The 144179-nt window shown below is 42.4% G+C and overlaps 1 protein-coding gene across 5 annotated transcripts; it reads right to left on the bottom strand.

Moving 5' to 3' along the window:
• Positions 1 to 26863: 26863 nt before the first annotated feature.
• TLE1 (TLE family member 1, transcriptional corepressor) lies at positions 26864 to 114333 on the bottom strand. 5 transcript variants are annotated; one of them, XM_070431446.1, is made up of 20 exons: positions 114248 to 114333; positions 113336 to 113436; positions 111100 to 111163; positions 110946 to 110990; positions 84824 to 84886; positions 83283 to 83387; positions 70331 to 70535; positions 69581 to 69597; positions 56783 to 56899; positions 54145 to 54198; positions 53499 to 53651; positions 51946 to 52090; positions 50865 to 51055; positions 49506 to 49582; positions 35362 to 35611; positions 33601 to 33848; positions 30064 to 30211; positions 28551 to 28701; positions 27595 to 27671; positions 26864 to 27452 (listed from the first exon to the last, which is right to left on the bottom strand). In XM_070431446.1, the coding sequence occupies exons 1-20, from the start codon at positions 114269 to 114271 to the stop codon at positions 27345 to 27347; spliced, it is 2343 nt and encodes a 780-aa protein (XP_070287547.1). In that variant the 5' UTR covers positions 114272 to 114333; the 3' UTR covers positions 26864 to 27344. The 5 variants fall into 5 exon arrangements, with proteins under 5 accessions (XP_070287547.1, XP_070287548.1, XP_070287549.1 ...); XM_070431447.1 differs by having other exon boundaries at positions 70331 to 70532; XM_070431448.1 differs by having other exon boundaries at positions 83313 to 83387.
• Positions 114334 to 144179: the final 29846 nt, after the last annotated feature.

The raw sequence follows: 144179 nt of genomic DNA, 5'->3' as shown, positions 1-144179 counted from the left end.
AAACAACGTGATCATGCCCCTGCTTTGCCTTGTGACATCTGTTATAAAATAAAGACATGGCTTGTGGGCGCTGTCTCCTCATCAGGGAGCAGCGTCCCACCGAGACCCAGCTTTCATTCTCTTGTCTGTCTTTCCTTAATCCTTTCATGCCCCGCCCCCCCACTCAGTTTACCTTTGGCTGCAACAGGGCACCTTATAAGAAATGGCAGCTCTTCCTCCTCCTTCTTTCCCTCCTCCTCTTCCTCCTCCTAGGCTAGCAATGGATCTTCCCCCCTGCCCAAGACAACCCTGACTCATGAAGTAAGTACAAAGCCTCTCTCAGATTTCAAGGTTCCACATGGATTCAGCTCAAGCATTGGGCATAGTGTTCTCTCCCATCATCCCTCTTCCCTGTCGTTGCATTTCTCTTGGGCATAACTTTCCAATGGGTGAACCATTACAGTGCCAGGACTGGCTGTCCTCAGTTCCTGCTTAAGCATGTTGGTTTTTAATCCAATCTGGACCGATTCTTGCATGCTATATTCACTTCTCTCTGTCCATATGAGAACCCTATAGTTAATACCACTGGAACCGTAAGACACAAAATGGCACCCTGTGGCTGGAAAGATTCAAAGGGCTTCACTGAGCATTTCAACACCTACTTCAAGAATTAGGTAAGGGAGAGAATGTAGCTCATTAAATTTCTTTCACAAAGAGAAGTTAAGGACTTGTCCAAGATCACACAGCATTTCATATATTCTTCAATTTCAAAACTAAAAAACAAAAAAAAACCCACAAAAAAACACTTATAGACAAATTTTATGGCCTTCATGAACAAGGATTCAGACCCTATAGCTTTTCTGGGGGCACCCAAGAATTCGGAATGAACTAGGAAAGGTCACTGGTGAGACAAAAAAATTCCATCTTTCATTTCTGCTTAACCTTTAATACTAAATGCATATCAGTTACTGAACCTAAGAATATTTAGAAATAAATGATGTTGAATAAAATTAGTAAGGTTTGCAATTTTTCATAATATGAATAAATGAGATAGAATTAAATATGTTTCCTACTTAAATTAACACTGTCCAGTGGGAAAGAAAATTAGTTTATGCTTAGTAGAAGGATACATAAAATTTTACTATAATTCAGCCCTAAGGAATTTTTTAATTACCTCAGTAATGAAAAATGTAAAATTACTGTGAGTGCAAGTGCTCGGATCTTTCAACACCCATTCCTCAGCTTTAAACCATTTGCCATTTTAATATCCAACTTCATAAATATTATATTTCCAAAATGTTTGGCCCTTCAGAAGACAGGAATGAATGCAAGATAAGATCTTACAATAACTAGCACTCAACAAGGGGCGGGGGGGATGGTAATATCCACAGAGTGTACAGATCCAACTGAGTTTAAATGCCAACCAGTCATTTCTTAATCAGGAGCAGTGACAAAAATCACAAATTTCATTGCTGCTGTGTCTTCAGAATTAGGTCCAAGAAATAAAAAATAACGACCTTCACTTGTTTGTGTGGTCTGGCAAAGGATTCAGCCAAAAAAAATAAAATATTTTCCCAATCAGCAAATGTTCCTATGAATGGATTGGCCAGCAACCCCAAGCACATTTCTTTGAATTATATCTTGCATGCAATCCCATTTTTCCAATGACCCATTAGTTAACCAGAAATACTGTACAGAATTTAATGGGTTAGGAACCTTAAGGGAATTGATGCATCTCAAATGAATGCCTCAGGGGATGCTGGTTTATTGCACAGAAGATAATTCTTTCCTGAAAAGGAGCAAGCTTCATTTGAAATTAAGATTTGAAGATCATAAACGGAATCAACTGAGCCAAGAAGTCTTTTGTGATGTACCGCACCTGGGAGGCAAAGGAGCATTTGCAGAGAACGTGGGGAGAGGAGGGCCTTGTGGAGCAACAGAAACCTTTGCCCCCCCCCGCACCTGAAAACAGTATGTCTTGTGAAGGAAACTTCAAGGGTTTTTTCCACGTCAGGGTGTCACACTAAAAAGTTTGTTTTTCAGATACAGATAGGTGATAGGTAGGTAGGTTGGTAGATAGATAGACAATGAATGTTGGTTGTGTTCCAGAATATCTTGATGCAGTTAACCCCCAAATAAATTATTAGCTTATTGTAAACGCAGCCAGTTTTCAAAGTCATGGAGTAATCCACTGTGGACTGCAGCAAGGAAGTGGAACAAAGAGTGTGAAATGAACAGATGGATTTGATTTTAAACAAATTAGACCCATGACAAGGGATGTAACAAGTCATTTTTCAGTTTTCCATGCTATGGGTGAACTTCCCTGTGACCTCTGCCGCGTGCTAGCTCATTTTTCCCCTACTGGGAATGCAAGCCTTTCAGCTTTGGGCTCTGCGATTGTAAACTAAGGTCTCTTGCTTCCACTAAACTGATCAAACGAGGCACCAGAGGGACTGAAGCAACAGAATGCTTGATTAGTTAAACTCCAAACTATTTGTTCTCTCAATCTCAGACTCGTTCCTAGACACACTCATAAACACAAGAACAAATGTTCAGGAGATATCACACCTTTGAAACTCTGGACTCGGAGAGTATTACACAATCCCATATTGGCATACCCATCAAAGCGGCTGACGCCAACCCCAGGCTGGCTCATTGACATGAATCATCCTTGTCCTTCCCAAGATTTTTAAAAATCCCACCGCTGCCTCCCTGCCCCAATTTCATGGGTCCAGTGGCTGAAGGCTGCCAGAGGCGGCCCCTGTGCACTGAGGCACACCCCTCCACCAAACCTGAACTCCCCAGCTGCAACCACGGCCTCACAATGTCCTGCTGTCTTCTCACTACCCCAGTAAAACCCACACCTCCTTACTGGTGATATCAATGAGAGCTTTGAAGGGAAACCATGGGTCTCTGTAAATTCATACTAACGGGTGAATGACTGACTGGCCCCTCTGACCTGAATAAGTCCCCTAACTGACCCCTCGCTCTAGGCCACCTTCACAGAGCATGATCTGTGACCCACAGAAAACATCGCAGCCCCCACCCTCACTCCATCTGCGTGCCCACCCCACCCAAATACCCACCCTCTCTGCCCAGGACTTAAACACGGCTCCTCCCTCTGCCTGTCCCAGACCCTGAAGTTTTCACCCTGCCTCTGAGCTTCCTTCACTCACTCACCACACACGTCCTGACCTGTCACACGTGTTGCGCGAAAGCTGTGTTCACAACCTTAGTTCAAGCACCACTTTATCTGGAAACACTCCCGGCTCACACTCACCCAGCAAAGGTCAAGGCTCCAAATCTGACCTCATTCACGACAGCGCCTCTCGGCAGCATTCACTGGGTTTCTGCAAGTCCCGATGCATCCCAATGTGTCCGTTACTCAGCTACGAAATGTGACCGACCGCCGTGCACTTCTGGATGAAGCACAGAAAAGCCAAACCATCCAGTGTGTAAATAAACGTCAAAAACAAGAAACTGAGTGCGCGGTAGAACGTAGGGAGGAGGCCTGCGGCTGGTTCTCGTCCCCTGTGAGCTGCGAGGGGAAGGGAAGGGCCCCGTGGGCCGAGGTCGGCGGGAGCTGCCACGTTTCCAATCTCTCCCAACGATGCTCCCCAAAGCCCTCTTCGTAGGGCGCGGCCTCTCCCCGGCAGCCTGCTGCTGGGTCCTGTGGGGGTGCAGCCTCCAGAGCGCGGCCAGCAGGCACCGCAGGGGCGAGGGGACGGGGTGCAGAGCGGTCTCCCCGCGGGCCTGCCCGCCTGGTCCTCCCTGGCGGCGGGGAAGGCCGGCAGCGCACGCAGCGGCCCCAGCAGCTGGCAGGTGGCGGAGAGTGAGCAGGTGCAGCAGGAAAACCGAAAGGGACCTGGCTTTCCTCTCGGAGACTCTTCCGCTTGAACAAGGGGGAAGCTTCGAGAAGGGGCCAAGGCTAGAGAAATCGCGCCCCGGGGAAGGCCTCGTGGGGAGGCGTGGCCGTGGGTCTCGCGTGAACGGGACCCGCCCCTCCGTGGTGCTTGCTGTGGGGGGAGGGCAGTCACGCACCACTGAACGGGAAACAGGCTGGTGGAGGTGGCGGAGGGTAGAAGGGAAATGAATGGTGGTGAGGAAATAGTAAAAAAAAGAGGGGAAACGATTTTTGAGAACTGGTCCTTAGGTGATTTTGGCATTGTGCAAATGTCCTACCAAGAATGCACTTACACAAAAGTGTGGGAACCTTTGCTTAAGAGAAGTGAATGATTGTGTACATTCACATAGATATATATCGCACTATTTTGCAGTTTTTGAAAATGTCTTTCCTCCTTAAGGAGATTGTCTTTTTCATCTTTGCCCAAAGATGAAATGTTTGCTACGTGACTTTCAAATGAAGGGTAAAAAAAATGTCTATTTATTTATCTATTTACTTATTTATTTTTAAAACCACTTTTATTACGGTATTATTGTCATACAAAAAGCTGAATATGGCATGGCATGGCTCAGTGGTTGAGTGTTGACCTATGAACCAGGAGGTCAGTGGTTGAGTGTTGACCTATGAACCAGGAGGTCACAGTTTGATTCCTGGTCAGGGCACATGTCCAGGTTGCAGCTCGATCCGCAGTGTGGAGCATGCAGGAGGCAGCTGATCAATGATTCTCTCTCATCGTTGATGTTTCTCTCTCTCTCTCTCTCTCTCTCTCTCTCCCTTCCTCTATGAAATAAATACAAATTTTTTTTTTTAAACCAACTGGGTATTTTTAATGCACACAACTTGATGAGTTTAGAGATAAGTATATATCTGTGAAACCATCATTATCACAAAGAGAAAAAAACAACAACCCTTTTTAAAAAGGAAGCTCACTACTCCTAGAAGAATGTAGCTCATATGTGATTTCAGTGAATGGGATAAAATAGGAAAACCTACAAATAAGAGAAGGAAAGAAGGAAAATTTGGGATCAGGAGATTTGAGGGCCAGGATTTTCTTTCCCTGAGACTTAAAATGACAATACAGACACACTGACTCCCTCTCTTATGGGAGCAGTGTGGCCTTTGTGAGAGCAACAAAAGGCACAAGATAAAATTCTTTGGGCTGAACATTAGAGCAGCTGATGTCACCACATCTATCTCAAAATCGCCAATGGAAAACCGCCCATTCCTCCTTGAGTTAGCATAGAATTTTTCAGCTGTGTTCAAAGCATTGCCACAGATGTGCTCATTTTGTCACCTGCTTCTCGGCAAACAGCACAGACCCCTCTGGGCCCCAAGCCTGGTCCTGGCTCAAATTCCCTGGCTTTCCAGAAGGCATCCAAGCCTCTCTGCTTTTATACAGGCAGTATTCCCTTGACCTTTTGCAGTTTTCCACAATTGTTCCATAACTGGTCACTTGCAGGCAAGCACAATTAGTTGTACTGCCTGGTGCCAGGGGAGAAATGCCAAGCTGGTGAGGAAATGAATCAAAATGAATTGAAATTAACCTGCAGAGAACTGATGAGGAAGACTCGTGCTGCAGCAGAAATCAATGAATGAAAAAAATGATCTGCCTAAGAAAAATCAATGAAACCAAATGGGCTGACCATAGAGAAGAATTCTCTCATATACACAGGCTATGCCTGACCTCAGATGTGCTCAGCTAATCCAGCACTTGTCAGCTTGCTGAAGAGAGCATAACCTGTCTTTCCCCCTGCAGCAGAGGTTCTCAAACTTTAATGTGCACGAGTTACCTGGGGATCTTGTTAACATGAAGATTCTGATCCAGTAGGTATGGGGTGGGGCTCGAGAATCTACACTTCAAACAAGCTTCCAGGAGATACTGATATTGCTGGTATATGGACCACACTTTGAGTAGGAGGCAGCAAAGTGTGTTGTCTCTGGACCAGCATCATCAGCATCATCAGGGAATGTGGGGCGCGGTTACGGTGTTTTGGCCAGATTCAAGCTTCGGACTAATGAAAGGACAGGGTCCTCTCATTACCACGTGCAAGTCCCAGCTGGAGGGCAGGGCCCTCCCAGCACAATCATAGCCAACGGCTGTGGTTGTAAGCTTGAACCTATGGTCCGAACACGTGGCCCCAAGTGACTTGTGCTAGAGTTCGGGTGCATGTAGTTAAGTGAGGTTGAAACTCACGAGAATGCTGTAAACAACGTGATCACGCCCCTACTTTGCCTTGTGGCATCTGCTATAAAATAAAGACACGGCTTGTGGGCGCTGGCGTTGTCTCCTCATCAGGGAGGCAGTGTCCCACCGAGACCCAGCTTTCATTCTCTTGTCTGTCTTTTCTCAATCCTTTCACCCCCCCACTCAGGATCACCCTTGGCTGTGCTGGCCAGGCACAAGGGAACTTGTTAGAAATGCAAATTCTTGAACCCCCACTCCAAACTAACTGAAGCAGAAACTCTGGGGATAGGGTCTAGAAATCTGAGTTTTAACAAGTTCTTCAGGTAATTCTGATGCACTCTAAAGTTTGAAAACTGTAAATATTCTAGATCTAAACCATGGTTTTTCATGTAGGTCCATGACCATCTCTACCATGAAAATTTCTCATGGCAAGCAAACTTGAAGATCTCTTGCCTCCCTTTAAAATCATCATCCTTTAATTTCTAGTTTATGTTAACTTTTTAAATGCCCTTTTTTGTCTCCTAAATTCTATCAAGAGAGATTCTCTTGGCTTTTAACTTCTATCAGGAGCCACATGAGAGCCTGGGCTATACCTTGTTCATCTCTGTTGTATCTCTAGTTTAGCAGTGTTTGCCATAAAGCATGTAATCAATAAACACTTCTGGATAGGCTGATGATAGTATGTGGATTCACAGTGAAGCCAAATATGGTTAAGCCAAATATGGGCAGGAATTCAGTTGCCAGTTTGAGCATTCTTTTCAAGGGAATAAAATATAGATATTTGCATTAATTATCTAATGCTGCATAACAAACCACCAAAAAAACAAAACAAAAAAACAAAAAAACACAACACAATGATTTAAAACAATGCTCATTTATTATCACTCATGGTCTCTGGATCAGGAATGTGAGTCTGGCTTGGCTTGGGGTCTCTGATGAGATTGCAGTCAGATATTGGCAGGCTAAAGTCAATGAAAGGCTTGACTGGGCCTGAAGGGTCTGCTGGCTCACTCACATAGCTGGAAAATTGGCGCTGGTTGTTAGAAGAGGCCTCAGTTCTCTCCACAGGGCTACTTGAATGACCTCACAACATGGCAGCTGGCTTATCCCAAAGGAAGCAATCCAAGCAAATAAGGCAAGACTCCCATGCTGTCATTTTTTTTTCGTATTCTATTGGTCACATAGATTAGCCTTGATTCAGTGTATGAAGGGACTACACAGGTCCTTGAAGCCATGTTGGCACCTGGCTATCATAATGTGTATCTTCAGGTTGCCACAGATATTGAGTTTGCTTTCAAGGAGTTAACAGTCTTGGGGAGGAAGAAAAATAGTGAACAAGTTCACAAACAAGGATTTAAGATAGAAATAAAAGCATGAAAAAATAAAACAAGGGGACAAGGTGGGAGGGTGGTGACTTTAGATAATGATGTCAGGAACTCTCTAAGGCAGGCATGTCAAACTCGTGGCCCATGGGCCACATGCCTTGTTTATTTGGCCCATGTTAGCCTTTGAGTTTGACATGCTTGCTCTAAGGCAATGATATTTGAGCTGAATGATGAGGAGGAACCTCCATGTGAAAAACAGGCAGAAAGAACAGTTCGTGCAAAGGTACTGGACAAACTTGAACAAACTTGGCATGTTTTAGAGATGGAAAGCAAGGGTGGCTGGAGGGTTATAAAGAAACTAGAGGCCCGGTGCATGAAATTTGTGCCCCGGGGCAGGGGGGCACGGAGGTCCCTCAGCCCGGCCTGCACCCTCTCGCAGTCTGGGAGCCTTCAAGGGGATGTCTGACGGCTTAGGCCCGCTCCCCCCCATAGGGAGCGGGCCTAAGCCGTCAGTCAGACATCCTTAGCGTTGCCATGGAGGCAGGAGAGGCTCTCACTACTGCCGGTACACTCGCCAGCTATGAGCCCAGCTTCTGGCTGAACAGTGCTCCCCCTGTGGGAATGCACTGACCACCAGAGGGCAGCTCCTGTGTTGAGAATCTGCCCAGGGTGGTCAGTGCATGTCACGGAAGTGAGTGACTGAAGCTTCCAACTGCTCCTTGTTTTCTTTTTTTTTATTCTGGGCCAGCTTTAGCTCTGAGGCCTCGCTGCTGAAAACATCGATACAAAGTTTCGGTCTGCCTGGCTTTCAGTCCAGCTGGTTTCTGGAGTTTTGTTTATCTTCTTATTTGCAACATAGTACATAGTTGCTTAGAGTTGCAGCTGAGAGGCCGGCAAGTGAGGCGGGGAATGTTGGAGTCCGCAGCAAGCAAGCCTCATGTTCGCTTCCAGCTGCCTGGCTGCCGGCCGCCATCTTGGCTGACAGCTAATTTGCATATACTCACTGATTAGCCAATGAAAAGGGTAGCAGTCGTACGCTAATTACCATGTTTCTCTTTTATTAGTGTAGATAGGGAGTACCATGAGGAAAGGCCAGCCTCCAGAGAGGTGGGAGGCAACCTGGCAGAGTTTGGCATCTCCAAAGCAAAGAAGGTGTTTCTGGAAGGACAGGGTAGGCAACTGTTTTAAAAGCTGCTCAGAGTTGGAACAAGAAAACATAAAGACCTTGCCAGTGGGCTTGGCAAGGAGAGCACTGGAGACCTTGTCAAGGGCAGTTTCCGTGGTGTGGATGGGATTGAAAGCCTGATGGGTGTGTTGAATGGAGGCAGGGGATGAAGGAATGGAGGCTGGGGAATGGAATTCTTCTGAAAAGAACTGATGTGATAAGGGGAAGACAAATGGAGTAGTACCTCCGGGGTATGGAGCTAAGGAAATTTTTTTGTTTTGATGTTTGTCTTTGATTTTTGGTTTTGAGATGAGAGATAGGACAGCCTACATGGGCTGAAGTATGCTGAAAGGAATGAGGTAAGATACAGGTCTCTGAAATATAAATAGCAATCTCTCAATATATGTAGTTCCCATCTTTACCCTTGTGACTGAGTTTTATTTAGACCCAAACTAATTCTAGATAGCTAATTTGGCAACTTGGAACATGTTTATTCTTTATTTAATTGGGAATTATAGTTCTTTTATTAGCTCTTCTGATTTAACCCATAAGTAGATATTTAGACTTTAGTGTCTAATTACAGAGTTTATGAAAGTAATAACGTGACGTTTTTTCCTTACACTAAACAGTTTTAAACTCTCATTAATTTAGACTTGTCTACTGAGTTTTGTGACTGAAGGTGACCAGGTACAGAGACTCACAGTGATATCACAGGGAAGTGAAAATTTTCCTACTGATTATAGAAATAGTCAACTTTTATTTACTTTAATTACATATGTGTGACATGATAGAGGGCTTTTGTGTGTTTTTTAAACTAATAGCCAGAACTTGCCATTGTTGCCCTGAGGGTCTGGGATAGTCAGCCCCAGCAGCTTCTATGTCTCCCCCCTCTCCACCCCGCCACTGTATCTTATCAGTATTTGTGTGTGTGTGCCCTGACCTGAAAAAGAGGGGAAATAATGATTTAAAAACACTGAGTGGGAGTCAAAAGTCAGATCAGGCCTTTTTTTTCCTGATTCCTCCTAGATGGGCCCCTGAGCATCCTCCCAGCCTCCACTTAGTCCTGTCCTGCTCCCTTGGGAAGTTCCTCCCAAGTTCAGTGGCCTTGTATATATAGGAGAGGGGTTGCAAAAGTAGGTTTGCAGTTGTGAGTGCACGAAACACAGAGTTTATTCTTTTATTATTACTTAACTAGAGGCCCAGTGTGTGATTGAAATCGCGCGAGGAGGCGCCCCGCCTCCCACCGTGTGAGGAGGCACCCTGCAGCCGCCGAGGGAGTCAGGCCGGACCCACGCTGTGGGCAGCCGGGACCCGCAACTGACTCGCACAGCGCCTGCTGCTGCAGGAGTCGGGCCTGACTGGTGCCGCGGGCAGCCGAGACCCGCACCTGACTTCTGCCCCAGGCACCCCTGCCCCCTCCCTGTGTCCATTCCGGGGCGGCTCAGCCAGCCCCAGGTCTTCCTGGCTCCCCTGCCTGTGTCCGCTCCAGGCCGCTGGAGCCGGCGGGCCAGCTCGGGCAGGCCCCGTGTCTGTTTCTGTCTCCACTCCAGGCCTCACCTGCATGTGCAACCTCCTCCTGTCTGGTCGTGACCCGTTATGGTGTCCTGGCCTAATTTGCATATTCTCTCTCTCTCTCTCTCTCTCTCTCTATATATATATATATATAATTGTACTGTTTTCCACACAATCAACTGTAAACCTACTTTTGCCCCACCCTGCCCCCTTATCCACAGGGGATAGATACATTCCCAGACTCCCAGTGCCTGAAAGTACGCATAATACCAAGCACTATATGTACTCTTTTTTTCTACATATACATGCATGCCTATAATAAAGTTTAATTTATAAACTAGGCACAATAAGAGATTGACAACAATAACTAATAATAATATAGACCAATTATACTGAATTAAAATTTATGTGAATGCGGTCTCTCAAATAACCTACTGTACTATACTCACCCTTCTTCTTCTGATGATGTGAGATGATAAAACATGTACGTGATGGATGAAGTAAGGTGAATGACATAGGCATTGTTGTCAGAAGGAGGATCAAAATTAGAAAAAATGTGTTTTTCCTTCTTCACAATTTTACAGATAGAAGATTCGTTCTTACCATATATCTTAGCATCCTCAGCTTACAATTTTTTTTCTTTCTTTATTAAGTCGAGAACTTTCACCTCTTCACTTAAAGGAAGCACTTTACGGCTTCTCTTTGGCATATCCATTGCACTTGTGGCCATTATTAAGTAAAATGAGGGTTACTTGGACACAAGCACTGTGATACAGGCAGTTGATCTGATAACTCATATGGCTCTTAAGTGACTAAAGGGCAGGGAGTGTGGATACGCTGGACAAGGATGATTCACGTCTCAGGCCTGAGGGAGTGAAATAGCACAAAATTTCACCATGCTACTCAGAATGGCATGCAATTTAAAACTTATGAGTTGCTTATTTCTGGAATTTTGCATTTAATATTTTCAAACCGTAGTTGACTGAGGGTAACTGAAACTGTGGGAAGTGAAACTTTGGGTAAGGAGGGACTGTATGTAGGTATGAGATTTCTGCCTGGAGAAAGGAAAAAGGAAAGAGATGTCAATAAAATCATGGATCCACAGGATGTATAGGTTATGTCCATCTCCCTGGTTCTTGTGAGCACCTGTCTAGTCAGGGATCCCTATTCTAGGGGCAGTGAATTGGGAAGTAAAGGACCCTAGTCCAGAGTTCATACGCCAGATTCTACAAATGCTTCAAATATCATTATCTAAATTAGCATCGAGGGTTCCTTAATTAGCTTACAAATGTTAGGTTTATGTTTTTCATTGGAAAAATAAGTGTTCTCAAGCTACATGGTTAGCTAGAATGATGATGCATCATCCTGCAGGAACAAAGTAGTAAGCCCTGGGAGCCCGCAGCCCAACAACTTCAGAGTCATCCCAGAAGTTCAGGTGGTCCTGAATGGACCTGCTGCCTGATCCAACTTAGAAAACTCGCTGAGCCTCCCATGCAGGGTGCTGTTCAGAATGCTCATGAGGACGGAGGACAGGGCCTACCCCACGCCAAGAGGACAGGCTGGACGATGTTTTCTTATACAAGTTGGTACATTCTGAGACCAACTATCATTTTTAACAATCACCTATGTCAGTTACCTGTTGCTGTGTGACCAACCTCCTCCCCCCAAACTTAGTGGCTTGAAGCAATGATTTATTAATTTTCACAATTCCGTTTGTTAGAAGTCTGGTCATTGTCCTGCTCTCCTTGTAAAGGTACAGTCTTCTGAGGGTTTGACTGGGGCTGTCTTCAGTTATGTCTGGCTGTTGCTGCTGGCTGTCAGTGCCCCGTTATCCTCCACATGAGCACTCAACTCCAGGAGACTAGACTAGACTTCTTCACACGTGAGAGTGTGAGAGTGGAAGCTAAAGGACCTCTAGAGAAACTAGCTGAAGTCACTTCCTCCATGTGCTGTTGGTCAAAGGGAGTCACAAGGCCAGCTCACATTCAAGAGGACAGAGAATCACACCCCGACTTTTTAACGGGACTAGCAGTAACCTCACATTGCAAAGAGGTGCACAGGGAGGGATAATCCACAGGGGCCATTATAATAATGCTCTACTCTCCTATCTGGTAGTGAGGTGGTGGGGGAGGAGACAAAGACCCTCATCCATCTATTCATTTAACAAAAGAATCCAACAACACATTAGGCTGAAGTGCATCCTTACCCACTTCTGTCAAACAGTCTTCTTGATCATTTTGAATTTTTCTTTGGGACAAACTTCTTGTTAGATCTAAAGAAAACCTCACCTTTTTTAAAATCTAATAATTTGATGAAGAGTTCCCAATACACCAAGTAGAAGTGCCAGTGCTGACCATTTTGGGTTTCTTATGCTTGTATTATTTTCAACCTCCAACCCCACTGCTGGAAATACTTAGTACAGAAATCCACTTCATCTGTACACGGAATCAGCAACACATCACAATCTGCTAATAGGACACCACTGTCAACTCCCTCCACTGCCCCTACCATCCCTTGAGGCACCTTGTGAACCGAATGGGCCATGTGACCATGTGTGAAAGACGCTCCACTGAGGCATGGGAGAAAACAGTAATATTTTAATTCATATTTATGTATGTATATTTACATTTATTTACAACCTAAAATAATAAAATAAGGCTTACTGATATTTAAAAGCAGATTTAACAATATAACCCCTACTTGGTTCATATGCTATATGGTTGAAATCATACAGTATGTAGCCTTTTCAGATTGGCTTCTTTTACTTAGTAATAATACATTTAAAGTTCATCCATTCTTTTCATGGTTTGATAGCTCATTTCTTTTTAGTGCTGAATAATACTTCTTTGTCTTGATGTATCACAGCTTATTTATCCATTGTATTAATATGGGCTCTCTGGGGAAAAAAAACCAATAGCTTAGATATAGACAGGTAGACAGATAGATAATGCAATATATATATGTGTGTGTATACACACACACAGGGTGGGCAAAAGTATACTTATAATTGTGAGTACCTGAAACACAGTTTATTTTTGTATTATTATTTATTAATTATTGTATTATTTTCCATATGAACAATTGTAAACCTACTTTTGCCAACCTCTGAATGTATTACATAGTATTACTCTCTCTCTCTCTCTCTATATATATATATGCCACACCAGCATGGCCATGGGTGAACCTGAGAAGGGGCAGTGAAGGATTTAGAAAAGACAAACAAGAGAAGAAAGCTGGGTCTGGGTGGGACGCTGCCCTCTCTGATGGAGAGGCAGCACCACAGCCTGAAAGCTGAGTCTTTATATTATAGCCAGATTCCACGAGGCAAAGTAAGGGCGTGGTTGCAATGTTCTCGTGAGTTTTCGAATCTACTCAATTACATGCACCTGATCAAGCTTTGTTTACTTGCTGCACCTTCTGCAGCCCATATCACTCAGCCACGTGGGACCACAGGTTTGGACCATAGGTTCAAGCTTACAACTATCGCCTTTGGCTATAATTGTGCTGGGAGGGCTTTGCCCTCCAAGCAGGGACTTGCACGTGGCTTTGCCAAGAGAGGACCATGCCCTCTCATTAGTCCAAGGCTTGAACCTGTCCAAACACTGTAGCCGCTCTCCACATCCCCCCCCCCCTCACTTTTTTTTCTGTTTTAAACACTTCCATTTACATAATCAAAAGCTCTAGGCAAATTATGCAGCATAACCAAAACATCAAGAACAAACTTCTGGCTATTTACGAAACAATCAACACAGTAATGTTAATGTAATACACCAATAAGAGAGAACAAAACTCTATTAATAAAATAATAACAAATCAAAATCTTATTTATGCACATTTCTGTAGCTTCCAACTTAGCTCAAAGAAGTCATATGTGTATGATTTTACGGAAGCCCAGGTGGGATGTCAGCCTCACCCATTTCACAGTCCATTTGAGGAGAGAAGAGAAGAGAAAGTGGTAGGTTTAATGCCTTTTTCGCTTATGACAATATGATCTGAGATTTATCTTACTGTTTCTCTGCCTCCATGAGTGGGGATAAAGGCCAGTACTGAAATCCATTTCAGCATTTTTCTTATTGAGTCATTCAGCCAACCAACTCTTACTCACATCGCCCTTAGAAAATACTGTTCAGTTGTGGCTAATGGGAAGGCATCTTCAGCTGTGGATGCTAAGAGGTACATGGCTGACAAGACCCAGTGTGGACTTGGGTCTGAGTTACTCTTACATAGGTATTACTCTGGTGTGTTTTATCAGAGAGGTAGGTTTGGCTAAAAAATTTAAGAGTTTATATATTTTGTACCACCATTAATAGGTAGCAATTGATATTTATTATGTGCAAATAATCAATAATCAATTGAGGTTCAAAACTTAAACAGTAAATCTCTCATGTACTTAATATAAATGATTTAAACCTAATATTAACAGAGGAGCTCAGAATACATGGCATGTAGAATTATATTTTAATTTTAACAAAAGCCTACTAGAAAGACAAAAATTCATAGGAGTGAGCTAGCATCTCTACACAGCAACTGTAAGATTGACATCCCTTTAAAGCACTCTGCCCCTTCCTATAGTCCCTTCCACTAATCCAGTGTTGACATGTTCAATTGAATTATGGTCATGACGAGGCATTTTTTAAACAGTATATCGCTTAGCTGCGGGGGATTGGCTCTGCAGATGCTGGTAGTGGGTCGAGACCCCTTTGGGGGTCGAACGACCCTTTCACAGGGGTCGCCTAAGACCATCATAAAATACATATATAATTACATATTGTTTTTGTTATTAATCACTATGCTTTAATTATGTTCAATTTGTAACAATGAAATTGGGGATCACCATAACATGAGGAACTGTATTAAAGGGTCAGGGCATTAGGAAGGTTGAGAATCACTGACCTAGAGCTTTTCCATTATTTAGATGTGAATGTTAAGATTTCTAAATATTTCATCCTGAGAGTCTATATCTTTTAAAAGGCAAAACATCTAAGATGAATATAAATTAGTAGACAATGTGACACCTATTTAGACACTGATACAGAGATTAAAAACAACACGAACATTTACTCTCTCTATTGAAGGTATGGAAAGTCTGCATATTCTGTCGAAATATAATAAATTACAGCCCAGAAGAGATGGTTATCACGCTGTTAAGTATTAGCTCCAATATTAGAAAAACAAACATGACTGACACGGAGGTTTGTGTATTGACAAAGTGTGTGTCATGGAAAGCAATAATAACAGAATGGACCACATTCCTGAATGATTGTTTAATAAAACATAGAAGGACAGACATCTCGGCTGGGTAGATTCTATTTTATTCACTCTTCAAATAAGAGTCTTTCCAGCCTGACGATATGTCACAGGATTGTACAAATTGGCATTTGCAGATATCAAAAGGATGCCTGCCACCTAGAGAGAAGGTTGAGTTTACTGTCAGTTGCTGGCTGTCAGCGGCCTTTCTGATCCTGTTTCCATGGAAATTGACATTAGATAGGTGGGGGGAGAAGGGAGTTATGGGTTGCGTTCTTATTTCATTATTTCAAATAAGATGTGTGAACCTTTTACCTGCTTTGCACCCATCTGAAACTGGTTTCCCTGGTAACGGAATCAGGGATGTGGCCCCCCAGTTGCTGAGAGCAGGTATTCTTCCTCTGCTGATCTCAGAACACAGCACTGAAGGGGAGAGTCAGCAAGGCCAAGAGTCCTGGCTTCGCTGAAAGGGTATAAGGAAGGAAAGAAATTGGAAGTGACCTAAAACTTCATAAGGTTGTTTTTTTTAAAATACTAGTTTTTCTTTAATTAAAAATCTAATCTTTCAAGGAAAACAAATATACAGGTGGTGACGGTCTGCCATGGACCTTAAAAACGGCCATCCCTCAATTGCCTAATCCCGCTGCTCTACCCAGCCCGGTCCCTGAGGCCCTGACCCCCTGCTCATGCATTTTCCTATACACCATGCTTACTTTTCCTAGAGGGTTAAAAGAAAAAGGAACATGACAGACAAGGGCTCACTGGCTCCTCCCCCGCCCCCCCCTCCCCGCCCCAGAGATCAATGTTTCCTCATCCTGAGTGACTTGCTTTCCAAGGGATTATAGTTGTTTTTAAAGGGCTTTTCAATACAGAGGATATGAATGGGGTGGCACGAAAATGGCAGTCTTCTTTAAAAAATACTAATATACAAGAAACCTTAGGGGAAAGAAAAGAGTGGCCAATAAACTGAACTATTAAGAATGGTTGCGCTTTACATTCCAAATGTGAAGTTATGTATCGGGGCTATTCCAATCGCCGAGTGCTATGCGCTGGATTCAGTAGAATGGCCATGTAAATTGAAAAGCAAACTAATGTCTCTTCAAGCTCTGGAAATCACAGAAGGAATTTGCTCCCAAGTGGAAAACGCTAGGCAATCAACCAATGAATCACTCACCCAAAGAACAAAAGCTTTGTCTTTCTCATCAACTGTCTTTTATGCAGAAGTAGGATACAGGTCACTTCATGCAATATCAGAAAGAAAACCAGAAGGGCAGAGGTCTTGGCACATGGACCTCACTTGAGTTCTGATGCGTTGTATTATGGAAAGGGGACCAGTGTATTTCCTTCCTTTAATTTTGCCATATAGAAAACATTCCCCCCAAAATATTACACCTGAAATGCTTGATAAAAATAAAACCCTTGACTGAGGTGCTAGTGTTGGGTGGAGGGAAGAGATTTTATTTTTATGCAAACAAGAAAGCTAACTACAGAAATGAAATATAGGCTTATAATGCATTCCCACCCTATGATCTAGTAATTCCATTCTTGAGATTATTTCAAGGAAATGTTTCAAAAGAAGAAAAAGTTCTATATTTGAAGATTCTTAATGCAATATTAGTTATTGGAGTTAAAATGTGGTAAAAATAACCATGCAACATTGCAGAAGTAGTCTAATACATGGTTGTGTCTCATTCAATGTTGCCAAAAAAAGAACTGAAGACTGCAGAAATATGGGGGAGGGGGTGGGGGGGAGAGTGCGGTAGGACTTGTGATAGCTTAATGTGAAGAGCAGGAAAACCATATACACTGCTGATGGGAATGTAAATTGCTGCAGCCACTATGGAAAACACTACGGAGGTTTATCAGGAAATGAAAAATAGAACTACCATTATGATCCAGGATTCCCACTTCTGGGTACATATCCAAGGAAACAAAATCATAATTTCAAAGAAATATCTGCACTCCCACGTTCATTGCAGCATTATTCCTAATAGCCAAGGTTTGGAAACAACCTAAGTGCCCCTCAACAGATGAATGGATAAAGAAAATGTCACACACACACACACACACACACACACTCAAGAATATTATTCAGTCTTTAAAAGAAGGAAATCCTGCCATTTGGGAAAATATGGAAAAAGTTGGAGGGCATTATGCTAAGTGATATAAGCCAGACAAGACTACCACACGTTATCAGTTATATGTGGAATTTTTAATAAAGTCAAACTTAGAAACAGTAGAATGGTAATTGTCAGTACTGGGGGAGATAGGGAGATGTTAGAAAAGAGTAAATTTACCTATAAGGTGAATGAGGTCTGAGGTTAATACTGTTTAACTGAAATTTGCTAAGAGAGTAGAACTTGTGTTGTCACCAAAAAAAGTAAATATGTGAGGTGGTGGATGTGTTAATTCTATGGAGGGAATCCTTTCACAGTGGACACATGTATCAAATCATCATGTTATATATACTTTAAATAGCTTAGAATTTTATGTGTCAACTAGAGGCCCAGTGCACGAAATGCGTGCAAGAGTAAGCCTTCCTCCAATAACTATGGAAGAAATTGAAGCAGTCATCAAAAAGCTTCCAGCAAACAAAAACCCAGGGCCAGACGGCTTCACAGGGGAGTTTTACCAAACATTCAAGGAATAACTAAAACCTATCCTCCTCAGATTTTTCAAAAAAATTCAAGAGGAAGGAACACTTCCAGGCTCATTCTATGAAGTCAGCATCACCCTCATACCAAAACCAAATCAAGACAACACAATGAAAGAGAATTACAGGCCAATATCCCTCATGAACATAGATGCCAAAATCCTCAACAAAATCTTAGCAAATCGGATCCAGCAGTACATCAGAAAGATCATACACCATGACCAAGTAGGATTTATCCCAGGGATGCAAGGATGGTACGATATCTGCAAATCAATAAACGTGATACATCACATAAACAAATTGAGAGAGAAAAACCACATAGTCATATCAATTGATGCAGAAAAAGCATTTGACAAAATCCAACACCCATTTTTGATAAAAACTCTCAGCAAGGTGGGAATAGAAGGATCATACCTCAACATAATAAAAGCCATATATGACAAACCCACAGCCAACATCACACTCAATGGGCAAAAACTAAAACCATTTCCCTTAAGAACAGGAACAAGACAGAGATGCCCACTCTCACCACTCCTGTTTGACATAGTACTGGAAGTATTAGCCATTGCAATTAGACAAGAAGAAGAAATAAAAGGCATCCAAATTGGAAAAGAAGAAGTAAAACTGTCCTTATTCGCAGATGACATGATATTGTACATAAAAAACCCTAGAGACTCTATCAAAAAACTATTAGACTTGATAAATGAATTCGGCAATGTAGCAGGATACAAAATTAATGCCAAGAAATCTATGGCATTTCTATACACCAATAGTGAACTTACAGAAAGAGAGACTAAAAAAGCAATCCCATTTACCATCACACCAAAAAAATTAAGATACCTAGGAATAAACTTAACTAAAGAGGCAAAAGACCTCTACTCAGAAAACTACAGGACGTTGAAAAAAGAGATAGAGGAAGACATAAACAGATGGAAGAACATACCATGTTCATGGATTGGTAGAATCAACATCATTAAAATGTCCATACTACACAAAGCAATCTATAAATTCAACGCACTTCCCATTAAAATACCAACGGCATATTTCACAGACCTAGAACAAACTTTCCAAAAATTCATCTGGAATAAAAAAAGACCCCGAATAGCTGCAGCGATCTTGAGAAAGAAGAACAAAGTAGGTGGGATCTCAAGACCAGATATCAAGCTGTATTACAAAGCCACTGTTCTCAAAACTGCCTGGTACTGGCACAAGAACAGACATATAGATCAATGGAATAGAATAGAGAACCCAGAAATCGACCCAAACCAATATGCTCAATTAATATTTGACAAAGGAGGCAAGAACATACAGTGGAGTCAAGACAGTCTCTTCAATAAATGGTGTTGGGAAAATTGGACAGATACATGCAAAAAAATGAAACTAGACCACCAACTTTTACCATACACAAAAATAAACTCAAAATGGATAAAGGACTTAAATGTAAGACAGGAAACCATAAAAATACTATAGGAATCCCAAGGCAACAAAATCTCGGACATATGCCGAAGCAATTTCTTCACTGATACAGCTCCTAGGGCAGTTGAAACTAAAGAGAAAATAAACAAATGGGACTACATCAAAATAAAAAGCTTCTGCACAGCAAAAGAAACCATCAACAAAACAACAAGAAAGCCCACTGCATGGGAGAACATATTTGCCAATGTTATCACTTGATAAGGGTTTAATCTCCAACATTTATAGGGAACTCATACAACTTAACAAAAGGAAGATAAACAATCCAATCAAAAAATGGGCAAAGAACCTAAATAGACACTTTTCAAAAGAGGACATTCAGAAAGCCAAGAGACATATGAAAACATGCTCAAAGTCACTAATCATCCAAGAGATGCAAATCAAAACAACAATGAGGTACCATCTCACACCTGTCAGACTGGCTATCATCAACAAATCAACAAACGACAAGTGCTGGAGAGGATGTGGAGAAAAAGGAACACTCATGCACTGCTGGTGGGAATGCAGACTGGTGCAGCCACTATGAAAGACAGTATGGAGTTTCCTCAAAAAACAAAAAATGGAACTCCCATTTGACCCTGTGATCCCACTTCTAGGAATATATCCCAAGAAACCAGAAACACTAATCAGAAAGGATATATGCACCCATATGTTCATAGCAGCACAATTCACCATAGCTAAGATCTGGAAACAGCCTAAGTGCCCATCAGCAGATGAATGGATTAGAAAACTGTGGTACATCTACACAATGGAATACTATGCTGCTGTAAAAAAGAAGGAATTCAACAGCATGGATGGAACTGGAGAGCATTATGCTAAGTGAAATAAGCCAGTCAATGAAAGAAAAATACCACATGATCTCACTCATTTATGGATAAAAAAGACCATTATAAACTTATGGACAAAAATAGATACAGAGGCAGAACAGCATCGAACAGACTATCAAACTACAGCGGGAAGGCTGGGGAGGATTGGGGGGAAGGTGAGGGATGGGGTAAGAGATCAACTGAAGGACTTGTGTGCATGCATATAAGCATAACCAATGGACATAAAACACTGGGGGATAGGGGAAGCCGGGGGAATTTCAAGAAGGGGAAAAAAAGGAGACATATATAATACTCTTTGTAATACTTTAAGCAATAAAACAAAATTAAAAAAAAAAAAAAAGAGTAGGCCTTTCTTCCCCCAGCTGCCAGACCGGCTTTCCTCTGGCACCCCCAGGATCCAGGCTTCCCTCATAGCCCCGGCTTCGTCTAGAAGTTCGTCCAATCTAATTAGCATATTACACTTTTATTATTATAGATTACACCTCAAGCAGAAAAAAAGACAGAAAAAGAAAGTGAGAAGCAGGTTCTAAAACCACGTGGACAAGAAGGGAGAACAGTATCGGCTTTGGACAGTGACCAACCGGGTTAAATTGGACTCCATCAACAATTAGCTGTCTGATCTCAGGCTGTTTACTGAATCTGTTTGCCTGTTTCCTCATCTGTTAAATGATGTGTGAAACCAGTAACCACCTCACTGAGCTCTTGTGAAGATTCAGTGAGATAACACAAAGAGCTCACCTATCCTTGGCACATGGTAACACTCAACAGTGCTCTTATTATTAATCACCTGTGTTGTATTTGACATAATTGGCATACAAATTATATTTTTCCTTGGTGGTGCAATTGGGGGCTTTAATTTCCTTTTTTGTACCTTGCCATGTTTTCCGAATGGAGAATCAGAGTTGTATGATAGTTTTACAGAATAAAGAAAATATCTATCAGGAGAAAACATCTGGAAGTCCTTGGCTCTGTGCCTGGCACACAGTTCTGCCAGCCACTTGTTGGAATGGCATCACTGGTTGTCCTAGCCAACTAATGTCAACGTAGTAATTCACATCCAAGATGCTGAGAGCTGCCTGCCCTTCCCTCGCTGTCTGTTTCCTCAGGGCAGTGCCTCACCCACATCCTTCCACTGCTATCAGCAGGTTCTTCCCCAGGCCCCTCACTGGAACAATTTCATCTTGGTCATCTGCCCAGAGGCCACCTTGCCATGTGCTAAGTGAGATCACATCCTCCATAAATGCTGGCTGGATGAATCTTATGATAATTTAAATAAAAGCATTCTATAACAGTCAACAGCTTATTGTTCAACACACAGTAAGAATTCCAATTTCTAACCTTTAATTATGCATCATCTCTCTAATTCAGGGGTTCTCAACCTGTGGGTCGTGACCCCTTTGGGGGTCGAATGACCCTTTCACTGGGGTTGCCTAAGACCATCGGAAAACACATATATAATTGCATATTGTTTTTGTGATTGATCACTATGCTTTAATTATGTTCAATTTGTAACAATGAAAATACATCCTGCATATCAGATATTTACATTATGATTCATAACAGTAGCAAAATTACAGTTATGAAGTAGCAACGAAAATAATTTTATGGTTGGGGGTCACCACAACATGAGGAACTGTATTAAAGGGTCGCGGCATTAGGAAGGTTGAGAACCACTGCTCTAATTAAACACATGTACATTCTTGAGGCTTCCACTGTACATTAGATCATTTCAGTAGGTTTTCCAAGCTGTAGAAGACTCACATAACTCACATTAAGTATGGCTAAGTTAAAAAGCAACATTTTTTAAAACTTGACTTTGGTTTAGACCTATTATAACATTCAGCTTCAAAAGTTAGTTTTGGGGACATATGATTTTACTCATATGTAGGACATAAAACAAAAAGCAACAGACAAAACAAAACAAACTCATAGACAACAGAATGGTGGTTACTAGAGGGGCAGAGGGGAGGGGGAAGAAGAAGGTAAAAGAAGTCAAATATATGGTGATAAGCACACAATAAAATATACAGATGATGTATGATGAAATTTTACACCTGAAACTTCTATAGCGTTAACCAATGTTATCCAAAAACTTTTAATTATAAAAAAGAAAAAAGTAGTTTTGAGAACAAGGACTAATGCAAGAACAGCAACTTCAAAACAGTATGCCTTGCCTGGCCGGTGTGGCTCAGTGGTTGAGCATCAACCTATGAACTAGGAGGTCATCATTCAATTCCAGGTCGGGGTACATGCCCAGGTTGTGGGCTTGATGCCCAGAAGGCAGGGTGTGGGAGGCAGCTGACCAATGATTCTCTCTCATCATTGCTGTTTCTTTCTCTCCCTCTCCCTTATTCTCTGAAATCAATAAAACACACACACACAAACAGTATGCCTTGCATTTTATTGTCATTTTTCTTTTAATCCTCAGCCCCAAAGCCTAAACTGTGGTAGGTTCTGCTCTTAAGAGAATATGAATATATTCAAACACTTTCTGAATATACTAATAGCTCTATTGTTAGGATTGCTGCTCCAACCCAGCACCCTCAGGATCACCGGGCACTTGTTTGAGAAATGCAAATTCTCAGCTCCCACACTGACCCACTGAGCCAAAACTCTGAGACTGGGGCACAGAAATCTGAATTTTAACTAGTTCTCCTGGTGATTTGGATGCAGATGAAAAGTTTGGGGAAAGCTTCTCTAGAAAAACGAACCCAATTAAAACGACTGAACTGTTTTAAATGCAGGAAGTCCGGGGAGTAAGTTCCCCTGGTCATGACCCTTAAAGACAAGCTTCATCTTGCTCAGGAGAGACTGAAACTGGTGACCTGCCCACTTCATTGCCGAGCGAGAGTGAAGAGGAGACATCCTTGAGAAGCAAACAATCCATGAACCTGCAGCGGAGAGGACTTGAAATGTCATCACTCCGGCTCAGCTGATGAGGGGCAGCCGTCTCTTTAATTTCATCCTGAAATTAAACAGGATGCTGAAATTAAGAACTGGGTCCCTGACGCTGATTTGTTGGAAAACTTTTGGGAAAGTCACAACCTCAGTGCATCATTAGCAAAAGTGCAATTTTTAAAATCCCTGTATAAATGCTCCACGCGTTTGGAACCAGCTGCTGCCTCCCAGTCCCGAAGTCTTAAATAACCCATCAAAAATCCCATCTCTCAGCCACTGAGAATCATTATAATTTGTCAAACACTTCCCTATCGCCTGGTAAATAACAGAAATTTAATAAAGGTGAATGATCTTATTGATGAAATATGTTGTCCTTACTGTAAGTGATAAAAACATCTAGTTATGAAAAAGGCACTACAAACCTATCATACTAGAACTTCAATTTTTACACAATGAACTTCAATTCCATGGAAGAGCTACATGGCAAAAACCTACATACAATGTATCAGTAAAGACTGAGTGATCAAAAAAAAAGTAAACATATGTAAGGTAAACCTATTACAAAGAATGGAGAAAACAATTATCTGCATAAATTGTTAGTGAACACAAACCTACCTACTCTTTATATATATATATATATATATATATATATATATATATATATATATATATATATACACTAGTGGCCTGGTCCATGACATTTGTGCACGGCGGGGGGTGGGGGGTGTCCCTCAGCCTGGCTTGCACCCTCTCTAATCTGGGACCTCTCGGGGGATGTCCGACTGCTGGTTTAGGCCCGATTTCTGGATCAGGCCTAAACCAGCAGTTGGACATCCCTCTCGCAATCCAGGACCGCTGGCTCCTAACCGCTCATCTGCCTGCCTGATCGCCCCTAACCACTCTGCCTGCTGGCCTGATCGCCCCCAACTGCCCTCCCCTGCTGGCCTTATTGCCCCCAACTGCCCTCCCCTGTGGGCCTGATTGCCCCTAACTGCCTCTGCCTCAGCTCTGCCACCATGGCTTTGTCCGGAAAGATGTCTGGAAGGTCTCCTGGTCTAATTAGCATATTACCCTTTTGTTAGTATAGAGTTTTTTTGATTTCAGAGAGGAAGGAAGGGGGAGAGAGAGATAGAAACATCAATGATGAGAGAGAATCATTGATTGGCTGCCTCCTGCATGCCCTCCACTGGGGATAGAGCCCGCAACCCGGGCATGTGCCCTCGCCTGGAATTCAACCTGGGACCCTTCAGTCCGCAGGCCAATGCTCTATCCACCGAGCCAAACTGGCTAGGGCAAACCTACCTACTCTTATACTATTGCACCAGACTGGTACCTAGGGAATTGAAGGTAAGAGGCACTTTGAACTGCTTGGAAAAATCACCACCCACTCAGATTTGAAGGAACACAGACAGGACCCATGGTAAACCTGAATCTGGTTCTGCCTCCTTTGAAGCCATTTTCCTGAGCCTTGCTTACTTAAGGATGACGACGGTCACCTCAATTTTTATATGTAAAACTGATGAGCATGGCTCTTGGCACATACTGGTGATTAATGTCTAGCTCAGTGGTCAGCAAACTGCGGCTTGCGAGCCACATGCGGCTCTTTGGCCCCTTGAGTGTGGCCACGAAGTTTCAATCGCACTGTACGTGCGTGCCTGCACGTGGTATTTTGTGTAAGAGCCACACTCAAGGGGCCACAGTTTGCCGACCACTGGTCTAGCTGAATCTGAAATTTATTGAACCCTAACTTGTAATCCACATTCAAGGCAAGAGGTACACAAACATTTGGCTCACCTGGGTTTCAATAACGATTCCCACCACTTGGAGGAGAGGAGTGTTAATTCAGTTACTTCTTAAATTCACAGCTTAGGAAGAAATCTCCCATGCATGCCCCCTCCACTCACAATCTTGTTTCACATGCCCATTTCTGATCCTCAAACCCTGAAAACTGGGCATGACAATTTTATGAGTGGGGAGACAGTTTATCCAGGCAATTCTCTAAGATTCCAAGCCCCCTGAGCAGAGGGACTAGCTCTAGAATGCCTCTTCCAGGACCAGATGAGTGCTTCATCCAAAAGCAAATCCTTGAGTTGATAAGGTCTAGACCTTCTTAGAGACAATCCAATTAGAGAAAGAATATTGGAAGCTGGGGCACCTACAAAGCACGAGGGAAGAATATGCACAACAAAAAAAGACAGGACTATTTCTTTAACTCAAGAGTTCTTTTGAATGTGCCCCCGCCTTCTTCATGGACACACGGCCACCCAGCTGGAGACCACATTCCCCAGCCTGGGGAGTGACTAGGCCCTTGCTAATCAATGGGGGTTGGGAGGGATGAACCAATGCCTAGTCACCTGCTTGAGCGCACATCCCTTCCCCTGGACTTCCACTCTGTCCACTGCCGGCTGGAAGTGGGGACGATGACGCCACCCCGGAGGCAGAGTGGCACTGCTGGCCTGGGTCTCTGGGTCTTACATGGGAGACACAAACCTTTGTGGTCTCTGAGCCGCTGTATAGTGGGGTCTCTGTTTTAGTAACTTAACCTCTATCCTACTATTACAGAAAATGGGGAAGTGAGACAGGGAAGAAGAGAGAACAGAGAAGGTACATAGTCCTTTAATCAGCCATCAGAGTCTGCGGTACAGAAACCTGCTTCATTATACAAGGAAAGGAGAGAAATCAAGTTAGTAATTAGGGCTTTGCCATTTGCTTAATAAGAGAAAATATTTAACCAACTCTGTACATAAACAAGCATTATTTTGGCAAAAAGCAAACAAAATAATGTTGTTCAATGTATAAAAAATAAGGTCTGGATAGCGAATAAAAAAAAATATTAAGACAAACTACCAACAGCTCTCGGGATCATAAGAAAGCAAGAACATTAAAAAGTCCTAAGATGAGATTTTTAAAAAGCCAGGAAACTTGGCTTAACGTTGTTGCTCATTATTTTCTAAACTATAACAGTAAACAATAAGTTTATAAAGAATGAGCCCTGTACTCTTTTCAGGAGGAAACATAGATTTCATCTAGTCTAATCAGTAAAAGCTCATCCACAAAGAGGACCAGACTCACGACGGAGAGCCATGGCTGAGCTGCAGGGGAAGCCTTAAGGAGGACAATGAGGTGAAGCGCTGGGTGTGGTTGGCTTAAGAACAGGAAGTTAATAGAACACATCAAATAGGTATTAATGGAGACAAAACCAGTTGACAGCCAACCTTTCTTTTACAGGTTAATAAACTCGACAGCTTCGTGAATACCAATCTTAACACTAGGCCCCAGTCACCTCCACTCCTTGAGACATGAAGCTTGTGAAGGAGAGATTAAAGGTTTGAAAAGGCTGAGCCTTCCCAGAGAAAAGAACATTCTGTTTCCCAATGAATCACCAAGGGAAGCAGAACTTTCACCTGTGACCTCGAATGACAAGAGTATCCTAACAAAAGAATAAATTTTGACCAAGTTATCTTAGCTTCCCAAATAAAACCGTTATTTATATACCTTCGATTTACTCGCGATACCTAGTGTTGGGTTTCCAGTAACTCAAAGGTGTTCCGCTGCACGGCAACCCATGACCAAATACAATAACAACATCAGAAGTGCTTTTAAAACTTCCTCTACAAATGTTTGGACTTTGCTTATAAAACCCACATCTATGATCCCAAAGCATTGATAAAAACAAGAAGGCAAAGGGAAACCACTTATTGGTACTAAAGCCTTTACTGTAATAAACCAAATATATTTACAATTTATACAAATGTTTAACCTTCAACAAAAATACAAAAAAACATTTCACAAGATGCAAAACCAGGAAACAAGTTCATTGGAGACACCACTGCGCTACCAAGGACGGAACGTGAGGGGAACCGCAAGGAACAGAAAGGTAATCTGTGCAGATCACACAGAAAGAAAAGGACCGGCTCTGCCTGGGCCACAGGCTCTGTCCCTCAAGCCCGTAGCCCTGGCCCCTCTGTCCACCTGGCCTCGGTGCTCCATTTGGTCTAGGCAGATAGATGACCTTCAGTTGATGGACATGTCACCTCTTCTTTGTAGACTCAAAGTCATTTTGTGTCAAGGTTTAAAAACAGGTTTTCTTGTTTTTAAAGTTACAACTCTTCTATTTCTACAAATTCAAAACATTTTGGCCCAATTCAACTATAAACATTAAACCACATAATGTTTTCAGTAGATGACTTCATAGACTGTAGCCTTCTTGTCCCCTGAGCCAGTGACTATGTACTTGTCATCCACAGAGATGTCGCAGCTGAGCACAGATGAGGACTCTTTGGACTGGAAGAGAGAAGAGTGGGGGCATGTTTACTGTAGAACAGAGATACTCAGGGGCCCTGCTCCCTCCAAGGCACCTTCCACTTGGGGTGTCACTGGACCGCCGAAGCCAAACTGTCCTTCTCGGTAAGGAACACTGACTCACCTGGAATATACTAGCTCCGTAGGGGGTCCGCCAAGCGTTGAGGAGGTTATCTTTCCCAGTACTCACAAACCACTTACCTAAAATTAGCAAAGGAAGATGTTGTTTAACAAGATAAAATCCCTACTATACTATTAGCTCCATGGACTTAATCAAACTCAGTGCATAATCATGAACTATCTTGTCCAAGGGCTGTGCTATGCTATGAGCGGAGACAGCAGTTTTAAATCCAGGCTCTGCTGTGAATCACCTGTGATCTTGGTTTAATGAAAGCAGTGGCAAGGACCATGTCAGCCTCCTTAGCCATGATGGGTAGCACCACACCCAGCACACAGTGGGTCCTCAAACAGGGAATCAGTGACTTTGCTGTCCTTGTTAGTCTCCCCAAGACAATATGGGACTAAGAAGGATTAAATGACAGACTTAAGTAAAATGCCAGACACGATGCATGGCGCACAGAGTGTGGTCAGTGATGATAGCCACTCATCCAGCATCGACCTCGTGAACAAGTGTTTGATCCTATGTGGACCTCTTCCCTCTGTATCCTCACTGCAGGGTGCAACCGTCAGGCTCAGCTACTCACTACATCCTGATTGTGGGCTCCGCACCCTGGTCACTACCCCATGACTCCCTCCACTCCTGCCTGCCTCTTCAATAAATCCCCTCCCACCCCTCTTCAGAGCTGCAACTAATTGTGCCCCACCCCGACCCGACTCTCCCCACCAAAAACAAACGTTTCAAAACCTTGTATGAGGCAATTTCATTGCCTGCTGACTTCTCTCAAATTAGGAAAACAGACATCATTGTACTCTGAGGGACATATTAAGACACTGGAATTATTGCTTCCAGCTGCTCAGAGCACAATATTTTTTTCCAGATATGGTCTCGGCTCTATTTTTCTAAAAGTCTTTTCCACAGAGGCCATCGCTGTCCTTGGGGGTCCCTTCAGCTGCACTCACCACAATAAGCAAACTTCAGGGACAGCACGCAGCTCTCGTGGAGGTGCAGCTGGTACTTGTCGGGCTTGTTCACGTGGAGGACCTCCACGTTGCTGCTCTCCATGCCCACGGCCAGCCACTCTCCGGTGGGGCAGTACCCCAGGGAGAAGATCTACAAGAACAGAGTGGCTCACTGATGAGTTTGCCTGGGAACTTACGATGAAAAAAGGCAACAGGGGAGGGGGAAAAATAGCAAGAACAGGAGGACGGAATCAGCAAACTCCAGACTGTGGTCAGGTCGACAACAAGCAACTCAACCCAGATGAGCCAAGTGCTAAACATCTTTATATGAGACAACTGGAAAAACGGAAGCATTTATATGTGATGAAACTGAGAAGTTATTCTCCATATTAATGGTATTTGTATGTGTTGTTTAAAGGGATCCTTGTCTTTACAGATACTAACTGAAATACTTATGGCTGAAATGACATCATGTTTGGCATTTACTAGTGTTTGGGGTAGGAGCGATGAGACAAGACGGGTCACGTGTCACTAACTATTAAAGCTGGGTGAGGGGTAGGTGGGTTTACTGTACAATCCTCTGTCCTGTCAAATATGCTTTCACATTCTCTGTACTCTCCTATGTATTTGAAAATTTCCACAAGAAGTTTAAAAAATAAAAGGGCAGACCAAACAGAATCCTACTCATCCTGGGGAAAAGGGCTAAAACAGGGAAGAAACTCCACAAAATTTTAACAGGGACACAAAATTTAGTAGTATATATCATTATTTTCCATTTTTATCCTATTTTTATTCTGAGTGGGATTATTTCATTACAAAAAAATAAGTTTAATGTTGAAAAGAACACTTCTACCATCAGAAAGCCCTTAAAATGGCACTCTTTCCCGAAACACACCTAGATTCAGATGTTGTCATCTAAATAATCTTCACAATCCACAAAGTTGAGAGTTTTATATCATTTCAAAACTCCATAAATTTAGTCAGCCATGAGTCCATTTTCTGAAGGGTGAGTAATAAAACAGGCACCCAGGGAGAGGCTGCAGCATGTTTTTATGTTCCCTGATGCAAGAAAAATGAATTAACTTTCAGAGCTGTTGTGACTTTCCTCTACTCCTTGTGATGTGCCTGCATGCTTTTCAAGCTCTGTTTATATGTGAATCAAATGATCAGCTCTCACCCTCACATGAGATGGGGAGAAGCAGACCCAACCCGCCGGGGGAAAGCTGGATATTCCTGATTGCACCGATTCCTTAAATGAACTCATACATGACTGTAACAGCTACCAGGGCTTAACCTGCAGGAGTATAGACACCACTCTAAGTGTTTCAAGGGCTTTTTGTTTGTTAGTGGTTAAAAAAAAAAATCAGTATCTCAAATTTAAGCCCAGTCTGTTTGTATAGCTACTACTGTCATGGGGTACGAAGGGAGGGAGAGGACACACACACACACACACACACACACACACACACACACTACACCACCTCCCAGATTCCAGGTAGGAGGAGCCGGGCACCTGTGAGGTGAAGTCGTGCTGCTGCAGCTGCCGCCCTTCACGCAGGTCCCAGGATCTGACCGTGTTGTCCAGGCCGCCCGTCCAGAGCTTGGTGCCATCATTAGAAATGTCAATACAGCTGGCCCCGTCTGTGTGGCCCTGGAATTGCCTGATAAAACAAACCAGATTGAATAATGATTTCCTGCCACAGCTCAAGGTAAACACTGTTGTGCTGTTGGTTTTGGACTCGGGGTGTGTGTGTCATCTCTTCAGTGTCTGCTGATGTACAAGATCAAACCAACCTTCCCCGAGGAGGAAGACGGTGCACCTGCAGATTTTCTTTTTCTTTCTTCATGATCCAAGTGCTAAAGAAATGGAATGCCATCTTAGGTCACTGCACAGAAGTCAAACATGCTACTATAGCTGTTCTTAAGACCCGCCTGGAAGGTAAAATCTCTCCCAGGTCTGGAAAAGTGTTTTTTGTATTAGAAGAAGAAAAAAAGAGAGAGACAACCACACAGAATCCCAGCAGTATTCCTCAAAGAAAGATGAAGGCCCGGCTTTACTCCAGCAGGCCTACATGGCCACATTACAGGCTCAGGGTCTAGCAGCGCTCATAACACAACGGTGAGTCAACACAGCAGTGCCCTTCTAGTCAACAGAGCCTGAGCTCACAGCGACTCATCCTTGCTCTCTGTGTTAGAAGGAGCCCTGCATTTGAAATCTGGACTCCCAGAGACAAAGGGTTGTGCCCACCTCCGGACTCGAAGGCGCTGAGCAGAGATAAAGCTAACTGCTGAAGCTGACCCCTGGCACCTCAGCAAGACTGAGCACAAGGTTGGTCTCTTAAAGGGAAACCTTGAGCTTTAATCACAAAGCGACACCAAGAACAATCATCCAACAGGATCTGCTGAGCACAGATGCTTCGCTAGGCAACAGGTGGGGCCGGCTTGGGGAGGGGATCAATGTAAGTTGCTGCCAGGCTGGCAGTCTGGGAGTCCGGGACCTGGTTCTGCATGCCCAGAGGGAGCTGGCAGGAAAACGACCAGGACAGGTGAGCTCAGGGGCCCAATCGCAATGGTAACAGGACGCAGTATAGAGCTGCTTGGGAATTTCAATATCAAGAGGGGATTTTCCATACCTGTCTTTCCACACACTTATTATTCCCACAAGTCTCCATATTTTTAAGCTGCGCTTGGAATTTAGTAAGCGTGTAAGGGAATAAAACAGCACCACTGTTGCCCTGAATTCTGAGACAACATGAGAACCATCCCTTCAAAAATCTTTCCTCTGCAAGCCATCCTGAACTTCTGTCTCTGTCCCCCCTTCCCCAACACCCCAGTTCTCCCAAACTTACCATGCATGTGCACCCCAGTGAACTCCAGACTCCTCACCAGTCACACAGGCCTAGTGCAGCTTCTCTTTCCTCCAAGCACCAGTGACTCCCTCCATTTCATCCTCTCACTTCGTCTACCTTAGAACTCATGAAATACTCTCACTCCTTGACTACAAATGTCTTTGCTGACGTACAGCGGTTGGTAGGTGTCCCTCCATCCCTCTGTCCACACATCTCTGCACTACTCTCGGGCTCCGACAAGGCAGACCCCAGGACTGTTCAGAATGTGTGGGTCACAGTAGATACAAAGATATTCATAGACTCTACACTGCCCTGTTGCTCAGAGTAGCTGGTATCCATAGGTGGCCAGTGCAAACTGAGAAAGAGGTTTATGAAGCACCACCCCATTATATCCAACAGGTACTGATCTCCAGGGGGCTGGCACAGAGCAGGGGTTCAGAACACAGACATGAGAACAGAATGCCCGGACCTAACCACAGCTCCATCATGCCGGACTGTGTGGCCCCAGGCAGGTAAACTTAACCTCTCTGTGCCTTGAGCTCCTCTTCTATAAAATCAGAGTAACAGGAGTGCTGACATTATGAGGATTAAATGGGTTAATAGTTGAAAGAACTGAGAACTGGTATTTTGAAAGTGCTATTTCCTAAGTTAAAAAACAAACACACACACACACACAGAAAAAAAACAATGAACACTTGCTAGGTTAAAAGTTTGAAGCAGTTGTCAGCTCTAGCTCCATTAATTTGCTCATTCTGCCCAGTGAGTGGTAAGAGAAATAACCAACACACTGTCACGTGCACAGAGGGACAGAGCCTGGCTCGGAGACTCTCACTGGAACAAGAGGGAGCTGCTCTGATGACCTCCAGGGTCTGTCCAACCCTTCCTCCAGCACACGGGCCCAAAGCATTGGGAGGAGGCCTGCTAAGCAATTCATGAGCCTAAAATCACACCATAAACAAGTATTTCAGAGTGAAGATGAACTGTGAAATGAAAGGGCGAAAGATGCTGGTTTTGCCTGGATGTTTTAGCGCTTACATTTTCAAAGATTTTTCTGTAAGATCTCTAGTGTGAGCACTGACTTAGGTGGAGGGAGGGAGCTGCCGGAGCCAAGAAGACACAAAGGTGGTGAGTGCAGCTCTTGCTACGGTTAGAAGCACAGGTTCCAGGAAGTCAGGCTCATTCCTGGTGAGCGACCCTGGACAGGGCTTAGTTAGCTAGTTATCAAGAAACACGGATATGCCCTAGCTGGTTTGGCTCAATGGACAGAGTGTCGGCTTGTGGACTGAAGAGTCCCAGGTTTGATTCCGAGGACACATGCCCAGGTTGTGGGCTCAATCCTCAGTGTGGAGTGTGCAGGAGGCAGCCAATCAATGATTCTCTCTCATCACTGATGTTTCTTTCTCTTTCTCCCTCTCCCTCTCTGAAATCAAAATAAATAAATAGATAGATAGATAGATAGATAGATAGAAACACAGATATTTGAAAAACAATGTGTGTGAAATTCGTGCAATCTCCTCTTCAAATGTTCTTTTTGTTTGTTTTGTTATCCTTTATTAGTTGGCTCCTGTTTGCACAAACAAGGTTCTAGCCAAAGTCAAAACTATCTGCCCTAGCTGGTTTGGCTCAGTGGATAGAGCGTCAGCCTGAAGACTGAAGGGTCCCGAGCTCGAGTCTAGTCAAAGGCATGTACCTCGGTTGCAGGTGTGCAGGAGGCAACCAATCAATGTGTCTCTCTCATGTCGATGCTTCTCTCTCTCCATCTCTCCCCCTCCCTTTACTCTCTCTAAAAATCCATGGGAAAATATCCTCGGGTGAGGATTAACAATAACAACAAAAAAAGCCAAAACCATCTACCACTGAGGACCCTTCCTACCGCCATGGAATCCATAATGTGCTGCCATGTGGCGAAAGCCAGGAATACTTCTTAAACAAGCCTGGCACCTATATGTGCCTGAAGAATGAAAATGGGAACATTACGAAGTTAAATATAAAGTCTAGGGGACCCTCGAGCACAGCATCAAGATGGTGAGTCCCCCAAGGGAAGCCACACAACTCCTTCTTTGCACTCCCAATACCCGGCTCCCGGCCTGGCACACAGTAAGATCTGAATGTGTGGGCTGAGTGCCTGGGGCAGCTGGAGAAGCAGGGGAGACAGGAGGCCTTCTGACCGCCCCGCTAATAGAAAACCACCTTGTGCTCACCTCACCAGCGTCTGGTTGTGCAGGTCCCACACGGCGATGTTGCCGTCGCTACAGCAGGAGAAGCAGACCTTGGAGTCGGGGCTGATGGCCAGGGCGTAGCAGGCAGGGGCCGAGGACGTCAGCTCCGCCTTGATGCGAGGGGTCGGGGCGGCCAGGTCCCAGATGGACAGAGTGCTGGCCTCCCCTCCCACTATCAGAGTGCAGCCATCGGGGAGCAATTTGCAGGAACGGATGTAGTTATCTCTGTTCTGTGAAATAAATACAATTCAATCGCTGCATGTACTACACACTAAGCCATAACAATGCCATGTTCTCTAACTGCTATCTTGGTTTTTGACCTGAAAAGTGGTATTTCACGGACACTAACAAGCAAGAATTCTGTCGTAAATATTGGGATCCGATTGCAGCTGCCTCCCTCGAAAGAGTAAACAAAATGAACTCAAAGGATTGCAAGCTCAGACAGGACTGTCCCTCACGTCCAGTTCTCACTGAGCAGACAGAACTGAAGTTATCAGTAGATGTGAGGTAGATACACACAGACTTCTCTAGGAAGAAAGCTCTTCTCGAAGCTGGTTTATAAATATTTGATCTCATCATTCTCTGTTATTAACTAGTATTTGGGGACTGTAGACCCCCTGCCTATGCTTTGGTGTCCATTACTCTTACCTGTACCTAGGCCTGCACCGTGTCCTCATTAGCCAGGTGCCTCCTTGTCTAGGAATTTAACAGAGCTGCTTTCCTGTAACCTGGCTACTGTCATTATTTATGCCTCTCAATCCAAAGACAAAAGAAATTAATAAAAGAGGGCATCTCTCCATCAAAATCAACACATCTTAAAAGGGAAGTGGGACTTAAAATGACAGCCCTATCCCCAAAAGGAATAACTGCTATCCTTCAACCCAAATAGACATAGCTGAGTTATTTTTGCTATGTTTTCACCATGGTCTCTCACTCGAAGATTGGAAATCCTGCCACCCTTCTTTTTGGAAGCACTGTCTGGAGTCCAGGCAGGGAGTGAAGGGCACCACCTGTACAGTCACACTCCACCCGGGGGCAGGGTGGCCTTTTGCCTGCCTCAGGCCAACCATATGTGGTCTGTAGATCCCGGGGTTACAGCTGAGCGACCGGAGCATGCCTAGCGCGTCCTAAGATCCTGGAAAATGCACAGTGGTATTCTCGGATGCTGAGAGGTGGACGGGGCACCTGGGAAAGCCTTCTCACCACTCCTGCTTTGCTGACAGCTGCCCTGATTTCTCACAGTGTGATCCATTAACCCTTTCCTGAAGTTAAGGTAATAAAACCCAGCCAGCTCCCCAGGCCTCCCTGAAAACACAGACCCTGTTCAGACTGGTTGTAATGCCACGTTATCAAATGTTTACTATTCAATATTTATCCAAAGGCTGCAGGGAAATTAAAAGTTGAGTGGGTTGCAAGGCTCGGAGTCCTGGGCTAGCTGAGCTTTCATCCATTAAATGGGAAACCCCCTTTTGAATACACATTCGAACAAGGACAGCTTCTGTAAACGACTCTAAAATATTTTTCTAAAAGAAATCCATCATGGGATTTAACCACCGAAAGAGCAGCAAATGAAAACTTCACATCTACGGGAGAGGGGTGGCAAGGAGCTAAATCGCTAACACAGGAAACAAAATGGGCTTCCATTTCCTCCTAATGGGAATTAAAACCCAGGCCTGGACAGCTATTTCCTTACTGAGTCTCCGGGGAGAAATTACCCTTGTGCACCGGGTTCTGCTCACTCACCAGACAGTCAAGCTGAGAGACAGGGCTCTTATTGCCGGGGTGGCTGATGTCCCAGACCTTGACGCAGCCCTTCCCACCCGTGTACACGTGTCTCGTGGGGTTGCTGATGGTCACTGCGCACACCACCTCCCCGTGGTTCAGGGTGTTGATCTGGCGAGCGTGTCGGGGGATGCCGGGTCCGATGAGGGCGTCGGGGGGGAAAGGGACAGGCTGCATCTGCCCGTCTGCTGTCACATGGAAGGAGTAGGCACTTTGGGACAGGGGATGATTGAAGAAGAGAGAAGGGCAGGAGAGGAAAACAGAAAAAAACATCTATCATAAAGCAGTTATTCACAACCTCCACACACTTCTGTGAGAAAGACAAAGAAAAGGAAAGATTCGCTTGTTACAGTTTCCTTTTATAATCAATGTAAGTTGAAGCATTTACTGATGAAACAAATTTAAAAGAGTAACAGAACTCTAAGGTGTACCAAAAGACACATATATTGAACTTATTTAAATTTTTAAATTGTGTGTATCCATTCCATAAAGCATTTCTTCAAATCCAATTATAAAACACTAAATGTGCCTCCAAATGAACATAACATGCCGCCTTCATGCCTCCTATACAGTACTTTATAACTGTATTATCCTAGCTAATAAAGAGGGAATATGCTAATTGACCCTCACACCATTGCAAAGATGACAGCGCCCACAGCCAATAAGGATGAAATATGCTAATTTACTGCCCTGCCCTCAAAGATGGCGGAGCCCACAGCCAATAAGGAGGGAATATGCTAATTGACTGTCACGCCCTCAAAGATGGCAGTGCCCACAGCCACAAGATGGCGGTGCCCAGTCCCCTCAGCCTCACCAGGGTGGCGGGCACATGGCAAGGCCGCTCCACGTGCCTGCCTCTGGAGACCCCCAGACCCCCAGACACAGGCAAGCCTCGGATGGCAGCTGCCCAGCCGCCCAGGGCCTCCCGAGGCTCAGATAACCAGGGCCGGCCAAGGCTTGCGCTGCCAGCAGTGGCAGCAGCAGAGGTGTGATGGGGGCGTCGCCTTCCCCTGATCGCCGGGTTGCCTCCCACCCCTGAGGACTCTCGGACTGTGAGAGGGGACAGGTCAGGCTGAGGGACCCCCCGCCTCCAGTGCATGAATTTTCATGCACAGGGCCTCTAGTTTCTTTATATAATTTTAAATGATTATTTTTGATGCTATTGCAAGTGCTTATGAACTCATAATAATTATAAACAGTAAACAGTGCCTCTCAACACAAACAAATACAGCTTTCTAAAGGTACCAATTTAAGACTTTAATTTAAACTCTGTTTTGCATAACCAAGAGAAAAGAAAAGAAATCTCTTGGGTCAATGGCTTTGTGACAGAAATTTCACGTTTCTCCTGCAACAATCTCCCTGTACACCTTGGCCATGAACTCCAGCAAAGCTCCCAGCTAAAAGACTACTCTTCCCAGCTTCCTTATCGCCAGCCGAGTCCCTGTTCGGACCACAGAAATGTAGGCAGAAGTTACTGGCTGGTACTTAGAGGAAGTTCTTAATCTAAAACAAAGGGGACCCGGTGGGGGTAGGAGCGCTATTTGTACTTTCCTCTCAATTTTGCTGTGAACCTAAAACTGCCCTAAGAAATAAATTTATTAATTAAAGAAACAAAAGAAAAAAAAAGAATTATAAAAGGGGAGGTGTGCCTGCCCTCTTCTCTTCCTCCTTCCTGCTGCCAGCAAGATAAGCAAAATGACAGGAGCCTCAGCAGCCTTTTGGGCCAAAAGGTGACTCTGAAGATGGAAATCAATTGCTGAGGGAAGCAGAACAGAAAGAGCAGAGGCCTTGGTGACACTCTGGGAGAGAGAAATAAACTTCTCTGCTATTTAAGCTTTTGTTTTCTTCTCCTATTAAATACAAACAAACTAATCTTAGTGCACACTTCTGTTTCCACACCAAAATCTCAACGCGTATTTTCTCCCTCATGTAAAAACTCCCAGCACTAACACTACGGTGTCGGGTGAATTTCCCGCCAAAATATAAGATGGCGCGGGCAATTATTTAGGTTTCCCGCGCAAAATCAGAGTTAGTTTAAACACGTAATAATATTCACAAAACTCAAAACTAAAGACGTCCGGACATAAGAAGTATTTCTCAATAACTATTCTCTTTGCATGGTGAGATATCCAGGGATATCGGTTATAAAATGAGAAAACAATACATTGGTACCCTAACGGTATTGTACTCGACCAGCGCCATAAAGTGTTCTCTACTTACAGGGATTTTTATGATACCTATTACCCCAATGGGTATGAAACGGTTCGCATATGCAGGTAGGTATCTTTGTGAACGGCAAACAAACAAATATTTGGTAATACGCAGTTACAATCGGCCCGAGTTTACACGTTTCCCGCACTCCACCGCAAATCTATATGAACCGAGTTAAGACGGCTCCCGCGGAGTACGCGCAATTCACGCGAGCCGACTTAACTCGTTTCCCGCAATCCAAGTGCTAATATATAACAGATGTTATAAAAGATACACAAAGATAATAAGATACTTTAGAGAATGAAACTACTTATATGTTCACCCCACATCCAAACTGATGGAATTAGGCACATGGCACTAAAGACTATGCTTACTTTCTTTCGTCAGAAGCATCCCTAGGTGATCTAGAAGGTCTACATTAAACCTTTTCTATGTGTCCCTATACATCTATACTTATAATAGAGTAATATGCAAATTGGTTGGGACGCTGTTACGGAACAACCGATCAACAGGAGGGTGGGGCAGCGAGCTACGTGCAGCGGAGAGCTATGAGCGGCGGTGGGTGGGGCAGCCAGCTGAGGCAAGCGGCGGTGAGCTACTTACGCACGGATTCGTGCGCAGGGCCACTAGTAAACAATAAATGAAGTATATAAAGTTTCCTCCTTCCCATAACCCTCTGGGGTAAATCTGGACACTCTCTGGAACTTGTCATTGTCACCTTGCAGTCCCTTTACAGATCTAAAGACCATGAGTATTAATACAGAATTTAAGTTTTCATTTTGATGCCAACTCAAAATTTGTAAAATAACTTAACAAGCACAAAATTGAAAACTGATACAAGATATCAGGTCTCTACTGGCCTGCACGTAAAACCCACATACATGCTTAGCTTGAAAATAAAATACATGCTATTATTTTCCCTCTATAAAAGCAAAATATCAAACACATGACTTTTAGAAGAATTCACCCCTGCCCCCAATCAAAGGATACAATCTTACATATCTGTTCTCTCCTGACAAATTGGTTACCATAACTAATATTAAATGGCTATGTGGCCCAAATCCTTAACGTTACTCTTCATCTGAATAACTGAGCACACAAAATGGGAACCACACAGACTGCCCTGGGCAATAAATACACACATAAAACAACTACAGCTCAAAGCCCTTATGTCACCAAATGACTAAACCTCATATTTTTTAATCCAACAGTATTCTTTGCTGCCCTTAGTAATGTAACAAGTCCACATGATAGTTCAATACATGCACATTGTAGTTAATCAACCTATGCCATTTATTATATTTGAAATCAAATAGCATTTTATTGCCCTGGGAAGAAAACTAATACAAAATAATATTGAATGTAAACTGTGAGTTAAAAACATATAATCGAATTGAATGTATTTAGGGAGAACAGTGGTTGGCACAGGGAGAGAACTTGCCTCTCAAAGCTTTCTGTGCTGTGATGACAACGGCAGGTGTGAAGGTCAGTTTCTCTGCCATAAATCACTTCCACATAGGCCAAGTTTCCATCAGGAGCCTCTCAGCAATTCTGGGTTTTCAGGGGAAGAAAATTTTTTCTTGCGTCCACTGGAACCCTGCTTATTACAGAGTTAATAGGTTCCAGATCAAAACAGATGCACCATGTCCAGGCAAAGAGCTGTCCTGTCGCCTCTGGAAGAGGCCACCTCTGCCCCAGGCATCCTCTGCTTTATGCTGTGCAGGAGGTCTGCGATCATGCTGAGCAATTTAAAACTGATTCACGTGGCAGTGAACTGCTGCCAGAAGCTGTGAACACTTGTCCGTCCCAGGGGAAGCCCATATGGATGTTAATACCTCAGTCCCAGGGGGCCTCGGAGGAAGCAGGCACTGGCCGCTGTGCTGGGAGCCTAATCAAATGAACAAACCAGAACAACGATGCAGAGTGTGGAGGGTCCCAGAGAGGGGTGGACTGGAAGCAGTGACTAGGGGAGCAAGCGAGATGGTTTGGAATTCGCTTTTCATCCACAGGAAGAACAGGACCGTCTCCGAGAAAAGGCCGCGCTGATGGTGCACCATGAGGATGTTCAAGAGATGCAGGAGGAAACTTACGTTTCTGACTGAGGAGCTGGGAAAGGTCAGACCAACCAAGAAGGGGAATTTACAAACAGAGAATATTTATGAATATATCTCAAGACTGAATTCAGAAAGAGTATGGTGTGACTGCCTTTACATTCAATGATAGACAAAATTCAAAATCTGAGTAGTGGTCACCCTGGGTGACCCAAAGGGACACAGGAGGGTTCTAGAGAGCTTTTGGTGAAGTCACTGAGCTATATACAGGCGATTCACACACTTTCCTATTTCAATAATTACAATCTTAGATTCATTTGTTTATTCAAAAAGTTGGGTGGGGGGCGGTTCCTGACCAATGAACATGTTAGACTAGGCCCACAGCCAAGTCGAGAGCCCAGGCTTTGGTTTAAATGAACCTGAGTCATGAAGCCCTGGCTCACTGGCCTCGCTAACAGTGGCCTTCCTACTGGCCTAACCACCTGCGGCCTGTCACATGTCTGTTTGTTGATCCACAAGGTAGAAATAATAATACAACACAAAGGTTGAAGGGGCAGTGGTAAGGACTAAGAGATGACAGCTGCAAAACTGCAGGGCACAACACAGTGCCTGACACCTGCAGGGGCCTTCGGGCAATGGCAGCATCAGTATTAAACACCCATGACTTTGGAAGAGGAAGAGGATATGCTAAAACAAGGGCTCTTATCTGGACCATTGGACAAGCGAGGTTCAGGATATGTGGAAAAGTGAGGACGGTGCAGGTGGGAGTCAGGAAAGCACAGGGCAACGGACAGGCACAAAATCAGGAAATTCAAAGGCACAGGAGGGTGGGGAGACGGCACAGAGAAGAGGACAGTTGGATAGGATTGTGGCAACCTGTGGGGAAGAAAGAACAGTCCCTAAAGCCCTCATTAGGGCGAAACAGCTAGGGCCACCCACCTTATCCAAGAAAGCAAACGGAGTCCCCGCCTCACCCCAGCCAGCTTTCTGAACCAAGCACCTGCAGGTCAGGATCCTAATGTGAAAGCCGGTTGTAGAACTGAAAAGAATAAAGCCCACTGGACATCATGGACTTAAACCCGAATGAAATCACACATGGTCAGAGCACGAGACTCTTCATTTATTGGGCGCACAGCAGAGAGGGAGGAACTCGAGAGTCCCCATAGGGATGCCTCGTAGCAGCCGTGGAAAACTGGAAACAAGACTGCGTTCGGGGAAGCAGGTTGTTTTTTCCTGGCAGGCTGGCTCCTGTTAATAAAACTATGCTGTGCTCTGTGACCAAAGGAAAACAGGTGTTTACAGAGTTATTGGTTCCCTATAAATAGATAGCAACAGCAGCAGCAGAGGCCAGTAAACAGTAATGAAGAACCACGGACCCCAGAGATAAAGGCTGTGGCCAAGACCCCCTCGGGCTGTGGACTTGGCACGCTTGACGTAGGATTTCTTGCGTATTTTCAGGTATCAAAAATCTGATTATGTCAAAAACCTTTGCTCGCTCGTCAAGCTCTTTGGAACCCAGGCCTTCACAACTGAGCCTCTTTCACAGGACCATCCTTTATCCTAAACTCCCAGCCACGTGGAGCAGGCCAGTCCCCTAAAAATCGTGGGCTGGGCTGTTCCTCTCCGTGTTGCACACAGGCTGTTCCCTGCTGCCTAAACCAGCACTGCCTTCCTCAGACATGCACTCACGTCCTCCCTCCCTTGCCTGGCACACCACCCCAGGCGGGATGATTCTTTCCCAGGGTCCGGCTCATCCTGTATCCTCCTCTCAATCTCGACTACGGCACGTCTCACACTCTGGACTATTTGCTGCACGTGTTCACGTCTGTCTTTCTCATTCCAGCGTTCTTTGGGGACAGATGGATGACTTCACCAGCTAGCACACAGCTGGCACTCAGTGAATGAACCCCAATGCTACGAGCTGTTTACTACTACCTATCACTTATAAATGAAGGCGTGAAAAGTTGCTCTGGCAAGGGAAGTCAGCTACTATGAGAATGTGGAGAGTCCTCTGACCTCCTGGGTTATACCAGCCAACTTTTCCCAAGGAATTTCTAGTAGTTGCATCAAATATTGATAAAAGATGGTATCAACTTTCCCAAAGGGGGGGGGGGGGGGGAGGAGAGCAGTCCCTCATTAGCTGATATGAACAGAAAGGCAACAAAAGCAACTATAATAAAGGAATGAAATCCAAGCCAGCAGAACCCAGTGGATCCAAGAACCTTGCAAAGCAAGCTGAGGCAGGCACAGCCACAGGTCACAGGCAGCATGCTCGATCCTGTGGCTGGTGGCTGAAAAGAATGCAGTAACTAGTGAGGAGACAGGTTAGAGCAGCCATGGGCAAACTACTGCCCGCGGGCCGGATCCGGCCCGTTTGAAATGAATAAAACTAAAAAAAAAAAAAAAAAAAAAAAAAAAAAAAAGACCGTACCCTTTTATGTAATGATGTTTACTTTGAATTTATATTAGTTCACACAAACACTCCATCCATGCTTTTGTTCCGGCCCTCCGGTCCAGTTTAAGAACCCATTGTGGCCCTCGAGTCAAAAAGTTTGCCCACCCATGGGTTAGAGTCTCAGGTTAGCCACTACTAAGATGTGCGGATCTTACCTAGCTCATTTGGGCATCATTTCCCTACTTTTACAATGAGCCGTGGCAAGGCTGACCCTGTACACCTGACTGCTGAGGTATGGAGTAAATGAAGTGATGTGGGATAGTATTTCCAGAAAAGTTATGAAGTACACCGCAGATTCGACCTTGGTTCCCATGTCCCAGGAGGCAGCGTGCTATCCCTTCGTATTTAGAGAGGAGGGAAGTAGTACAGGAGAGGGCAACTGCCCCCCTACGCCCTGACTAGTAAGTGGGAGAACCAAGATCCCGGTCCAGGACAGGCTGGCTATAAACGTGGAGCTCGAACCTTTACTGTAGCTTCCATATCAGCACTACCGCTGACATTTTCACCTCAATAGGGAGAATGTGGGCCCAGCAGGAAGGAGACACCCACCCTGCACTGCAAGAGACATCAGACATGTCAACATATCCGTGCACTTCTTTACAGAGCCCTGGGCACAGGAGGCTTGGAGGGCTGGAGTGTCTGGGCTCATTCTAAGATGGGAATAGTGTAATTATGATTCTGGAGTGTACTCTTAGCTTCAAGAACCAGGAGAGTGAAGGTGGTGGCTGGGGGTGGGAGGGTGTGACATGGGGTCATAAGAAAATCAGTCATATTCCTCTAAGATTTCAGCAAACGAAAACAGGTCCTCAGGACTTTAATTCATCTACGATGGTAAAAATTTTTCTCTTTGCCAATATGACACTTAACATTTCTTAGGGTCTGTACGTCCAACCCAAAACACCTATAAAATCCTTTACTTCTTTCCCAGGACTTTTCCAGTTTGGCATCCCGACAGAATAGAGGGCTTTATTAACAAATTACTACAAGTTGAGGACTTCAAAGCATTAAGATAGAAAAATTTTTGTTTGTTTCCTTATGTAGTCGACTATTATTGCTATTCCTGTTATTAAAAAGGCAAATGCAGAAAAAGCAAATGGATATGAAAAAGTAAATTACCAGAAAGAGAAAACAAGAAGAGATGGCCTGATAAATAAACTGGGAGGATCTCAGGCCAAAGTTGACACTTATGTTTCTGTGTCCTAGGCCGTTCTTCCTCCATCAATTGAATATTTTCAAATTTGTTGATGTGCTGAGGCAGCAACGAGGCTCCAATGCAGGAAAAAGATACAAACCAAGAGATTTCATGGACAACAAGTGAGACAAAAATAAATTTAAAATACAGCCATTTCAAAGCTCAATTCAAAAATTCTAGCCACGAATCCAACCACTATAGGCAAACAGCACGATCTACACAAGAACTGCACAAACTACTTATATATGATAAGCATAAAGTAATTCCTGAAGAAGGGAAGAGGTAGAGAAATAAAGAGAGGGTTAATTGTCTAGCAGGTTAAGGTACCTCACATCAAAAGAAAGGGCCTCATATGTCAATATAATCTCAAGAAATTAGCTACACATCCCCAGATCATCAAAGGGTAGAAAAACAGAAGTTAAACTAAACCCACATGGTGATAATAAGGCACAAAACAGGTGTGTTACTTTTCGTATTTAATAGACAAAAACACCCAAATGTCATAACAGGTAATTTTCAAATCCACTAAATAAACCGGCTGTGGAATCTAGACATCAGAGGAACCAGAAGTAAATTCAGTAATGGAAAAGGCGGTGGGAGGACACGGCCACTGAAGTGTCCTTTGGCCAGAAGCCAGGGTGGCCTCTCTTCACAACATGTTTCCTAAGAGGCCATATTTTACCCCAAATGTAGTTAACGTTTCTTTTCCCTTTAGGCTCTGACTCCTAAAAGGTACTTTAACGATTTATTTAAATAGTAAACAAGTGGGTGGAAGATTTCCCAATTACATGTCTAGCGTTAAAACACAGGGTGAAGGAACCTGGAACTAAGATGGAATCTTAAGCCAAACTATTATTAGTGACTTCTAGGTGCTACGAGGGAGGTAGGTGGAGCACAGCCCCCAGTATTTATGGAGGACAGCAATGCTCCAGGGCTAGAAAAAACGTCTCCACAACAAAGAGATGTCAACCTGACTGAATTTCCAAACCTCTTTCACCAGTGATCTACACAGAGCTTCGGGAATACACTGCCTACAACTAAAAATGAGTTCCAGTTAAGCTAACTAAACAATGCCAAATAAATCTCACCTGAAGGATTTGGAAACTGTCAGGGTTACCACTTATAAGTCGGCACCACTGCCCTGCCAGTCTGGTTCAGTGGTTGAGCGTTGACCCATGAACCAGATGATCAGGGTTTGATTCCCAGTCAGGGCACATGACTGGGTTGTGGGCTGGATCACCAGTGGGGGGTGTGCAGGAGGCAGCCGATCAATGATTCTCTCATCATTGATGTTTCTGTGTCTCTCCCCCTCTCCCTTCCTTCTCTGAAATCAAGAAAAATATATTTTAAAATAAAAAATAAATATATTAAAATAAAAACCAGCACCCCTAAACTCTAAAATGCAAAATGTGAACCTCCTTCTGGAAGGCTGAATCTCAGGGTCTCCCACAGTCCTGGGCTCATCTCCCACCAGTCAATGCAGCAAACAGTTTACTGGGATGCTCCAGGGACAAGGAGACTTCAGAAGCTTCCATTCTCGTGGGGAAGCAGCAGATACAAATGACATGTGGACATCAGTTTACTCAAGGCCAAAGGTGAAAAGGCGGCACGAGATGTTACAAGGTGCCACTGGAGAGAGATCACATATGGGAAGTCATCAGCAAGGCTTTGTGAAGAAGGCAGCAATTAGAGTGGTCTTTGAACAGAAAATACTTCTATAGGAAGAGGAGAAGACTGATGAGAAGGTAAGCTGCTCAGGATAGAAGGAGGAAACTTCAGGGAAAAACTGGATATCTCATCTGGCCTGAGCACAAGATGCAAACAGACATGAGGCTAGAGCAGGGGTGGGCAAACTTTTTGACTCGAGAGCCACAGTGGGTTCTTAAACTGGACCGGAGGGTCGGAACAAAAGCATGGATGGAGTGTTTGTGTGAACTAATATAAATTCAAAGTAAACATCATTACATAAAAGGGTACGGTCTTTTTTTTTTTAGTTTTATTCATTTCAAACGGGCCGTAGTTTGCCCACGGCTGGGCTAGAGTGATGTTACCGAGGGCCCTTGAATGCCGCATGGAGAGCTTATATGCAACTTTTGAAGACCTCCAAGCAAGAAATGGATCAGAGATCAGATAAGTACTTTAGAAAGGGGAAAACTCATCTAGGATCCTTTTGACAAAAATGAGTATAAAATAAGAATTTTAACAAATAAAAGTCTGAGTAAAATGAGAGTTAAATAAGGAAGAATCAAAGGCTAAGTTTGGGCCCAGATATCAGAATGGGGAATATGCCTTTAGCAAAGATATAGAAGTTAAAAGAGACCAGTGTGGGAGAAGGAAAATAACCATGTTAATTGCAAAACCCTATCGAGATCTTAGATGACTTTAGCACCAAAAACAAATACAGGATAGTGGCGACATGAGTCATCTTGCGCTCATCCAATTTGATAAAAAGAATGTAAAGCCACAGGACCTTTTGCATGTGCTGGTTCCTCCAGCTAGAGGTTATGCCCTGCCCTAGGAGGTTAATGCAGCTCAGAAAACACTTCTGAGAATCCTTTTTTGACCCTCCCCGCGGATGGGATCAGCCCGTCACATGCTTTCACAGAAGAGTTCCTCTGTCATAGCTCTTATCTCAATTATAATTAGGCATTTATTTTTTGCAATGATTTGATTAATGTTGTCTCTCCATCAGTAGGCTGTGAGCTCCCAATAGGATCCCCTATGCCCATGCAGCAAGTCTTGATGAAATCTGTGGAATAGAGGACAGGAGGGGGGTAACTGTTTAGATCTCAGTGAGCAGATGGTGCAGGAACCTGAATCACATCCTACAAGATAGGGCTGATGCAGGGACACGTTCAGCCAGAAGAGACGCCTCGTGGCAGATGGTGGTCTCCAAACATATCTGAAGAGCTGTCGTGAGGATGATGGATGAGCGGCACACTATGTGGTCTCAGGGGGAAGGAGAGAACCAGGATTGATGGGTAAAAGTTCCAGGGAGACAGATCTCAGCTCAAGGGCTGGAAAAGTTTTCACACAGCTGGAGAAAACGGACTGTGCCGAGCAGCAGCAAGTCCCCTTCACTAGATACGCTTGGTCAGAGGTGCACAGCCACTTGATGAGGCTATTGCAGGAGGCGAGCCACAGATGAGCATTCACACCAGAGGCATCTCAAGGTCCCTGCTGCCCCCACTGGACTCTCCTGGAGACAGGCATCCATTTGCTCCCTGTGCTGGGAGCTTATCTCACTCTGTCCCCAACAGCCCACCCTCTCTGTCCCTTTTCCTGGGGGCTATTCCTTCTGCACATGGGTCAGCCTTCAGTGTGTCCACCTCACCCCAGGAAGCCCTGCCCTTCCTAACTGGTCATTCTTTAAATGTTTGCCTATAACCCACTGCTGTCATCACAGCACTTATCACTGACCGCACACATAGCTAAAGCATTCGTTGTTCCTTCAATGTCTCCACTACATCAATAGGCCCTCAGGCGGGGAAAGCAAACATTCTCTTGCCTGAAGCATGCCCACCGTCCAGCACAAAGCCTGCCATGCAGTTCCTGCTCAAACATCCATGAATAACCATCCAAATATTTCCACTGGTATTTCTCAGAGAGACCCTTGCAAAGCTTTTTCCACCTTGTTCACCCAACTCTGGACTTACTGGTTTGTCTCCCTTTCTCTTAAGTGTCTCAGGCCAGTGCTGGTCTAAGTGTGGTCTGCAGACCTTTGCTATTGTCTACTCACTGAGAAATGTTTATACAACAAAATCAGTTCATGACTCTTATACTAAAACACTGGGGTCCTTTGTGTCGTCCCCCATTCGTCAGTGTTGTGTGTAACAAGAGTGTCAATGTGCCAAACTAGGAAAAGACTGGTCTGTGATCATAGCCGGTAAAGAAACACTGTCTCGAGCAGCATCACTTTACTAACCGGAAAGAAGTCACTAATTCATGGGTTGATATGGGAATAAGGCTGTACAGCCCAGATCCTGTTGACAATGGGAGTTCATTTTGCTCTCTGATATTAACTCCATCTTGCTCACATGATATGCACACATCAAACTTGAAAGATAATCCTAAAAAACAGATTTTAATTGTTTTAGACAGCAAGGACCACTCTGATCCAAAGACGAACACCAGTGGCCATTTGACCCAGGGGAGAAAAGCACCCTCCTATGGGAGTCACAGCTTTGTCCCTGTGCCACTGTCCTTATCTCTGGGAGCCTCATAGCCTGTTTACACTGCTGTAAGCACAAACCCAAAGTGCTCACAAGCCACGCACAGGAATATTTTGGCTCTAATAAGCATGACACCAGTATTGTTGTTCACTGAAGGTTTAATCTTTGTGTCCAATCACGTTATTGACATACACAACACTGTATACAAACACACACAACACTGTATACAAACACACATGCACAAATACTGGGAACTAGGTGTCCGTTAACCATCCCCTGCACACCAGCCTTGGAGACCAGCAGTGTAGTTCACACCTCTGCCCACCTTCCCCTCAACTTCCTCACATATCGCATTCAAAGTGGGGTCTTGGCAGCGGGGCACATCTCCTACCAATAACTCTTGAAACTGGCTTTCCTTAATGGTTGGTTGAACTTAGCTTTATGTGCCCATTATTTTCCCAAAGATCCACCAATGACTATGAATTACTGCCTTTTATCACTTGTTTTCCCTTTATCTACTCACCAGACAATAGGACACCCAACAGCTACCCGGCCAGCAAAGCATGTATAAGAAAAGCCCATCCTGGACGCAGGGCCACACACCCAAGAAAACACACCACATAGTAGCTGATGGGAATGTAATCGGAAGGATCTACCAGCTAAGGAAGCATCTGCAACACTGTTCCACTCCCCAAGCCCACTCTTCCCTGGGCCTAAGATGCCACCTTAAATTCTTAGCACCTCTACTAGTTCCTAGTGTAGAGAAAGCCTCATTTCATCATTAATCAAATAACTATGAAACAGATGTTATAATGCATGAAAAGTGAACAACAGGAATCTGCTTTCCTAAAAGCAGGTGATGGGAATAAAGAATTCCATTTTCTCTCATGCTCCTGGTTTAGGTGAAACAAGGCTCCAATAAAAATCACACAAGGGAGGGTGGTGAAGGCCTAGAGCGGGGAGCAGGGGGGGCTAGAAGGAGTCAATGGGGGAAAATATAGGACATATGTAATACTTTCAACAATAAAGATTGAATTAAAAAAAAAAAATCACACAAGGATGACCAAGTTGTTGAATGGGCCACTCAAAATAATGCAATAATAATGTTTGTGTGTCCCTTGCAAACACACAAAAGTAGAATGTAACAAAAATAAACTGAAGGCCTATGACATGTACCTCTATTTAGAAAAATCAACAAAATTGGAACAGGCTTTTCTGCCATCTTCTATCCCAGAGAAAGGCAGAGTACTTGCTAGGAAGTAAGACATATTTCAATTTTGCTTTAAAAAAAAAAATTGAGAACTTTAGGAATTCTTGGAAATCACATTTCTAATTACTAACTATGGAAAGCAAGTGATTTCATGTGACGCTGGAGGAATAACCACCAGGGTTTTTCAAATTCTGAATGCTTTTCTGCCCTTTAACCTGTCTTGCTTCCCCACACAGGCACTCTGCTCTTATAATTCTGAACCTCTCAGAGAATGGCACTTAGCAAAACTTTACTTGGGGGTCAACCTCGGATGTTGGCATCCGACAGAACATACCCTTTTCAAACTCTTGTTTCTACCAAAATAGGGAGCCGTTAGCACTGAGCTGGGTAAAGAGACAACATGTTTCAAATTTCAGAGATTTCAAGAGTTCATGACAGGTTACTGCCCACCACACAGTCCTGTTGGAAGTTCCCCGCAGCTACCCTCTAACCACATGGCAAAGCAGAGCAGCTTTCTGCCGAAAGGTCAAGGGAGGAGGGCCACCCACCCCTGGTCCTTGCAGTGCTCCTCACCCTGTCTCCAACAGTTCTCTCCAGAAATAACGTAATGCATGAGCTCACCCACCGGGAGAAGACAGGGGCATGACACCTACAGGGTGCCTATTTATAGGAAGTGTTAACACTCCTCAGGAAAAGACACTAGAAATCTCCTTGGAAACACCCAGGCCTGTGCTCCCTTTGGAATTCTGATCTGATAATACCCATGACTAAGTAACTGCCTTGAAAATAAAACTGAGAAGTTGGAGGTACTTACGGTTTCCCCCCAGGGATTCCTGCCAGGTTGGGAGGGATCGTAGGTACTCGCATGTGAGGGGGAGGATCAAACCCAACCTGGAAACAAAAGAAGGCATCGCAGACTCAGTTTCTACAGGGCAGGCATTGGTGAACATCTCTACAGATGTCTCACAGGAAACTCAGGTCCCCAAAGCAGCTTAAACAGGAACAGTGGCACAGGTTAGCAATTCCCAGAGGAAATACATCGTAAGAGAAGCAATACAACCAACTCTAAATACTACAAGACACACTTCCTTCTGGGGAGGGGGAATGGAGAGGGATCTCTTGTGCACTGAGCCAGCCTCCCATGGCCAATACGGGTCTGCCTGGTCCTGGCAGCTACACAGCGCAGCATGTTGTCTCAGTCAGCATTTCTCAACCTTGACACTATGGATGTTTTGGGCCAGTTCTTTGTTGGGGGCTGTCCAGGAGAAGACAGGGTATTTAGCAGCATCACTGGACTCTACCCTCAGTTGTGATAATCAGAGTATCTCCAGACATTACTGAATGTCCCTGGGAGGCAAAATCGCCCCCAGTTTCATACCACTGGTCTAAGTTAATCCTTAAGGATTCATACATGATTTTGAGCACCTTAATCGCAGTACTTAGTCCCTCAGCTGCCCACGTGGCTTTAAACTATCCTGTCCTCCACTGCACTGCCCTTCCTGCAAGTGAAACATAAGGGAAGAACCAACAAATGAGAAATGCACATGACATACTGCAAACAACCAAGAGGAAATATTTTCAGACTTCTATTTGCTATGGGTTATAAACTTTCCCCTTGTCGTGATGCAGTCAAGGGCTCCCATTCAATTTTTCCTTTCTGCAGTTTTGTATCTCCCTGGTCAAAAATAAGGCCAGAGGGACAGCGCCCCATGGTTTCCGTCCCTGTTTGTGTTTATGCCTGTTGCATTGAGGTCACTCCTTACACCAAAGCCATTCTATTGGGTTTAAAGAATAATATAGGCATGGAAAGAGAAAGTTACAGCCTCCCAAATATTTTTTCCTAAGAATTAAAGAGGGAAAAAAAATACTCAAGAAAACGAATGAAAAGGCTTCTGTGAGCTACTTGAGTTATTTCATCGCCTTCCAAAAAAAAAAAAAAATCTACTTTGGTGGGAGAAAACCAGATGTCCCCTGAACCGCTAAAGGAGCTCCTAAACACTGCCTTTTTCATCCACAAAGAGAGTAAAGCAAAAAACGTCTGGCCGTCACTGAATGGAGCGGCATGTGGATGAAGGCGAACAAGGCGAAGGCAGGCACGGCGAGGACACTGGGTCTTTGTTTCTGCTTTGTGGGAGCTGCCACCTGGGCCCGCCATGCTCCCAAGGTCACCTACCATGGGGGAGCGCCCGTAGGCCACCACAGCGGCAGCAGCAGCCGCTGCGCTCATCTGCGGGGACATGTTGTGGAGGCTGGCGTAAGCGGCACCGGGGCTGGTCAGCTCGCCGTTCATGCCCGCGTGGGGCACCATTCCAAATGGGGCGGGGTATGGGCCGGGCACTGCCAAGGGCGTCCTCAGGCCAGCCGCTGCAAGGAAGCACAAGGCACACGTGACTCAACTGGCAGCTCAGGGAGAGTTTTTAGTGTTATTCATTAGGGGGAAGGAAAAGAAGGAGGACTGTGGGATGGTGAATCAACTCCAGTTTGTACACAGGATCCCTTCTTCCCCAAAGCTGAATTCATTTGGGAAGAACAGACCCCAGGGGAAGCACTGCCCACACATTTCCTCCTGAGCAGCACTGGGAAACCATGGGGAATTAGCAGCATCCCTGCACCCAATTCACACAAGGCAAACTGAGGTAAATGAAAACCTGGTCCTGGATTTACGTAAACCAAAGCACGGATTTAGAAGAAATATTCTGGAGCCTCTTTTCCTTTGAGCCTTGGGCGGTTACTCTTTTCCTTTCCCAGTGAGGAAGATCAAGTTGGAGGTTATGAGTTTATTCAATCATAGGCTGGAGTCTCATTGAAATTCTCCAGATTTCTACTGAGAGAGAGATCCCGGATTTCTGATGGACCCGCAGAAAACCGGTCCATTGTAGTAAGCAAGGAGTACACTTGGGCCGGCCAGACAGGCCATTTTGGTCAATATTAGCAAACTCAAGACACACAGTAATAGTTTGGGAAGGAGCTTACATTGGGAATAATTATCAGAAACTCGACTGAAGTCCATGGGATTTGGATTATTTGGAAATAAAAGTCAAATGTAAACAGCTAGAAATAGGACAGGGTGAAGCTGCTAAAACCCAAGGATGAACATCTGCTTCTTATCAGGGCTTTTCAAAGATAGGAAGGAGGAAGGCAGGCAGTAACTACATTTTATGTTCCTGGGGAAACTGCGTCACAATAGGAACAGATGACGAATCAAGCTGGGGAAGGACAAACAAAACAAAGCACAAGAAGAGGCGATGCCCTACCCGCCTGGTTAACGAGGGGGTCCATGGCTGGAGGCTTGCCGAGGCCAGAACGGAGGCCTGGAGTGGCACTGGTGCCTGGTGTGGGCATGTCACTCCGAGGCGTCGGTGTGCTGGATTTCAGAACAGGCGTGCTGGCTTTTTCATGCTGGTATCATTAAACAAATTAAATGAGTATTATTTTTAATCCAAGCCCTATTACACAATTTATCACAACAGCAGCTGGAACACTGGGCACCTTCTAGCTACTCCCTCAGCCAATTTTCATAAATCCACACAATGTTGACAGCATTAACTTGTGATCGAGAAATGTTGACCTTTCCTCTTCCTGCCAGAATTAAAACCCTAGCGAGAGAGACAGAACATGATTACACTTCTTCCTCCGCAGGTTTTTATTTTACAAAGTAGTTTTCCATCAGGCTTGTGGACTTTGGATCAAGGCCAAGTCAGAAGGATGACCATCCAGAAGAAAGCTCCTGGTCACTCAGAAAAAAATGCCGGGTCACCAAGAATGCCAAAGGGAAGACCACTCTTCTAATCTTGCCTTTCGTGGCAGTGGGAGTGAGACTAATGGTGAGACACAGCGGGGCCGGTGATTTTATAAGATGCAAACCAGCATCCCAGAGGCAAAAGCCCTATATTAGTCCCATTGTTGTGTTTGAGAGATATGCCTAAAATGAAGAGATGGTGCTCTGGAGTTAAGCATCACTGCCTGCTTGCCTATATAACCCATGAGGACCATTAGCGCAGGAGTCAAGGCAGTTACAGGGTGACAGAGTTATCTTCTTTAGCCTCTTAACCTTTCATGTCCTTTAAATCCATCTGAGAAGCTCTGTGGTGCAATAGCAAAGAACATGTGCTAGAGAGAGAGACCCCCATCTCTGTCTGGCTTTGGATCTGATGGGCTTTATAAACTGGCAAGTGCCTCAGGCTTCTCTCCCCATCAGAGAAATGGCATGAGAAATGACACTGTGTAAGGATTTACTATAGTCGGTTATGGCTCAGCTAGGGTGAGTTAAGAGATGACACACTCCATAGTGTTTGCTGTCGACTGAAAGCACGAACGGGCTCTGCTGCAGCACCCCCACCCCCCCCGCCACCGCCCGCCGCTGGGTTCCAGGCTTCCCCCAGTGCCGCCTGGTGTGCACCACCAAACTGACCAGCAGCCCAATCACAACATGCCCCGACCGCATGGTTCCGTCTGAAACCAGGTGAAAATGTACAGCTGAAGAAAATGAGGACTTCTCAGGACTTAGGAGGTCTGAACTATTTGCTAACTGGGAAGTTTCAGAGAGCCTGTGCTAGGAGCATATCCCCCAAGTAAGAAGGCAAGGAACATAGAATTGTATCTCCCTCTAATCATGGCCCAAAAGAGACAACTGAGAGGGAAAGAGCAACACTGTATGGGAACAAAGAACAGAAGAATGTCACTTTTAAACACTTAAAAATACAATTCTCAATCAGTAAGAGCCCCGCATTTCAAGTACTTTAGGGTCCCCCGGTTCACAAAGAAAACTAAACTGCTAACGAGGCAAGTGAGAGTTCTTATTACTTACCAAGCTCATTTCTTTGGATTTCAAAGAAGTAGAACTTCCTGAAGAGGCGGTGGATGCTGGGCTGCTGGAAGCATCTTTCTTTAGCAGGCGGTTTTTGTCAATCCCATTTTCTCGGGGTGAGTGGGCGGGGCTTGCTCTCGGAGAAGAAGGGTCCTTAACAAGCATAAGCAAAGAGTCCATGATTTTGCTTACAATGGACAGATCCTTCCCTACACACTCTTATTTCCACGCTAATCCTCTAAAAAGTAAAGGGAATGCTGAAAGTCTAGATTTAGGGGACTAGAGGGTATGTGCACTAACACTGTTCTCCTTAAAAGGATGGTATTTGCAAATATACCCGATTAGACACCATAAAGGAAAAAAAAATCTGGGAACAACCATCTCCCTCCTCATGTTCAAATACTTTGCCCAGAGGGCACAGGAAGAAAATGAGCACCAGGGACCCAACTTAGGAATCCAGAATGACTAGGGAAACATTTATTTTAAAGGAAACAGGAGTTCAGGTCCGGTACAGCATGACTGCTCCATCCATGAACAACCATTAAGTTCTCAATGGATAAAGGTGAAAGAAACCAAAGCACTGTGGCTCCACTTCTTTTTCTCACAAGTCACTCTGAACATAAAGTTTGATAAAGAGTGTAGTTACCTCATTAGACACATCTACAACTAAATTGTCATCGCTTTTGTCACCATCACTGTCCTGGAAAAAAAAAATTAAATTCCATTTATTAAAGGTTTGAAGCCCAGTTAAATTTCTATAGTTCTTGATATCAGGCAGACTAAAAAAAACAACACCTGGGGTAAGCCTATGGGCTCCCTTAGAGATTGCCAGCCTTAGGAATGAATCCGCCTTCTCCCGTTCTTATCTGACCGGAGGCTACACAAGCCCCAGGCGGGATTTCTGTTGCAATAGCATACCAGATATATAATCACAGCCTGCATATGAGGTGTGGCACATAGTTGTTTTCAACCCAAATTGCCTTTATAATCTGAAATCCGCATTATATCAGGTCTTTTCTCGTTCAATTTCAAATTATGAACACAATTTCATGTCACTGCTTTTATGTGCATCACCTTGAAGACAGCCAACAAATCTAACGCTCACAAATAATTGCTTATAAACACAAACTTAAACCATGTTCCCATGGGGTGACTCATTACTATAAAAAATATACAGCAAACAAAAAGTAAAAACAATAAAGCTAGTTATTGGCTGGAGTAACATACTAATCTTAAGAATATGAACATGAAACCACCTCATATTAAGAATAACCTTCTTTAGCAACCAGCATAAAATATTTTTGGAGAGATAGAAGGAAGACAGGGTGGTAACAGTGGCGGGCACCAACATCCTGCAGTAGGGCTTTCATCGTCTCTTCATAAAGCCATAGTTTGATAATCAGAGGAAACGCCAAGGTTGCACTGAGTTTGAAAAGGCTTCAGAAAAGCTGTCCAATTTAAAGATATGATCACTCTTCAAGTTTGAGGCAGGCTAAAAAAGGCACTTTACTTTCCTAGCCAAAAGGCCTGACGTCCTTTGGTGCAAAATAATACAATGAGCATACAGAAAAAGTAGGCTATCACAACAGGTCCTAATTCCCAAAGAGAAGTAGGCCTGTAGTTTATGACCTCAACAGTCCTTTTCCTGATGTCACTGTCAATTGAGAATAAACAAATAATGTTTGAGAAATATTAGTACAGTGCAAATAGTACCCACATTGGCCTTCTGTGGGACACAAGTCCAGGCTGGAAAGTTACCCTCAGCTTTAAAGTCAGGTCTTAAATGTTTTTTCTAACTGTACCTAGAGCATTACGTGTGGGAGACCTAATTTACTTTCTTCAGTAATGTGTTACTTTAGACACTGTTATAAAAGCACTATGAAATTCACCAATAACAACATAAAATTACCACCAATGAGGAAGCCGAGGCAATTCAAAATAGTGCACTGAAAAATATTTTCATGTAATAAAAGGAAAATTAATACTAAAGAAAACTTGCATTTGCTTAGTAAAGCCCACAGAAAAGCTTAAATATTTCCAGGTGTACAGAACCCAAAGCTAGAGTGGCGATAAAATAGAAGCTAAAAGTGTTTCCCTTTTAGAAAAAAATTTTTTTTTATAGAAATAGTTCATGTAACTGAACTGACAAAAAGTAGCCAACAATTAACTTATTATAACGGATCTTTGAAGTGAGTCCTTAAGTATTCTGTAATTTAAATCTTAGCTTTGTTGACCCTTCTGCCAATATAAACCTTCACAGTACAGTATTCCTGTGATGGGTCCTGAGGCCTTGTCCCAGATTCTTTAATGTCGCTTCAATAAACCCTCAATCACCTATACAATTAGCCATACACGCATGTTACAAAACAGACATGCAGAACTATGGATTGTAGCTCACTCATTATTAAATAACTTAACATACATGAGTAGAACAACTTGAAATTGTATTGGCAAATTTTCAAATTTCTGCATATCATGGACCTTCTCACTAGCTTATTAATAGTTGATGCTATATATAAAAATACCTGCACAGGGCACTGGCTCTGGGCAAAAGATAAGGGGCAAACAATGTGCTGAAAGGCTTGGGCTGGAAAGGACCAAAAACCTGGATTCTTTGTATATTATTATTATTATAGTGCAAAGTGTAGACCAATTCAAAGGACCTCTGACAAAATATCCACCCTAACACCTCGGTTTGGGAATCCTAGCACAGTTGTTAAGAGATGGATTCTGGAGTCAGACCACCTCCAGGCTCAGCCACTAGCTCTGACCTTGGGCAAACCACTTGCAAGGTATGTACTTTAGTTTCTTTATAAAACAGAGGTGATCAGAATAGCATTCCAAAAGGTGTTTTGTGGCACCACAGATCTTACCCTGATCACTTTAGCAGCTGAGGCCCAGGACAAAATGAAAATGCAAGTCCTTGTTCAAAAATTGAGAATGTGAAGATGGCTGAGAGCAGAGCATTAGAACCAAGGGTGAGGCAGGGTCCTTTCACAAGCAGGGCTCTATGCAACTGCACGCCCATGAGGCCAGCCCTGCATTCTTGTGTCTCCGCTTAAGAGAAACTAAAGCAGAAAGCCTAAAATTTAATACTAAGCCTGGCAGAAGGATAATTTACAGTTCTAGAGGGAAATAATATCCTGGTGTAAGACTCTATCCTCTTTATGGTATTATTTTAAGGGCTGTGGATTATCACTAAGATCTTAGAGTACTTTTGTATACTCACTTGGAAAATAAGCAAGTAAGCAACAAATATTATTTCAAGTCCTTTATTTACTTACATAGTGGCTGGAATCCTTATCATCCACCTTTCTTTTTTTGATGTCGTTGGAAAATTCAGGCCCATTTCTGCGTTTATCAGTGCCTCGTAGACTGTCTGGGACCAAGAGGGAATTACTCTGCAAGATAAAAAAAAATTAATCGAAGATTTCTTCCCAGGTCTCTTTGTACACGTGAAAACCCAACCTGAACGTGATAGCTGTTTTAGAAAGGTGATACCAACATTGCCTTTCATTCCATTTAATTCATCTCATCTGAAGACTGAATGGCAAACATTTATACAACTTTAAGTACTTAAAAGGGAGACCCTGACTATGCAATCAAACCATTTTTTCGGGCCCTACTCACTTAAAATGTTCTGTTAACTGTCAGAGAAATGGGAACTTGCTGTCTATATGGGGATGTGTTTTTAGTCTTTCCCACTGCAACTTCCTGGTCAAGAACATGAATGGCCTATGAGTAAATCCTGAGGTTATTCTATTAGACTTATTCTGTGACTGCAAGTCAGAGTGTGTCACTCCTAAAAAACGCCAGGAGAATAGGTGGAATTATCAGCACAGTTTACTAAGACAAATCAACACTTCCTGCAGCAACAATGAAGAAACTCCTTTAAGTTTTTTTAATTTATTGTTGAAAATAAGATTTGATGCTCGTGGCGAAAAGCACTGAAATTTAAGACCCAAAGAGGGAATTTCAACCAGTGGATCTTCAAGTGCCAGGCCAGTTCCCACACATAAAAGCAGGAACAAGGACTAATCTTTTCCACAAACCACACAGGATACTTTCATTTGCATGTGCTGAGTACGAACTGTTGACCCAAAGAAAAGAGGCATTTTAGATATTTGGGGGTCACATGACATGATCTGACAGCTGGTCAATTCCCATCTCCTCTGGGCTAATGCATCAGAACACGTTACAATGAGTTATTTTAAGGGCGGGATTAGCATATGCAAGGGGGCAATTTGTTCAGTGATGTGTTACAGCCTCGAACAATGCTGAGCAAGCTGTGCAAAAACCTCCTTTCACAAAGGAAGATAACCCCAATTTCTGAAAGATGCTGGCAAACTAAGAGGAGGGTGTTCAGGGCCAACAGACAATTATGTTACCTTCCTCTGCCACAATTTAGAAGAGAAGGGTCTGCTGAAAACCTTTGCGTTAGATCATCTCTAATGCCACTGCATGTACCAGGAGCAAATCATTTACATATATTTTTAACCACCCTGGGTACCTAACTAGCCTGCAGTAATCAGCCAGGTGGCTGGCTCTCAGACCTCCTAGGTGACAACTGTGGACCACACCATAGGGGCCTCCACAGCTTAACCACGTGCAGGAAAAAAGAAAAACTAGGAACCAGAAGGCAGCCTGATGCCTCTCTGCTTACTTCGGGGGCTGACTCCGACCTTCGTTGAGCTGAGCTTTTCATTCATGACTGTTCACGCTACACAAAAGCCAGGAGGCTTACAGAAAAACAGGGGACTACTGCAATTCAATATAAAGAAGCTCATACTACTGTCTTTAGCACAGGGTGGGGGACTAAAAGGTGAGCTGGCTGGGTCCTTGAACTACCTTGGTAAATGTCTGCTAAAAATTAACCCCTCCAACCCAGAGCCACTCAAAATGCCTGACAAGATGCAGAGCCTAACTAAAAGTACAAAGTGCAAACATGCACTCAGAAAAGCTGAGCCTCAGAGGCGAGTAGCAGCTTGCACTGAAGTATAAAAAGTATCCAAATAGAGCTGTGTTCTAGAATTATACATCAGCCCAAAGTCTCCTCACCAGACTCTGAGCAGAAACAATGGAAGGGCAGGGCTGAACTACTTAACTTCTGCCACATGCCCAGAACCCTAGAGTTGGTGCCCACTGGCAATTTTAAAGTCATCAATGTCACCTTTGTAGCCTTTCTGCTGAATCTAGCACTGGGCATCCAAACCATTCAGTCATTCAGAGACAGCTCTGAATGATCTTATTTTTTTTTAATGATGTTAAGTGGTATTGCGAACACAAAAGTAAACAACACTTGTTAGGAACAAGAGAATTTTTGTTAGAAACAATAGCACTCCTACAGCATGTCAAGTGTTGAGGCCTTCCAACTAAGTGTTAGAAGTTACTACTGGAATTCCCCGCTTGAGCAGCTTGAATGAGGCCTATAATCTGAATGCAGTTTTGAAAAAGCTCTGAGAAGTTCTTCTAAATTTGGACAGGGCTAGTAATTAGCACCCCTGCTTATCTGAAAATTGGCCCCATTCAAATGGCAGACTTGGACTAGTTATGAAACAAAACATCTCATCATACCTTTGATGTTGTAAAACTGATTTGAAACAGGTGGTGAAGAATGTGGGCTGGAAAGGCCGAGAGCCACTGTGTGGAGCCAGTGGGTTCCTGGCTCCCGCTGTAGGCCCACCAAAAACGGACCACCTCCTTTTACCCTTGTCCCCAGGAACCCAGTTTTCTGTGTGTAATTGCCCCTGACAACCTCCTGGCTCTGACGCTGCCTTCATTGTTGTTCTTGATTTAGGCAAATAGTTCCTGTCTAATGAACTTCACGTCAACAACAATAACTTCTTTGTTAACTACTGCCTAGGAGACCCCAAGCTTTGTGGTTCCTTCATTTGCTCCCCAGGAGCCCAACAAAAAGACTTCGCAGGTATTTCCGGATGTCTCATGAGACCATGAGTCTTGTTGTGTTTTCCCCCCATGCACCATCCAATGGCTCAGAGGTGGAACACAGCCATTTTGATGGTCATTATGAGCAGTTTTATACATATTTTAAGAATGAAGAGATTATACCTGGGCACTAACTTAATATCCTTTGGATCCTTCAAAATTTAGGGTTCTGTCTTGATCTGTTAGAGTTTGACTAGGATAAGTCAGAATCACCCTTCATATTAGGATTTAATCAACATTTAAGAAGAGGCTATGGCACAAGAATGAAACTGGGGCTACTTTGCTTTGTTGTTATTTAAAAACTCATGCATTCTAAACACAGAAGAAAATTAGAATTCAACCTTTGAAGAGGCTAGAGCAACCTTAAAGACATACTGTTCATCCCCTTCATCCCCTCATTTTACCTGGAGGATGCCCAGCGAGGGAGTTGATGTGCCTGAACGCAATGAGCTCTTCCCACTAAGTCAAAGTGCCACCACGCCCAGAAGAGGGATTTCTAAAAATTTATGTTCTTGCATACTTGGCCCCCAATACTTACCACTTACAAGTCACACTGGCTCTTTAGCGTATGAAGCTTAATTGACCTTCTAATGGACAGAATAATGCCTAATATATGTTGTGTGCTTTCTGTTTCCCCTTCCTAACCACAGACTCACTCTCTCTCTCTCCCTCCCTCCCTCCCTCCCTCACACACACACACACACACACACACACACACACACACTGATTCACTTGGTTGTTTATCCACAATACAAAAAATGTGAACATAAAATTAAAAAATGAACATTTCATAGCCTACTTTAAAGTGGTCTAAAAGTAGTCCCGAATTCCAACATTTACATTCATGAGTCCTACCATTTATAACCCAAGATTCACACAAGAAAAGAACTCAGCAGAGAACAAAGTAGTTCAGGGACCCACAGCACCAGTCTGATGGGATGGCAATCGTGGCAGAGAGTGATCCCACAGGCCTGTTTACCACCACAGACCTCCCTTCCCAGAGTCCATACTTCTAAAGATTTTAATCTACCAAATAGCATTTATCAAGTACAATTCATTTCCAATATTTACTTGCCAAATAAATATTTAATTGTGAATCAGAGATTTTGATCAGCATGAGAACTAGTTACCACACTGACTGATATACTCTAATTCTAGCCAAAAAACTCAATGTTTTATTTCACCTTGCAGCTGGCAAAGTTTAAATACCTGCCAGAATTTTTCAAACTGTAATTATGGGGCAGACTTAGACCACAAATGTCCCGAGGGCTGGGATTTCCACACAGTGTATATGTTTTCCTTTGTTTTAAAATTTTGTTAAGAACAAAACAAAATCACCTTATTTACCTTATGTCTTCTATACGAACTCAAAATAGGAGTTTTAAGCAGCCCTGGGAAGGGGGGTGGAGGGTGGGATATTTAAATCTGAACAAATTAAGACCTGAAAACACATTATGATTTCAAAACAAACTAAATTTCTGAAATCGTGATTTTCTGCACCTTCCATGTTGCAGACAGGGGTAGAGAGCCAAGTAAAAAGATCAAGGGAGATGCATATCCAACCCGTCTCTAAAGAAAATGAACCCCCTGGAATATTCAGTACCAGAGACAGAAAGTGGGTCCAGAAGACCTATTCGTCCAACTGGCATGACTTCCTCTCCTTTTCTCACTGAAACCACACATGAAATGACTAAATGAGGTGCAAGTACAGAGAAAACATGCTCCACAAGAAGTTATGACCTGTCCCTCTTAAGGTAAATCTCTAGAATATAAAATCTGAGTGGGCCTCTTCCCTGACAACAGGGAAACTGTTCGCTATGCAACCTGAGGGCCACTTCTTGCACTAACAGTGATGTAATGGTTAGGAGCTACTTAGAGAGAGAAGAGTAGCAGATCTTCCAATATTACACCAGTGTGCACTCCTTGAGTGGTCAGATCCAGAGCAGCTTCCTAACTGGGTGAACCATGCTTTGTAAAAGCAACACCAGGAACATTCTCTGCTATAGTTCAGTGGAGTCAGGTTTACTAGACAGTTGGTAGAGGGTTTGAACCTACTGAGTAGAAGTAGACAATATATTCTCTTAAAATAAAGCAAAGGTAAACATCTAAATGCAATTATCAAACCATACGTTCATGGAAGAACTTAGCACGTAAGTAGAAGAGTCTGTTGAACCTCAGAGAGCATTGAGTTGAGTCAAAAGAAACGTCAAGATTTGGACTTTGTGTTTGTTTCCTTTATTCTGACTGTTCCGGAGAATGTTGTTTCTATTTCACGCTCTGATTACCCACTCAAGACTGAGAGAGAGACCCAGCTACTTCAGGATACATAAAAACAGTCTTTAGAGTCTTATTCCAAGAATTTTACTTTTCTTTTAGCAATTTAACAGTAACAGTTGTTCACGTATGCGGAGATATTTTGGAAGGCAAACTCCAAAAGATATGAAAGAAGGCAAGTTTAATGAAATGTTACCCTGTCAGTGCTACCGGAACACTTGTTCTGAAGCCCTCATATATCCCTCATCTAATGCAAGACCTCAAAGCAACTCTTCTGCCAACGAAACATCAACCTGGAAGCCACCAGCAGCAAATCTGAAAGGAAAAACCTCTCATGGATACAGCAAAAGCTAGACAGGTTTCCCTAATGTGAAAATAATGTACATTATTCAAATGGATTTCTTTAGCTGCCATGCTGATTCCCCTAGGGAACGTTCTCCTCCCCGCAGGAAAAGTGTTTGTGTCAGAGGTACAGATTGGAAACGCATGACACCTCATTTATCCTCCGTTACACTGAGGCAGTGGGAACCTAATTTGCTAGCACACTCTACACTGACAATTAACTTCTCGGTGAACATTAAAACAATTAGGCAACGACGCACCCCATCACATCTGTGTGCTTTCTCCACTGACACCTGATACCAATTAAGTCATCACCCCACGCTGTACTTTTTGCTACAGTCCAATTGGTCATTCTCGTATTCTGCCTGGCATTTCAACAAATACATTTTTTTGCTCATAAAACTAACAAGATCCCCACTTGTCAATGGTGAAAAGTGGAAGGAAGTGGAGAAGTGTGGAAACGTGTCCACTTGGCAACCACATCGCATCTCAGAAGCCCTGGCGGTGAAGCGGGTCTGCTGAAGGGCATACATCTATTTTTCATAGTTAAAATGCAAAGTACAGAAAGAACCAGTGTGTTCTTGCATCTTGATCTAGGAACTCAGCACTGTCGGATGTAGAAGGGGGACTCAGTCCGGAGGACTCCCAGGAGAGAACATAGCCATTTAGGAGGCATACAAACCCAGCTGACATTTGGGCTAGAAGAGGTATTAAACCACACGATGTCTTAGGCATCATCCCCTATGCCCCCAGCTTGCCCTTCCACCCACCTTCTCCTGGTAAAGCAAAATAAAATAAAATAAAATAAAAAACTCTTGAGCTGACAATAAATATAATCATTTAAAAATAATTTTTAAATTATTTTTAAAATAATTTAAAATTAACCTTGGTCACAGCAAAATATCAAATCTGTATTTCAAACCTTTTTTAAAAGCATGTTTTCGAGGAACTACTTAGGGGTTACTGTTCCTCTTCTTTCTCCAGCCCCTGATGAGATACCTTCTATTGCAAGACAAGGCCCTGAAACTAGAAAGTACTGGGTCAGGACCTGGCTGTGAGTTATTTGGGTATCTGACAGCTTCCATCCACCCCTCCTTATCTGAAAGTCAGCAGATGCAGAGCCTACTGCCTACTACATTCCAGAGGGAATGAAAAGATTATGGGGCCAACATTCAGGAAAACCTGCTCCAAATGGTAAGCATCAAGTTATCTGTTTACAGAACACAAACTAAGTCTTAAAAAAGGTTTTGGGCCCTAACCGGTTTGGCTCAGTGGATAGAGTGTCGGCCTGCGGACTGAAGGGTCCCAGGTTCGATTCCGGTCAAGGGCATGTACCTTGGTTGCGGGCATATCCCCAGTAGGGGGTGTGCAGGAGGCAGCTGATCGATGTTTCTCTCTCATCTATGTTTCTAACTCTCTATCCCTCTCCCTTCCTCTCTGTAAAAAATCAATAAAATACATTTTTTTAAAAAAGGTTTTGGAAGAAAATATTCTCTACCTATTCTTTGTTGTTGTTTTTGGGGGGGAGAGGGGGAGTAAAGATGCCCTATATTCACTGTGATCACAGTGAGATAAAACCTGTACATTTCTCCAGTCACACACAGGCTCCCATATCCATCTGAACATTTGTCCTGGTCACACACAGGCTCCAATACCCACCCGGTGAGATACAGCATCCACAATAAACAGACACCACCACCACTCTCCTTGCTCCCCGTTCCAGGTGCACACTTCTAACAACCTGGAAACAGCCGGGGCTTTCCTTTCTTCAGGGGTTCACCCTTCTCACGACAGTGACGCCGATTTTCCCAGAGGATCCATTTTTTTTTAAGCACATGGTTTTAAATTCTGTCAAAAGGGGAAATCTGCTGAGGCAACTAACTGCCTGAGAAAACGTCAGTATCTTTCGCTGTGCCTAAATACTGGAATTTTAGATGATGCATCTCATTTCTATCCTTCATTCCCAGGCAATTCAACATGCACCAGGTCAAGATAAAGTCATGAACATTTAGATCAGCGGTTCTCAACCTGTGGGTCGAGACCCCTTTGGCGGTCGAACGACCCTTTCACAGGGGTCGCCTAAGACCATCTTGCATATCAGATATTTACATTACGATTCATAACAGTAGCAACATTACAGTTATGAAGTAGCAACGAAAAGAATTTTATGGTTGGGTCACAACATGAGGAACTGTATTTAAAGGGCCAGAAGGTTGAGAACCACTGATTTAGATGAAAATACCTTCTCCAAGTCCGCGCCTCCCCCCCCCACCCCCCCCCCCCCCCCACCCCCGGCCTACATTTGGTGAATTTGAGTACCATGAGAACAATCAGGGTCACAAAAAGCTGAGATCAGTTCATGGTCCCAACATCCTAAGAAACACCAGTAGCTGCCACCCTGTCACATGGGCCCTAACCTCCACGACTATCTCACCCACTGTATTTTAAAAAGGAAAGGACACCACAAGTAACTTGGCTGAGCATGACTAACAATGCATTTACTGTCTTGCTAGCAGGTACTGAGGGGAGACATGCCTAAAGGCTTGTTCTGCTGTGTCTGAGGCCTTGCTGTTTCTGGTTTCTAAGTCCTCACTTGCAAGGCAGCCCCATCACCACGTTACAGATGACCTGCCTGTGCAGCCAGACTCCCACGGCAGCCTACCTTTGTCCACAACAGGGGTTCTTTCTATCCCACCACCCCCATAATGCCATGGTCCTGAGGAGTCACTGGAGATGACATGAAACTCAAAATTAAAATTTCAGACCAACCATGCCATTTTTCCAGAGAAAGCCTCATGTCCTACTTCCCCCTGTGCTCTCCAGTGCTGGTCGTTTTGAGAAAAAGTGAAAGTGAACTAGGAACTGGTCCTGCCCTACCTTGGCCAATTAACTAGCAAGTAGGACAACTAGAGAAGAAAAACAAGATAAAGACACCACCTTATAGTAAATACAGTGATGGCTGTCATAACTACTCTTAAGTTAGTCCTAAGTATGAACCCGTTAATTATAGAAGCCAGTTACGGGAGTGACAACACAGTCTCTTTGAGAGACATGATCTAATTCTCAACTGCCATTAACTAAGTAAATGTATGACCAGCGGCACTCAACCTCCCTGAGCTTGGTGTATCACTGATAAAATTACTGTACCGTTATGATCTCTAATGTGGATGAACAGTACTTAAGACTTTTCTGGACCAGGAACCCCTTCTGAGAACTTGATGAAAGTTCTCTCTCTTCTCAGAACACACTGCATACAGTTTTTAGAAGGTTCAAGAACCTTCTGAGGCCTACCTATGAAACCTGTCTATGCCCACAGACCCTCTATGCTCTGGAGTCTCTCCCAATTCCCAACCCCCAAGGCTCCTCCCTTTTCCAAATGTTCCAAAGAGTGATCACATGGGTCAGGAATTTCAGTATTTTCATTTAAAAAAAGACCTGACTGTGACATTAAAAGGCACCACTGCAAAATGGCAACAAACATATGCAGTGTCCCAAACAGTGCCGGGCACATAGTAGGTACTCAATAAATATTTGCTAAAGTAATGAGAATTTAAACACATATTGTATGCTATTTTCTTTAAAAAGTATATATATTTTATCAATTTTAGAGAGAAGGGAGAGATAGAAACATCAATGATGAGAGAGAATAATTGATTGGCTGCCTCCTGCACACCCCACCCTGGGGATAGAGCCTGCAACTTGGGCATGTGCCCTGACCAGGAATCGAACCATGACATCCTGGTTCATAGGTCGGTGCTCAACCACTGAGCAACACCGGCCGGGCCTATGCTATTTTCTTAAAAGCCATATGACTCTTAGTCAACTCTCTTATTCCAGGTCTTTCGAGACTTGTTTAAATGATATTTCCTTCAGCCAAAATTTAATATAATTCATCTCTAATTGAAATATCTAAAGTTTTTATTATTACTGAAGAAATAAAGGCCTTTGTTAGGTCATTTAATATTTCTTTGTTCAACAGTAAGTAGCATTCTGATAGTACACTCATGTTAAAAACAACAACCAAGTTTTGCAAATTAGCAAAGCACTAGTCAAATCTTAATTTATAAACAACAGCCATACAGCAACATAAACCTCTTAAAAGTTACTGGCTTTATCATTCATCCCTTTCAGAAACAAGCCACTTACACATAGTGTCCATGTTTTCACCTTGTTCTTAGTGCTTTCATTTCCTGGGTTTAACATTAAAACAGGTTGCATTAAGGCTCGTGTTTTCCTACCATAAAACCTTAAACTAGCAAATGGAATAATTTTGTCACTAAAAAATAAGCAAACATGACCTTCGAACCAGTTTTAGACTTACAGATACAAATTTATACACACTCACATCCCCTCTGGATCTATTTTGCACTTAATATAAATAATGTGTGTTCAATATAGGAAGAAGAGCAGGAAAACATAAGCCTATAGATGGGTCTGGAATTTTTCAGAACTCCTTAGTCTCATCACAGAAGTTCTCAGGGTTTGGTCCAAGAATCCCTGATGTTCCTAGGGATCCTTACCTAACTCTTTGAGGGCAGACTTTCTTCCTATACTTCCAAACAATCTTTCAAAACAGAAAGAATGCAGAAGTTGATGAAAATCCAGCTATCCTTTTTAAACCAGGCACTAAAGACATTTGCAAACATGTAAGACAAAGCCACTCTTCCCACTACAGTATGTTTTTTGAAAATAGTTATTTTTCATTAATGTTACCACAAATTAAGTAGCTCTTTATCTGCTTAAGTGATTTTAAAATTTACTTTCTTTCTAATCCAGAAAAATTTCAAAATATATAACCCACATAAACAAAAGTTCTTTGGGGTTATCAATAATTTTAAGGGTAGAAAAAGATTCTGAGACCATAAGGTTTGAAAACTTCAACTACCCTTAACCCCTCACTGGGTGAAAAGAAACAAGAGCATTACAGAGCAAACTGACTATCTACCAAGTAAAATTCAACTTCATAATTCAAACCACTTTATTAAAGAGATAAGTACTACAATATTTTAGGCATTAATGGTACACATCATCTTATTATCCATTGCTTCTCATATTCAATTTTACACAAAGTTTGAAGAGCTACTTAATTTTATATAACTGCAGCAAAATCCCAACAGTTTAAGTCCCCTCTAGAGACTGAAGTTAAATTAAATGTTTATGCTACAAATTAGTGTAGTTTCCCATTTGATATCATCATCACCTACAATTTTTTGTAACTTAACAATTAAGCAGGAAACACAGTACGTATTCTGAAAATATTCTGAAATTATCATTACTTGTCAAAAATTTCATGTGAAAAAGAAAACATACAGATAACACATCATTTTATATTTTCACAGACTGCTTTATGTATCCACGTTTTGACTTGGATGTTCACTGATTGCTGACGCAACATATGGACTTAAAAACAATCTATGGCTGCATGAAATTCAAGAACCAGTTTGTCCTTCGTTAAGGACCTAACTCATCATCCTTCCTCCATCTCACCATCACTTCTACAATGAATGAAGTTCTTGCTTACATTTTTCAGCCAAAAATACAAGTAGGAGGTTATCAGACACATTCAGAAATATACAAAGAGATCTGAAAAATGCCCCTACTACCTTCAGCATGCAAATCTCTCCTCATTCCTGTCATGCACTGGCATTTCACAGAGGTACATACCATGGTATCTCTTCCACGACTGCCTAGAACTTTTGATGAAACTTTCTAGACTATCTTTTAAGATTGTGGTCTCCTTTCCTTGGTTCCTTGAGAAAGGCCTTGTGATGTATGTGCCTACGTATCCCAAACTACAGACGCATTTCCTCTATTACCGTACATACAGTAAACAAGAAATATACAGTGATTTCAGGTGAAACCATAATACTGAGAATAAAAAGTTAAAGTCCCAAACCTAGAGTAAGTTAAATAAATGACAACATGCAGCACGCTAAAGGACATGGGCTCTCTCAGCATCTTTTTCGTTTGTTCTCTGGTCCAGGATTAGGGATTTTAATTTGACACGCGGCTATATGATGAACATGACAGAAAAAAATGATAATCTACAGAGACACTGAAACAGCAAAACAGAAAGGTCACCTCCACAAATCAAAGTCAGTTTACTTAAGTGTGTACTTTGTGAGGATATTTTATTCCCTAGCTATAATTTTCTCTCTCCCCAACATTTTCCAGAGAAAACTTACAGTACCAGAATTTAAAAACTAGCTACCCCATACTTTCACCATTATCCACTGCTCCCAACACATCCTGATACATAAAGTTTTCCGAGATCTATCTCAAAGAGAATTTCTAAAGTCCCTACTAATTCATCCTGGTTTGTGGATGTGGCTCAGTTGGCTGGGTGTTGTCCCGCCCACCAAAAGGATGCCTGTTCGATTATCAGTCAGGGCACATGCCTGGGTTGTAGGCTCAATCCCAGTGGGGGTGTACGGGAGGCAGCCCATCCATGTTTCACTCTCACATAAATGTTTCTCCCTCTTTCCCTCTCTCTTCCTCTCTCTAAAAATCAATTAAAAACCTTTTTTTAAAAAAAAAAAAAAAAAAAGAAGAGATACATCACACACACACACCACTACACAGAAGAGGGGAAAAAACAAACTTTTCAGAATGAAAACAATTGCCTATCTTCCTCCCAAACCCATAACAAAAAAGTTATCAGAATGACTTACAAGTTCAGTATCTTCCCCCACCCCGCTTTCTTTTTAACCAGTTAGATTTAAGATGGTTAAAATACTGCCATGTTAAAAAAGAAAGAAAAGAAGGGAGGGAAGGAGGCAAAAACTGTGGATTATCGTCGCTGAAAAGGGGCCAATTCTCACTCTATTTGATCATGACATTTGCGAGATGCATTTTAGATACAGATCTCCCCACAGCTACTGGCGGATATGTGCAGGTCAGATATGCATTGTGTGAAATGCGTGAGATTCAGGCCGGTGGAAAGATGAGCTCTCCAAGCACAGAACCCCTGGCCGCTGAATTTCCTTGTTTTTAAGAACTTAAGATGCTCAATTCTTTGGTCTAAAATAAATTTAAGTTCAAGTTCACACTCCAAGGGCAATTATGAAAAAAGAAAACTAGATATGGAAACCTAGCAACTAAGATGCATTTGCAGAGGATAAAAAATGGTTCAGGTAGAAATAACACATTACTAACCAATTTCACATGTGGATTGTGACCTCTTGCCTGTAAAACTGACTTAAGATAAAAAATGAATACTCTTAAACTACAGGCAACCTAGCCTCAAAATGCAATGGGAAACATATTTTTAAGTGGGCCTGGGGCACATACAGATAATAGCAAACAGCTCTGCCCCAAAATCATGTTGCTCTCATCTAACGAAAGTTTTATAAAAATACAGGATTGGGTGGGGAATAGTCATATTTTTTTAAAAAAGCAAAAACCTGGTCACTGAGGGAGACAGGGGAGATGTGCACGTCTGTGCTGTCTAAAGAAAGGCAGAGTGGGGTGCACTACGGGAAGAGGGTGTGTTCGTGTACAGCAGGAGTTGGAGTACTTACTGTGCCAGGTTCTCTGTCTGTTCCCGAGGTTACCAAGAAACGCACAGACATGCCCGTTCAGACACAGAGGCAAGAACAGAAATAAAAAAAAGGGGGGAATAATTAGAACACAAGCCCCAAACAGTTTTAAAAATGGCTTTTATTTATATAAGTCATTGCACATTCCTAATACAGTGATTTCCTGAAAATTACAGTATTTTGTAAACATAAGATTTACAGTTTAACCATACACAAAGCCTATTTTTTTATTTCTTGACAGAATAAATTACTTTTCTTCAAAAAATTAGTCAAGTGCAATTTTGCCCAATATTTAACGCATACTAGAATTAAAGCCTATGAAGCTAAGTAGTAACAGATGCAATTATCAAACCTCTCATTTGAACACATTCACTTTCAGATTTAACTTCTTATTTCGCCCCATTTAACAACATTACTTTCTTTGAAAATTACCCAATTAAGCAGTTAACAGTTTTCCATAATATGGTACAGGCCACTGGCATTAAGTAGGCAGTTGCCAAGATGTCAAGATGCCTGCAATCTAAAGAGATCGAGAAATCTACAGATGCCCACACTAAACCCTGAGAATTTCCAGGGTGAGCTGTATTTCAGTGGCCAAGCTTTGCGGCAGTTCCTCTTAGCTCATTGTTTGCTCTCTGAATAGGTTGGGGCTTTCTTTAGCGGTGCACACAACTTTGCAGCACTGTATGAGTGTGAGGACAAAGTCCTAATCTGGCTTGCCCGGCCGCTCACCTCTGTGGTGGTCTGCATCATGGTGCTTCTTGTCATCTTTTATTGCCAAGTGAGACTGCCCACTCAGAGCACTAGACAGCGCCAGAAGGCCGGCACTGCCGCCCAGGGGCGGGATCCCAGGCGGCGGAAGTCCCGAAGGGTGAGGCGTTAGGGGGACTGGGGGTCCGTGGCCATGAGAAAGATGCTGAGCTTGTAACTGCTGCTGCTGTTGGTGGTGGTGGTGAGGGAGGAGGAGGAGGAGGAAGAGGAGGAGATGGAGGAGGAAGAGGAGAAGGAGGAGGAGGAGGAGGAGTTGTTGTTGGAGTTGGTGGTGGCAGTAGCAGCATCCGGGGGAAGTAGACATGACATGAGAGGATGGAGAACAGAACAGGAGGGTAACATACACACAAAGGGTCACAGAGGGAGGAAAAGAGAAAAAAAAGGTGATTAGCACTTTTAGTTCATCAAAAGCTTTTACCTGATAAGATACAATCTTCCCAAAATATAATACTCAGATCTACACTGTCACTTTCTGGCATAAGTTACCCCCTACAAATGTAGCTGTTTATTATCATCAGCAATCCTGACTAAATTAGTAGCCCCTCACATGTTAGCTAGTTCCATCTCTAAGTGCCTTGAGGGATGAAATCCAGTATGTCATTAAATCTAAGATGCCACAGATTGAAGATTCATCCTGATTTCAGAAAGGCTAAAACTGGGGAAGTGTAGATATGCACCCTACAATATAGAAACTGAGTAGTCATCAGTTAAGTGACTCCATTTCACCCCAACCTTCTTGCGTTAACTCACCACAATGATATAACGAAACAAAACCAACCTATTACCTTTAACAGAACTCCGAGAGCAGGAGGAGCAGTGCATCTCTTATGCACTCCACCCCCAGGCACGTGTCCTTATTTCACGAAGCCCTCACTGTGAGTAGGTCCCAACATTCCCGTTCCACAGAAGGGCCAAACTCAAAGCACTGAGAAAACTGCAGAGGTTCTCCTGGCAGATGGGAGGGAGTGCAGTCCATGTCGGAATGACCCTTAGGCCTCACTGATCACTGAACCACCACATGCAGAGGGAGGTCTCAGGAAGCCAGGCATGTGACAGGTGGAAGAAGCCTGTGAAGGTGAAGCGTTGTTTATCCCGTACTTCCTCTAAGCTCCATGCCCCGAACCCAGTCCTTCAACATCACAAGGAAAACACTGAGGCCCAGAGAGGCCAAAGACCTTGACGGGAAATCACTCGCACTGTCCTATAGGACACCAACCACAGACACCCAAGTCCCCAGTCCCAATGCCACTGCCTCTATAGCTTAACCCATTCCAGAGATCATAAATCTATTCACATTAAAAAGTATCACTGCTCTTATATATTATATTTAAGAGCATGTTGTAGAAATGAAAAAGTATCTAAGAAATGGCCCTTGTACCATAAATCTGGCCACATTTCAGCTGTCCAACCGAAAACTCGTTTTTGATGAGACAGTAAAAACGATTAAAGCTCAATTTCTAAGGTGTAATGTTAGGAAATAATCTTAAGATTCTGATTTGTGCGCACTTCCCTGGGACTCAATTACTCGTTTTATTTATTATGCCCTGGCATGTACTGAATATATTAAACCTCACACCAGATCTTCAGTAATTCCCACCCAGACTACTGATCTTTAATTGAATCCTGAGCATGTTCCCCCTCCAAGAGCAGGAGAAAACAGCATCTTAAAAGCAGAAATCAGTGTCTTACAATCATTTCACAGTAAATCTTCAACTCCTACCAGCATCTTTAAAAAAATCTTTAGGAGCCAATGTTCTCTTTCAACTTCCATTACTTCCAAAGGGAGCACAATTCTAATTAGAGGGAGGTTGGAAAAGGGGGAGAGAAGTCCAAGAGGACAGCTTTAACAGTATTCTTGGAAAGTATTTATAAACTACTCATTCGCCATTTGAGATCATAATAACAATTTCTTTACGCATAAAATCACCTTCCTGTCATCCCAGAGACACTAATTCTTGCTCTGTCACCTTTTAAGAGCTTGGCAATAGCAAGACATAAAACTGAAGAAGCTGGCAGCGTGTCACGGTCCGCCAGGCATGCTCATTAGCACTTAATTAGGAACTAGACACCTGCCATAAGAAATGGGCTTGCAGAAGGATGAGGACCAGGTCTGCCCTACCAGCAATTACTATCATTACTTGGAGAATAAGAGCTATGTCCGGCTTCTGGGAGGGAAATGCAGTGATGCATACACAAGAAGCAAGAGCGGTGGGGTAATTAAGCATGGCACTGATCAAAAGAAGATGAGAGAGGCTAAGCAGAGGGGAAGGCAGTTAACTACAGGGTTGAGGACGCCACCCTACCAACCCCCTGCGCACCCCCGCTCCCCCAAAACTCCAGAATCCAGTCACCAAAAGTCGACTTCAGAGGTGGGATTTGATGTCAGAGCAAAGGCAGCATTTGGATATGCGAGGAGGAAGCTGATTTCCTGCCAAACCCAAGTCAGTTTTTAGAAAAATGACCTGGAAAGTATTCTCTGATATGCTGTTGAAAAGAAAGGTTAGCTTATATAATGAAGGGGCTTTGCCACAGCTGTGAAGTAGATCCCGTGGTTAAACCCAATGTTTAGGCTAATAACCCAGTGGGGATATCCTAGAGCCTAACTGGCCACAGGCAACTCCACCTCTACCTACCTCTGCTCTGAGCTTCCCCCTTGAAGAAACAGCTCACTGTCCATTATTAGAGGCAATCAGGTTTTTCCATCCTTAACTTGGCCATCTTGAGAGCTTCTTCATTTTGTGTGTTGCTATTTTTTAAGCAAATCCTATAAAAATGGAAGGCGTACTAGGAAGCAACAGCAAGGATCAGCTATTGAAGATACTGCAGGCCCAGGAAACAGGGATATCACTGTCTCACACTGACTTCTTTATCCTGCCAGGAAGAACTCCCAGATAATATTTTCGTCTTCAGTATCTGGCCTCTGCTCAGAACACACCTGAGGCAGGGAGGGTGGGCATCATGGCTCCCATTTCGCAGATGACAGGGTTGCTGGCCTTGGGGCTCATAGCCGGAAGGATGACTGCAAAGCTTTTGTTCCCTAGAACAGCGTTTCCCCTGGGACCACAGCAGCATAGTCCCATTCACAAAAGCCCTCACATTTCTCTCCTTTCCCAGGTAATGAGAAGCTCAAGGGCAGGCAATACTGCAAACTTACTACTGGGCATTGCCCTGGAGACAGACTCACCTGCACCATGCAGATGTAGCAGTGATGGGTGGGAATTTGATCTGAGGTTTGTGACTCAAGAGTGCCCACTCTCCTGTCCCCACTCTCTAATACCCTATCCCTACATCTGAAAAAAGAGGCTCTGTTTGGCTCCAGCTCTCTTCTGAGGAAGTTTATAAAGAAGAATCAAGCCTAAACACAGAGTGCTCTGGCTTCTCTCAGAACAAGATGCTTAACAGATAAGAAGTGTTTATTGAAAGGGATAGAGGGCCCTCATCCTAGAAAGTGAAACAATTAACTCCAAAAAGGCAGCCCACCTGCCCAATGTGTCCTTGGAAAAACATTTTTTCTCAACAAGGCTTACCTGAGACTAGCAATCTAGCACCCATCATCTTCACTAAAACAAAAACCATTTATGCTACTTAAACATATGTCTTAGAATAAAAGAACTACTGACATAGCAATACAGCCAGAAAAACCTCAAAAAACAAAACAAAAAAACCAACCACCACCACCAATGGCTCTCCCAATTGGGGGATTTTATATGCATCAGTCCTCTGTAGACCCAAACCTGAGCAGATCATTGGGAACTATAAAATGTTTCTCAACATGACAGCAAGAGTGGAAAAATTCAACCATCTATCCATTTATTAGTTTATACTAATGAGTAAACTTTTGTCCTAAATTAATGCTTATAGATTTATACAGCACAGAACACAAACAAAACAGTTAATAAAACTATCAGAAAAGGCATTTTTGATGAGCAATGATGGTTTTTAGCAATACAGCTGGTTATTCAAGTTATCAAGCTAGACAGGTGGTCTCTCAAACAGAGCAAATTTGACACTCCTTTGCCACAACCCAGGGACACTTGGCAAAGTCTACAGATATTTATGGTTGTCACACTGGGGATAAAATGCTACTGGCATTTAATGGGTAGAGGCCAAGGATACTGTTAAACATCCCACAATTCACAGGATCCCCCACCACAAAGGATTCTAAAGCTCAAAATGTCAATAGTGCTGAGGCTGAAAAATTCTGGTCTAGATCTAAGCTGGAATTCTGTCTCATTACATTAGAATTCAGGTTCTTAAACATCCAAGGACTTGTCAAATTGTTTAAAAAAAATAAAAATACTTCTCAACAGTCAACTGTTCATTTTCCCATCGTCACTACCTTGTCACAAAAAAAAAAAAAAAAAAAAAAAAAGAGCACCTACTTCCTTGACTTGGCGCAACCAACAATTTCAAACCAAAACAAACAAAAACTTCCTGTTCTACAAAACAACTTGGAAAAGGACTACACAGGTAACTTACATATCAGTGTTCTGGTGCTCAAAGGTGATTACGAAAGGGTTAGGTTGGGGGTGAGGTGATGAATGCACTTGCTCTCTCCCAGACAAGTGAATAGGCTGAGAGGGAGCCACGTAAAACAAACACCAAACCCTGAGTTAATGATACTGAAAACCCACAAGGAATAAAGTAACCTCATCCATGTCAAACAACAGCCACACATTCTGACTTGTAATTCACTGCTACTATAATGAACCTGACTTGGCTGTTTACATTCAGAGCTTCAAGTATCAGTCCCCGGTTTCCACATTTTTGTTTCTCAGTCAGGTGTGGCACAGTGCTTTATCACCACAGAGCTGCCTATACAACAGGAAAAGACACCCAGAATACACGGGAAGGCCGATGCCCACCTCACCCTCACTAGATGCTAAGTTCTTCATCACCAACCATGGAATCAACTTGAATTTAATCCCATATAACCTCAGGAAAAACTATGTCACACAGATCACAAACTGAACCCAACCCAAACTAAAACCATGCCACATGGTTTTAAAATAGCATCTCTAATGCTAAAAGTGTGACAGTAAGTGGCATTTATAGCACATGGTATTTAAACATTTTAAAGTGAAAATGATGTGAAAAGTATCATTTGTTGACAGTTCTCTCCAATCACTCTTGATTTCTGCTATTTCCCTATTCTTTAAAACACTCACTTCTTTTTCTGCAATGGCATTTAATGGGTAGAAAAAAAACAAACAGTGGTATGCTACAGCGAACAAGTGGGAAAATCAAAGACTCTACAAAAGTTATCTGAAAACATCCCATTACGTGAATGGCCTCTTGCATAAAGAGAGGTAAGGGTGATAAACAGGCAAAAACTGCTTTCTGGGGCCAAGAATGCTCAAAACACTGGAAGAAAATTAAAATAAAGCATCAACAACAATCCAAAGGCCCGATCTCAATGCAGCAGCACACAGAAAATGACACAGAGAGGTAAAGAATGATGGCCTGTATGCAGACAGACACCAGGATGAAGGCCTAAAATTCTGAGAAGGATCTGAACTCATCCTTATTCTTTCTACATTTCAGCTAATCCACAGGCCAACTCACTCTGCATAGTCACCGACTTGCTTATCCAACCTGCCCTAAATGACTGTTACAGTTGTGACAGTGACCAAGACCCTGGGACTTACAGGCTTGAATTACAATAAGTTTTAAAAAGTCATGTTTATTTAGGAAGATTCACTCCTAAAACCACATAAGGTTTTAATGGAAAAAAAAAATGCTCACCATTATTCGCCACTAGGGACATGCCAACCAAAACCACAAATGAAATACACCACTTCATATCCACTAGGATGGCTAGAATCAAAAGATGGACAATAACAAGTGTTGACAAAAATGTAGAGAAATTGGAATTCTCATCCACTACTTTCGGAAAACAGTCTGGCCATTGTTCAAAAAGTTAAACAAAGTTACCATATGACCCAGTGATTCCACTCAAAAACTTGTATTCAAATGCTCATAAGCAGCATTATTCATAACTAGAGGCCCAGTGCACGAAATTCATACACAGGTAGGGTCCCTAGCAGCTGCCAGCTGGGGCCTTCCTTTGTTCCATGCCGCCCCCCGGTGGTCAGTGCACATCATAGCGAGCTATTGAACTCCCAGGTTGGTCGAACTCCCGAGGGGACATTTGCATATTAGGCTTTTATAGATAGAGAAGATAGTCAAAAGGTGAAAACAACTTAAATGTCCATCGACTGATGAGTGGATCAAAAAATATGGTAGACCAGCCATGTGGCGGCTCAGTGATTGAGCGTCGACTTATGAACCAGGAGGTCAGGGTTTGATACCTGGTCAGGGCACATGCCCAGGTTGTGGCTCAATTCCCAGTAGGGAGCTTGCAGGAGGCAGCCAATCAATGATTCTTATCATTGATGTTTCTATCTCTCCATCTCCCTGCCTCTCTTTCTCTGAAATCAATAAAAACACATATATTTAAGTGGTATACTGATGCAATGGAATATTATCCTATATAAGGTAATATGCAAATTGCCCATCATGCCATAACACTGTACAAGATGGTGGTGCACACAGCGGGGGCGGGGCAGCAGGCTTCTGCTTCACACGGCTTCTGCCGGGGTTTCTGAGGTCCTGGCGGCCGATTCCCGTGATTTCTGCCAGGGTTTCCACGGCCCCGCATGCATGCCACAGGGGTGGGGCCGGGCAGCCGCTGCACGTGGCCTGGAGGCAGGGCATTGGGGCTGCACTCCAGGACTCGGGGCCATCCTGTGGCACACCAGCCATGTGGGGCGGGACTTGGGGTGGTCCCATGGTGCGGGGGGGTTGAGGAAGTACAGGTCCCAGGTCTCGCGTGATTTCATGCTACAGGTCACTAGTTCATCTATAAAAGGATTGAAGTACATGCCACACATGAATAAACTCTGAGAACATTATAGCATGTGAAAGAAGCCAGCCACAAAAGGCCACATACTATATAACTGCATTTATATGAAATGTTCAGAACAGACAAATCCAGAGACAAGGGAGGCAGGGCAAGAGGACTGACTGCTAATGGGGACATGGGATTTCTTTTTGGAGTGTTACAGATGTTCTAGAATTAGGTAGTGGTGATGGTTGCACAAGTCTGGGATGCTCAATACTAGGCTTTTTCCCAAGGAATCAAGTACAAGTCACATGAAAAAAACACATGGGGACATTAAATAACTGAAAAGCACTCTATTTGGAAGAACCCAGACATTGAAGCCAACCCTGCATTTGTCAAAGAGACCTAGCTGTGCTCAGTGAAAAACTAACTTGAACCAAAGGAGAAGTAAGGTGCATAAAAGACATCTTTGCAATACTGCTTGCTCCCTTTGGAAAATTAATACAAGAACTGGCCCTAGTGGGTTTAGCTCAGTGGATAGAGTGTTGGCCTGTAGACTGAAGGGTCCTGGGTTCAATTCCAGTCAAGGGCATGTACCTTGGTTGCAGGCTCAATCCCCGGCCCTGGTCAGGGCCGGTGTGTGAGGCAACCAATTGATGTGTCTCTCACACACCTTGATGTTTCTCTCTGTATGTCTCTCCCCCTCCCTTCCACTCTCTCTAAAAATCAATAGAAAAATATCCTCAGGTGAAGATTAACAAACAAATAAAAGAACTGAACTGCTGGATTTTAAGTGGAGGGTATGTCACCAAATACAAGTTTGCAGAGCTAGAAGACCCATGTTTGTTGTGGCCATTTCATTTTCTCTTATTGGTAGCAGGCTAGGCATTATCCTTCTAGGGCAAATTGTTTTATAAAGAAACTTACAGCTGGGTTATTGATGGGCTTTCCAGGGATTAACTGCATACTCATAAGAATAAGAGGCTAACCTCATCCTCTTAAACATCACATACTACAATCCTATAGATAGTTAACAGCCACAGCTCGAGGAGAAAAATAATCCAACATTTTGCTAATCCTTAAACCAATCATCTCCTGCAACAATGGGAGCCCTTTAGGTCTACAACTCAATCTCTTAAGGACAGAAAGGCTCCTGCTCCAGACACATCAGGAGTTTGTACTCACAGCCATCCCCTACACAAACAAACCCAGCCAGCATCACAAAACACCCTACACTTATTTCACACTAAGTTGTTTTAAAGTGAAGAGCATTACACATTTGCCTATGAAGGAGGAATATACAAATCTAACCAATAAATGGAGCCCCAAACCTGAGGCTCCCATAGGCTTTGACAGAAGTTATATTCATGGAAAATAAGTCAGACTGTATACAAATACATGAGAAAGGAAAAACAAAGTTGCCTACATTAACCCCAAATTTCTTGAGTTCCTGAAGTTCACGGGCAATTGCTGTAAGAAACTGCTCAAATTGTCTTATATCCACAGTTAGCATGGAGGCAGTTACCAGAAATCTGGCATATCGTGGTATGGGAAGGAAAACCCCCACTGTTCACCTGAACATCTCACTTTCCAATTCTTTCACAATAATCCCTGCTACCTCCCAGTGCCAGCAGAGGCCTTATTCCCTTACTCACATTTTTGCTTCTCAATTCTCTCTATATCTGTTCCCAAAACTTAACTTTAACCCCTTGGTTTTGAACTTTAAGTTTGTTCATCAAAAGTTAAATGGCAGCCCAGCCAGTGTGGCTCAATGGTTGAGCATCGGCCTATGAACCAGGAGGTCAGGGTTTCATTCCCAGTCAGGACACATGCCAGGATTGCAGACTGGATCCCTAGTAGGAGGTGTGCAGGAGGCAGCCGATCAATGATTCTTTCTTATCATTGATACTTCTATCTCTCCCTCTCCATTCCTCTCTCTGAAATCAATATATACATTTTAAAGTTAAATGGCAGCACTTTTGTACTGCTGTGTCCTCATTAAAAGTCATGCATGCATGACAATGTAATGGCAGGAGCAGAGCATCTGGCTAGGTCTAATCTCAGACACCAACATCCAGGTAACCACTAGAATAGACAAAGGAGGAACAGCCACCCCTCACAGGGGGGTTGGCCAACTGAACCACAGATCTGCTCCAGACACTTAGAGAAACCAGGCAGACAAAACTGCACTTCAAGGGTCTTATCCCCACAAAAGCCATGCAAGCGAGATGGTACTGTCCATCTACAGATGGGACACTGATCAAGGCGAATGGATCGTATGAGGTCACAAAGCTAAGAAGTGGAAGCACCGGTGTCCTACTCAATGTCTTTTAAAAAAGAAAACCACACTTCACTACTGTTTACTTTCTAATCAAAACCTAATCGTCTTTGAAGAGGTGGGGGAAACTGCTGAGAAGGACAGGGAACTTAACCTCCTTAGGAGATGGAAACACTCTGCACCGGAGAAGAGTGGTTACAGGGCTGTGCGTGTGCCCAAGGCTATGAAACTCTACATGCAAGATCTCTGCATTTCACTGCATATAAATTACACCTCAGTTAAAAAGAATTTTACGTACAGATATGTACATACCTAACTCTATATGCTATCGATTATTTATGTCATATAACCTAGCTTAAAAGTAACACTAGTTATTTGGAATCCCAAATTCAACTAAAATTAATTATTTAGTGTCTTTGTTCCAAACTCCCCAATACAGCGGGGAATTATCTTGAAGAGTCCTTGGTTTTTCTCTGCCTTCAGGTAGCCATTAACTATCCCACAAACAAGTGTTTCAGCATTTTATGAATCTGTTTTATTTTGTGCATTTTTAACACAATTCCAAAGTTTTAAAGAAAATCTTTGAGGGATGCTGCTTAAATTGTAGACTATCCTGATATAAAAAAAAAATCAAAAAACAAAAATCAAGGTCTCAAATGAGTTAATAAGTTCCCTTTGCACAATGAACTTGTTTCTAAAGCACAAGTGAGCTGTGTGTCAAAACAAATAAACCCTGTGCCTTTTAAAATCTCTGTATTATTAAATATTCTTTCTATTGTTATAAGAATGTAACACTTTTAATAGCAAAGGAGCTTATGAAAAGCAAAATTCAAAAAGTAGAGCAGCAGTTACTATTCTGCCAATTATCAATTTTGCTATCAGTGAAAGCTATTAAAAATGTTTAACAAAACCATTTCAATAATTTCTCCAAATTTCAACTATCTAAGAATCTTACATGCCAGTAATTTAAAGTTGAAGGTAGGTGAAGTGGTGGAAAAGATTTTAAAATTCAGTTTTTCTATCAGATAGAAGAACAAGTTTTCTATGCTGGTAAGAAATGGGCACCATTAATTCACTCAACAAGAATGAAAAAAATATATCCTCTCTCTCCTAAAAGAGCATCCATAGTCCTGGGACACAAGCTGAGTCTGTCTAAAAGCTTGGTGTCCTTGAGAATATTTAACTTTCTCCTGGTTTGCTAAAGAGAAATATCGTTAGCCCTGTCAAGCAAGCAGTGAGCTCCTAGATTGTACCTTAAAGGGAATGAGAATGTTTCGGCTCATTTGCATTTTAAAGGGTACTCTTTCATGATCTTTCACACTTGTAATAGATGTCTAAACCGTTAAATTACTATTTCTTTTCTTAGCCTGAAAGTCGATGCAGACGAAGAGCGTGGCCTCTCCCATTGTTCTTTCCCCCTAAGTCGGTCCCTGAACAATACTGACAGCTGCTATCAAACCGGGCTGCATTTACTCTGCGCGCAGCTGCTGCTTGTAGGAACAGACAGCCTCCTGGAGCCTCCTCCCCTCTGGGGAGACAGGTTGACACACTGCACGTTCAATGAAGGGGGTCAAAGGTCCACTGAATTGTCAACCCAATTTTATGCTACTTCGATTTTCCAGGACGCACGCAATTCCTTTCAAGCAAAAATCAAGCATATGCCAGAGCATGAAACTTATGGTTCGGGGTAATTATTGATCACTACAAACTTTAAAAGAGCCTGCTGACATAAATTAATATACCGATTCAAAAATTACAATTATAATACACTGATTCAAAAATTACAATGATAAAAACCACACAGGCCGAAGACATGTAATTGGTGTTTAGTCCTGTGCTGGGCCCAATGCGCTGATTTGCGTTATTGTTGCTAGCTAGCAGAGCTAATCTGCCTTTCTAATCTCAACAACATGTTTCCTGGACTAAAGCCATTCATAAAATTAGCGATTCATCTGCCCTTCTAAAACAACCTATTTTTATTTTCTGATTCGGCTCAAAATGAGTATTACCTATAAACATCTGGTTGATACAATTTTCCCCTTTCTGATGTGTTGTACTGGGCAGTGCCTTTGAGAATTTAAAAATACAAGTTTTACCATCAAGAAATGATATGTAAAAATTTAGAGCCTATCAGAAAACAAATGTGTTCCACAAAGTTTAACTGGGTACTTGAGACCTGCTTTGCATATGTTTTCTTTTAATCAAAACAGGCTTTTCCATCCTCATTCATTAGGGTTAAAAAATTCTGTGCTTGAGCTACAAGTACAATTTGCTATTAGTCTTTGCTAATCAAACACGGTACATGCAAAAGTACCAGTGAATATTTGATTTGATCTCTGAAATAAAGCAATTCATTACACAAGAAAAGGGTACAGAAGGCAGCAGACAAATGCAGATGTAATTGTGTTTTTTGTTGAATGTGATTAGAGAGCCCACTAAGTAACAGTCAAAAATGTGATACTAAAGGGAGAGAAATGCAGAGTCTGGACTTGGGGGGAGGAGAAGGGAAGAATTGTTTATGCAGAGCTAAGCTGTCAAGTGTAATAAAGCAGCTTGAATAAAATTTAAGCTGAAAATCCACTGAAGCTCCCCATTTCAGGGAGGAAAAAGCTATTAAAAGGAAATGAAGGTCACCCTCCCAGTTTATTTCACCTAATTGACTGCCAATAGCTTACCACAGGCTACCCGACTGCAGATCTGCAATTGAGAAACTGATGAAAGGAGAGTTTTCAAGCTGAGGCTCATTCTTTAATCCTCCTTGGCTCTTATGTTTTTTCCCCATCTCCAGTTGGGATGTAATTTTAAACCCTGATGGATTAACTGGTTCCATTGTCTGTGGCCGTCATTGGACTATGGCACTCTTAATCCGTACAGCAGCATGTCTAATTATCATTACAAAGTGTCTGAGGGAACTATAAAGACCAGCAGGGCATCTTCTCACAAGCAATTAACATAAATTGATAAATGAGTGATTTGAATCTGCTCAAGGCACTCACTTATGAATAAAATCAGAAAGGATGGTCCCTTGTTCCAGCTACTTCTTTCACTTGGTCTAGAAGGGCAGAAAATCTGAGAGCCATCCTGGACCCTGAAGGGGGTTGGGGGTGGGGGGCAGATAAACTCACGCAGGAGATGGACCGCAGGGTTCACCAGGCTCATTAATGCAGAGCAAATAACTTGTGATTGACAACCAGTTGCCAGCGAGGAGCACTAACTGAACTCAAAACAGGAGAGCCGAAACCTGGTGAAAGGCTAGAGGGCAGAAGGACAGACAATTATCCCTTCTTCAACAGCAAGAGAGAGTTTTTTTCATTGGGGTGCCACTTAAAACTTCATGGAAGAGGCACAAGAAAGAGGAAGACCAAGCAGTTAGAAAGGTTCCAATACCCTAGGAAAGCAAAAGGCAAAAGCAAAGAAACTAAATGAAATGGTCATTATGAGATGTGTCTTGACCTCACTGTGATCTAAAGTTATAGGACAGAATAAGGAAGAGTTTAAAACTCTAACCTAAAGGTTTTTTTACCTGACTACTGGAGCAAAAGTGGCTTAAGTGTCACAGGCTCAAGGATATTTATTTTCCCATTAAAAAGTAGACTGGTTTTTCTTCTCCTCCTAAAAACGGTTTCTCCTATCACCTCCCTTATGCTAATCTCTCTTCCCCAGCATAGCTCAGCATACCTGAATAGCCCCTCCCACCCTTATCAAATAGGTCAGTGTTAAGCTACCCAAATAGTTTATATATAGAGATTAAGCCATCAAATTAATAAGAAATGAAAGCTGGTTATACACACTGTAGGAGGTAGACCTGGTAGGCCACGTACCCCGATGATGGCATTCAACTCTGCCATGGTCACCTGTTTGGCACGTTCGACAGCCTGCGCCACCTGTTGTTGATGCTTTGAAAACAACGAGAAGAAAGGGTAAGCAAGGCAGCCAAGGACTTCACGTACCTTCCAAGGATAACAACAAAAGGGCAAACGCCACATGCGATTCAGACTGAAGTATAATGCAAAGTTTGGATTTATATGTAAAGTTTGTCGAGCACCCATTATTTCACAGAACACATGTAGAAAAGGGAAAAGAAAACAGAGCAGTGCTTCCTTGTTTCTAACCCACACCAGTCACCACTTAACTTCTGGTGGAAAAATTAGGTTCAGAATGGTACAAAGTCAAAAAGGACATCAAAAATGGTTAACCTGGGGCTTCAGAAAATAAATTGTATGGGATCATTTAAACATCAAATCTTCTATTAGTTCTCTGGTCAACACATCTCAACACTCAAGTAGTTTTTGGAAACTATGGTAATTCATCTTCTTTAGACAGTTCACCCTCCACAAGGGAAAGGAAAGACCCCACTCTTAGTTCACAGTCCGGAAACACTCTACCCACCTCCCAACTTTCACCCACAAGTAAAAACAAAGCCACACCTGTGCTTTCAGAGGCATGGGACAGACCACAGCAGAGACCAGGATTACTGAACATGGAGTACATGTTACGCTGGAAGAGGCTGCTAGAAGAGCAGAGATGGCTGCGGTATGGAGCAGCTGATGACAACTAAATAGACAGCCCATATTTCAGTTCCCAGTCCAACAAGCTTTGTCTCAAGATATGTGCATCCTTGTTTAGCATTTATAAGCTTGTATCCAAAAGTAAGGTAAACTTTAAGGCCAAACTAAAACATACTGGTTTTGAGTCAATCTCACAGATTAGTCATATAAAGAGCTTTTCCCTCTCAAAATATTACAGTTAAACCTCTGTGGCTTTGAATCTTAATAAAAATGGCATATATATATATATATATATATGTATATATATATATGTATATATATATATATCCCTCCATAAGTTAAGGTAACATGAACACTTATTTTACCCTCAAGAGTACTGGCACCCACTCCCTCCATGGAAAGACTAAGTCAACCATTATACATGTACAAATGAAATACCTGCTTCCATGGTCAAGTCAACCCTGATGGACCCATTTTTAAAATTCAGAATAAGAAAAGCTCTCTAGAGAAAGGACACTTGGAATCATCAGTAGCAATTAAGCTTATAAATTAATTTAATTTAAAATTAGAAAAGCTTTATATGTTTGATAGTCATTTTGCAGTTTTCCAAAGGAAAAAAATTAATTTGAGGTTGAGCTATTGCCATCACTTCTACAGTGTGCCCTCAGATCTGTTAGATGGAGTAGCAAGGGTGTACACACCACAGCTGTAACAGATGTTCTTCACACTTGTTCCCTGTGATAAAATTAACATCTTAAAACTAGCTAATTTGCAAACAGAGAAGCAACATAATTGCACTTTAACAGCTGAACAGTTTTACTTACTTCCTGAGACAGAAATGGGATGACTTGTGCACAAATCGTATTCAATCTCTTGGCGATTTCAGTCTATAAAGACAAAGCCACATAAATGTTTAGTATACTTCATAATCAGTTCAGAAAGATATAACTTCACACCCACCACTTTAGCCCTCCACTACCTCTCTTGAGGGCATACAATTGCTTTTCCCAGCTACCTTACCAATATTTATCTTGAGATAAACAGTAGATATTAATCCCACTTGCAAAGTAAGACATAACTGCACGCTTTATTGGTCACTTAAATAAGAGATAATGAGCACTTTAATTGAATTGGAAAATCTACGTGGTTTAAGGCTATATAATCATTTAACCTGGTGATTGCAAACCCCTTCGAATACTTATTCAATTATGGTGTACCGGGCACATTTATGTAGTTACAGCAAGTTCATTCAAGCTAGCATCAGAAACAGCATGAAAGCAACTGAGCTTTCCATACAAGGTCTATACAGCGAGAGTAGCCTCTTTCCACTAGTCCCAACTCTTGCGCAACCGAAACAGTATTTTAATGTTAGTAGCTTTCACTAAGTCTCGAAATTGCAAACAAGCCAAGAAAATAATATTAAAACAGAACTCAAGTCCAGAGGGACAGTCACATCGAGATGTTCTGAGTATCTATAAAGTTTCAACACAATTCAGCGTCAAATGTGAAGACCTCAGTACAGGGTCCACAGTTCAGCTGGACATAACAAAACGTGTCCTGAGTGTCTGTGACCCAAGCTGTTGTAAAGAAAGTAGGAAGAGTCTCTGCCCAGCTCCAAATCCACAACATCCTTCTGCTACCAGCGACAAACTGGCAAGGGAGGGAAAAAGGGTGCTTCTGCTTCCAGCATAGGATAGGATCCACCTGCTTGCCCCACTGCCAAAACCCTCCAGCAAAATGCAAAGCAACTCTGACTTCCTTTCCTCTAACTTCAAGGAACCAGTTCTGCCTTTAAAAGGAAAAAAAAAAAGTCATCTAAAAGAGTCCTGGATTTGACTTTATTTATTGCATCATTTTCCATCAATGCTTACTTACTAATGCCGCCTGATAGTGGATTAGGTAATGAAAAGGATCATGAGCAGAAGAAAATTATGAAGCACATAGCCATGCCTTTGAGAAACAGAGAATGGAAAAAGTAAGATAAAGTAGAAACCTCAGAAACCGTATAATGAAGTTTATCAAACAAGAGCTGCTTTTTGTCCTCTAAGATGATTCTAGTTAACAATGAGTAACAAGACCTTCGGTTGGATGGGATTGGATTGGGGTCAACTCAACTCAATTCTCCCTGACTACCAATGAGATAGGGTTCCAGCCGGGGCCTTGTTAGAAATGTAGTACTAGAAGAGGAAATGACTGGTATAGACCTTGCTTTAACCAGCAGGGCAAACGGACATATGGAAAAAAGGGTGCAGCTGCACCAGGTGTAAAAATAGGACAGGGCAGCCATACCCAATTCACCCGATCAATCTAACTCAAGGTCATAGCTCTCCTAGAAAGCATCAGCACAACAGGGTTAGGGAGGGTGGGAGTGCGTGGGTGGTGTGGTGTGTGTGGTGTGTGTGTGTAAAGGAGGATGAATGCCCTTGGTGGACTCTTAGTCCTTGCCCCCCACTCCCTATCTACAATACATCCAAACAGCATTCCACACTTTCCCCTTCTCCAAAATTCACACTTAAGGTTTCCCAATCTTAAAAAATGATTAATAGTCACTTGAAGTACACACAGATGTATATGGAGAAAAATAAAATAACTCTAGGTCTCTCATCCAGGGATAACCCTGGAGTAACACTGTGGTGATTCTGGGAAGCATCATTTGAGGCACTCAGAAGCCCAGAGTGGAGAGACTTTTATTTATATCAAGGGCCCCCACTATATATACTGCTTTTCTCTAATGTGTTACTTCTACTCAAAAATGTATCATGGACACTCTCCCACTCAATAAATACAAGCCTACTGGTATTTAAGCACCCAATATCAGTGGATATTTATATTTCATCTAATTTGCCACATTTATAAATTCTGTGTCAGATAACCCTCTACAAAGATCTCTAAAAGAAACCCCTAGAAGTGAATCTGTTAGGTCAAAGTGTATGCATATTTTTAATTGGAATGCATGCTGATAAACTGCCCAGTAGAAAAGCTTACCAATTTATATGATTGCCAGTCTATAAAGGTACATGCTCTCTCACAATGTCAATATTGGGTTTTGTTGACTTTTTAAAAAATCTTTATTCATCTAATAGAGTAAAACGTTATCTCAGTTTTATTTGCATCACTCAGATTCTTCCTGAAATTAAACATCTTTTCATTTATTTATTGACCCTCTGTATTTTTTTCTTTCTGTTTTTCCTTTGGTATTTATTTATCATTGTCTTTTTGTAGTAGTTCTTCCCATATGACAAATATTGACTCTTTCCCCTCGTTTTCCCAGCTTGCCATTTGTCTTTCAACCTTATTTGCTATAGCTGTTTGCTGTGCATAACTAAGTTTTTATGTGGTCAAGCTAAAGAATACTGTTCTTATGTTCTGGCTTTTGGGCCAGAATTAGAACACTCAAAAATTATAGAAGCCGTTTTCTAATTTTCTTCTAGTGCTGCTATGGTTGTACTTTCTATACTTAAGTACTTGATCTTGATGGAATTTATTTTGGTGTAAGAAAAAAATGATCTCTTTAATTAAAAATAACATGTGCTATTACATGGGAGTGGCTTTAAGGGAGAACTGATTTTAACTGTCAGGGGACACTTAAAACCTGGTCTGAATGAAATGAACTTGTAAAACTTTAATAGTATTAGCTATTAAAAAATAAGTACAGATTAAAGCATAGATCATACAAATTGGGTGAGAGTAGGTAAGACAAAAACAGGAGGAAGGTTGAAGATCAAATTGATGAAAAAACATCAAAAGCCACATCATCTTTCCTGGGAATATATATATATATAATCTATAAAAGGCTAAGTGACCGTTCGTCCGTCCGACCGGCCGGTACATATGACACACACTGGCAATTTAAAAATAAACACTGACTTGCACATGTACGATACATAGAAAGCTCTTGCTGGCACCAATCCCACTATGTATTTTAATTTTATAATACTATATCATATATATACTATTTTGACATGTAATTTTTTGCAGTAACGTAATTACCACACGAATCTTTCTTCTAGTTAATTTCCTTTCAATGTGCATGAATGCGTGAACCGGGCCACTAGCTCTAAATAAATGGCCTGGAGAAGAGATGGAAAAAGAACAGAAGAGGACCTTTATCCCACTTATCTCCTCCTCCTGCCAGGTCTGTAAACCCTAATCTTAAACTGTCCTCTGACAAGTGAGCTTCATTTTGAGCAAAGATGCCAAAATTCAAGTCTCACCTCTGGCTCACCCAGAAATTCTCTGAGCTGCCCTGGCTTCTGCATAAGAAGAATTCACACCTCCAGGCAGCATGAGGATGGGTCCACTGGTTTCCCTGACTGCTTTCTTTGTGAGTTCTAAAACATTACCACCACCCCAGGAGGATTTCATAAATGTTTTTCCCAGCCCTTAAAAAAGTCTGAAAAGCAGCATAAAGACTGACAATAATATTATCTCTTGTTTCAATACAAGACCTATAACTGAACACAAATTAACAAGTAGTGTTTTCTACCCATGTTTCCATTCCTGACCACAGAGTTTGCAAGCAGGCTGTGTATTTGGCCCTGCTTAAGCAGGTTTTAAGAAAGTTCTGTAAGCTTTTCAGACAGCTTTCTACCTCTTGCAAAGGCTAGACAACTCCAACGAAAAAAACTGCAGGCTAACTGTATTTTCCACCTGGAAATCATTTTCCTGATGAAAGCTGAAGCCGTATTTGGTTCCTGCTAATAGTCATAAATACTTATAACTAAACTTTCCCTGTATTTCTGACACCATATAAGGCAACAATCTTATGTCAGGTTCAAGAGCTATGCCCAAACCAGATTTACATGGAACCTTTGTGCCCAGAAACTTAACCAGCTGGGTAAAGGCCCTAACATCAAGCCTTACCATCATGGCTAGCCTCCATTCACTGAGGCAACAGGAAACAGGTATCCAAATTATCAGTTCAGAACCATCTTTTATTCTCCCTTGCCAAAGCCAGCTCCCCTAACTGACTTGCTTATGATAACAGAGTTGGACCTCATAATCCAAAAACTTGGGTTTGCATCTCAGTAAACCAGTACTACTAGTAAGTGCCTTTAAATCATTTCAATGTTTGGCCACAGTTCTTATCACCAATCTACTTCAGTGTTTCATCAACATCAAGTAAGTTACATGTGAACTACAGCTGAACTATTGCAAAGAGCTATTCTCTTAACCCCGTGGCCACAGACGGCTCTTTGGCCCCCTGAGTGTGGCTCTTCCTAAGCCTTAGGAGTACCCTAATTAAGTTAATAACAATGTACCTACCTAAATAGTTTAAGTTTAAAAATTTTGGCTCTCAAAAGAAATTTCAATCGTTGTACTGTTGATATTTGGCTCTGTTGACTAATGAGTTTGCTGACTTAACCCAATCCTTGAAGGCCAACCTCACATCAGTGTGAAAGCTTCCTTTCCCCCCAGTAACACCAGAAAACAAACTCTTCCACAGCCTTTGCCACCCTTTGATACACTACTAGTAAGTCCATAGGTTTAAAATCACATCTAACATAAAGTTACCACACAGATTCTTAATAGCTTTCAGCACCCATGTCTTCTCCATACGACAAGGCAGGAGGCATGAGAACAAGACACCTACTAAATATTTGACACAGCTCCCCTCTGCACCCTCTGCCACGAACACTGCCCACAGGGCACAGTCCATGTGCTTTTAAGGAATGGTTCACTGTCTAAAATGGAATCCCCTTGCACCCAATGATCAAGAGGCAACCAGACAAACTATTACTAACCAGTGTTCGAATAAGGCTCTGTTTACAGTAACAAATCACATCTTATGTTAAAAAGCAAAATTCAACTGAGTAAATTTAAAGATCTAATTGGCTTTATTCAATGAGTCATGAAGCAGACAGCATCTGATCTAGGAAACAGAAAGAAGCTCCAAAGAGCTGTCCAAAAGGAAAGGTGTTTAAAAGCAGAAAGGGAGTGGAGAAAGAAAATTATTAGCAAAGAATGTACTGTTCTCAGGCAAGGTCACCCACCTAAGGGGAATGGAGGGGGCCTATCAGTTGGATTACCTCACTTCTGCTATTGGCTCGTTAACGGCTATGATCCTGGGAGAGGGTAAAAACCTATTAAGTCTTGGTTTGCCAATGTGAGCCTTAACACAAGCTACTCCATTTTGAGCCCATTGTTTCTTATTAACACTTAGTAGGTATAAGATTCACATATTTTAACTAAGTTAAATATGATCAAATACCTCGAAGGCTAGATTTTGAACCAAACCTGGGTGTATTAAACTGAAGACATGTTCTGGGCACCTGAACTTACGTTTTAGGATTTTATGATTCCTAAAAGCTCGACTCTCCACCTTTTTATACTCCTTACACCTAGTCTAATTACAAACAGAAGAGGCCACTCCCCAATGTCTGCTCACTTCTCCACTACAGAGTCATGTATAATGAATGTTATTTGAAGCTCAAAACATGGTGAGAATTGCTTAAGAGTAATAATAGCCCATGGTCTCAAAGCAATCCAATGGCACCTTGCCCAAAGTCAGCTATGGAAGGGGAAACTCCATCACCATTAAATTGCAAATTGATGGATCATAAAAAATGCTGTTTATGCTGAGGGCTGGCAAACTGATTTTTTGGTTTCACTGAAGAAACATCAAAAGCCACACCATCTCTCCTGGGAATTCAAATAAATGGCCTGGAGAAGAAATGGAAACAAGAACAGAGGAGGACCTTTATCCCACCTGTCTCCTTCTCCTGTGTCTGGAACAAATAGACGAGCAAGAATATGAAAACAAGCCCCGCCAGCATGGCTCAGTGGTTGAGTATCCACCCAGGAACCAAGAGATCACCAGTTCAATTCCCAGTCAGGGCACATGCCCAGGTTTCGAGCTCGACCTCCAGTAGGGGGCATGCAGAAGGCAGCCAATGGATGATTCTCTCTCATCATGGATGTTTCTATCTCTATCTCCCTCTCCTTCTCCCTCTCTCTGAAATAAATTTTAAAAAAAGAATATGAAAACAACGCACACAAAGGAAAATAGATAACGTCTAAATCACTTCTGACTAGAAGTTTCTGAATCCGTGAAATGGCAATGTTAAATACAGAAAAAATGTTCACCCTCACCAGCAACCAAAAAAAACGTAAGTTTTGTTGTAAGGTGGGTCATTCTGGACCAGTTAAGTTAGTTTATTAAAAAAATTAATGAGATCCAACATTGATGAGTCCTCTGGGAAACAGAAACCATCATAACGTTACTGATGACAGAGTAAATTGGTAGTCGTCTTAGAAAGCAACTGGGCAATGTGTTCTAACAGCATGAAATTATTCAAACCCTTTGGTAAGGCTTCCCACAGCTAAAAATTTATCTTAAGGAAATAGTTCAAATGAAAAGCATTTCATGCATAAAGCTGTTCACTGCAGCACTGGTTTCAAAGCAAAAGAGAAAAAACAGGTAAAGATGTAACAGCAGTTCAACACATCACAAACATTTGCAGAATTTCTGAAAATCTTAACATTTGCCCTCCTGAGAAATCAGTTGTCGAATACTAGGAGAACAGTATTAGACCAAAAGGCAAGGCAAGTAATCATTAAAGTCACATGTATGATAATGATGTTTAAATAGCCAACACATTACCAGATGAAGCAGGAGGAGAACAAAGACGTGATGTTAGTGTGCCTGTGTGTTTTTTTTACAACATATGCATGTGGCCAAGGACTGTTGACATCCAAAATAAAAACAGTGATTATGCTGTGAGGTAGGGTTCCTGGTGACTTTTTATTTTCTTCCAGTGACCTTGTGAACACCACCTTTGATTTACTGTCTAACTCTATTATTAAACTGGAAAGAGAGAAAAGGGTGGTCAGGTCCACCACCTCTGTGATTGACAGTGGCACTGAGTCACAACAATGCTGGCAAACCATGAAACCATGTGGGTGCCTGGCCCTCTTACAATCCTCACGTCACACATGGAGAAACCAACGTCTAAAGGAAATGACTTGCCCAGGATCATAAAGCAAGATTAGAGGCCACATTCTTTGCCTAGTCCTTTCTCCAGGAAGCGGAAATGGAAAATTGGGACATACTCAAGATCAGAAATAAAGCTGATAAATTCAGCTTTGTTTTGCAAAGCAATACAACCCAAACAGGACTGCAACAGCACAAGGCCACGGCCATGCCGTCTCTCAGCCAACAATGATATCACAAGAAGCGGTCCCCATCTGTCAACAACAGGGGCACTGCATCCTTACTGCCCTGCTATGGATGTAGGCATTTTACAAGGGACCTCAGTTATCAATTGTGAACCTTAGATAAGCAAGTCACAGCCAAACTGCACTTTAGTTCTCTCCTCAGGCAGAGAGTGTTAGTGTATCAGCACTAACATCAATCTGGCCCACCAATAGAGCAAAATCCACAAAATCCCATCTACAAATACATCTCTATTTCCTGCAGATGACATTTATATACCTGGAGAAAAGTCAAGATGTTTAAATAAAAACCACATACCCAAAATGACAGATGCAAAACACTGAAAATAATCTCCCTAATACAGCGCTGTCTATTTTGGAGGGGGGAGGAGGGACCTTTGCCTAGAGATCTACTTTAGAGTACCCAATATTCACACCAGATTTACTACTCTCCCTCACCATACACCTCATGAAAGGGTTAATTTTACCTTAAATTTTAATGCATCAGAGTAGCTTTCTTTTAAAATAGAATTGTCAATATGCTGACTAATCGAATTTTGGGGAAATCCAAATGAAAAGAATTAGGGGCCCTAACCGGTTTGGCTCAGTGGATAGAGCGTCGGCCTGCGGACTCAAGGGTCCCAGGTTCGATTCCAGTCAAGGGCATGTACCTTGGTTGCGGACACATCCCCAATAGGGGGTGTGCAGGAGGCAGCTGATTGATGTTTCTCTCTCATCAATGTTTCTAACTCTCTATCCCTCTCCCTTCCTCTCTGTAAAAAATCAATTAAAAATATATTTTTTAAAAAAAGGAAAGAACTTGGGGTGTCATTAAGTTGAGGTTGTAATGAGGTTATGAGGGATTCTCAAACTTAAGAATGCTTTGGAATCACCTGAGAGACTTGCTAAAAGCATGAGCAGCTGGGATTCTGAGTCAAGAGATCTGGGGCCCCAGCATCAGCACTGCTCTCAAGTTTCCAGGTGATGTGTGGTTATTGGACTAAGACCACAGCCGAGAACCGCTGTCATCCCTTAACCACAACAGCGGCAGAGCCTACTGCTTAGCACACTGCAGGTCCTTTTACACCTACTCTCAAATCTTGAATCTGAGCAGGTCCTCTGAAACTAGGGTTTACCCAAGTGGGCCGGTAGGCCAGGTCTGCCTCTCTCCAGAGCCTTGCCACAATGCCATGGCTGCCTTCTCCACACATTTTTTTTTTTTATAAAACAAGGCCAAGGCAAGAACACAAATGGGGGGTGTTGGAACACATTTGCCTACTGTGGGAAACAACCTCAAACGATATCCATTTAAATGATTCCACCCATGGCAATGTAATCTCGCCCCCTCCTTAAACCCTATGATTAAAACAAAACAAAGGGTACCAGATGACAGAAACCCTTTAGTGGCTCAATTAATCAGAACATAAGTCACCAATTACTGGCAGATAATAACTTTTGTGTTCCATCTCCCCCTCACTTGGCAGCTCCTACCACATTCTAATCTGAGCCCTTTCCAACTGGGCGCGCCGACTCTATCCTTTCACTGCTCATCCTTCACTGTGGCTTCTTTGGAAACAAGGAGGGGGTTAAGAGAAAGGGGGGAAACCTGCTGAAGGCTGCTGGGGCGGTGATAGCAACACTAATTGCTCCCATTCTCTGGCTCCTCCTGAGACAGATTGCAGGGCCTGCATCTCCGGAGAAAGCTCTCGCTCTTGTATCTCCTTCGTGGCAGCTCTCAGCAGAGCAACTCAAGTGCCCTTAATTGTTTATGTTCTTAATGCAGAGTCTCTTGAATGCATTCATTTTTAATAGCAGGCTTGAATATGGGGCCTATCAAAGAATGACAAAGCAACTCTATTCATTGGTTCTCCCTTCCAGCAATGATGGTCTTTTGATTTATTTGCAAATGACAAGCTTGGCTGGCCCCACTTGAGAGCTGCACTTATTTTTTTTAAGAATTCAGTTGCATTTCCAAGATGAAGTTGAGTCTGCAACACTGTGTATTTGTGTAAATTCCACCTCCCCCCTTCAGTTCCTTCTAATTAATGACTTAAATGTTTTGACCCAACTGTTGCCAAGCAGAGCATTTGGAGTTTAATTTGTCAGTTTGGTAAAGATGCATCCCTGACAAAAGCATGGCAGCTGTTTTGGTGCCTAAACAGCACATTTCCATTATTCAGAAGTCCTTGTTATGGGGTTCAGACAGTGCTGTTCACATGAAATCATACTGACTTGTCCCATGATAGAAAAAGACAGCATTTGGCAGCCTCAAAGGAAAATGCACTCTGTAACGCCACAGAAGGTTTTTAAGACAAACTCGGTAGGGTGAATCAACTCTGTAGGGTGAATCACAGAGCACCTCTTTGAAGTCATCACCTATTGTTCTCAGAAGGGAAAGCGAACAAGCCTCCCCTGAAACACATCCCAGCAAACACACACCTTTCACCCTCTTCACAGGTTTTAGTCATGAGGGAATTCTTAAGAAATTAGATAATATCATACAATAACAGAATTAGTGGGAGGAAAAGCCGACTACATCATCATCATTGCAGGAAGGCTAAAATTACAATTACGAAAATAAAATATGTAGAGACAACAGCTGCCCAGGAGTATGCAAATATCAAGTTACCTCTGAAAACAGGGTTCCTGAGAAGGCTCTTTCTTCAAATTTTGTAATGTTATTTTCTTTGCAATAAAATTAAAAACACTTCTTCATTGTAACTACCTTGTAGGCCTATCTTTGGTTGGAACTGACTTTCAACTGTCTGGGATCACTATCTCCATACCTTCCAGCATGACAAAGCAAGCCACCGGCGCACTGTTGATCATTGGTTTGAGCATTTCCCATACCCTGCTCCCCACATCTTCTCTGGAGAAAACTGGCTCAGCAGTTTGGCATGAATATTTCTCTAACGGGTTGGAATCTCTAGCCAATCCAGATAGTGGGAAAGGAATTTCCTGCCTGAGGTGACTGTGGACAGTGCGTCCTAATTTTTTGCTGCACATGAATGACACGGCCGCTCTTCTCCCAGAGCGACTTCTTAGGGAAGCAACTATTCCACCAGGACACCATGTGGCACAAAGCAAAATGGCCACAAGTTAGAGACATCAGCAATGGTGAGGCCCCAGGGCAAAGCCATTGAGCCCCCAACTCAGTCTCAGTCTGGAAGCCCCACCCAGACCATTACTCCCCCACAATCTGAGTCACTGGAGTAGTGGTACCTTGGGAAGGAAGACAAGGTTCTTGGCCTTCCCAGATGGAACCTGGGATTTCCTTTTCAATCAACATCATGCACCAAGAAACCTGCACAGCTCCAGAATGCAATTTACTCTGCGAGTGGCCAGAAGACTGTTTAAGGGAGGGGACTCCACTACAAATTGGGAGCCGGCCTCTGCTTTAGGAACAGCATGCACTGCTGTGCCCAGCAAGCACAGGCATCACAGGTTGGGAGCCACTGAGGTAGAAAAAAACTTGTGCGCAGTGAAGTCAGCAGGGGAGAAAAAATTATTTTCTCAAAGCATCTTGGCTCATGATTAAAATGAAATCTGGAATGCTGGTGAAAATTTTCAAAGCATAACCTTTTGGAAAAGCTTTTAAGTATTTAAGAAGATGCTAGGTACAAGGATCCTAGATGACAAACTTCACTAGTATATTAAAGATTCACAGAATATTAACTCAGCTATGCAGGTGGAGGCAAACAGGAATATCATTTTAAATACAAGTTAAATTATTCTTTAAAAAAAACCCTAATCAATACATCATAATACAATCCATACAGAAATCTAAGCAAGAGAAAAATAATGATCATTTCTCCAAGATAACAGTCAAGCTACTTTTCAGGGGGATGTGTGTTGTATGAACGAGAATTTATTCAGGGTTGCATGGATTGACAAAAAATATATATATTATTAAAGTATGCCAAAAACAAGCCCCGGGTCCTCTTATGTCCGGTCATGACAATTTGCAATTTTAAATTGTTGCAATGTGAGTCTAAAATATACTGGGGAGCTGTTAAATGAGAGGGGAGAACAACTAAATCATGAAAGTGAGAATGATTTATAAAGGAGGGGCCCCCCGAAGTTACCACTCCTGTAATGCACCAGTTATTTTACAAGTAGACAAATCAATTTCTGTGCTCGTGTTTTTAGAAAGCATCCCAGATATTCTTCCATTAATTATGTGGGTTCAGGACATGTCAATTCTCGTTTCCCAGAGCACCAGAAACCAAATTTAACCCACAGATTGTGTTACACTGGTCTGCCCTCACAGGGTTCCCACAGGGCTGGCTTGGTTCAATAATGCCGAGCTCCTTCTGGAAGAACAGCATAGACTTCCTGCCATTTGGACTGTGAAACACAGTAATTCACCAGGGAATAAAGGTCAAGGTTGCACTTTTGGTCATTACTGAATCATTTGAGATGATCTGTGGTGAGGATGAGAGGAAAATCGAAGGCTGTGAGAATGCTGCAAATGGCTTGACCTCAGACCAATTTTCGTCTCCATCTGTCTAATAGACATGTGGATAAAGAGCCCTCCCTCCTTCTGGGCTGCTGGGCTGTTTTCAAATCTGCAGCACAAGCCAGGAACCAGTTAAACAATACATTAATAGGGGGAAATAACCTTCTAAGCCCCAGAGTGACGCTTACTCAGGTTTTGGGTCATTGGCTAAAGTTTGGAAGGCAATTTCTCTAGTCTGCAAGCAGTACTGCAGCTAACTCAAAATTGTAACAAATACAGAGAACCATCTGCAGTGCAGGAGCATGTCAAAATTTCCTTACTTGTACATGCAAATATATGCATACCTACACCTCCACCCCCCACTAAAAGACATCCACATTCTATTATGTCTGTTAACACACACACAAAGGGAGCAGCAGTTCCAAACACTGCATGCTGCTGAGAAATCAATCTTTTTTCAAGTGTCCAATTAATGCTATTTAATCATTATTAAGGCACTTCAATCCTTAAATACAAAATGGGAACCCAGAGCCTAATTATCATTTAAACCATGGAATCAATGTTAATATCCAATTTTATACTAATACTCCCCTTTACTAGTTTGGCCGAACTACTTTTTTAAGGGAATGTTGTGCCATATATAAGTTTAGGCCCCCACAGTATATCAATGTCAAACAACATCGTGTCAAGCTAAGATTCAATTCAGGTAAGTGCCACTGCCAAATTTTCTTGTTCCCAGACGGGCTTTAAGATTATTTTATTGCTTAAAATTTAATTTGTTCCAACTCGTGTCTCCATGACAACGTTGGCTAACCCTGCAAATCATTTGGGTAATTGGATATCTTATCTTTCTATTGCTCTCAAATCGAATGATTCTGCTAGAATTGTAACAGCCAATCAAATTTACAGTCCTCCTGAGTAATAGACTTGGAAAAGTAGCCACATTCATCTCCTCTTTACAGCCATATTAACCAGTATGCGACAAACAGTAGAATCTGGTCTTCAAACTATACTCCAAATTATAAATGGTGTCAATACCAATATTCTCACAGTGCAAAGTCTACTCAAAAGCCTCTTCCCTTTTATACTGTTTTGAGAAGCAACAATTGGGACTCATTCCATATAAACCTTGAGCAATTTCAGTACTTTGAGGGAAACTGACAAGAGTAATTCTAGTAGCTAATCAGAAAAAAATAAAAAAGAAATCACAGCTTTGCAGGCTATTTGACCTTGTGATAAAATAATAACCAAAACAATGGCTGCACAAGATTATAGTGTATGCTGACATTGATGTTTCTGCGGTTCTTTAGGGGGGTAAGCCATATTAGATCTATTAGTCAAGAAATAAGAATACAGATTTAGCAACCAGTTCAAAAAATCCCTATACCCTTAGAGAAATCCAAAATGTGACACCTCTTTATACTTTTTATCTCACAAACATCACAGCATTCTGGGTAGTCAATTATGGAAAACAGATTTCCTATAAGATTCAAAAGTCAGCAGATCCCCTCCTGAGTTACTGGTATGATTTTGGTCTTTGATCAGCTAAAATGTACAGATGTTGGATACACTTCAGTGGTCCAAGTCCAATCTCTTGGTAGCTGTGCAAGGAGATAGTCCAGACACTGTAAAAGAGCCCATCAGCTTACAAATGAAAAAGGCTCCTGAACCAGGATGAGGGGGTTGTCAAGAACCTCGAGCTTTCCCTACAGACTCTCAGGACTTCAGGACCTCCTCAGGCTAAACACAGAGAGACAGAAACCTGGAGCTTCTCAGCACACCGGTGTCAGGCAGTTGAGCTTTTAAGCAAGTGTGAGAATAGGTACTGGCACAATTTGTCTCAGCTGCCTTCCTTTATCCCCAGTAGACATACACAAGTTTCTACTGCATCCCACTTGGCAATAACAGACAAGAGCCTAAACTTCCAGTATGTCCAATTCCAAAGGCCCTGCTTTCCTGCCCTGTGCATTTTTTTCCCTGCTTTCCCAAATGATTAGCACAGAGCAGAAGCTGTGAATGTGACAGGACACAAAAATCTCAAGCCCAGGATGTACATGCAGAATATAACTACTCAAATTTTTGCAAAGCACCTTACAAGTTTTCATAGCCAAAAGATACACCTCACCAAAAGATAGACATCATCAAGGCTGAAAACGACTTCTTTCTCTAACCAAGCAACAACCTGGCCTTGTAATTCATACGCACCCCCAAAGCCCCACCCCCTTTTTCAGGGTGATAAATTAAGAGTTGGATTTTCTACATTACATCAAAAAGAAAAAAATCAGAAATGCACCTCCCATCCTTTATTCTGCCAAAACTCACTTCAGTAAAATGAACCAAATCCTCTCTGTTGTTCATCCATTCCCTTAAATGAAAAAACTCAACACAACTCTATTTTCACTGGTAGTTATATTAACTACTTAAGGCTGCTGCCTTCCAAGGGCTTATTTTACTGTTTGGCCTAAATAAGGCATTTTAATTCCTCTAGATTCCTTAGACAACGGGCTGCCAATGGGGTTTGCATTAAAAAAAAAGTTTCCTTTTGAGCCTTAAGATAAATGCTTCTGATCTTAGAAGGAAACAAATAAAAAACTTAGTCATTGAGGGAAAATAATGAATAGTGAATAATTTAGATGGAGGGAGGAAGGAAACTGGGCTTGAAAAAACACGATGGGAGTGTGGCCTGGAATTCAACAACAGGGTACAGTTTCAAATGGATCAATAACAGATTTCGAGAAGAGCTATCCTCAGAGTACCCAAGTACCAGGCACCATTGTGTCTGCGTAAAGAAACTCACTCAATCCTGTAGGGTAGATGCTGTCTTCATTCCTAACCTACTAGCCTATTAACTCTTTTGTAAGAAGGAATACTTAATATCCACACAAAGTGGGGACAGAGGGGCTAGAACAGGGGTGGGCAAACTTTTTGACTCGAGGGCCACAATGGGTTCTTAAACTGGGCCGGAGGGCCGGAACAAAAGCATGGATGGAGTGTTTGTGTGAACTAATATAAATTCAAAGTAAACATCATTACATAAAAGGGTATGGTCTTTTTTTTTTTTTTAGTTTTATTCATTTCAAACGGGCTGGATCTGGCCCCCCAGGCCGGGCCGTAGTTTGCCCACGGCTGGGCTAGAAGGATTTTACAGAGCACTCCTATAGCACAATTCCTAGGGCATGTGGGAACTCAATGGATGGGGACTATGACTACTCACTCTAATGCCCCAAATAAGCTTACTCGTCAATCATAAACCCACAAAGCTGACTTTTGAAAGCCAAAGCTGAAAAAGACAATGCTTGAGGCCCAAATGGGTACCTGAAGCTGCAGGCTGCATAGGACCGGCTGCCCTTCCTCCATCCCTTCCTCCATCCCGGTGGCCCATCCATTCTTTATTCTCTCCATACCAGACCTAGATGCAGATCAGTGTTAAGACCCCCTTTCCTAAACCTAAAGCAACCTTTTTATTTTCACTCACTAATCCATAGAAGCCTTTCAAACGACATATATAAAGGCAGCTGCATTTTGTTCTCTAAAATCAATTTTCTCCCCAGCCATCAAGTAGATGTTCCCGCACAGAGAAAGAACAGCCCTTCCCTTCTAATTCAAAAATCCATACTGTCATTGCCCTTGCAAACTGCTAAACAAGCAGTATTGGCAAGTCACTTGTGTTCTGTAATATATTTACTGCAAATCCCAAAGGCTCGCCTCCTAATGCAGTTTTCTATTGTGTCTGTGCCTGTCAATACACTGGCTGGTCACCTTACTTGTAAGAGGCTCTGACTGGCTGTTTGCTCAAGGCATCAAGAGGGGACTGAGGCTGCACTCCATGAGGCCCCCTGCCTTGGAGAGCCTCCTCCACATACAGGGGTGTACTCAAAGAGGTTTTGTTTTCTGGTATTTCACACCCCTCTACCACCCATGGCCTCTGAGGCCAACTTAACTTCTTCATTAATTAAGACAGTTTCCAGCCACACAGTCCAAGGTCAGAGTCCTTTTGCACAATTATTTCCCAGTTTTCCTACCTATCAACACTAAAGCTATTTCCCCCAGCAAATATAATGATTGCATCTCAAAGGTGCATTACACAGGGCCAAAAGGCAGGAAGGCTTGGGGAGGGAAATTGGCTTTCCTGTCTTAAGTACAAATCTCACTTTCAGGCGGCAGCTGAAAAAGAAAGTACTGTAACACCGTATATAATTGCGGATCACCGAATACAACCAAGCCAAAAACACAAAGGACAAGTCCAGGAGGAAAATGTTGTAAAATATTATAAACAACTATTAACATGGAATTCTTAAAATGTACTTAGAGAAAATTCCTCCTCGACATTATCAGTTTAAAACAGAGTTGATAGCTAGAGGAAGGCTCAGCCTTCTAACAAACCATTTTAAAGTTTTCCAGAATTACTCATTTATCCATATAGGGGAGGGTTGGGGGTGGTGGTGCAAAAGCTCTAGGTAAGATATTTGACAAGCAGATATTACAAAATGTTTACTTATCGACTTGATATCATATAGGTGGGTACATGTAAGTGTTCACTGTATGTGTCTTTCCTCTTTCTGTATATTTGAAGTTCTTAAGAAAATGTTTGGAGGGCAAAGACTGTAAGTAAATAATTAATGAGTATAATCATTACTATTGAGAAACCTGGCAACTAAGTCAAGTTTAATGCCTTGAACAAAACTTATAATTCGATTTATCCACACTACTCTATCAGGCCTGTGATCGACCTTAGGAGATAAGCAGTGGTTCCAGGGATAGTAACTGACACACACACTCAATTCATATGGAAGCCCAGACCTTAGCAACATGCTACTTCTGTTTCCTCTTCTTTTTTTTTTTTTTTTTAGTACAAAACCAAATCTATTACTATAATTAAACTCCCCATTAAGAAGCCTCGGTGGATATTCTGACTATGTATCACTTTTCCAAAAGGAAAACAACTTGAGCAAACATGGTTAGATGAGATTATTAGAATTAAAGTCCTATAAAACATCTAGTGAAATCAAATAGAGTTTATTCTATTTGGCATTTTAGCATAAGGACCCATACTCTCAATTCAAGTTTTTAATCTGGGTTCTGTCGACTTGCTGAAGAATCCTGATATGTCCACAAAGAGCCAAAATTGCTGGGTAAAGCTATTGTGTACAATTTTTTGTACAGACAGCTTTCAACTCATTCTTGTATAGATTCAGGATCCAACTACCACTCTACATAAGAAGCATTTTAAATGCTACTAAACATGTGCCTACGCTGCCGGACTCACTGGGGAGGGTAGATAGATGTAAGTCTTAAACTCAAGCTTCAAGCAGACTGCAAGCTAGCTAGAGTAACAAGAGGCACATGAAAAAACATTATTACAGAAATCAGAGGAAAAACTGTGGTGAGACAGCTCCTGTTGGAGCAGTCGTGGAAGCCTTGACATAAACAGGCAGTGTTGTTACTGGAACTGGACCTTGAAGGATATCGAGGAAGGCCATGTGAAGTTTGACAAAAAGGCCTGGACTTTTTATACAGAAAAAAGAAAAACACAAAACACATTTTAGGCATGAAGAAGAGACCCATTGGGCTGAATTAAAGGACCTGGAGAAAGGAAAGGAGGTGGCCAAGTTAAGATGGCCAGGGACACTAACCAGGAGCAGACACAAAGATTGTGAGTGACGGGCAGAGGCAATTATTGGAGTAGGAAGTCAAAATTAGAAAGAACAGACAGCCCTAACCGGTTTGGCTCAGTGGATAGAACGTAGGCCTGCAGACTGAAGGGTCCCAGGTTCGATTCCGGTCAAGGGCATGTACCTTGGTTTCGGGCACATCCCCAGTGGGAGGTGTGCAGGAGGCAACTGATTGATGTTTCTCTCTCATTGATGTTTTTAACTCTCTATCCCTCTCCCTTCCTCTCTGTAAAAAAATCAATAAAATATATTTTTTTTAAAAAAAAGAAAGAACAGACATAACTGAGTAAGTAAAAACAAACAAACAAACATGCAAGCCCCTAAAGGTGTTTTGCATTCATTATCTTAAAAATACCCCCTTCCCAGGGCTAGAGTTCCAAGAGTGTTTGAAATGTAGGGCCAGTGGTCTGTAGAGTCAGCATGCCCTTGGGCCACACAGAACAAGCCACTGTGGTGTACTGAGAATAGAAGGACTTTTATTTCAACCCCTCCTTTGAAATTTTCCATTTATGTATAATAAAAATATACAATATATTAATATGAGAATATATTTACATAGCTTATAAATTTACAAGTAAACAGTCTGGTAATATGCTTTCAAACATTTTACTGACAGGTTACACAAAATACCAAATAATCTGGTTAGATCAGTAATGGTACTAGTATCAAACCCAGCCTAGTTCTGCATGTATTTCAGCAGTTTAACAAATTGCATGATTTGGACACACAAGTTGAAATACACCTCCTACATTGCCAGAAACAACTAATTCCACTTCATCAAGTGAATATCTACTAACACATTGAAAATAATTATGTACACAACTCTACCCCCTCCAGTGGGCACAGTGATATACACCCACCCCACTTATTAGCAGTTTTTCTCTATATGGCAGATTTTAAAAAAATGTATCTGATGGATAGAATTCTCATTGTTTTTTCCTTCTATTCAAAATGAACTTTATCTTACTCTTTTTCAGCTAACATATTTTGTGGTCAAAGAATGACTAAGAAGGAAATACTGCTACAAGAAAAACTAAAAAAAAAAAAAAATTAAAACATTACTTTTTATACCTAATATAAGAACATGTGGAGAAATGGCATAAACAATGTGCTCACAATTATGACTTGCTGTTGTTTTAAGGCAGGCAAATGAATCAAACTTAAAAATAATTTAAAATCCTATATAATAAAGAGTTAATATGCAAATTGACCATTACTCCAACACACAAAGATGGCCACCCCCATGTGGACACAAGATGGCTGCCACAGATGGCTGGCAGGGGAGGGCAGTTGGGTGCGACCAGGCCAGCAGGGGAGGGCAGTTGGGGGCAATCGGGCCGGCAGGGGAGCAGTTAGGCGTTGATCAGGCTGGCAGGGGAGTGGTTAGGGAGTGATCAGGCTGGCAGGCAGAAGCGGTTAGGGGCAATCAGGCAGGCAGGCAGGCGAGCGGTTAGGAGCCAGCAGTCCTGGATTGTGAGAGGGATGTCCAACTGCCCGTTTAGGCCCGATCCCGGAGTCCCAGATTGGAGAGGGTGCAGGCTGGGCTGAGAGACACCCCCACCCCCACTCATGAATTTCGTGTACTGGCTCTAGTCTGAATTATAAAATAATGAAATAAAGATTTTGTGCAAAATCACAAGTTATTTGATAAGCGAGTTATTTGTGTCAACATTTCTTGGAGTTTCATAAAAAGAGTTATGGTAACTGGACAGTCTATCAATTGAGCCATTCTATAATCATCAGTTTTGCAAACAATTTTAGATACCATTTTTCTCTTTAAATGAGTGAATGGCAATACATGAATATCTTAATTTATTTAAAAATGTCAGTGTAAATCATCTTCACTTTTTAGAGCAAACCATCCCTCAGAAAATTAGAAAATCTCTCCCACACATAAGTGCCTACACCTTCTCTCTCTCTCTCTCTCTCTCTCTCTCTCTCTACTTACGTAAAACACCAAGCCACATACACACATGGAACAATCTTATGGCACATTTCTTACTGTGGAACTCACCAACCCTATTAGTGAGGACTATTTTGAAGGTATAAATGTCCAATCTTGTCATATAAGTGGACAGACCAAAACAGCTATCTAAAATTTAATTAAAAACCATATATCCAACACATTCCACATTAAAAGGGGTTTGACACTCAGGACATCTTATAGTTCTGAGAATTTCAATTTTAAAATAATCTGAAGCAATAGGGACTGGAGGGGAGGAGATGACTGAGTAACTGAATATATATTTAGCATAACAACCACACAAGATGATTTATTTAAATATTTGCTAAGGGAACAGATTTTTTTTTTCCTCTGTGTTTCTTAATAAACACTGTTTGGAGGAACATTTTAAACCCTTTGGCCAAAAACTCTCCTCAATTGACACAAGGGAGGTGAGGTGCCAGGTTTCAGTAGGGGTGCGGTGTGACTCCCCTACGGAGAGATGAACCAAATCTTAGAACCTGCCTAATCTAAACCCTCATTTTTCAGAGAGGAAAACTGAGGCCCAGGCAACTTGTTAATGACTTGCCCAGTCACTAACTGAAGTCCCGAATTGAGGGACCTCACCGAAGTATTTACACCAAGGCAGATCCTACAGATCACAACAGCTCCCAATGGGCCACCCATTCCACCTTTTTTCTGCTGTCTCTGACTCACTTCCCTCCTCTCATCCCTATTCCCAACCCTGGCTGGTGCTGCCTTTATATATTTTGTTCCTATTGGAGTTTTTTTATATCAATTTTGAATTTTAAAAACAACCTCGTTTATCCTGAGTACCAAGTTTTTTGATACCTCCCTTAACTTCTCCCAAGGCAAGAGCCTCACTTCCCTTCACCCTAGTCCAGTGATGGCGAACCTTTTGAGCTCGGCGTGTCAGCATTTTGAAAAACCCTAATTTAACTCTGGTGCCGTGTCACATATAGAAATTTTTTGATATTTGCAACCATAGTAAAACAAAGATTTATATTTTTGATATTTATTTTTCATATTTAAATGCCATTTAACAAAGAAAAATCAACCAAAAAAATGAGTTCGCGTGTCACCTCTGACACGCGTGTCATAGGTTCGCCATCACTGCCCTAGTCAGTCAACCCTGGACAGAAACCAGCAACAAGCCCAGCTGTGGGTAAGTGCAGGTTTCATAGTAAGGACTCAGCCCTACATGCCGATAAAAAGAAACAACAAAAAAACAAAGGCTAATCTTGCACCTCAGAATCTGGCTCTCGAAACACAGGGAGCTTTATCTCTTTTAACTTATGCTTGTAATGGACAGGCCTGTCTAATGAAAATAAAGTTGGGGACTACTCCAATCCTGATGACAGCTACCCTCTTTGTATTACAAGATTAACACCTGGTGGAGCTTAACGCTGAGTGTCTGCACTCTAGCTAGTCATTTCCCATTCAGAGACACCGACTTAGAATAAAAAAATCTCAAAGTGAGAAAGTGTAGACAGAGAACGAAATTGGTTAACAATAGGGAGAAAGGTAAAATTTGCAGACAAATAGCAAGACAGTCACCTCTATGGAATCAACCAACAGGTAAATCCACAACAGTTCCACCTAAATACTTTTTTAAAAACTACTAAAGAACAACTTATTTTTTAAGAGAGACTTTAAAAGCACACATCAAAACTGTGGAAGCAGGTCTAATCTTTTTTTTTTTTTTTTAACTAATTGTCTTTTTTTTTTTTTTTAATATATTTTATTGATTTTTTACAGAGAGGAAGGGAGAGAGATAGAGAGCCAGAAACATCGATGAGAGAGAAACATCGACCAGCTGCCTCCTGCACATCCCCCACTGGGGATGTGCCCGCAACCCAGGTACATGCCCCTGACCGGAATCGAACCCGGGACCCTTCAGTCCGCAAGCCGACGCTCTATCCACTGAGCCAAACCGGTTTCGGCAGGTCTAATCTAATATTGGCATGGTCTGAGAAATTGTGCTTGCTGAAATAACGCATGGAGCTTGGAAATGTTAAGCTCTCATCTGGTTTTCCCTTTTGCTCCTCTCCTTCCCCACCCCATTACCAGGACTGTAGAATACATCTTTACTTCCAGAGCTGGTCCTTTCATTTATGTTCTTCGCCACCCTGGAGAGCCCCCCCTCCCCCGTGCTGACTCTGCCTCCTCTCCAGAAGAATACAGGCAATGAGACAAAGTGACTGACCAAGCTCACTGCACCACTGGGCCTCAACCAGGAGTCCTGGCCATGTTTCAAATTTTCTTTGATTCTTAGAAGTTATTTTAACCTGCAGACAGTGTTGCTAGGTTGGTTACAAGTGCAATCAGTATTGCTAATTTTCATAACTTTTAGGAAATGTGCCCAGCCCCAAAGTGTCTTGTAAATCGTGAAGTTGGTCAGCACAGATCAAGAGTGAGAATAGGAGAGACAAGCAGCTAGGCAGATCTGAGTCACTACACAGAGGCCCAAGGGTGTTTCCCCCACTGGCCTGATCCTCAGGGAAGAAACACTGAATTGAGGACCAGGTGACCCAAACTGAAGCATCAACAGGTGCTCAGCCCTGACAACGCCCAGACTCTGAACACGTGCTCACAGCTGCAGGTAGAGAAAAACACCTACCCCCCATCTACCTCACAGCATGAGGCAAATCCCTTTTGACAACGGGGAAGTGCTGTATAAATTCCAGCCACTAATGAAAACTCATGGCATGGCTTCACCAGCCTGCTGAAAAGATACACAAATGGAACAAATAAGGCTTACATATCAATTTACAGAACACATTGTTCCCAAAATATCAAATGAGGTAATACCAGGCCACATGACAGAGAAAAAAGCCTTTAACCCTTTGCACTCCGCTGTCCCCTCAGGGGACATCGGAATTCCAGCATATCACTCGGATGTCCCCTCTCAGGGGACATTGCAGTTTATTAGTGATTACGGGGAATTGAGTTATTTCAACGCAACTTTTTGAGACATGCATGTTTCCCTGAAGTTTTATCTTGAAATGGCACAAGAAATTAAATCAAAATATCGTAAAATTACTAAGATATATACAAGAAATGTCAGCGGGTTTTGTGTCGGGTTAAACAATAAACTACATATTCCCGATGTGGGACAAAGAAAACGGGACTGCATTGTGTGTTCTAACAGGAAAACACCTGGTGGCAGGCGTCAAACCACTTATTACTGTCAAACATGCACTAATCAGCCTGCAATGCATATTGGGGAGTGTTACAAAACTTATCATACTGTACAAAATTATAAACAATAAAATATTGTTTTTTTTGCAAATATACATTCCTCGATGTCACCCAATTCATATAAGTCCAATATCATTATAATACGTTACTTGGTTCCAAAATTATACTAAATAATACGAGGGTCTGTAAATGCACGTTTCCGCCGCAAAGTAGCATCGAGTAGCTGGTAGCCAATGTCCAGAATGGTTTGGAGTGCAAAGGGTTAAAATTCACATGGCTAGCTGGGCCAGTGTTGCTCAGTGGTTGAGCACTGACCTATATGAACCAGGAGGTCACAGTTCGATTCCTGGTCAGGGGCACATGCCTGGGTTGCAGGCTGGATTTCTAGTGGGGAGCATGCAGGAAGCAGCCAATCAGTGATTCCCTCATCATTGATGTTTCTCTCTCTCTCTCCCTTCCTCGCTGAAATCAATAAAAATATATATTTAAAAAAAAAATTTACACAGCTAAACACACTAGGCAGAAACCTCAAAACAGCTAGACTAGATTCACAGTAACCTGCTGGTTTTTATTGTACCCTAACACTTTGGTGGTATCAGAATTGCCTTAATTTTTCATGAGAAGTCTCCACCTTCCTTAGCTAGAGTTTAAAATCTACCTAGAGAGAAATGGACAGGCAGAGATCTATACCAGTAAAAGACTCAAAAGAAAAAACATTTGTCTAATGCAATGATAAAAGATTTAAGTATCCATTACCACCACTAAGCCGTTGACTTCTCAGTAACCAGCCACAAATGGGAGCAGAGAAAGTAAGGGGAAGGCTTATCAGGAAGTGTTGACACAACATAAACATGGACTGTGGGCACCAAACCAAGTAAGGAAACCACAATTATACCACTCTTGATTTGGACGCACTTCCACTTTTTTTTTCCCAGACGGAAAAGTCTGGTGAGACTTGACACTGAAATCTCTAAAACTCACTCCTTCAACAAACCCGCTGAAAGGTGGGAAGGGAGAGCCGCAGTCACACTGGAGATAAATCTTAACATTAAAGCTCTCTCCACGGAAAGTTTCCCCATCACTGCATTTTTTTCAGTAACAAAGATGTTGTCAGAAATGACAATTTTTTGTGTCCCCAGATGATGCCTTGCTAGCATTTGGTTATAAGCCATAAAGCAGGACTAATTTCAGCCTGTCAGGAGTCTCGCTAATGCCCAGTTTCCCCCTAGAGAGAATTCCTGTCAAATCTAATGAGAGCTCCAAAGGCCCTCTCTACAATATAATGAGCACTTAGGCCATGCTGGTGATCAGGCGGCAAAAAGCATCAATTTGAGCCTGGCTACACCCTGGGGGCCAGACGTCACCAGTTTTAATAAGAATTATGATTACTAGCTGCATAGAATGTCTCCTCAGAACTTATTATTAATGTGTGACATTCAGGAGGATGTTTTTCAAATGTAAGGCCACTTTAAACTGAATTATAGCACTGCTTTGCATACCACTCTTGTTAAGGGTCTGTCAGCATTTACAATATAAACTAAATTTCAGAGAGCTGAATTCCCTACTATGAAGAATATGGCATCTCTGAGCTTTTCACACTTTTCAAATTACTGAGCCAATTACATACAGCATATTATTAATGCATACTGGCTCATAGATGGACAAATGCCTCATGGAGTACAGGTTATTAGAAAACTATTTTCACACCATGGATGTTCCTGGCCCTCTTCTCCCCTTCCTCCTTTTTCCTATGCAAAGAAGAGGTCACTGCCATGTAACCTATAGGAACCCAGAAGAATTACACACCTTAGCTCCCCCAATAAATCCAGCACCAGCATATGTCACACAAAGGTGGCATTCCCTTGTAAAAGAGTCAGGGAGGTTATTAAATCCTTTGAGTTATGAGTTTAAGAAAAAAACTTGATGTTCTCTTAATCTTCCAGAATACTTGTTAGGAAAAAAAAAAAGATGGAGTAGGGGGCTTTAGAGTTAACATATTCTAAACAATGACAGGTTAGAACTTCTTGACCAAGTTTATTTGCATAATTTATTTAAATGACCACAGATCTTCTAGTCCAATTACTATCAACAAGTTACAAGTGTTCCAATCAGGCACTAGCCATTTAAACACACAAAAACAAAGACACAAAAACAAAGACACAAACCCAACATAAACTAAGCTACCAACTCTGTAAATCAGAATAAAATCAGCACTTTGAAAGGCCCAATGGTATTATTAATGAAAGGCCCTGAATGTCACTATCTCTTTCCAAACACATATCTGAGAACAGATCTAATGTACAGGATGATAACTTAACATTATGAAACCTATGATGAATTAAAAATCAAAGAGTACAGAGTTACAAAAGCAGAATTCAACTCTGAAACACACTTGCTTAATGAAAGTCTTTGAATATAAGGAAGATCTGAAGCCTGAACTAATCAATTTCTCCACTGTGCCCCAGCCGGTCAGCCATGCTCTTTAATTTAATGAAACAAGGGTTTGAGATGAAATAGCACATATACATCAAGTAAGAATTGTATTGTTGCACTTTGAAATGTGTCCAACTGTGCAACTTCATCTGATGATAATTTTTTAAGAGGCAATCGATTTCTAAAAGACTTATTGTACCAGCGTCTTGATGAAAAAGTGAATGTCAGCATATCTCCAGAATACTTACGCCCTGCCATTAATGCTTTCTTTGGCAGACAATGACTACTCAATCGAGGGTCCTTTGGGCTGAGCAATCATTTAGCTTTTCTTCTCTTATGAGGTCCTTAGTGCCTTGTTCCAGCTCAATACTCTTTTTATACACCATTATAGTAGCCATAAGTGTGAATTTTATGGGAACTTGCAAACTCATAGTCATAGCTAGAGCTTTCCAGTCACTAATCTTTTCATGCTTTTAAAACCACTAGGACTGAAGCAACTCCCAACATATGCTGTGGCTATAAAGGAACGCTTTTTTTTTCACCTCCAAACCTGCACCAACTGAGAATATTTTTTCCAAAAAGATATATGCAAATAAGCCACTAATTCTGATTAGCACTTTATGCAGCCCCAAAGCATAAAGAAAATTCCATAGTTAGTCTTATACCTTGTTTAACCTTATTTAAAGACGGGAGTCTTTCACAGGTACCACACTTCTTTCCAAACCAGAACAAAAACATTAGCAACTTCAGCAACTCTACAGAATGCCAAAATCTTTCAGGGAGAATATATCTATCCAGGTAGAAAAGAAAACTCAGAGTCTCAATTCCCATCTGCCTATATAAACAAGCTAGTTTACATTTCCAAGAACCTCTCACTCAGTCATTTAAAAATTGTGTAACTGTCAAGAAGCAACCCTTGCTGCAGAATACTACCACCAGTTTGCAGGAAGGGAAACCAAGGCAGAAAAATGGCATACAACCCGCCCCCCGCTCTAGAGGACAAAGCCAGTATTAAAAAACCATGACTCATTTGTTGTTTTAGCTTGAGATTGAATAAAGCTTACCTGTTTATGCATTTCTATGTTTAATCCATATGACATTTCATAATACTGTAAAAAAAAAGAATCAAGCATTTCATTAACTCACATTTTATAATGCTAAAAACACATATTTGCTCATATTACATGAAGAGGAAAGAGTCTAATCTTGGATACCTACCATCACATAGTGCCTCTGCATTTCTGTCTTTTCACTTGCCAGTTTCTCACATTCCAATTTAAGGCTACGAAAACAAAACAGGCAACTTAATGTAAACATTATGTCACTTGTTTTAACATCTGCCTCACATATTTGCACTTCAAGTAAAAACACAGACCAATTGGGAAAAGCCATAAACTATCTAGGTCAGTGGTTGGCAAACTGGGGCTCGAGAGCCACATGCGGCTCTTTGGCCCCTTGAGTGTGGCTCTTCCACAAAATACCACGTGCGGGCGCGCATGTACAGTGCGATTGAAACTCCGTGGCCCATGTGCAGAAGTCAGTATTTTGTGGAAGAGCCACACTCAAGGGGCCAAAGAGCCACATGTGGCTCGCGAGCTGCAGTTTGCCGACCACTGACTAACTAGGTAAACACCCCAAAACTTTGTCCCTTCGTTTAACAGAGAAAAGAAATTAAGTGAGCATTACAGGGTACCCACTCAGCTATCCTTTTTCTTCTTGGTGCATCTGACCTGGTCAGATGACAAGAAGGAAAAATCTGTCTAAACCTCTGATCTACCCATAAGACTGTTTTCTCCTGGTGGTCATCTGTTCACTCCTACTTCCCTGCATCAAGGTTTGCTTCTCTGGACTTCACCAAAATCTGGCCGTGGCTTAATCTTCAGTCTCAGGCATAGGCTGTACTATCTTTGCCAACTCAGTCTCTAGGTTGCAAAGTTACTTCTACATTTGTTGGTCCCTTTCAAAAACTTTGGTTTTTTAATCCCTGCCAAAATATGTCAAGCAAATACTGCAATAGTGGGTTGAAGTCCCTCCCTGATTGGTAAACATGGTGTGGGCAGGTATGCCTCAAGCTCTAGAGATTATCATCTTCAAGTAGACAAAAGGTCAATAATCAGAAAGCCTCTGACAAAATAAGAAAACTCAGCCCTAGCTGGTTTACTAAGTGATTAGAGCATTGGCCCGAAGACTGAAGAGTCTGGGGCTTCTTGATTCAGGTCAAGGGCACATACCTCGATTGCAGGCTCAATCCCCACCCAGGTCTGGGGCACACTCGGAGGCAACTAATCGATGTGTCTCTCACATGGATGTTTCTCTCTCTCTCTCTCTCTCCCTTCCCTTCCACTCTGTCTAAAAATCAAAGGTAAAATATCCTTGGGTGAGGATTGACAACAACAAAAAAAGAAAAGAAAGACAATTCACACTAATGCATATGTGTGCTTTTTCTTAACCATGACAAAAATAAAGTCAATTACAGCGCTAGCTGGTTTGGCTCAGTGGATAGAACGTCAACCTGCAAACTGAAGGGTCCCGGGTTCGATTCCGGTCAAGGGCACATGCTGGGGTTGTAGGCTCAATCCCCAGCAGGGGGTGTGCAGGAGGCAGCGGATCGATGATTCTGTCTCATCATTGAGGTTTCTATCTCTCCCTCTCCCTTCCTTTCTGAAATCAATAAAAGTATTTTTTAAAATAAAATAATAAATAAAATTGTCAATTGCAGTTATTTCTTAGCTCTGATCAGTTAAAACTTCATAGAAACAAGAGAAGAAACTTAACATTTTTTTTGAAAGTCCACCATGAATTGGTTGCTTTACAGTTTTCACTTATAAATCTTTTGAAGTAGGTCTCATTAAATGAGACTAAAGCTGAGATGGATATAAATGTAACTCCAATCCACTGTCCTACCCAAACCAACCTAGAATGACACCAAAGCTGGTGAGTTTCCCTTACACACATCAACCCCCTCATCACCACCAATACTAGACACAGCAAAAAGCATCTAACTGTGCATAATGGACTTTGCCTCAGACCACCCAATTCTCTAGCACGGCAAACAAGTGATTTCAACACTGGCTTTGCCTCCCTGAACCCGCACCCCAGGGCTGGGCCATCGGCTGAACCAAGGTTTTAGCTCAGTCTGTTGCAAAATAAATAAATGTAGTGCAAATATTGATGGTTCTCATGCAACTCCTAAATACACGAAAATAGACTCCCTGGAACAGCAGCAAACGGGTAAAAGGGAAACAATGGGAGTAGGAGGAGACAAGAGAAGGGGCTGCCCAGGAAGAGCCAGGAAAGAGGGTAACGTGAATGACAGATCTTTACTGCGACTCCACACGCCACCGCCTGGACGCCTGAACTAAGTACAGCCGTCGCCACCACCTCCACCCAGCTGGGCGACAAGGAGCACCGGGCTGTCCGGGCGACTATTCGCCCGGCTAGGCCGGACACGCACCTGTGATACTGCGCCTGCAGAAACTGGAATTCCTCTTTAATGCGATCCAGGGACTCTGGAATAGTGAACTTGAAGGGCTGGCCTGCAGCCTGGTGCGGCGTCTGGGGCGACAAGCGTGGGGGACCGAGGGTCGGAGATGTGGGCACATGGATAAAGCAGTAAGTCAGAGGAGAGAAAAGTGGGTGGGATACAAACAAAAAAATAAAGTTAGAAGTGGTGGAAAACGGAGTCTTGAATTCGAGTTTGCGCTTTACTTTGAGGAGGGAGAAAATGAACCCTTCTCCAACCCCCAGCTTCTAGAGAGGCTCGGAGCCTCTTCCAGCCTCCAGGGCGGGTCGTGGTAAGTGCGCCGGGTCACCCGGCTGGAAGGAAAGGGGTTCCCCAGCCGCCTCTGAGAATCGGGCCAGATTGTGGAGATCGCCGCCCCCTCCCCCGCGGGGGCGAAAATGGCCCAGGGGACTAGAGGAGAAAAACAACTCCCAATCGCTCCCAGTTCCCAGAGTCGCCTGGGCCACCTCCAGGCGCGCCAGAACTGGGGGCCTCATTGATATGCAAATAGGCGAGACCAGAAACAAAGGGGGGGGCGCCCTACCGCCCCGGGGAAGGGGGAGGATGTGGCGGTGGGAGCCAAACCCCAGCCTCTCCGGGCGCCCCCGCCCTCCCTGTCTAGACGTCAAGTAGGAGTGGGCCCACAGGAATTGGGGGAAATTGGGAGTTTCAGCCCATAACCCACCCCTGGAGGCCAGCAGCCGGGACCTCCCAGCCTTGCACTTCCAGAGACCGGGAGTGGAGTGGGGGGGGGGGGGGGGGGGCCAAAATGTAGCAGTCACCCACCTCCCTCCGGCTAGGAAGAGCACCTCCTCCCCCACCACAGCCCTGCCCCCCCCAATCCCCCATCCAGCCGCGCCTCACCGGGTGCCGGCTCTGCGGGAACATCGCTCTGGCGGTGGCCGCGGCTCTGTTCCCGGGCAACTCAATTCTCCGCTCAATTTCCAACTTTAATCCCGCCGAGGACAATTAAGCTGGGAAGCAGGCAGAAGCCGGACGCGCCGGGGGCCCGCTGGCCACGCACGCAGGCGCGCTCGGAGGGGCGCACCGGCCACTCGGCGCCCCGCGGCTCCTGCTCCCGCCGGTGCGGGCTCCCACGTTCAGGGCCACATCGCGGGGCACCCCGGGCCCGGCTGCACCCAGAACCTCCGCGGCGACGCACTGTTTTCCAACCCGCGGGCCTCGACCGCCCGGGCGGGGAGGTGGGGGCTCCGGCCCGCTCCCGTAGGCTATCCGCGTGCGCGGCAAACGTCCCGGGCAAACAAATCCAGGCGGGTTGCTTTCCTTTGCTCCTCTCCCGGGGCGTCTCTTCTCCCGGGTTTCCCCGTGGCGCCGGCGGCGGACGAGGTGCAGGTGGTTCGGCGCCCCCGGCTAACCCCACACAAACAAACCTGGTGCCGTTCGGAGCCGACCCCCGCGGGTCCAGGCAGCGCCTTCGGGCGGGCGGTCGCGGGCCCCGGAGAGACTTGAGGGGAGCGAGGTAGGGGCCGCGGTGGAGGCTCAGTCCCGGCAGAGGAGCACTGGATGACGCCGAGGCGGGGAAAGTGCGGAGGACGCGCCGGGAGGCTGCTCGGCACACCCCGCGCGACCGGCACTCGATGTTCTCTCCGGTGGCACAAACGTTCCAGGCCCGATGGGGGCTACTCCACGGAAGGTAGTTCCCCGGCCGCCCACGGCTCCTGGAGGCTGGGGCGCATCCGGACGCGGCGCCCGATGAGCACTCTCCCCGCACGACCGGCCCGGCCGCTTCGGACCTTTCCTCCGAGCCCCTTCCTCGGTCTTCTTTCCTTCCCTTCGTCTGCCTCCGCGTAAAAGGCGCTCCAGCCCGCCGCAAAGTTCTCTTACGACCCGGGGTACGACATCTAGAGATGGTGGCGAGGAGAGCAGGAGTGAGCTCTGCGGCTCGGCCTCCCTCCCGGCCGGCAAACTCCGCGGGCGAGTCTGGAGTAGTCGCGACGGGGGCAGCCGGCGGGGGTTAAGTCACCGCCGACCGGCTGAGGTCCGGGCTGGTGGCGCGGGTCCCGCCCGGCCTGGAGTAGGTGTGTGTGGGGTGGGGAGGGGTACGAAGGGGGGGGTGCAGCCAGCTGCCTCGGGGACGCGGGGCACAAGGAACCCGCCGACGCCGCTGCTGCTCCTGCAGCCGCCGCTCCAGCCGCCGCCGCCGCCCGCGTATCTCGCGCCGGTTACATTAACACGCGGTTTCACACTCCGGAGCTAACCAGCGCGAACCCCGCCCAGCCCCACGCGGGCCCCGCCCAGCTCCGCGCAGGAGGGGGACGCCAGCACCGAGCAGGCGGGCGACGGAGGCCGGGGCGGTTGGGAGGGGGGAGCTAGCCAGCGTCAGCCAATCGCGTGTGTCGCGCCCAACGTGGGGTGCAGACGCCATACCTCCCCGGAGCCTATGGCGGCGCAGCACTGGACCGGCCGCCCTGCTCCCACTCCCCCTCCTCTTCTATCCTACTGGCTTCCATCTCCGCTGTCTCCCCCGTCTCCCTCCCACCCCTCCCACCCCTCCTCAGCCAGCCGCGTCCTACCGAGCTGGGTGAGGAACTGTTCCTGGAGGAACCGCGGGACGCGAAGCCAGCCAATGGGAAGCGGCCAGACGCGGAGATTGGCGTTGTGGATGGGAAGGTCGGTGGGAAGGAGAGCCGCGGAGCCGGGCTGTCAATCAAAGTAACGTGGGGCCGGCGAGGGAGCGCGCTGGGCGCGCGCGAGCAGGAGGGACCGGCAAGCGTGTCTCCGCGGAAGCTGGGGGCCCGAGTTTGCAAAAATCCTGCCACTTGTTCAATTTTCCCTGGAATGAAAATCCTGAGATTTAATGAAAGTAACTCAGAGACTGACTATCCGCGTAGTTTGTTGGAGGGGGATTAGGAGAAGAGGAAGGTAGGCTTTTTGTAGTTGAAGCCAAATGCATCTTTGGGGTGCTGGCCTCCTTTTTGCGTCTACTCTTTTGAGAGTGAGGTCATATATATATATTGATTTCAGAGAGAAAGGGAGAGGGAGAGAGAGAGAAACATCAATGATGAGAGAGAATCATTGATTGGCTGCCTTCTGCACGGCCCCTAATGGGGATAGAGCCGCAACCCAGGCATGTGCCCTTGACCAGAATGGAACCCTGGGACTCTTCAGTCCACAGGCCAAACGGCTAGGGCGTGAGGCCACATTTAAAAATTTCTCTGAGGTTTGTTTTTCCTGGAGTTGCCTTTTCGCTATTGCACAAGGAGTGGTCTGTGCACTTAGTGGAAAATGCATAAATGGGCAAAGCATTGGCTGTCGTAAAAGACTAGGCTTTTCATGCCCACGCCCCCTTTGCACCCAGCATTGCAGGATTTGGTTTTTATCTGACGATTTCAAACCATTTTGCAAAATAGTCAATCTGCCTTCCTTTGGCAGCAAGTATACCCAACGTGCTGCCAGGGTAAGGTCACAAATGCGATGCTTTGCCCTGCGGCTCGAAATTTAGGGTCTCTGTCTTAAAAGTCCCAACTTCGCAGTGTTGGGGGATAAGAGGCTGCTGAGAGTTTTCGGGCCTCAGTAACCCGACCGTGGTTCTGTCTGCAATTCCTGGAAACAAAGGGAGACAATAGGATAAACGTGCATTGAGACCTGAAAAACCAGCCCTGCCCACCCCCCACCCATAGTTTGGATGGTACCTCAGTGCTGAGTCCTAAGGAGCTAAATGGGAAGTGTTGGTGTAAATGCCTTGACTAAAATTATTATGAAGTGAAGTTGACTTAACAGGGATTTTGAGATTTTCAATAAATGGGCATACTGTATAAATTTCCAGTTTTTGTCTGTTTCTCCAAATACCCCACACAGCAGAAAACCTTCAGTATTGCTGCATTTATACTTCTGTTTAAAGAACAGTTCAGTGGAGCTATTTCCACATGATTAGTGAGTGAATAATGCTGTTTTAGCCTAATGGTGGTGAATTCTTCCTTGAGAAAGACACATCTTTGACAAGCATTCATCTTATGTTGGATTGTACGTACCAAGTTTTTAGTGCTAATAACTAACACCGTGGTCCTATTATTTTACTTTCCAGAGACTTATGGAAAAACATTTATTTAAACAGAAATACAATTTATTTGATGATCTGCTTTTGCAGAGATCTTTTTCTTGAAATATTAAAAGCATCCTCGTAGATAATACATTTCACTATTGGAGTTGTTTTTAAATATGTATGATATTGATTTGTCTATAATTGCATCAATCCCAAATATCAATTATAAATAAAAAATTAAAGCAGTGATTTTTACCCAGCCTTTACAAGACCATGCTAAATTCTTAAACAAGTTTGGCTTTGTGGCTTTCAGTGTTCTTACTAAGAAGATTTAGGAAGGGGGTCATATTATTCATTTTGCTAAAATAGAGAATAGGAAGGAAGAGGGCACTGCCCCTCTTTTCTTGGTTAAATTTAGTGATGACTGGAACAGGCTTGTTCCACACACGGGATTCTTAAAGTTGTATGATCCACAGGCAACTAAGTTTGCCCTCTGGCAACCTCTCTGCCTTGAAATCTTCACCTAGTGATTGGGACACAGACGCCACGTATGATCAGCTCCAGGACATCGTGGAAAGTCCTTGGATATCACAAATATGTCTGTGTGTTTTTGGCTGGAATAACTGGGGCCACTGAGACTTCTCCCTGGTTTACCCAAGTTTTACTTTGATTTAGTGGCACAGGCTGATGATTAAGTTTAACAGGAAGGAAAACATTGCTACTTCTCTTCTACTCTCCTTTCCATCCCTTTCAAAATCACTTCTAACACGGTGCCTTTAAATGTTCTCTAATACAGCTATTCAAAGCAGACATGTCTACTCACTGTATTTCCCAGTTTGCCATGGGTGACAATTTGAAAGTCTCTTTTGACCAATGCTTTGTTACCAGTAGAGTTTGAAACACTGGGCCATCTGATTTCTGTATACTGTAATAACTGGAAAAAAGAAAGAGTAATGACTTTTAAATTGGAAGGCCTTTAATTGTGTGCATAAAGATGGTGGGTTTTCGATGGCTTCTTTCTAGGCCAGCACATTCTCCTTGAGAGAAGGGCCCCCTTTCAAGGTCATATTTTCTCTGTGATTGTCATGCTGTAATAATTGCACTGTAAAACTCTCCTCAAACTGCATTACAAGTGATGGTGTTTAAATAATCAAGTAGCTTTAATCTTATGTTTTAAATAAATAATACATGTGCAGATTGCCTACAGCCTGTTTAAAAGAAAATAGTCCTACTCATGAAATCTATAATTTTGATCTTCTATTTAAAGTCTGTTAAACATCATCTTCTTTACCTTTAACATATTCATAGATTGATGATGGTTTTACATGAAATAATATTAAGCATTCTGCTTCCATAGGAACAAAAATTGTCTCTGAAAAAATAGTTGTATTTTTATCTTCTGAAAAAGAAACAAAAAGATCATCAGATTGTTTACTTTATCACTGGTCCATATATGTATATATTTACATTGATTTGTTGCTGATTACAAATGCTCAACTTACCAATGGTGTAAGTAACTACAAAATTAGATGCTACATATAGTAGCAATAGGAAAAATTATGGCTGCTGGTTATAGAAATGATGGATCTTCTTTTAAATTTATTACTTCTTATTTGCAATAAAGAATAATTATATCAATGTTTAAAGGATGTTTTGTCATTTTCTCTATCTTTTAACTGTGAGTTATTGTGTATACATTTCCTCATTTGCCTTTTTTTTTAGCTGGGAGTTTCTTAAACCTAAGAATGTAGCGTACAGAAACGTTTTTTCCTAGAATTGCTTTATAATCTACCCTTCCCACCTCTTTACCAAAGAAAAGGACAGAATGGGCATGGGGGCGGGGGTGGGTGGGTGGAGGGGAGAAAGCAGAAAAGAAAAAAAAAATCAGTAGCAGATCCATGGGGCAGTAAAACCTCAAATAAAATCACATCCAAAGAATCTCTTGTGGTTTCACACAATATGGTAAAATTAGAGATTGCAGGAAACCAACTAAATTAAACTGGGAGCATTTGAAGAGAAATGAGCAGACTTTATGAAAATGACACATTGACTGACCAGTATGCTTTTTTATCAACAATTTTTTGTTAAGACGCAGATCAAAGGAACCTGCATATGTTTTCATTTTGTTCTAACTAGAAAATTACATCCAGATGTTTAATAGGCATTCGGTTGGTTTTTCAGCATTGATTAGATATGTTGGTTCTGTTTGCTTACAAGTGTAGCCGGATCATTAGCTAATGCAAAGAAATGTTTGCTGTGAGTTGCTAATTAGGGCTTTTGGAAACCCTCCATACTCAAGAACAATTTGTACAGTGGCCAGAAGAACTTGTGGGACTCCGGGAAGTTGTTTTCCCTTTTATGTCTGGGTGGGGAGAAGCAGACAACCCCGTTCCCTAATCTCCCTTTGCCCACGGGGATTGCGATGCTATCCCTGAGAACTGGAGTGCAAATAAATTAGGAAGAGACCACACAGGCACTCCCAAACACAGAGATAAGTGTGCTCTTTCTGGAACAGCCACCAAGTGTGTCTTTGGGGCTGGGGGGAGCGAACATCTAAAACGCTGAACATTAACATGTGGAAGATGCTTGGTGCTAATGTTATCAAATACACAGCCTTTTTAAGTATACTTTAGAGACAGATGGGAAAGCCCTTTATGATAAACGAGTGTACTTGAATTCATTACTGTAGTACTTATAATTAAAAATGTCTCCTTTGCAATTTCAGTACTTTAACAGGGTACAAGAGACCAAGCTTGGAAAGGGAAAGGCTGGGGCTGAGGGAGCGGAATTTGGGGCTGGAGGATGAGCCTGGGAGGAAATGCAGTGTTTACTTTCACAGCCCACCCATTTGTTTACCTTGTTAAAGCCCCAAAACTTGTAGGAGATTACCCATTCAGGAGGCTTTCAAATAAACTGTTTGAGAATTTGAGGCACCAGGCAGATAAACATCTTGGCTGGCCAATCATGTTTTTTAAAACCACTTGGCCTGCAGAAGAACACCACCTCTGCTGGGGTCGAACTTTTGTTTATTTAAGTCTGTATTTCTAGAGAGAGGTATTGGGCCAGAATAGCCAGTGTTTATAAACCGTCATAGAAGTGCAGATACAAATGCTATAGTTGCGTGCTCTGCGTATGCATGCCCCTTCCAAGCCTGTTTACATCTATCTTGTACACATGTATGGCACACTCCTATGTAAATGCAGAGAGATTAATGTGGGATTTTCACACCAATAGAATAGATTCATTAGGTGTTTTGTTTTGTTTTTTAATAGTTCAAGCAGAGGGCTTTTCCATCTGAGCTTTCCAAGTTCTCTTAGGGAGATGTACTTGAGAAGCAACAGTATTTGGGGGCAAAATCAGATACTGCCTGGAGCTCAGGCCATAATGATGGGTCTCAGTAAAGTTAGCTGTCCTCACACCCCACCCACACCCTGCCTTAACCTACTCTAAAGTCTGATAAAAGTTGTGATAATATACTTTTTTTATTCTTTCATGTTAGCATTCAGCTCAAAAGAAGCTGAAGGGCATTTGGTAGACAAAAGAAAAAAGTAGTTAAAGGAAGCACCTTGGATGCTCCTTCCTACATAGTCGCATGACAGGAGCAGACCTTAGCCCCTTTACTGCTCTTTGTCTTGACCCACCTTGCTACAGGCTCTGGACTTGCTAGAATATAACATTAAAAACTGAGACATCTTTCCTTTTATCTTGAAAGTTTTTGCCTAAGCAGTATCATTTAAATAACTTTCTTCCTGGAGTCAGCAATTTCTTTGAAGGATTAAAGTTAGAGTTCAGCTAATCTGTGATCTCTTTGTGTTCATGGTTGAAGGCAGGTGAGCTCTGGGGATGGAAAGGGGCTAGAAGGCAAATAAATACTCCATATACCTCCATGGGTTCTAGAATGGCAAGTCTAGGCCTAGTCGAACAAGTCAAATGACACAAATACAGAATGCTGAGACATTTCACAAGACAACTGTCCTGGACTGTTTAAAAAGGCAATGTCAAGATAGGGGGGAGAAAGTGGGAGGACTATTCCCTAAAAACAAAGACATGATGAAAATGTAATCAGTGAATATTTATTGGTACCTGGTTCAAAAACAAAAACAAAATCTAGCAATTATGAAAGATGTTTTTGGACAATTTCAATGTGGGCTGGATCTCAGTAATATGGAATTATGGTTAAGTTTTTGATGCAAGAGTATTGTGGTTGCCTATGGGGATGTTATTCTGAGAAGGTGCATGGTGAAACATGCAACTTCAAATGATGCCAGCAACTTCAAATAGTAAGTGTGTGTGGAGCAAAAGAAAGCAAATTTAGCAAATACTATACAGTTACAGAATTTAGGGATAAAATCTGCAGTTATTCATTTTACTAATCTTTCAACTGTTCTGTATGCTTGAATTTTTTCATGATAAAAAGTTTAGGGAATAATTTTAGGTTGTCTACATCTTTTTCTTCATATGTCAAATGGAAATTTCTTTTGGAGTTAAAAGATTAGCTTGCAATGTTTTTAGTTTTCAACAGTACAAAAAAAGTGATCTCTTTTTTTTTCTGATCATGGAAAACCTGTCATATTAATAACCAAAGTATTACCCAGTGTTTTTACCCTGGATGTTTGAATAATTTTATTTTGTTATTTATGCTATTTTATATTTGTTTATTTGTTTTCTGTAATCTCAAATATCCATTAGTTGTCAATTAGTAGAAAATGAAAATCTTTAAATAAATTAAGGCATTACATTAGCAATCCATTAATGCATCGTTTTGTGGCCCATCAAACTCAGAATTGCCAGAAAATCTACTAAAAAATAAACTATTTATATGTTAAAAATAAGATAGCAGCAAATACATTTTATTTTAATTTTTTAATTCCCATTATAGATCATTGTTATGCTCACCTTTCCATCACTTAAGCCTAGCAGTGAAATTTATAAATTGTATTTGGAAGTTTCCTTGATATTTTGAAATATAATGCTGAAACAGATTATTGCTGTGAACTAAGCTTTAAATATTACTCTTGCAAAGAAATGAAAATAGCATTAAATATTGAACAATGATGTTATGCTCATCTGGAATCACAGAAGCACATGTTTATGAAATGCTAATAAATTGTTTTCTAGCCCGGCCAGTGTTGCTCAGTGGTTGAGCATGGACCCATGATCAAGAAAGTCACAGTTCGATTCCTGGTCAGGGCACATGCCTGGGTTGTGGGCTGGATCCCAAGTAGGGGGCGTGCAGGAGGCAGCCTATCAGTAAATGAGTCTCTCTCATCATTGATGTTTCTATGTCTCTCTGTTCCTCTCCCTTCCTCTCTGAAATAAAAAAATATATATATATTTTAAAAAAAATAGTTTTCTAGAAAAATCCTGAAAACTGACAAGGCATTATCTGAGAGGTGACAGTTGGAATGTGGCACCCATTTTTTTTCTTTAATGGTAACTAGCGTGTTTTAAAATTTTCCTATCACCATCATGTTTATTAAAAGGAAAAATTGCTGTGACAATGATAAACAGATTCTAATTTGCATACGAACAGATGAAATCTACAACCTCCCATGAAAAACTTGCCTTAGAGACAAATATGAAAATACAGGGAAACCAGGACTCTTCAAACACAGTGACTAATCAGTCCATACAATATTTCTAGCCACCATGCACATAGCAATGATTATATAAAATGAAAACGTTAAAAACAACTGCTTCACCATGACAGAAAAAGCCCCATGGGGACAGAGTTATTCTGGTTTCCCCCATTCGCTGTCTCTACACTTCAGAACTGGCAAGCTACAGTTGACACTTGAAAAACTGTTACAAAACACTGACAAGTAATAGAGAAATGTTGATTAATGTAAACAGCCTGCCTCAAGGAATAATACCTTTCTTCAGAAAACTGGTTTTCCAATTTGCATTTCTATGGCGACAGGTATCTTCAGGTAACTCCAGAGAGCAGTTCAAGAAGTTATTCGCCTTTGCTGGAGAGAGAGGGTGTGATCATATCTACATGTTTGATTTCTGAAAATTAAAAAAATAATTGATAGGTTAAAAAGTCAATGTGCCTTAAAAAGAAAGGAAATCCTGACACATGCTACAACATGGACAAACCTGGAGGACATTATGCTAAGTGAAATAAGCCAGAAACAAAAAGGTAAATACTGCGTGATTCTACTTATATGAGTAGGCAGAGATAGAAGGTAGAAACAATAAAGGTTGCCAGGGGTTGGGGAGAAGGAGGAATGAAAATTATTGCTCAATAGGTGTGGAGTTCCAGTTTTGCAAGATGGAATGAGTTCTATGGATGTGTGTTGGTGGTACCACAACAATGTGAATGTACTTAATGACACTGAACTGTGAGGTTAAAAATGGTCAAGCGCTGGCCTGGTAGTTCAGTTAATGAGAGTGTCATCCCCATTGCAGGTCCAATCCCTGGTCAAGGCACGTACAAGAATTAACCAATGAATGCATAAACAAGTGCAACAACAAATCAATGTTTCTCTCTCTCTCTCTCTCTTTCCCCCCTTCCTATGTCTCTCTCTCTCTCAAATCAATCAATAAAAATTTTTAAAATGTTTTTAGAACATGGTTAAGATGATACATTTTATAATATGTGTATATTACCAAAATTTTTAAGTCAATACGATACCTTTTTTTGGTCTTGTACTAGTTTTACTGTGGATTCTCATCCTATTCATTTCCTGAATTTTTGCATACCTTTGTTTATTGAGCACTTAGAGTGTCAGACACTGTTCTAAGTGCTTTACTTGTTCGTATTACCTCATTTGACACAGTATATTGTTGCCAGTGGAAGTGGGGTTCTTGTGGTGTCCCAAGGAAAGCATTCCAGGAGACCCACAGGAAGATGAGGTCTGGTGATAACATTTATTTGTGGTGCCAGATGCAAAATCAAAGGAGTTCCCCTGGGTTTCCAATGTCCCATCTCCATCCGTCCTGCTATGGAAAAAAGTCCAATCTTGCCTTCATCAGGCCTAGAAATAGAGCCAGTCTCCAGACATTTTGTGCCATGCTAAGGCTAGGTCAGTCCAGCCTTTCTCCCCATCTGGCTAGCCTTCGGCTGGGACCCATGTTCAGAATCCGCATGGCTGCTGGGGCCACAGGTGGCTGTTAGAGCCACATGATTACTATGGAGGGAGAACACGCAAATGACCTGGGTGAGTGTGTGTTACCAGGAGAGAGAGAGAGAAAGAGAGAGAGAGAGAGAGAGAGAGAGAGAGAGAGAGGGCTTTGTCTTTGTTAGTCTCAGGTTATATTATCTCATGATTGGGAAAGACCATGCACTTTTTCAAAATAACCAATCAACTTCCCAAGCTTCCTCAGGCTTCTTATGGGTCTACCTTCTATCCCATCCATTCTTTCCCCAGGTTAAACTCACAGAACTCTATGGTTGCCATTTTGGCTCCTATTGTACATGTGCTTAACTTCCCCTTTATTGCTCTATCCCTTCCCCCAGTGATCTGGGGAATGGAAGGCGGTTCCCTGGGGAGTGTGTGAAGCTGTTACTTCCCAAGGAAGCAACCTATGCTTCTTAGTTGATTATGCTTAATAATGTCTGATTCCCTTTGCTCCCTTCCTTTATTAATACCAATCTACCTACATTAACACTATTGTCATCCCTGTCTTACTGACAAGAAACCTGAGACCTAGTACTTTACCAGAGTGACATGTGCTGGCTGGGCCTTGAACCCTGGCACTCCAGAGAGCCCACTGGCAGCCACTATCCAGAGCTGAGTACTTAGTTACCCGACACAGTGCCAGTTCTCACTCTGCTCTCACTAGGTCACATCCCCCATTGATCTGATAGGAAAACATTTATATGTGTTTTGCCCACAAGCGTGGTAGGATTTCTCTTGGTACTTTTGAGGTGAGGTTGATACTTTAAGAATTTATATTCCTGTAAACAAAGCTAACAGTTGCCTCAGGGCTCTAGAATTGTGTCTGCCAGCAGAGAAATGCAGCCACCTTCAGTTGTGTGCTTTCAGGCAGCACCCAATCCATACCCCAAATTACAGTTCAGAGAGAGAGAGAGAGAGAGAGAGAGAGAGAGAGAGAGAGAGAGAGAGATGGGCTCCATAACCCGCTAAAACACAGGAATGAGAGTAACTGCAAGTCCTAATTTCATCTAGGATAGCAAAGCAAATGTCCTTATTTACAACTTCAATAACAACATTACAAATATAAACATATGCTGGGCCAGTGTTGCCCAGTGGTTGAACATCGAACTATAAACCAGGAGGTCACAGTTGATTCCTGGTCGGGGCCCATGCCTGTGTTGCAGGCTTGGTCCCCCTTGTGGGGCGTGCAGCCAATCAATGATTCTCTCTCATCATTGATGTTTCTATCTCTCTCTCTCCTTTCCTCTCTGAAATCAATAAAAATATTAAAAAACAACAACAAAAACCAGGGGAGTCATATATAGTTCCGTGATTAATAATGGTTTGGGATATCTTGATAATAGTAGACATGTACTCTGGGTCCTGATAACATGTTTGGAAATATTTGATCTGTTAAATGTAAATGGATTTGTTTTTATCGTTCAAAGCCCTCTTAAAATCAATGGCTTTCAAATATTGTTGACTATGATCCATACTAAGAAACACATTTTTAAAATCTCAGTCCATTTTCTCTTTTACATACACACACAGGTCACATCCACAGATTAAAACACATAATTTAAAAACACTGCTTTAGCCCTAACTGGTTTGGCTCAATGGATAGAGCGTCGGCCTGCAGACTGAAGAGACCTAGGTTCGATTCCAGTCAAGGGCATGTACCTTGGTTGTGGGCACATCCCCAGTAAGGGATGTGCAGGAGGCAGCTGATCGATGTTTCTCTCTCATCGATGTTTCTAACTCTCTATCCCTCTCCCTTCCTCCTTCCTCTCTGTAAAAAAATCAATAAAATATATTTTAAAAAATTAATAAATAAAAATAAAAACACTGCTTTAAATTATGCTATATATATATATATATATATATATAGAGAGAGAGAGAGAGAGAGAGAGAGATTTTTATTACAGGAATTGGCTCACATGCTTATATGGAGGCCACAAAGTCCCACAATCTGCCATCTGCAAGCTACCGAACCAGGAAAGACAGTGGTATAATTCAGTCCAAGTCCAAGGGGCCACTTGTGTAAGTCCCAGAGTGGTGTGAAGTCAGAAGAATCAGGTGCTTGATGCCCCAGCTCCAGAAAAGAAGAGAGTTAGCCCTTTCTCTTCCTTTTTATTTGGGAACCCCCCCCACCCCCATGGATTGGGTGACTCCCACCCACATTGGTCCATCTTTACTCAGTCTATTGTATCAAACGCTAATCTCCATAAACACCTTCACAGACACACCCAGAAATGTGTTACCAGCTCTCTGGGCATCCCTGGCCCAGTCAGGTTGACACATACAATGAATTATTACAGCTATAGAGTTTTTCAATTTAAATATTAACACCTCCAGCTATGGAAAGTCATTAACCCTAAAACCATATTCATAAAAAATGGCAACACCAGTCTACTCAATATTAGGACAGATTGTTCTTTTCTTTAGATTTTTTGCAATGATAAATCATAATCCCTGCCTTAAATGAAGTTATAGTCTAACAAATCAGTAGGATTCAGAGCTCTTCAGAGAATTTCCTGAATAATTATTTTGTCATCCCTTCTGCTGCTGTCCCATTTCTGCCTTTCCCTCTCTCCCCTCTTAGCATCCTACCCCATCCTCCACAACTCCTGGCATCCTTCATCTATCACCAGGGACCACCTGGAGCTTAGAGTGATATAACAAAAAGAGCACCAGTCTCAGAGACAGAATCCCGAAATGGAATTCCCTCTACCTCTTACCTACGACCTTCAGGAAACACTTCTCTCTGGGCCTCAGTTTCCTCACCTATAAAAGCAGGATAATAGCACGCGTCTCTCCAGGTGGTTGCCTGGACTGCAAGAGATTAGATGAGATTACTTAGTATAGTACTTAACACAATGGCTGGCCCTGACAACCTGGTTCTCTTCATGTTTTTTTGCCTGGGGCTTGATGAAGACCCTGCCTCAGGTCACTAGAAGCAGGGGAAGTGCCACCCCTGCTAATATGCACCCAGGAAAATCGTACTGCAGCAGGATTCCAAAAGTATGCCTTGTCATAGCCCAATACTCAGGCCCAATAAATGCATCATGATGGTGTTTCTCTGTGGCAGGATAAATGGATCGTAGGGAAAGGCTAAGCCACCGACCTAGAATGCCCTACGACCTCACGCCCATTCATACACTGTTTGATACTCAAGAAAAAACACTAGTACACATATGTTATTGGAAATAAAAATGCTATTTGGGGAGGGAAGGTTACACACATCAGTTATTTTGGGTGGCTAACTGCCCTGAGTTGCCCATTTAGATAATGTAATAAGAAGAAAAATGTGGCTAACCAGCAAGAGGTTAATGGAATTAGGTCTCAAATATGCTCTTCTTGAAGGTCATGCCATCTCACCCATTGAATATGAAGCTGTGCATTGAATGACCTTGAGAAACGCATATAGAAATTACAAGGTCAATTAGATAGTAACTGAACTCTTTTTAGGAATGTGATCTGGGCCAGGATTATTTTTGAACTGGAACTTCCACTTTCCTCCCAGACACTTTTCTTTCACATCATCTATTTTATTAGCGATGGCCAAGGTCTCAAATCTGTGAGTAAGGTTTAGTGAGAATTGATGAGGCCTGACTAAATAAGAATCCTAATGGCTGTGGGTTGCTGTTATGTGGTAGAAGTCAAACTCAATTATCTTTAAATTCAACAATTCTCTGTCTACTGAGAGACTCTTTAGGACCTCTTCATTTGACTTCCTTCATTTGAAATCTTTCGTTTGAAATCATTTCTACTTACAAAGACAAAAAATATATATCAAAATACAAAACCTTCATTTACAAGAAAAAAAGAAGAGATTTTTTTTTTTCCTCTAGATTTGGCCTTTTCCAGTAAGGAAAAATAAGACTATCAGGTAAACAATCAGATCAGGGTTAAAACAAAAACTCATGACTATAAAGCATAAGTATGTTGAGCTGCTGTATACATAGACCAATTCTACCAGCCTTTACATCACGATTACTTCCCTCCCCCACTGCAGCCATTTAGGGAAAAGTTCTGTTTGGGAGGATAGAACAAAGCCTATCTTTGTGCTGTGAACAGTGCAGTGAGCTCCCAGGGTTGGAGGAGGAGAGAAGAAGGAATAATGAACAGGGAGAAGGTGGTACTTCTTGTTCTTTAATTTCACTCAATAAGAATTCCTTCGATGTCAAATGGGAAGGAATCTCTAAAATTTGCAATCTGTCAGCTGTTATGCTGACACACACCTCACTTTTTCCATAAGCGTGGTCACCTAATAATACATTAGCAGACATTAGAACCAGCATGGACTGAAAGGTCCACAATTGCACGGGCTAGAATTAGGAAATGCTTTTCTAGGAATGAAGTATTCTCATTCCCAGCATCCTTTTGGACTGAATACTAGTATAAACACCAAAATGGTTTGGGAGAGAGGTGGTGGTGGTGGTGGGGTGTTGTTGGTTGTGTGTGGTAGATGTCAATGTTGAGAGTTTTTATTTCCAGTGCAAAAACAGCCTAAAGTGTTCCTTCTGTGAACTTTATTATTCACATTTTGAAAACCCCCAGGCTCAGTTTTAACTCCCAGAATGTTTCCGGAAAAACACAGGTAGAGGTCTCTCTATCAGTTGTATTGTCAGTTCTGGCATTAGTAGGCTGGTTGTTGTTGTTATTATTATTACATTGCTTTTAAATGCTTCCTGGCTTTTGGCAACCTTGTGCTCATTACCATTGCCAAGAAGTTTATGGAAGTGTGAGCCAGTGAAAGTTTATTCATTCTAAGTTTTGAAAAATATTTCTTCATCATTATAGATGTACACTTTAATAACAACAACTATATAAATAAGATAATATTAGCTCAAGACCTGGTAGCTTTGTTAGTTTAAATAGCACAAATCCGTGCACTATATACTTTAGTTGTTCAGTGTTCTTATAAAAATGGTTATGAAGAAGTTGCCGTTAGCACAGGTATATAGGCAATCTTAAACTCTGATAAATTGACTGTTTTCCCCTGAGCTTGAGAACAGCGGTGGATTCCCACTTTGGAAGTCTGGCCAACAAATCTGGGGAATGCAAATAGAGTTAGAAACCTGTGAAAGCTTTTATTCCCTTCACAGACTTATATTGTAAAGTGAATTGCTTTGCAAATGTTAAAGGGGGGGTGGTGGTGGAAAGAATAGGGAAGAAAAGAATGTGTTGGCTTTGTCTGCCAGTGGTTGGAGTATAGGGTGACTTGTGTGTGTGTGTGTGTGTGTGTGTGTGTGTATGTGTATGAAAAGTGGGATTTTAATGGGCACTCACAGTTGGCTTAGGCAGCCTCTGAAAGCTCTTCTTGTCAGATAGCAGCACCCTAGATAGAAGGACCCATTGTTTTCTAAATCTGAAGTTATCACCCTTCCCTTTATCCTTTCTTTTGGACCTTTTAGTGTTTGCTTTATCAGAGTATTTTAATCCCTAGTGTGGTGACTTGGTGTAATTTATCTCATTAAGCCTCTCCTATTTTCTTCTGTTTACATGGCTAATATTATTGTGTTTTATAGAGCTTATACCAACAAGCCACTTCTTTGTCCCATTGTTTCATCTCTAGGCCAGGAATCAACAAATAAAGTTTTTATCTTTCCAATCTTGGACCTTACCTACTTGTCATTCAGTTTGTATAGATTTCATGAAGAACATGTTCCTTTGAAAACAAAGCAAGGATTCATTTTTATGACCTAAAAACAAACAATTACCTTCTCAAAAGCTCCTGGTCATCTCTTTTATGAATATAGTCTGGCAAAGACTCACCTTACATGGGGCGGGGGGGGGGGGGGGGGGGGGGGGGGGGGAGCCTATATATATACTTCCTTGTGGGATGAAAGCCCAGAGTCCCAGAGCAATAATGCCCCGCTCTCTCACTTGTGTTTCTTTCATAATGCATAGAATATCCTAGAAGCAGGTAACCTGAGGAGCACTGGACGGCACCTCGTGATGTTATCTTGTACAAATCCCTGTCCTTTGGCAAGACCACACCCGAGCCAGACAGGAAAATCAGTCTTGTTTTCAAAGTTCTCTAAATCAGCCACATATTTGAAATGTCATGTCAGAAAATTCCTTTTCTAAAGAAGTAGCTTAATAAAAGCGTTGTCATTTCCTCAATCTTTTTCTTCTCCAGACGGAAAATCACCAAATACCATCCTCAGGGAATGAACACTTTAATGAGCAGCAACTTCCTATAAGGCGGTGGTTCTCAAACTTTAGTGCACATCAGAACCACCCTTAGGGCTTTTTAGGGTGCTTATTAAAAACATGTTGCTGGACCCCGAACCCCCAGGGTTTTCTGATTGCAAAGGTGAAAGAAGTCTTGAGAATTTGCATTTCTAGCAGATTTCCTGGGGATGCTGATGCTGTTGGGCCAGGGACCCTACTTTGAGAGCTGTTGATTCTAGGAACTCTAAAGGAGAAATAAGAGGGTAATTATGAGGCAGAAACAAGAGGATTCACAATAAGTTAAACAAGTTAACCTCCATATGGAAAATGGAGTCAAGTTAACCTCAACGTAGAAAACGCTAAATGCCTATCAGATGAGTTCTTTGCTGTCATGGAGCTCACAAGGTCGGAGTCCAGTGGGGGAGGTTGATGACAAACAGTACTTTAGGATATTAGCCTATGACACAGGGAACAGTGTGAGTATAGACCAGGAAGGCAGTATCCCGGCTAGGCAGAAAGAAGCCTGGGAAGCTTCCTGTAGAACTGACAGGAAGCCTCAGGAGTAATTCCTGAGTTGATTCTTAAAGAAGGGAAGGTAGCCCAGCCAGTGTAGCTCAGTGGTTGAGCATCGACCTATGAACCAGGAGGTCACGGTTTGATTCCGGGTCAGGGCACATGCCCAGGTTTTGGGCTCGATCCCCAGTGGGGGGTGTGCAGGCGGCCAATCGATGATTCTCATCATTGACGTTTCTCTCTCTCTCCCTCCCTCTCCTCCCTCTCCTCCCTCTCCCTTGCATGCATACAAGTCCTTTGGTTGATCTCTCCCCCTTACCCCCACCCTCCCCTGCCTTCCCTCTGAGGTTTGACAGTCTGATCGATGCTTCTGTCTCTGGATCTGTTTTTGTTCATCAGTTTATGTTGTTCATTATATTCCACAAATGAGTGAGATCATGTGATATTTATTTTTCTCCAACTGACTTATTTCGCTTAGCTTAATGCTCTCCAGGTCCATCCATGCTGTTGCAAATGGTAGGAGTTCCTTCCTTTTTACAGCAGCATAGTATTCCATTGTATAGATGTACCACAGTTTTTTAATCCACTCATCTGCTGATGGGGACTTAGGCTGTTTCCAAATCTTAGCTAGTGTAAATTGTGCTGCTATGAACATAGGGGTGCATATATCATTTCTCATTGGTGTTTCTAGTTTCTTGGGATATATTCCTAGAAGAGGGATCATTGGGTCAAATGGCAGTTCCATTTTTAGTTTTTTGAGGAAACTCCATACAATTCTCCACACTGGCTGCACCAGTCTACATTCCCACCAGTAGCACACAAGGGTTCCTTTTTTTCCCCATCCTTGTCAGCACTTGTCATTTGTTGATGATAGCCATTCTGACAGGTATGAGATGGTACCACATTGTCATTTTGATTTGCTTCTCTCCGATGATTAGTGTCTTTGAGCATGTTTTCATATCTCTTGGCCTTCTGTATGCCCTCTTTCAAACAGTATCTATTTAGGTCCATTGCCCAATTTTTTATTGGGTTGTTTATCTTCCTTTTGTTAAGTTGTAAGAGTTCCCTGTAAATGTTGGAGATTAATCCCTTATCAGAGATAACACTGGCAAATATGTTCTCCCATGCAGTAGGCTTTCTTGTTGTTTTGTTGATGGTTTCTTTTGCTGTGCAAAAGCTTTTTATTTTGATGTAATCCCATTGTTTATTTTCTCTTTAGTTTCCATTGCCCTAGGAGCTCTATTGGTGAAGATATTGCTTCGGCATATGTCTGAGAGTTTGCTGCCTGTGGATTCTTCTAAGATTTTTATGGTTTCCCGTCTTACATTTAAGTCCTTTATCCATTTTGAGTTTATTTTTGTGTATGGTATAAGTTGGTGGTTCAGTTTCTTTCTTTTCTTTCTTTTCTTTCTTTCTTTCTTTCTTTCTTTTTTTCTTTTCTTTTCTTTTCTTTTCTTTTCTTTTCTTTCTTTCTTTCCCTTCCTCCCTTCCTCCTTTCTTTCTTCCTTTCTTCCTTTCTTTCTTTCTTTCTTTCTTTCTTTCTTTCTTTCTTTCTTCCTTCCTTCCTTCCTTCCTTCCTTCCTTCCTTCCTTCCTTCCTTCCTTCCTTCCTTTCTTTCATGTATCTGTCAATTTTCCCAACACCATTTATTGAAGAGATTGTCTTGACTCCATTGTATGCTCTTGCCTCCTTTGTCAAATATTAATTGAGCATAGTGGTTTGGGTCAATTTCTGGGTTCTTTATTCTATTCCATTGGTCTGTTCTTGTGCCAGTACCAGGCAGTTTTGAGAACAGTGGCTTTGTAATACAGCTTGATATCTGGTATTGAGATCCCTCCTACTTTGTTCTTCTTTCTCAGGATTGCTGCAACTATTCAGGGTCTTTTTTTATTCCAGATGAATTTTTGGAGAGTTTGTTCTATGTCTGTGAAACATGCCATTGATACTTTAATGGGGATTGCAATTAATCTGTAGATTGCTTTGGGTAGTATGGACATTTTAATGATTTTGATTCTACCAATCCATGAACACGATATGTTCTTCCATCTGTTTATGTCTTCTTCTATCTCTTTTTTTCATTGTCCTGTAGTTTTCCGAGTACAGATCTTTTACCTCCTTAGTTAAGTTTATTCCTAGGTATCTTAATTTTTTGGTGCAATGGTAAATGGGATTGTTTTTTTAATCTCTCTTCCTGTAAGTTTACTATTGTATAAAAATGCCATAGATTTCTGGGCATTAATTTTTTATCCTGCTACATTGCCAAATTCATTTATTAAGTCTAATAATTTTTTGATGGAGTCTTTAGGGTTTTCTATGTACAGTATCATGTCATCTGTGAATAATGACAGTTTTACGTGTTCTTATTTGGATGCCTTTTATTTCTTCTTCTTGTCTAATTGCTATGGCTAGCACTTGTCTAATTGCTAGCACTGTCGAGCAGGAGTGGTGAAAGTGGGCATCCCTGTCTTGTTCCTGTTCTTAGGTGAAATGGTTTTAGTTTTTGCACATTGAGTATGATGTTGGCTGTAGGTTTGTCATATAAGGCTTTTATTATGTTGAGGTATGATCCCTCTATTCCCACTTTGCTGAGGGTTTTTATCAAGAAAGGGTATTGGATTTTCTCAAATGCTTTTTCTGCATCAATTGATATGACTATGTGATTTTTATTTCTCAATTTGTTTATGTGATGTATCACGTTTATTGATTTGCAGATATTGTACCATCCTTGCATACCCGGGATAAGTTCTACTTGGTCATGGTGTATGATCTTTCTGATGTAATGCTGGATCCGATTTGCTAGAATTTTGTTGAGGATTTTGGCATCTATGTTCATGAGGGATATTGGCCTGTAATTCTCTTTCATTGTGTTGTCTTTATCTGGTTATGGTATTAGGGTGATGCTGGCTTCATAGAATGAGCCTGGAAGTGTTCCTTCCTCTTGAATTTTTTGGAATAGTCTGAGGAGGATAGGTTTTAGTTCTTCTTTGAATGTTTGCTAAAACTCCCCTGTGAAGTCATCTGGCCCCAGGCTTTTGTTTGCTGGAAGTCTTCTTGATGACTGCTTCAATTTCCTCCATAGTTATTGGCCTACTGAGATTTTTAGATTCTTCCAGATTGAGTTTTGGAAGGTTGTATTTTTCTAGGAATTTGTCCATTTCCCCAGGTTGTCTAGTTTGTTGGAATAGAGTTGTTAATAGTATTTTTTTATAACCCTTTGTGTTTCTGTGAAGTCTGTTGTTATTTCACCTCTTTCATTTCTGATTTTGTTTATTTGGGTCCTCTCTCTTTGCTTCTTGGTGAGCCTGGCTAGAGGTTCATCAATCTTGTTTACCCTTTCAAAGAACCAGCTCTTGGTTTCACTGATCTTTTTTATTGGTTTTTTGGTCTCTATGTCATTTCTGCTCTGATCTTTATTATCTCCTTCCTTCTGCTCACTCTGGGCTTTTATTGTTGCTCTTTTTTTAATTTTTTAAGTTGTAGAGCTAGATAATTTATTACCATTTTTCTTGTTTTTTTTTTGAGGTAGGCCTGTAGAGCTATAAACTTCCCTCTCAGGACTGCTTTTACTGTGTCCCATAGATTTTGGATTGTTGTTTTTTCATTGTTATTCGTTTTCAGGATGTTTTTAATTTCTTCTTTGATCTCTTTGGTAACCCAGTCATTGTTTAATAGCATGCTATTCAGCTTCCAAGTGTTTGAATTTTTTTGATTGTTTTTATTGTAGTTTATTTCTAATATTATGCTATTGTGGTCTGAGAAGATGCTTGATATGATTTCAAATTTCTTGAATTTGGAGAGACTTTGCCTGTGACACAATATGTGGTCTATCTTTGAAAATGTCCCATGTGCACTTGAGAAGAATGTATATTCTGTGGCTTTGGGGTAAAATGTTCTGAAGATGTCAATTAAGTCCATCCGATCTAGTGAGTCATTTAGAATTGCTGTTTCTTTTCTGATTTTTTGTCTAGAGGATTTATCTAGTGATGTCAGTGGTGCAGTGTCCCCTACTATGATTGTATTGTTGTCAATCTCTCCCTTGATATCTTCCAGGAGGTTTTTTTTTTTTTTTTTTTTTTAATGTGTCTGGGTACTTCTGCATTGGGTGCATATATGTTTACCAGGGTTATATCCTCTTGTTGTTTCGATCCCTTTAGTATTATGAAGTGGCCTTCCTTATCTCTTGTTATGACCTTCACTTTGAAGTCTACTTTTTTTTTTTAAGTGAAGGTATCCAGACAAAGGGTCAGGACTGGGAATGGGCTCTTTCATCAGAAGGAATATATGGAATTAAACAGGGATGTGGAATTTTCATGGACTAGCAGGTCATCCAATTTTCCCAAAGGGGAGAGAGGCAAATGAAGTGGTGATGCTAAAGCTGGAGGGGGTAAGGTAGGGGCTAGATCAAGAAGGCACATCAGAGCATCTGTTAGGAATTTGAAAATAATCTGAAGACTATTATTTGACATAGAGTTAAGAACAATTTTTTTTGCATCTGAAAGGGGGGATTTATTTTTCTACTTTTCTATTATAAAGAACAAAATAATAAGGCTCCATAAAAGGGGACTTCAGAGATGAAGAGATTAGAGTATAGCTATCTCCAATGTTTGTACTCTTTTCTCTGTAATCACAACTCCTCTAATGGGTTTACTTGGTTTTCAGCCAATCTCAGGGCTTGTTAGCCTTATAGCCTAGGTGGAGACAAAGTTCCCTTTTAATTAATTTTTAATATGTTTTTATTGATTTCAGAGAGAGGAAGAGAGAAAGAGAGAGAGGAGAGAGATAGGGAGAGAAACATCAATGATGAGAGAAAATCATCTATCAGCTTCCTCCTGCACACCCCACACTGGGGATCAAGCCAGAAACCTGGGCATGTGCCCTGACCAGAATTGAACCATGACCTCCTGGTTCATTGGTTGACACTCAACCACTGAGCCACACTGGCCAAGCTTCCCTTTTAATTTAGTTGAGAGATTTTGGAACTCCATAAAGGGAAATTTATAAAGACACTAGGCAAACACAAAATCAAACTGAACAAAACATATAGAAGTTGGGTCTGGAAGTAACAGCTGGGTTTCTAGCTTCATCTTTTACTAGCTGTACAGCCTTGAGCATGTTACTTAATTACTTGTGCTATAGTTTCTATATTTAAATAGACACCCAATTCCTTAAAAGATTCACATGATCTTACATGGTCTGGCACCTACCTGACTCTTCTTTTTCTTTTCTTTTTCTTCACCCTTAATATTTCAACATACTTTTTAAAAGAATAAGGACAATTTTCTATTAGCCACAATCCTCTTACCACATCTAGAAAAATTAATACTTATTATTTTATAAGTAATATTTTATATTTTCTTCTATATTTTAGACTTTTTCCTGATGCCTTAATATTTTACTTTTATATGTACTAAAGTTGGAGCTTTGTATATGAGTTTTTAAATAAATTCTTTTTAAAATTTTTATTTATAGGTTAGAGAGAGAGAGAGAGAGAGAAACATTGATTTGTTGCCCCACTCTTCATGCATTTATTGGTTGTCTTGAATGTGCCCTGACTAGGGACTGAACCTGCAACCTTGGTGTATCGGGAGAATGCTCTAACCAACTGAGATACCCAGCTAGGCCTATTCTCTTAGTACATAAGGAGGCTCTTTCAATCTTACAGCATGGTTTTTTCAGTTCTAAGATATTTTCTTCTTTTATTTATTGTATTTATCACCCTCTCCCTTTGTTATCTGTGCTGTCTTCCTCTGGAACCTCTAGATGTTCATGCTATGTATCTCATCCTCATCCTTTCTTTCGTGCTTTCTGTCACTTGGTTACTTTGGAATTAATATAGGAAGAATTCCTTAGGTTGATCTTTTAGCTTTCTAATATGTCTTTTAGCTTTGTTTATTTTACTTTTTATCCAAATCTAGAGTATTTTTTTTTTTTAATATATTTTATTGATTTTTTACAGAGAGGAAGGGAGAGAGATAGAGAGTTAGAAACATCGATGAGAGAGAAACATCGACCAGCTGCCTCCTGCACATCTCCTGCTGGGGATGTGCCTGCAACCCAGGTACATGCCCTTGACCGGAATCGAACCTGGGACCTTTCAGTCCGCAGGCCGACGCTCTATCCACTGAGCCAAACCGGTTTCGGCAAATCTAGAGTATTTTTAAATTAATGATCAATTTTTAAATTTTGCAGATCTCCATTTGAGTTTTTGCTGGATACAAAAATCTTCCTGAACCTCTCTCTGGAAGAACTATCTCCATTTACACATTTTCTAAAGTTTAATTTAGTTTTCTCTATTATCCCTACTACTTTATTGTGTGTGGTTGATTTTGTGTGTGTGTGTGTGTGTGTGTGTGTGTGTGTGTGTGTTTCCTCAAATGTGTTGGGAGTTCTTATATGCACATCTTGATTTGTGTTTCCCTGGCAGCCCTCTGTGGACATGATATGTTTTTACTGCTATCTTCCTCTTTTGATTATGAAAAGGGGATGGAATGTGCTGACATATGGTGTGGCTGGTAGCTAGTTTTCTTTATGTGGGATTTCCCCCATTATACTTGTGTTTTGCCATCATGGTACCAACCTGATTTTTAGCAGAAGTCCCCACCATTCTGCCTTGCTGGGTACCACTTTGTTTTACTGCTGCCTGCTCACATGGCATAGGTCATCTCTATGAATTACTGGGGCTGGATCCTTAAGTGTGTAGATCCTCGTTAGTACTTAATAAAAGTGCAGGTAGGAGCCACTGATGGTTCCACGAAGCCAGATACTCGAAGTTAGGTTTCATCAATTTTCAGAGTCATGTTGACTTTCTCCAGCAGGGCTTGGTTCTCTACCTGCCTTTTTCAGCCTCATCTTATGTCCAATGAGCCTCACTCTTTTGGTTCCAACTATATAAACCTTTCAATCTTGTGTTTGTCATGCTCCCTTCTACCCCAGGGCCTTGCACATACTGATTCCTCTGTATAAAACAGTCTTGCCTCCCTCCTCTGTAATTACTACATTTATTTATTTTTATTTCTAAAATATTTATTAAATTGATTGGGGTGACATTGGTCAACATGAACATATAGGTTTCAGGTGTAGGTTTCTATGTTACAAGATCTATATATTGTACTGTGAGCCCACCACCCAAAGTCAAATCTTCTCCTATCACCTTAGTATTACTACATTGATATCTATGGCTACTTCCTCCAATAAATCTCTGATCTCCCTGAATAGGTAAACTCCCTCCTATTATAATAGTCTTTTGAAGTATCAGGAACTCTATTTGATAGTACTTTATGATTATTTGTGCATTTATCTGCTTAATGTTTATCTCTTCTACTAGACCAGGAATCAGCAAACTATAGCCAGCTTTGACCTGCAAACTATTTTGTAAATTAAGTTTTAATGGAACACAGCCACATCAACTTACTTACATATTATCTACTAGAGGCCCGATGCACAAAATTCATGCAAGGGGCTCGGCCCTCACAGCTGTGGTGGCTCGCCTTGGCCCTTGCAGCCCCAGCTTCGTCCGGAAGGTCATCTGGAAGGACGTTTGGAAGGTCATTCGGCTGTCCTAATTAGCATTTACGCTTTTATTATTACAGAGGCCACTTTTGTTAGTACAAAGTTGATCAAAGTTGAGTAGATATAGCAGAGGCTTTATGGCACACAAAACCTAAAACATTTACTATCTGTCCCTTGACAGAAAAAAATGTTCCGATTCCTGTACTAGATTATAATCTCCATGAAATCAGGTACAAGGTGTGTTTTTGCTTACTTGCCTATCTTCAGCATCTAGCATGGTTTCTGAATATTTGTTTTGCTTTATGTTTAAATAAATGCCAGGAGATTTTTTAAATGCCTGTTTTACCAGAGTGTTAAAGGGGTTAAATAAAATAACATGCAAAGGACCCATCCCATAGTGCCTGGAACGTAGCAGATGGTTAATACGTTAGCAGCTATTATTATCCTCGATGTTCCTTAGTCTGTGCATTTTAGTCTTTTCTCTGGGACTGAACCTAAGCTGTCTTCTGACCCTGGGCTGCGTTGTATTCCTGCCCTTCACCTGTCCTACCATACCTTGTCCTCTGGCCTTGTTCTCCTAGATGAGAAAGCCATTTATATTTTGGGCTCCAGGGTTCATTCCTTGGACTCAGATTCTTAGCAATGTATTATCCACCCTTCCTAGAGATATCCTTCTAGGATGTTCAGTCTGTGTATTTGAAGCATATCATTCTCAAGCCAAGTCATAGCCTTTAACCTGTGCTGGGGCCTAGCTTCACCAGGTCATCTAAGTGATAGCAGTTTTATCTTGTTTTACAGTTGCCTCTTTCAGGATCAGCATGCAACTGCTTTTCCTCTGGTTCCCCAGGAGAAGGTGCAGGATTGGAAGAGAGCTCCTAGTGAGAGAGCAAGGAACAGAACAGGCTCAGAACTGAGCCTGTGAGGTTTTATAGGCAAGAGAAAGGAGGTGTCAAAGCCTAGCTTAGAGGCTGTTCAGCCTGACACAGGTCCTGCTGGATGCAGACCCCGAAAGGAAGGAGGGTTCAGGAAAACCAGGGGTCAGTAAGCTGTGACCTATGGGCCACGTCCAGACTGCCTTCTGGTTTAGGTGCCTCTCACACAAGAATGGCTTTCACCTTTTAAACAGTTGTGGGGAGGGGGTGGAATAAAAAAAATCATGATATTTTGCGACATGTAAAAATTATATGAAGTTAAAATTTTAGTGTCCATAAATAAAGTCTTATTGGAACTTTATTGTGCTCATTCATTTTCATATATGTTTGCTTTCATGTTACAACAGCAGAGTTAAGAATGGGTATCAGAGAGCATATGGCTACCAAGCTGAAAACATTTACTGTCTGGCCCCTTAGAGAAAAGGTTTGCCAACCCTCCAACTTACACTATTAGTCTCAGATGGGACAGTGACTTTGACCAGAGCCCACCAGAGCATCTTCTGTGTTTAGCGTTGCATGACCTCCACACACCCCACCAGGCCCCATCTCAGGGTGCAGTCTATGGTGCTGCAGGGAGAGAAGGTGTTAATTAAATGGCTTAATTAGAGGAATCATTCCTGAAGAAGGTGGGGAGGGATGAGATGAGAAAACCCAACAGTCTGGTTCAAACACTGGTTTCACCGCTTATAGCAGTAGGACCTTGAGCTAGTAGTGTCTTAACTTCTCTACAAAACAGTTCCCATACGCTAAAATCTACATAATTATACTCTCAAATATATAGTGATGTTGGGAGGACTGATGAACTAATGGATACAACAATGCCTGGCATATAGTAGGCACTCAATAAATAGTCACTACTATCACTACAACTGGATGGAGCGCACTACTGGAAAAGTTGGCCTTCGAGAGGAAATTTCGTTCTTGTTTGTGCAGTCTGTCGAAAAGAGAAAAAACAACGGACATGGGAGATAAACAGCCCTGGGTTCAATTCTGTCATATATGTATGCGTCACTGCTGTATGATCTTAGTAAAGTTAATTAACTTCTCTGATCCTTAGTCCTCCCTTCCTCCATCCCTTATGTAACCCAGATGTCAAGTGTGGGAAACATTTATTTCCTTATGGGACCACCTGTCACCATCTCTGGTGAAACACGTGGGACTTCTGTTTCACCTTGTGCCAACAAGCCCATTCAGAAAATTCTCTTTCAGCAAGCATTTAATGAGTTTAGTAAATTTATTGGAGAGTTGAAAGAGTTACACTTTCAAGATTGGGTCATATTATGCCCCACACAGCCTGTTTCTATACCTTCTGCTCACTTCTTGCCTCTGTGTCTCTTCTTTCTGAGTGAGGAGGCCACAATACCTTCCCCTCCCATTCTCCACACATTTCCCCCTAGCTCCCCAACCCCCACCACCAACAGAGCCCAAATGCCCAATGATCAAGGTATTTCCCACAAAGATGGTTCTGTCCCCAGGAGGAATTCTCCTACCAGCTGCTAAAAGAATAAATGTCCCCTATCACCTAAACAAGCAAAATAGGAATAATGATGCCTACCTCACAAGGTGTTTGTGGGAATTCAATGAGGTAATGTGTTTGCCAGCTCCTGGCTTGTCGAAGGCATTCAATAAAGGTTACTTGTCTACCCTCTTGATTCTTCCTTTGAGATGTGAACAAAGAGAGAAGCTGAGAAATATTTTGAGGTGGGGATGAGGGTAGATAAAGCAGCCAGGAAGGTCATCTCCTTGACCGTCGCTCTCCAGTAAGTAGAACAGATATTTGCCAAGAGAAACTGGAAGAGGTGAAGGGGCCCAGGGTGGAAGCCAGACAAGTTTGGTTTGTCTTGGAGTCCATCCAAAAGAATTTAGTTACTAAAATAGCAGTTCCTCCACATAAATCTTTCAGATTCTTGAAAAATATTATTAAATCACTCCTGCATCATAAATAACCCTAATTTTATTCATCTTGCCTCAAGGCCAACACACAGCTCTTGCAAGGCCCCCGCTCCCCCTGAGCACTCAGCTGAATGGGGAAGGTGCCCGGCCCACACAGCATTAGGTGCCCTGCCATTTAAACTGTTATTCTCTGGTGGTTTGTTTCCTGGCCCGTTCAGATTTGGGCTCTTCTTAGTAGTAATCTTTCTCTAGGTGTAGGAGGCACAACAGGAGGTTTATTAACAAGGTTCTGTGGCAGGGGCATGGGAATTTGGGAACTCTGTTACTTCTCTATTTGGACTTGTGTGATGTCCTGTTTGTATTAGTATTCTTCTTCTTTTTTCTTTTAACCACAGAATTTTTTTTAAAAAAACTTCTTCCAAAAGAGCTCTCTTCTAGTATTTTACTGTGGGCCAAAGATGTTTCTACCCAATGTTGTGAAAACAAATGGTTGGATTAGTCAATGCCAGATTGTATCCTAAGACCTTAAGAGGTCCTTGCTATCCACACATCTCTCTCTCTCTCTCTCTCTCTCTCTCTCTCTCTCTCTCTCAGATTTCTCATAGCTTCCTTCCAAAGCTAAATAAATAGAAGAGTAGTAACGTCTGTCTCTGTTATGTGTCATTGTTTGGGGCTAAAAAAATTAGGAGTTTAGGAAACATGGGTTCAGTTCCTGTTAGTCCACTGTGTGTCTTCTGAAAGATTCTTCAGTAAATATTTTGGTTTCATGACTTAATGTTTCCCCCAAATATAAAGATAATTTGTGTTCATGTGTAAAAACATGGAGACATAAAAAATATAAAGACATGTAAATAAAAATCATGCATGAAGGCCTTCAACCCCACTGTTATCAGCTCAATACATTTCCCTAGAGTTTTGTTTTCTCTGAAAATGTGTGTACATAGTTGCCAAACTATGGGATCCTGGTGTACACACAGTTTTGAAGCCTGCTTTTCTACTTACCGTTCATTTCACCAGCATTTCCTGGTCATTAGAAAGTCTTCTAATCATCCTCTTAGTGGCTGCATAATTTTTGTAGTACTTATTGCTGTGCCGTAACTTATTTAATCACAGATCATTGTACCCATAGGCGGTGTCCAGTTTTTCATCATGTAAATAATGATGCCATGAGCATCTCTGCACCTTGTCCCTATATCTATGAAAATTCATGAAGAAGGTATTTCTAGAATTAGGATTGCTGGCAAAATAGAAGCCTGGAACCTCATTTTTGTCATCACTGACTTTAGTCAACTGAAGGTGTTTCATCTCAGATCTGGTAACAGCATAGCAAAAAGACTGGCTAATTTTTGCCTATATGGTGGTTTCATGGTTAGCAACTGGAGGACAGTATAATATAATGACGTGGTATCTTAATTATGACTTGGCAATATTCTAAGGTGATAATAATAATAATAAGCTAACATTTATGGATGGTTAATATGTGTTAAGCCTCATTGTTTTTTTTAATGTTTTTATTGATTTCAGAGAGAGAGAGAGAGAGAGAGAGAAACATCAATGATGAGAGAGAATCATTGACTGGCTGCCCCCTGCATGTTCCCTACTGGGGATTGAGCCCACAACCCAGGCATGTACCCTGATCAGGAATCAAACCATGACCTCCTGATTCATAGGTTGATGTGCAAACACTGAACCACAATGGCCGGGTTAGGCCCCATTTTAAGTGTTTTATAGATATTAACTCATTTAATCTCACCACAACTCCAGAAGGTAGATAGTATCATTCTTATTTTACAGATTGGAAAGCTGAGGCACAGAGGGTTAAACTACAAGGTAAGTGGCTGAGCCAGGATTCAAGCTCAAGCATTTTGGCAATGGCTCATGCCCTTAAGCACTTGATGATCCCATCTGAAAATAAGCAAGCAAGTAAGATTTCTCACCCTCCACACACCAAGGCTACCTAAGCTGGAAAAGGGGTGGTGACTCCACCACTCACTGCTGAGCTGCAGCCCTTCTTTCCCTCAGCTCTTCCCCCTTCACTAGCTGTGTGCCTTCCTGGGAGAGGGCAGGAGAGAAACAAGCTGCATGCACCCAATTGTGTATCTGAAAGGGAAGAGGGACATAGCTCAAGGTGGTCTCAGGAAGTTGCTCATTCAGGAAGGAAGCTAGTAAATAAATGAGAAAACACTGCTTCAGGGTTTGGGGTTTCTGCTTTGTTTTCATTTTTGTTTTTCACAGTTGTTAGTGAGCCAGCCTTGCCTAAATAGAAGCAATATTTTCCTTACATTTCTCAGCAATTCCGTTTCCACGGGTTCTCAGCTCATCTGTCGCTGCAGTGCCAGATGTGAGCTCTAAAGCAGGAGGTACTAGAGACATGGTGACTGTGCATTCTGAAGGAGGTGACTAATCATTTGTGCTCCCGTCCATTGCAGATCGCTTGGTTACAAATGACCACCTACAACTGTTCAGCTTGGCTGGTTCTAAAGGCACCTCCTTGTTCAGAGTGCTGCTTGGGACTGAAGTTCTAATCATTTTCTGTTGTCCCACCTTCTTATGCTTCCCTAACATAATACTGGTGTTACAAAAGGCTACACGGGGTGTTTCTATGTAGGTAAAGCCCACTGGTGCTGCGGTGATACAAAACAGAACACAACTGCCGCAGCAAA

The sequence above is a fragment of the Myotis yumanensis genome, unplaced genomic scaffold (assembly GCF_028538775.1).
Source record: "Myotis yumanensis isolate MYYU_CA2020_CCGP unplaced genomic scaffold, mMyoYum1.0.hap1 SCAF_12, whole genome shotgun sequence".
NCBI classification, from domain to species: Eukaryota; Metazoa; Chordata; class Mammalia; order Chiroptera; family Vespertilionidae; genus Myotis; species Myotis yumanensis.
This window is presented reverse-complemented; position numbering and strand designations above follow the sequence as displayed.

Coding starts and splice junctions, on each gene's coding strand:
- TLE1 (XM_070431446.1), bottom strand. CDS start 114,271: ATGTTCCCGCAGAGCCGGCACCCG. Junction 111,164..113,335: donor CTGCAGGCGCAGTATCACAG/GTGCGTGTCCGG, acceptor TTGTTTTCGTAG/CCTTAAATTGGAATGTGAGA. Junction 54,199..56,782: donor ATAAGGATTCCAGCCACTAT/GTAAGTAAATAA, acceptor TTTTTTTTCCAG/GACAGTGATGGTGACAAAAG.